General features: G+C 42.2%; 4 protein-coding genes across 10 annotated transcripts in view; 2 read left to right on the top strand and 2 right to left on the bottom strand.

Moving 5' to 3' along the window:
- The first annotated feature begins 3,766 nt into the window (after window positions 1-3,766).
- LOC110539001 (zinc-binding protein A33) lies at window positions 3,767-6,293 on the top strand. Its single transcript, XM_036938826.2, is given in 7 exon segments — window positions 3,767-4,191; window positions 4,194-4,313; window positions 4,777-4,872; window positions 4,960-5,166; window positions 5,291-5,311; window positions 5,415-5,526; window positions 5,681-6,293. Coding segments are annotated over 7 exon segments (1,413 nt in total). The 5' UTR covers window positions 3,767-3,906; the 3' UTR covers window positions 6,253-6,293.
- Window positions 6,274-12,356, bottom strand: LOC110538665 (RNA polymerase I-specific transcription initiation factor RRN3). 3 transcript variants are annotated; one of them, XM_021625625.3, is made up of 18 exons: window positions 12,223-12,356; window positions 11,308-11,419; window positions 11,126-11,182; window positions 10,939-11,028; window positions 10,711-10,840; window positions 10,568-10,627; window positions 9,970-10,033; window positions 9,772-9,841; window positions 9,589-9,687; window positions 9,382-9,477; window positions 9,142-9,271; window positions 8,888-9,018; window positions 8,647-8,777; window positions 8,326-8,510; window positions 7,637-7,745; window positions 7,344-7,496; window positions 7,112-7,202; window positions 6,274-7,001 (listed from the first exon to the last, which is right to left on the bottom strand). In XM_021625625.3, the coding sequence occupies exons 2-18, from the start codon at window positions 11,401-11,403 to the stop codon at window positions 6,843-6,845; spliced, it is 1,851 nt and encodes a 616-aa protein (XP_021481300.1). In that variant the 5' UTR covers window positions 11,404-11,419; window positions 12,223-12,356; the 3' UTR covers window positions 6,274-6,842. The 3 variants fall into 3 exon arrangements, with proteins under 3 accessions (XP_021481300.1, XP_021481299.1, XP_036794717.1); XM_021625624.3 differs by lacking the exon at window positions 12,223-12,356 and adding an exon at window positions 11,582-11,759; XM_036938822.2 differs by lacking the exon at window positions 12,223-12,356 and having other exon boundaries at window positions 11,308-12,042.
- Window positions 12,357-19,026: 6,670 nt separating this feature from the next.
- On the top strand, window positions 19,027-80,052 carry LOC110538664 (transient receptor potential cation channel subfamily M member 4). Of its 3 annotated transcripts, XM_036938820.2 has the most exons (27): window positions 19,027-19,522; window positions 37,773-37,834; window positions 37,996-38,173; window positions 38,895-39,075; window positions 43,377-43,546; window positions 44,125-44,302; window positions 46,363-46,427; window positions 46,550-46,789; window positions 47,066-47,168; window positions 47,260-47,378; window positions 47,759-48,058; window positions 48,217-48,318; window positions 50,756-50,884; window positions 52,089-52,218; window positions 52,650-52,795; window positions 53,002-53,114; window positions 57,533-57,634; window positions 57,714-57,993; window positions 65,123-65,238; window positions 66,941-67,073; window positions 74,084-74,258; window positions 75,442-75,610; window positions 76,537-76,718; window positions 76,889-77,021; window positions 77,283-77,355; window positions 77,610-77,703; window positions 77,898-78,552. In XM_036938820.2, exons 1-27 carry the CDS (start codon window positions 19,415-19,417, stop codon window positions 77,948-77,950), a joined length of 3,834 nt encoding a protein of 1,277 aa, XP_036794715.1. In that variant the 5' UTR covers window positions 19,027-19,414; the 3' UTR covers window positions 77,951-78,552. The 3 variants fall into 3 exon arrangements, 1 of the variants encoding a protein (XP_036794715.1); XR_016485376.1 differs by lacking the exons at window positions 19,027-19,522; window positions 37,773-37,834; window positions 37,996-38,173; window positions 38,895-39,075 and having other exon boundaries at window positions 42,713-43,546; window positions 76,273-76,718; XR_016485375.1 differs by lacking the exons at window positions 19,027-19,522; window positions 37,773-37,834; window positions 37,996-38,173; window positions 38,895-39,075; window positions 76,537-76,718 and having other exon boundaries at window positions 42,713-43,546; window positions 77,898-80,052.
- Window positions 80,053-89,731: 9,679 nt separating this feature from the next.
- LOC110538663 (acid-sensing ion channel 2) overlaps window positions 89,732-106,469 on the bottom strand; it is a 460,686-nt gene continuing 443,948 nt past the window's right edge. For all 3 annotated transcript variants that reach the window (XM_090193874.1, XM_021625621.3, XM_036938819.2), the window contains 6 exons: window positions 105,272-105,328; window positions 96,329-96,482; window positions 95,614-95,705; window positions 94,445-94,524; window positions 93,441-93,509; window positions 89,732-92,740 (listed from right to left, as the gene is read on the bottom strand). In XM_090193874.1, coding sequence (XP_090050000.1) covers window positions 92,639-92,740; window positions 93,441-93,509; window positions 94,445-94,524; window positions 95,614-95,705; window positions 96,329-96,482; window positions 105,272-105,328 — 554 coding nt within the window. In that variant the 3' untranslated portion in view covers window positions 89,732-92,638. The remainder of the gene's footprint in view (window positions 92,741-93,440; window positions 93,510-94,444; window positions 94,525-95,613; window positions 95,706-96,328; window positions 96,483-105,271; window positions 105,329-106,469) is intronic.

Genomic DNA, 106,469 nt, shown 5'->3' with positions numbered 1-106,469 from the left:
CAAGGCAAAACTCATGACAAAATAGCATGGTAGCAACACAACATAATAACAACATGGTACAAACATTATTGAGGGCACGAAAAAACCTTTTCCCCCTCAGGAGACTGAAAAGATTTGGCATGTGTCCCCATATCCTCAAAAGGTTCTACGGCTGCACCATCAAGAGCATCCTGACCGGTTGCATCACCGCCTAGTATGTCAACTGCTCGGCATCTGACCGACCGTAAGGCGCTACAGAGGGTAGTGCGAATGACCCAGTACATCAATGGGGCCAAACTTCCTGCCATCCAGGACCTATATAATAGGCAGTGTCAGAGGAAAGCCCATAAAATTGTCAGAGACTCCAGTCACCCAAGTTATAGACTTTTTTCTCTGATACCGCACAGCAAATGGTCCCGGAGTGCCAAGTCTAGGACCAAAAGGCTCCGCAACAGCTTCTACCCCCAAGCCATAAGACTGCTGAACAATTAATAAAATTGCCACCGGACAATTTACATTGACCCCCTCCCTTTTTTACACTGCTGCTACTCGCTGTTTATTATCAAATCAAATCAAATCAAATCACATTTTATTTGTCACATACACATGGTTAGCAGATGTTAATGCGAGTGTAGCGAAATGCTTGTGCTTCTAGTTCCGACAATGCAGTAATAACCAACAAGTAATCTAGCTAACAATTCCAAAACTACTACCTTATAGACACAAGTGTAAGGGGATAAAGAATATGTACATAAAGATATATGAATGAGTGATGGTACAGAGCGGCATAGGCAAGATACAGTAGATGGTATTGAGTGCAGTATATACATATGAGATGAGTATGTAAACAAAGTGGCATAGTTGAAGTGGCTAGTGATACATGTATTACATAAAGATGCAGTAGATGATATAGAGTACAGTATATACATATACATATGAGATTAATAATGTAGGGTATGTAAACATTATATTAGGTAGCATTGTTTAAAGTGGCTAGTGATATATTTTACATCATTTCCCATCAATTCCCATTATTAAAGTGGCTGGAGTTGAGTCAGTGTGTTGGCAGCAGCCACTCAATGTTAGTGGTGGCTGTTTAACAGTCTGATGGCCTTGAGCTAGAAGCTGTTTTTCAGTCTCTCGGTCCCAGCTTTGATGCACCTGTACTGACCTCATCTTCTGGATGATAGCGGGGTGAACAGGCAGTGGCTCGGGTGGTTGTTGTCCTTGATGATCTTTATGGCCTTCCTGTGACATCGGGTAGTGTAGGTGTCCTGGAGGGCAGGTAGTTTGCCCCCGGTGATGCGTTGTGCAGACCTCACTACCCTCTGGAGAGCCTTACGGTTATGGGCGGAGCAGTTGCCGTACCAGGCGGTGATACAGCCCGACAGGATGCTCTCGATTGTGCATCTGTAGAAGTTTGTGAGTGCTTTTGGTGACAAGACGAATTTCTTCAGCCTCCTGAGGTTGAAGAGGCGCTGCTGCGCCTTCTTCACGATGCTGTCTGTGTGGGTGGACCAATTCAGTTTGTCTGTGATGTGTACGCCGAGGAACTTAAAACTTACTACCCTCTCCACTACTGTTCCATCGATGTGGATAGGGGGGTGTTCCCTCTGCTGTTTCCTGAAGTCCACAACCATCTCCTTAGTTTTGTTGACGTTGAGTGTGAGGTTATTTTCCTGACACCACACTCCGAGGGCCCTCACCTCCTCCCTGTAGGCCGTCTCGTCGTTGTTGGTAATCAAGCCTACCACTGTTGTGTCGTCCGCAAACTTGATGATTGAGTTGGAGGCGTGTGTGGCCACGCAGTCGTGGGTGAACAGGGAGTACAGGAGAGGGCTCAGAACGCACCCTTGTGGGGCCCCAGTGTTGAGAATCAGCGGGGTGGAAATGTTGTTGCCTACCCTCACCACCTGCTGGCGGCCCCTCAGGAAGTCCAGTACCCAGTTGCACAGGGCGGGGTCGAGACCCAGGGTCTCGAGCTTGATGACGAGCTTGGAGGGCACTATGGTGTTAAATTCCGAGCTGTAGTCGATGAACAGCATTCTCACATAGGTATTCCTCTTGTCCAGATGGGTTAGGGCAGTGTGCAGTGTGGTTGAGATTGCATCATCTGGGGACCTATTTGGGTGGTAAGCAAATTGGAGTGGGTCTAGGGTGTCAGGTAGGGTGGAGGTGATATGGTCCTTGACTAGTCTCTCAAAGCACTTCATGATGACGGAAGTGAGTGCTACGGGGCGGTAGTCGTTTAGCTCAGTTACCTTAGCTTTCTTGGGAACAGGAACAATGGTGGCCTCCTTGAAGCATGTGGGAACAACAGACTGGGATAGGGATTGATTGAATATGTCCGTAAACACACCAGCCAGCTGGTCTGCGCATGCTCTGAGGGCGCGGCTGGGGATGGCGTCTGGGCCTGCAGCCTTGCGAGGGTTGACACGTTTAAATGTTTTCCTCACGTCGGCTGCAGTGAAAGAGATGATTGACGATGATCATGATCCGTGATTGACTGTAGACCCTGCCACATACCTCTTGTGTCTGAGCCGTTGAATTGAGATTCTACTTTGTCTCTATACTGACGCTTAGCTTGTTTGATTGCCTTGCGGAGGGAATAGTTACACTGTTTGTATTCGGTCATGTTTCCGGTCACCTTGCCCTGGTTAAAAGCAGTGGTTCGGGCTTTTAGTTTCACCCGCATGCTGCCATCAATCCACGGTTTCTGGTTTGGGAATGTTGTAATCGTTGCTATGGGAACGACACCTTCAACGCACGTTCTAATGAACTCGCTCACCGAATCAGCGTATTCGTCAATGTTGTTGTCTGACGCAGTACGTATTCGGTGCATCTGACAAATCAAGTTTGATTTGATCTGATATTGACACCAAGCAACAATAACAAATATTTAAAATACCACACTGGAGGCGGAGGCAGATGGTTGATTTGTTTTTAACCAATATCCTGAAACCTTGAGTTTTCAAGGGAAACACAGGCTAGCCCCTCCAAACCCCTTTCTCCCCCTGTGAACCCCTCTTCATCCCCTTTCCTAATGTAAATGCAATGAAACTGCACTGGCTTTTGGGGAAGAAGCTTGGTTTGCCATTGAGGTTGTGTAAGGGGAAGATTAGGCCTACAGAATACCCTTTGAAGCTTTGCTCTATATGAGCATTCATTAGTGTCAAAAGCACTGGCATATAATTATTGCTTTAGATTACACAGTTATCCCCATTGTACGTTTTATTTGCAAATAATTAATGTAGTGCAATGTACAAACAGGTATAGCAGTTGTATACAATAGGTAATGATGTGTATGGTATTTACGTATTTACGTTAGGCCTACATTGTACCTGCCTTTGTTATAAACATGTAAATACATATGTTTTAGGAACACAATGTAATGTGAGGCCAATTTTATTTATGATGATTTTCCCAATAATTTTGGTTGATCATATTTTCGTCCTGCTTCATGAGATATATCTTGACAGTCGTCTTTCACTTTTCAGTCTTTTAAAGGCTTTTAAAGTTATTGATTGTGTATCTCTATCCACAACCTTTAACAATGTTGCTATTCAAAACATGTAACAGGTTCTAGGCTAAACCAGTTTGCAGCTATTCCACATGTGACCAATAGGGCTCGACTTCCTGTGTCACGTTGCTGTCTGTCACGCAGTACTGTGTGTCTCTGGAGTCACACACAAACACAACTCAAAAGACAGGAAAACAGCCTGCACTTTTAAGGTCTGGCATTACAACAAGAACAATGGAAGAATAGGCACTTTGAGTATCTGTTTTGAAAATCAAAAGGGAGGTGATTTCTGAAAGACAAAGTAAATAATCTTCACGTTTATATGCTTGACATGGGAATGTAGTATTATTTAAGCCAGCGGATATCTTCTTCACAGACTCCCGGTACCTGATCAGGTGAAGACATACATGTCATCCAGTGTGTGTCTCCCAGAGGAGGATCTCTCCTGTCCTGTGTGCTGTGACATCTTCAGGGACCCTGTCCTCCTACCATGCAGCCACAGCTTTTGTAAGACCTGCCTACAATGCTACTGGAACACCTCAGCCCTCAGACAGTGCCCTGTCTGCAGGAGAAGAGCTTCCAAGCGCACCCCTCCCTCCAACCTGGCTCTGAAGAACCTCTGTGAAGCTTTGCAACAGGGCAGGATTCAGAGCTCAGTCGAGGGGAACCATGTACTTTGTTGTCTACATGGAGAGAGAGACTCAGATTCTTCTGTCTGGTGGACAAGCAGCCTGTCTGTGTAGTGTGCCAAGCCTCGAAAATACACAAGAACCATGACTGCGTACCCACAGAGAAGGCAGCACAGGATTGCAAGGTGAGAGACTGAATAATAATTGAAATGACTCTAGTATGTATATGCATGAAATCACTTGGCAACGTCTGTTTTCATAGTTAACGTTGCCATTTTCTCATGTAAGGAGCCTGTGGCCCCTGGCAGTAGAATGCTGTTAATCAGGTCTATCCTGACAGTATATGTGAGTGTACAGTATTAGCAGAGAAATATAGCAGAGAAATTCCAAAGTGTGTAAAGTATTATATCTGATCTGCTGGTTGTACGTCAGTGAGTGGTGTTGATGGACATACAGTGTATGCAGAGTAAAACATCTTTAAACATAGTCAATTATCCAGGTATTGAAAGGGTTATTTTAGTCAACCGACACACCTGGCATTGACCCTATTGTTAATTTATTTCACATAATTAAATCTAGACGTTTAATCGAGTTACAGCTTGCTGCTTTCATAAGAAGCCTCATGTTAGAATACCCTCTGACTTCTAGGATGAGCTCAACGTAACACTGAAAACCTTACAGCATACTCTGGACTCCCTCATTAGACTGAAGGGAACCTCTGAAGAGATGACCAAGTCCATTAAGGTAATCTCCACAGATGTCATCTCAGTTTCCTTTTCATTAAAATGAACTCAAATCCATCAAGTTGTGCTCTAACTGCCCCTCAGACAGATAAAGGATCTGTTTGTGGAACTCCACCAGTTCCTGTATGAGGAAGAGGCAGCGAGGCTAGCTGCTCTGAAGGAGGAGGAAGAGGAGAAGATAGGGCTGATGAAGAGTATGGTGACAAAGGCTGCAGCAGGGATGTTATACCTCAAAGAGACTATAACAGTCATAACACAGGAGATGACTGATGCTGAAGACATGACATTGCTCCAGGTTTGTACTGGCACAATTTACACATTACACACAAATTTGAAAAAGCCAGAATAATTGTTTTTGAGGAGAGGATGGGATTTATTTTTTTATTCAGCCACAATATTACACTTTCTTTGCTTTTCAGAATTGTAACGCCACTATAGAGGTATGTTGAAATCCCCCACCTCTCTGTCGATCATTCTATTTTTTCCTCCCTCTCTCTGCTTTGGAATATTGAACAGGACAATTGTATTATTTTGTCATTTCAGAGCCCAGGGCAGGGCCCAGACAGGATTTCAGGGGCGCTGATTGATGTGGCCAAGCACCTCTGTAACCTCAAGATCAGAGTCTGGAAGAAAGTGCTTCTGCATGTTGAATACAGTAAGTCAAATTCAATGGTTAACAGAGATGAGGAGATAAGGAGGTTAACTCCCACAGCATTTTAACCTGGCGGAGAGAAGCTAAAACAGTGGTGAGTGACCCAAACCCTTTTCCTGTCTCTAACCCAGTCTCTGGCCCATTTCCTCCTCTTCAGCTCCTGTGACCTTGGACCTAAACACAGCCCACCCCTGCCTCTTCCTGTCACATGACCCCACGTCCCTTCAGTACACCAGCCAACCCCACTGTCTCCCTGACAACCCTGAGCGCTTCCACATGAGTGCAGAGGTCCTGGGCATGACCGGGCTTAGCTCAGGAAGCCACTGCTGGGTAGTGGATACAGGATGTAACCATGACTGGATTCTGGGCGTGGCCTGTACGTCTGTCACCAGGAATGCGGAGGTCCAGGCCCAGCCCGAGAACGGGTTTTGGACCATGTGTCTGCGAGACAGGGAGTACAGAGCGATGACCTCACCCCCAACAGCCATGACAGTCACAGAGAAACTCAAGAGGGTCAGAGTGCAGCTGGACTGGGACAAGGGTCAAGTGTCTTTCTTTGACCCTGCTGATGACGATACACCCCTTTACTCTTTCTCACACACATTCACAGAGAAAGTGTTTCTGTATTTCTATACGCAAAGCAAACACCCCCTGAGAATCCTACCTGAGAGGATGTGTGTTACAGTGCAACAGAGTGGGACAGGACATCCCTGTACAGTTCCCGACTGATCATTTTTTACAATATATTCATTTCTGTCAACCCACAAATAGTGTGACTTTTATTTACAGGGTTGTGTATGTCAACTATATATTTGATACTCCATACATACAAGCACAAGTTTACAGATATGTTTCCCCTTTCATCTGCTGCAGATGACCTTTCTTACAAGTATCGGTTCTGGTTAAGAAGGATTTCAATAAGGGAACATGTTTACAATCTGTAAAATTATATAAATCATTATTAAAATGTGTTGTTCAGAACTTGACACAAATTGTAGATCAGAGACAACCAAAATCAATGAACCATTGAAAGTGTCAGATTTTGTTTTTGTAAATACAGTTACCTTTGCTGAGAACACAAAATCTTTCGAGTTTCCCATCCTAGATAAAACAAATACATTTTCTTTCCATAGTGGAGTGAAATGAACTTATTCACTATTAACCAGTTATAACATGTTAACTGCTATAACATAGAACCATTATTATAAAATGAATAGCTCTAGCCACGCATTGTACACTTTGTGTTCATAATCTTTTGCGTCCTGGAGTAGGTTCTTGAGGGGGTGGTGATTGTAGATGGTTCCGACTGATACTTCTCTTCAGTGATGATAGGGTCTCTGTAGGAAGGAGATGGGCGGCGAGCCCACACTGCTGGGGCTGTGGAGGTGTGACTCATACGAGCCAGGGGTCATACCCATCACTCCCTTTGTCTCCGGCGTCTCCCCTCGCAGGAAGTCATCCTCATCTGCATCCGAGCACTGAGACAGAGAGAAAACAGCCAATCAAACCACAAAAACAACCAATAGGGAGACACACAGCATCCAATCATGTGTGTGCCTGAGAGAATACAAGACTGTCTGTGTTTTACCGGTCTGACTCTCTTGGTGGTGACGGTGTCCACCCCAGTGTCTGCTGGCTCCTCCCACACCTGGTAGAGGGGCTCGATGAGTTTACTTGACCTGGAGAGGAGAGAAGAAAAACATGATCAGAAATGGAAAATGAACTCTCTTCTTAGAGTTCAGGTTGTACTTCTGCCATTTCCAATTTCTCCTGTTTTGTGCCTACTGATAAGTGGTCCCTGAGAAGGGGTCATGGGTTACCTCTTGAGCACGTAGGGGTCGAAGGGGAAGAAACTGTCCAGGGGGTTGGTGTTGGTGGACACACAGTCGCCCCCCACGGAGCTGCGGACCACTGGGAGAACATGACGGTTGTTCCTCTCGATGATGGTGTAGCAGAACACCAACTGGTACTTTCTGTGGATGGATGGATACACGTCTGGGTCAAACAACCACTTCACATTTTTAGAAGCAGACAGAAACTAACACAGTGCTGTAGCAGAGTGTAATTGATGTGCGACTGGCTTAAAGGGTGGTTGGTCGGTGTACCACTGTACCTGGTGATGGCAGCAAACATGTTAGTGACGGCAGGCAGGCAGACCTTCAGAGGGTTGAGCTGACACATCACTATCCTCTCTAGGTTCAGACTCTGCAGGTACGCCAGCCCTGGGATGGAAACAGACACACAGTTATATAATACTGGAAACTGGTAGAGAGCCCCCCTTAGACACACAGTTATATAATACTGGAAACTGGTAGAGAGCCCCCCCTTACAGACACACAGTTATATAATACTGGAAACTGGTAGAGAGCCCCCCTTACAGACACACAGTTATATAATACTGGAAACAGGTAGAGAGACCCCCCTTACAGACACACAGTTATATAATACTGGAAACTGGTAGAGAGCCCCCCTTACAGACACAGTTATATAATACTGGAAACTGGTAGAGAGCCCCCCTTACATACACAGTTATAATACTGGAAACTGGTAGAGAGCCCCCCTTACAGACACAGTTATATAATATTGGAAACTGGTACAGAGCCCCCCTTACAGACACAGTTATATAATACTGGAAACTGGTAGAGAGCCCCCCCCTTACAGACACACAGTTATATAATACTGGAAACTGGTAGAGAGCCCCCCCACAGAGATTGCCAGGCCAGTGAGATATCAACTGATACAATAAAAAACACAATTGTAAGTATCTGTGTATGTGTTTTACACACATGTGTAATCCCCTACCTTTCTTCATGTTGCCCTCCAGGATGCTCCTGTGTCTGAAGATGAGTGTGTAGAAGACAGCCTGGCAGGCGTTGTAGAAGGGCCCGTGTAGCGTGATGTCACAGTAGGCCCGGGAGCCGGAGTCCTGGCTGTCTATGTATAAGTGGAGCCAGGGGACCAGCAGGTCCAGACACGCACGTACCGTACTGCAGGACGAAGAACAGTCAGAGAATCTTAGTTAGGGAGTTAGGAGGGACCAGAGAGTATGCTGCGTAGAACCAACCACACCCCAACATGCTCTAAGGAGCCCTTGATGATCAGCAAAAGTAGGGTGTGACTCACACGACGGGCAGGAAGTTGGCACGGGCCAGGAAGCTACCCATGTAGCCAGCGGCAGATTGGCGCAGTACTGCCGGGTGAGACGGGCTCTGCAGTAACCTCCACAGGTGTTCCAGAAACGCCTCCGCCAGAGCCTGAGAGAGGGGTCAAACACACAGCCAATCAATCGAGTTACCCACTCAACCGTTCTATAAAATGCCACTACTATAAAGCCGCACGGATGCACACTGTTGCGAGTACTGACCAGTCTGAAGCTGCAGAGGTAGAAGAGGGCGTATTGGACGTGACAGGAGGCGTGTGTAGGTAGGATAAGTTTATCAAACACACACACCAGGTCCTTGTACAGATCCTTAGTCCGCTCCACATCCAGACAACCTGCCAGAGAGAGAGAGTAGAGGGGGAGAGAGATTGAGGGGTGGAAGGGGAGAGAGAAAGGAAGCAGAGTAAGCACTGTCTTGTCATATGTCTAGTGAGTGTGTGTGAAGACCCTGTGCTCACCGTTGACGTGGCACATGTCCTTGATGAAGGCCAGCAGCACAACCATGAGAGTGTCCAGTCTCTCAGCGACAGGGTGGACCATCACATTGGTCCCTGCTGGACTGGAATTCACTGAACACACATCCTCATCCTGTGTGAGAGAGAGAGATGAGCGAAACGTCACACCACATCAGTCGCAAAATGGAGAACTATCACACCAGTGACTGTTGTATGTAAAACATAGCAGATCTAGTCAGTCACCATGTCAAAGAGGCCCTCCTCCTCCTGCTCTCCTTTCAACTCCTGCTGCACAGCGTTCTCCTCCACATCCTCTATCTCTCCCCGGGGAGCACTCACCTGGAACACAACACACCGTGTTATAGCACACAAATGACACCTATTTCTCAGTGAAGAACTGGAAAGCCAAAACACACACACGCAACTGTGGCTTAACTAACACACACTTACATCCAGTTTGAGCATCCTACTGATGATGAGTTCCAGGACGTCTCGTCGTAGAGAGGGGATGTACACCGCCACCCGCAGAAGGTTATGGACATAACACTCCTGGGGAGAGCGAAAGACAACCATACTGTACAACAATCTGACAATAAAATTTAAAAAAACATGAGGCTACCTACCGCAGCTTACCAGGGTTCTGGAAGATTTCTGCACAAAAGGAAAGTTTTCAATCAGAATGGGCATCAGGAAACAGCTGGTGCTGAAATGAGAAGGACGAAAAAATATGTTTGTTACCAGTTTGCATTGGGGGTCAACAATTCCCAAGGTCAGACTTGGGTCTGAAAATTATCCAGCAACATGTTGTAGGATTGTCTTATGGCTACTTACGATGGGACATATCTGCCAATCAGCTGCAAGGCCTGGTGACACTGGTCAAAACTTCTTGGAAGGTCTTCAAATCAAGAAAGAAGAGAAAGGGTTAAAACTGTGCAGAAATGAAAAGAGTACTTGCCGTTTTGAACTAACATCCAACGTTGAACAAGTTGGATCTGTGAACTGGGTGTCATTATACCCTTTATATTGGAATGGAACCTTTATACTGCAATGGAACGTTGATTCTGTAACATTTGAAGTAAAAACAAAATTGTAACATTGAAGTAAAACTAAGATTTATGAGGAGGTCTGTCAGCCTGACAAATCAGTAACCATAAGGGGTGGGACTCCTGCAGTGAAAGTCCCCAGTGCTAGAGTCTCTGTGCATTATCTTATCTACACCTCACCTCCCCTCTTATCATCCTCACTCTTCAAGGACTTTAGAAGTGAGCCTAGTTTCCCTAAAAGGACGAGTGGAGCAGCCTTTTACCAACTGCAGTCTCAGGTCACTATGAATTTACTGCAGTGTGTATTTCAATGAAACGTTTCAGGGACTGTCCGTTGAACAACCTTGGTTTTCCATCGCAAACAGTAATGAAACAGTAACACCTACTTTCATCGTCATCATCCGAGTCAGAGATGTCCACTCCTCCCTCACAGATCTTCACTCTCTCTGGAAAGGAAGGAAAAACAATACGTCTTCAAAGTAGCCATATTGAGTTATCAGAATGTCCACGCAGACAGGCAGGAACTCACTGGGTTTGAAGTTGGAGACCACCATCTTGAGGCAGGCCCGGAGGTAGACCGTCTGGGCAGATACCAGGTTACTGAGGAAGGACAGATACTCCTCCACTACGGCAGGGCTTCGGCCCAGCCACGGCAGCCTCTGGTTCACAGAGACACAAGGGGTAGATACAGCATTAGAAAACTGTTCCTGGACTGGGCAGTACTGACCATCTCTTGATTCAAGTGTTCCATCCTCACCAGAGCCACATAGATCAGCTGCTCATGGTCTTTGCTGAGTTGTGTCACACAATTCCGGAACTCCTGCAGCCAGTTGATGATTTGGGCATCCTGTCAAAAAAGGAAGACATTCTATTATCATTAAGACCTCTGGAAACGTCCTTGTTACACTGTACATGTAGCAGAACTGCTAGTCGTGCTCATTTACCTTGATATCTGGATCTGCCAGCTGATGTTTCAACAACTCATAGTCACTGGTGTCTCCCTTGAAAAACAACCAACCAGCAGCAAATACTGTCATATGTATACCAGGTTATAACTACATTCCAGAGTGAATCACATAAGTGTCTACGGCATCCAAGTTTGGTGTCACTGGATTGGAAATCTCACCTGTTTGAATTTCGCTAACGTGGCAACAACATTTCCCCCAAACCGCACCGTCTTCAAGGGGGGAGTGTTCATGAAATCTCTCCCTTCAATCTCCATGCTTTACACACACACGCTGGGGAGGGAATGATGGCAACAATAGCGCGCGAGTAAATTGACTGAGCTACAGAGTGGTAAGCAAGTATTGTGAACCATAAAGCATGACAACACACAATACAGTTAGCACATCTTGCTATAAATGTGCTAGCTACTATTAGTTTGATGGTAATGCGCTTACAGAAACGTATTTGAAAGGCTTCAGTTTTACCAATCAAATTAAATCGTGTTCAGATAGCTACAATTCTATTAGCTACGCAAAATGCTGTTTCGATCCTGATACAATTAAACGTGCCTTCTCCATGCCGCTAACTTCACAACAGGAAGAGAGAATGGTGAACGATTTTATTTACGGAAATGAATGGTAGATTCTTCTTTCTGTACTAGCGCCGCGGTCTTCTATGGTGCATTACTGCTACCTACCGTGGCGGAGCAATAGGCATATTTGATTGAACAGTTCCGTCAGAAAATGTCACCTTTGCCATCGCTGCCTATCTGGATTGAGCGTTATTAATCCGACTCTAATATTGCACTCTAAATTTATGGGGAGGGATTAGAACATTGGACACGGCATTTGGGCTCCCGAGTGGCGCAGCTGTCTAAGGCGTCACTACAGTCCCTGGTTCGAATCCAGGCTGAATCACATCCGGTCGTGATTGGGAGTCCCATAGGGCGACGCACAATTGGCCCAGCATAGTCTGGGGTAGGCCGTTATTGTAAATAAGAATTTGTTCTTAACTGACTTGCCTAGTTAAATAAATGTTACATAAAATTGTAGGGAATGTTTTTTCAAGCAGTAGTGAATAAATTGACAGCGTTTACCTCAATTCAAGACGTGGTGAAATCATGAACATTCATGATGTACTTGTCCTGCTCTGAGTGTGTGTCTCTTCCAGCAGTTCATCCAGCAGGCTCCCCACATGGCGCATGGGTTCAACCCGGGCATGTAGCCTGGTCTCATAGACCAGACATAACATAGTAAACGTAAATTAGGAACGATCAAAGTATAGTTATATGTTTTATTTAGTATGGTTACATAAGACAGATGGTTATTATTATGGTTATGAAATGAGGGTGTTGGTTGGGGTGGATGGGTAGGCATATAAACGCAAACGTCTACCAACCCAAAGGTTGTGAGTTCAAATCTCATCAGGGATAACTTGAGCATTTTAGCTAATTAGCAAATGTTCAACTACTTACTACTTTTTAGCTATGCAATTGCTTAGCATGTTAGCTAACCCTTCCCCTAACCCTAACCTTAACTCTTTTAGCGAACCCTTCCCTAACCATAAGGTTAGCCACCTAGCTAGAATTTGTAACATATACTGCGTTTTGCAAATTCGTAACATATAGTGTGATTTGAAAATTCATAACAAATAAACATATAACATAACATGGACATCCACAAATGAATACATACCATATTAAACATATCATACTAAATGGAGTGTGGATTTACATACAGAATATTACGAAATGCACTGAGACCAAGTTGGGGCATTAGACCAAACCAGATGCTGGCTGAGCAGAAGCAGCAGTAACAATGATTGGTGCACAATTGGCCCAGCGTCGTCCAGGTTTGGCCGGTGTAGGTCATCATTGTAAATAAGAATTTGTTCTTAACTGACTTGCCTAGTTAAATAAAAAAAATAGATCTACAATTCAACGCATTGGCTTTAGGCACATTTATTCCCACTGATTTACCAGATATCTACTCGATACTCTCAGTCGCTATATCTCAACACTACTCATCCACTCAAAGCCCAACACATCCACTCAGACATACCTGTACACAGAGTATTACATTTCGGTCATTGAAAATGTTGTGCCCATTAGGCACAAACTGGTTGAATAATTTCAACAACAAAAAATGAAATGTGATGACTTTGAATCAACAGTGTTCAACCAGTTTGTGTCCAGTGCAGTGAAATTTGAGATTTTCCAGTTCCATGTTTCCAGTTGTTTTGAGCGCAGCAGAAGTCATGCTGGATTGACAGCATGCCCAATGTTGAGTGTTTGTCCTTTTAAGCTGGGAAAACTTGGACCACACAGCCACTCCACTGAATTGCAGGCTAGTGATTTATTTGCAATGCTTGCAGTTCGCCACTGATTCCTTCCAAACCACTCATTGTTGAATTTGTGATTTCCAATTTTTGGTGTAATGTTCATGTCCAATGGCCAATGAGCACAGATACGGTTTATCTACAATTTCATATGATAAGGATTGAAAAGAATTTGCCAGTAGATTGTCGACTTGATTCATGATGATGACTCCCAGCTTGCTAGCTAAGATTTTAATAGTCTGATGTTGACAATATCAGTCCAATAAAAGATACAGTAGATATGTGATTTGATATCATTTTATCTGTGGCCAATGACCTTGAGCCTTCTTGGATGGGCACTTCGAATGTAACTCTATGGCAGCACCCAAGGGGCTTGAATTTTCTATCTCTACCCGTAGATTTGGCGGTGACGTAGTGTCCCCATGAGTGACAAAACACTGAGCCAATCACAGAGCAACTAACCACCACCACAGAAAGCAAGGATGAAACACCTGCATTTTGGAGCTGTTTTACTCAAGAAAGCAAAAAAAGAGACCAAGTTTGTATGCGGCTTTATTAACTCAATGATTTAAATTTTTTATATTGTTTGCAAACTGATATGTGACACGTATTAATGCCAGAATAACATTCAAAACAGGCATACAAATCTAAAGTACCATCAATTGCAATTCTAGCAACGTGATTTACGTGATTCGCTGCCTGTGCGGCTTATTTTTTGTAGGAGAACCTCAAGGGAGTTACGCACTAGAACAGGGTTTCCCAACTGATTTTTGCCCACAGGTGGTTTTATTTGCCCCCCCCCCCCCCCCCAATCTTTCTGAGAGACATTTTTAATTTTGTATTATTTTGGGGGGCATGAAAGACTGTAAAAACACCAGGAAATCAGCTCCAAGTGATTTTAATGTGAGAAATCTGTTCCCAATTATTCTCAAATGTTAACAAGGTTTAAAATTAATATGTTTCAGTCAAACATTATATCTGTTTGGGCTTCTTGCAGCCACTTTGCAATCCACAAAATATTTGTAATTTTGTTTCCGGCCCACCGACCTTCCGCTCAAGAAAAAAAATTGTCAAGGGGCTGAATCTAGTTGATGATCCCTGCACTAGAATGTATGAGCACTGAAGTGCCTTTTGACGTGCTGACCCCAACAGCCACCCCAGTGGCCCTCCATTTCATAGAGTGAGGACACTTAGTGAGTTATTTTACTTTGGAATTGAATAAGTCAGCAAAAACAAAGACCAAAGTTCCAGAGAGATGTTCTGGATCCATTCCTTATATACTTTAGTCCCCAGAGGTCTTAACCTAGAGAAGGACCATAGTATTATTTTGTGAAGCCCCCCCCCCCCCCCCCCCCCCCACCTACTGCAGTTGAAAAAAAGCTTTCCCAATTTTTTACTGGTTCCACTTCTGTAGTTCATCACTAGGTGGCGACATTGACCACAGTACCCCACACCCTGAGTATCAACCTGTATGGTCTACCACAACATCTCTCATTAGAGCCACCAGTTTAAGAGTTTTCTCCCTAATTGTCTGCCCCATGCCCCATATGAACTTGTCTATTCCCTTTGTGATTATTCTGAAAAATGCCATTGAAGGCCGAAAGCGTAAATCTTTTAAACTTGCTTAATAAAAGTAGGATTTTTTAATGGTGAACGAGCCTTGCGCCTTTTCCTTTCCAATGATGTTTACACATTTTTAGGTTGCACCTCAACTCACATTGGTTGAGCACCCTCTACTTCTTTCCAAATGGGTCCAGAGGCTGTCATAACCTGCTTGGGTAATGAGGGGGTTGATTTTTTTCTCAAAGATTTTACCACTTTCCAGAATTGACCTGGATTTCCAACACACTCAGATACATAATTCAAAAAGTATATTGACTTTGCTTATCTAACCAGAGTAAGACATCTATTTCTCAAATGTCTGAAGGACTGCCAGTCACAGGAAGAATTAGTCAATCCAGCCTTTCATAAAATATTTGTGACAATTCATGCGTGAACTATGGGTCCTTTACCCTTCATCTCCTATGTGGGGGATTCTTATCTACAACAGAGTTAAACAGAGAGGTAAAACGTTTAAGGGCCTGATCCGAGTCAGACATCAATCATGCAACCCCAAGTCATACAGGAAATGTTGTTCATTGAAAGTTCTAAAATGTCTCTTTGTAATAATGCGTATACATGATTTAGGTAGCTTAGTATCACTAATGCAGGCAATGGGACAATGGTCACTGAGCTTGTTAGCAAAGATTCCATTAGCTCTGTACTTTCAGAATGATATCCAAAATAGTAGATTTCTCAGGGTGTTTTAAGTTGGGGCAAGCTGATTTAGTTACCAGTTGAGTTACATGTAGCTCAGTACAAATATATGTCAGTCTATCTGATACTGGCATCAACCAATCCAGGTTAAGATCACCCAAAATTCAGAATGAGTATAGTTAGCAAGTCAGATAATTTGCTAAGAGCAATTGGGAGGGCCAAGGGAGGGCAATAAACTCCCAATAACGTTAGTTGGGCATTATTACAAAGGCTCACATTTAGGACAATCCATTCAAATTGCTTAGGGACAGAGGTGGTAATACACACAGTAACATTCAAGTTGTTCTTTGTGAATTTGAGACACCTCCACTTCTGCCAGCACTGTCAGATCTTTAAACATTATATCCATTTAGAGACATATCAGAGTCTGGCACATACTTTTTTAACCAAGTCTCAGTAATTAACAAAATGTCAGAGTTAGTTTGAGAAGACAGACTTTCAATAAGATCCATTTTCGAAATGAAATTTCTAACATTTACATGAATCAGTCCAAGACCACAGCTGTGGGATTTCAGATAGCCTCTAACACAAACATGCTATGGTAACCCGCTATATGAAATGGCCATGGGGTTGGCTTGAAATTGTATAGATACAATATTGCTTAGAACTGTGCAATTTGGTCTATGCCTTGAGCAAGGACGTGGAATAATACAAGACTCGATTAGGGTTACCTGTTTTAGGTTACCTGCAATTGCATTATCGTTTTCAAGCGAGTACAAAATTCTACTCTAGGCTGCAGTGAAAATGTCATTTGAATAACGGTGACAAAGGCCTGTGATTTGAATGTTTCATTCCATTTGGATCTCGAAAGGCGCGGTAGCAGGCCAGTCTGGATGTATTTTTATATTTGATACTGAGACGTGCTGTCTGTTGTAGATCATCATTCTTCCTGTTAGGTCTAGTTATTCAGGAACGCTAAATGCGCGCTCTGCCTCCTCTCCAATCCAAGGGTCTATTCCTCGCGCACATAGAACCTAACACTTACATGTAGACTAAATATTTATCATTTAACTTTTAAAATGTATTACCTGTTGTGGTATGTGGCATAAAAACAACGAGTCACAATGTTTTAATCCGATTAGATACTTCAAGCGCATGCGCACATTGTCCAAAATATAATTCCAGCCTCCTCAAAATGGTTTAACATTAACCAGGTTTCCATCCAATTTTTTTACGCGAGTAAAGTACATGTTGGATAAATAAGTCACGACATCATGGGAAAGCATGCAGTTTATTAGGCAACAGATTAAATCATTTATGATGACCTTCACAGGGTTGTGGTGAAAGTGAATACTGATGAGTTTAATGCTCCTTTCAATAAATATCGAGGGTCTATTCTGGTGACATGATGATCGAAGTTTGGTGCCGTTTGATAAATAAAAATAATCTTGCACTTTTGTCCATAATAATCTCATCATGTAGGCTATACCCACTCTGTATGTGAGCTGTTGGCTAGAGCACATGTGCCAATACGAGAGTGGCCACATTCGCTATACCTTTGCAAAAAAATGTGTGTGGCAAAATCATCAGTAGGCCTAGAGATAAAAATGCGATGGAAACCCATTTAACTTGTTGTTTTTTATTCGGTGCACGGGAATTTAACCGCAGAAATGTACTTTATGTGCACTACGTATTTCCACACATACCTTTCTTTCATACATTTTTATTCAAGAGCATATAAAGAACATGTACTAAACATACACAATATATATTTGCTGTCTTTACAAAGGCCGTAATTACATTCACATGTTAAGGATACATTTAGGTTGTATAGAGCAAATATTTCAAGAGTCTGAATAAGAATACAATTTGGATAATGCCACAGGAAAAATACAAGAAAAAAAGGAAAAAATGACAGAAATGACAGAGTAAGACCAGTACGATATGTCAGGAACTCTGACCAGTACGATATGTCAGGAACTCTGACCAGTACGATATGTCAGGAACTCTGACCAGTACGATATGTCAGGAACTCTCATCAGACACCTTCGTACCTATTAAAGACTGGCTAATGTGTTGGTCCAGTGTCACTTAGATTATGCCTGAAGATCATGGTTCACCAGCAGCCCCAAATATGTAAAGAATAAGCTACAGGCCAGACAAAGCAAGCTTGTTCTTAAACTCCCCCCTCATAGTCAACTTGAGGTCAAACATTTTTTTTGTCTGTACTGCTGTAATTTGTCTGTATCTATGTAATTATATATGTATTTATGTACAAAAAAAAGCAGGGACCACAATGGAAATAAGTTCCCGACTTTATTGTGCAATCCCCGTCACAACAATATGTGTACTTTGTGTATACTGTATACATTTTTTTTTTACCTGACACAATTATCAATCAATCCAGACTGTGCAACAGCCATTTGATGAATGGAAAGTGACATCTGTTACAACAAAACAAAAAGTTTAATAACACTCAAAGATTGTCAAGGCAAGGATTCGATACTGCATAGGCCTACAAGGTAGGGAGGAAGTACTTTCTGTTTGTCGAAATTGACATAGTCTATTTATTGTGGTGTTGAAAAAGCAAACCATGATACTGAAGTGGCCGAAGTCGGTATGCTTTGTTTATTGGTTGTGTGGTGCATTGGCACAGAAAGTTGTTGGGGGAAAATGTGTTGCATATATTTTATATCATTAGAAATAGGCCGTCATTGCAAATAAGAATGTGTGCTTAACTGACTTGCCTAGTTAAAATAAAGGTTAAATAAAATAATATGGCATCAAAATGTTGAAAATCTGAATTCCCCCTAGCTGATCATTGTCTGCAGCCGTAGTGGCGTAGTGTAATATACATCGTAGTGTAATGAAACAGGCAGCGAGAGTGAGCACGCCCATGGAGGTCGGCGAAACCTCCACCTTCTGGCCCGTAGCCCTGCGTGACATTGACTGTGCCACAAAAGCATGCTGAAGTGGCAAAGTCGATATGCACGTTTATAAGCAGGGTCGCTAGTTATTGTTATTTGTGGTTATGTGGGGGGGGGGGGGGGGGGCTGTTTCACAGGAGGCTGTTGGCACTGGCTCGTGTTAATGATGGAGCAGTAATAGTGAATAGCTATCAAATACATCAAACGCATGATTTCCAGGTGTATGATGCCATTCCATTTGCTCCATTCTGGTAAATATTATGAGCCGTTCTCCCCTCTGCAGCCTCCTGTGGTTTGTTTGTAGAGTGATTCAGTTGGTTTTAGAATGGTGGCCTTCCTAAATATAAATTTACCATTTGGTCTCCTCCCACTCCCCTGCTCTATATCATCCCATCTCTACAACGTGTCTGCAACATACCTGTCGTGGGCTTGGCTATATAGGCCTACACACAGCTACATCGAGCTCTGTAAACTTATTTCGGAAGCGCCGTGGTTGTGGGGGAGCGCAGCTCTAGCTCTATATGCGGTCCAATTCCAGCAGTCAATTTCAAATTTAAAAATTAGATTTGAACTGTTATTGTCCTGGCGTCGGACCTATTCGAGATTTATTTTAGCCCCTTGCCGGAGAAGAGGGTTTTTGTCTAGGAGGGATACGGCTTTTGTAAAAGCTGACTTTTCATAGCATTTAGGAGAAGGGTTAGGTTTAGCTAAAATGCACAAAAAACTACTTTTGACGTCAATTTGACAAAAGCTGTAATCCATCTAGACATGACGGGAGAAGAGACGGGAGGGAGGGGGCAAGAGTGCGTAATGACGGATAAAGAGCATGAAGGAGGCGAAGGAAGAACGGGAAGAAGAAAATCCGACAAAGATCAGGTTTGATTTTACTATTCTAAACACGTGTCACGCAATTTCATTAAATAGCCCGTGTCTTTTTAGCATTATTTGATCCCCAATTAGCTGCTTTTGAGGCAGCGGTACTCTACCTGGGGTCCAAAAAGTGAACAAAACAACATATCAAATACAAAATATACACAACAGTATGTGGACACCTCTTCAAATGAGTGGATTCGGCTATTTCAGCCAGGTGTCGAAAATCGAGCACACAGCCATGCAATCTCCCTAGAGACATTGGAAGTAGAATGGCTTTACTGAAGAGCCCAGTGACTTTCAATGCTGCACCTTTCCAAGTCAGTTTGTAAGAATTCTGCCCTGCCAGAGCTGCCCAGCTTAAATGTAATTGCTGTTATTGTGAAGTGGACATGTCTAGGGGTAACAACTGCTCAGCTACGAAGTGGTAGGCCACACAAGCCCAATAATGTTTGTACCATGTTGTGTTGTCATGTGTTGCTGCCTTGCTATGTTGTCTGATGTTTCTCTTTACTTAGTGTTGTGTTGTCTCTCTTGTTGTGATGTGTGTTTTGTCCTATATTTATATTGCACTTATTTTAATTTTATTTTTATCCCAGGCCCCGTCCCCTCAGGAGGCCTTTTGGTAGGCCATCATTGTAAATTAGAATTTGTACTTAACTGACTTGCCTAGTTAAATGTAAGTAAAAAAATAAATAATAATAAATTAAAAAGCTCACAGAATGGGATCGCAGAGTGCTGAAGAGCATAAAAATAGTCTGTTCTTGGCTGCAACACTCACTACCGAGTTCCAAACGGCCTCTGGAAGACAAGTCAGCACAATAACTGTTTTGTGGGCAGCTTCATGAAATTGCTTTCCATGGCCTAGCAGCCACACACAAGTCTAACTATGCGCCATGCGCAATTTAAAGCTCGCCGCCATTGGACTCTGGAAACGCGTTTTGGCGGATGCCAAGAGAACGCTACCTGCCCGACTGCATACTGCCAACTGTAAACTTTGGTGGAGGAGGAATAATGATCTGGGGCTGTTTTCATGGTTCTTGCGAGGCCCCTTAGTTCCAGTGAAGGGAAATCTTACAGCATACATTGATATTCTATAGTACAGTTTGGGGAAAGCCCTTTCCTGTTTCAGCATGCCAATGCCCTGTGCACAAAGCAAGTTCCATACAGAAATGGTTTGTTGATATTGGTGTGAAAAAACTTGTATTTATTTATTTCTCCCCCAATTTTGTGGTATCCAATTGGTAGTTAGGCTTGTCTCATTGCTGCAACTCCCGTACAGAGGTCGAGAGCCGTGCGTCCTCCGAAACCCAACCAAGCCGCACTGCTTCTTGACACAATGCCTGCTTAACCCAGAAGCCAGCCACACCAATGTGTCAGAGGAAACACGTACACTTGGCGACCGTGTCAAAGTGCAAGCACCCAGCCCGCCACAGGAGTCTCTAGAGCGTGATGGGACAAGGACATCCCTGCAGGCCAAACCCTCCCCTTATGGACAACGCTGGGCCAAATGTGCACCACCCCATGGGTCTCCCGGTCGCGGCCTGCTGCGGCAGAGCCTGGACTCGAACCAGGTTGTCTAGTGGTACAGCCTTGGACGACTGCGCCACTCGGGAGGCTGTGGAAGAACTTGACTGGCCTGCACAGAGCCCTGATCTCAATCCCATTGAACACCATTGGGATGAATTGGAACGCCGACTGCGAGCCAGGCCGAATCGCCCAACATCAGAGCCCGACCTGGGTCTTGTGGCTGAATGAAATTAAGTCCCCGCAGCAATGTTCCAGCATCTAGTGGAAAGCCTTCCTAGAAGAGTGGAGGATGTTATAGCAGCAAAGGGGGGGGCAACTCCATATTGATGCACATGACTTTGGAATGAGACGTTTGAGGAGCAGGTGTCCACATACTTTTGGTCACATGTGGTGTACATTTATAATTTAGTCATTCAGCAGACGCTCCCATCCAGAGCGACCAACAGCTAGTGCATTCTTCTTAAGATAGCTAGGCGAGACAACCACATATCACAGTTGTATCCCAACCACATATCACATAGGCTATTTAATACAAATGCGAAATATAATGCAAAATGCATAAAAATGTCTCCAGTCCCCGTTGTGCCATAAGGTGTTCTTTTTTTTCTTTGGGTATTGGCAAACCAAAATCGGGTGTGAATGGTAGCCTACTGTTTTCTGTTTCTGTGTAAAATATTTCACTGAATGCAGAAAGTATAGTATTAACTGACTTTTATTATAGAATAAATAACATTTATCGCAAAAGAAAAATCAATTTAGATGTAAAATTGCAGTAGCCTGTCATTCCTCTCCATTTCGTGGTATTTCTTTATTTAACCAATTGCTCTCTTTTCTGTTGCTGAAATTCAGTAGGCTAAAGTGCTTACAGAACCGGTAAACTTGTAACTTAATCTTGGTCTTACAGTTCCACCTAACCTGTTGTACCCTAATCTTGATATAGCCTACATTCATCAATACCAGTAGCTTTACATTCATCAATACCAGTAGCTTTACATTCATCAATACCAGTAGCTTTACATTCATCAATACCAGTAGCTTTACATTCATCAATACCAGTAGCTTTACATTCATCAATACCAGTAGCTTTACATTCATCAATACCAGTAGCTTTACATTCATCAATGCCAGTAGCTTTACATTCATCAATGCCAGTAGCTTTACATTCATTGGCAAAAATCTACCACCTCAAGGCTCTATAGTATAAAGCTATTGTGTTTGGCAAATATGTTTTAAATAAATCAGCACAACTGCAAATTGATCGTAAATGGCACATTATTCCTGTGTGGTGACTGGGAGACAAGAATAGCTGAATTCTCAATCCTTGTGACAGTTACTTACTCATCAATGTAGGCTAGGAATACTACTGTAGGCTTGCTGTTTTGTTCATACCTTCTAACAAGGTTCTGTATGACTTTATTGCAATTTTTTTGTCGACGTTTAACTGTTTTTTGAGTGGCAATGACGGGATAATGTATGCGTTGTTGTAAAAACATAACGCTCTTGTGACACGCGTCTCGAATCACCAGGGTAGGCTAGTCCATCTTTTTCATGCATGAACTGATAGGACGAGAGGTTGGACATATGACTAATTTAAGTTGTACAGCAGCTGCCAACTGTCCCACAAACAAAGTAGTTGGATGACTTTTAGTGCCCTCTAGTCTCTTGACATACAAAAGCTGAAAGGTTTTTCTAACCCTATTTGGAAGGAGTGAAAAAGCAAAACTCAGAGTGACAATTGGCCTATAAGTTCTGTATATGTATGCAGCCTCATAAACTAAACTTGAGAATTTAAATTACACAATTTGTGTCAGTCACAAAAGATAAGGGATGATCGCACACATGCTGGTATGGTAGTACTATGCATTACATTCATTGTTCCCGAGAAATAGAAACAAAGGAGAGATAAGACTGGACAAACTCTATTCAAGAGACAGGAAATAGAGACAAAGACCATGTTTTCATCCACAGTTTCTATGGGACTATCTATGGGACACCAGTATCTATCGGCACATTACCATTTGATCATTTCACTCCAGTGTTAATCTGCTAAATTGTAATTATTCGCCTACCTCCTCATGCCTTTTGCACACAATGTATATAGACTCGTTTTTTTCTTTTTCTACTGTGTTATTGACTTGTTAATTGTTTACTCCATGTGTAACTCTGTGTTGTTGTCTGTTCACACTGCTATGCTTTATCTTGGCCAGGTCGCAGTTGTAAATGAGAACTTGTTCTCAACTAGCCTACCTGGTTAAATAAAGGTGAAATAAAATAAAGTAAAATAAAAAATTGTCATACCGAATAAAAAAATCACTACAGCTGTGATGGAAACAGGAAGTGGCGGTATAATTATCTAAATGTGACAGACGATTTGTTAGTTCCACATGGTGGGATCTTTTTGTGTCTAAAATTAATCCACATGAAATGGCTATGGAAAATGCATTTATGAGCAAATATTGATATAAAAGCATTATATTGAAGTAAACTTGGATTCACATGATTATATGTGTTGTCCTCCTATGACTTGGATGCAATTTATTACCTTACAAATTATGATGAACTTCACAGAGTGGTGAAAGTGCACAGTGATGAGCTTGGTGCTCTTTTCAAATAAATATCCTGGGTCTTAATTCTGGTGACATGATGATTGATGCTTTAATTTATTAGGGTGCCCATTAGCCAAATGCATCAGCTAGTCTTACTGGGGTCCAACATATCACGAAAAATACATTAAAGACAAAGACTTTACAATTTACAAACATTTAAAAACATGAACATGTAGCGTGTGTGTGCATCAATCAGTTACACATACATGTCAGTACATACACACAACAAGTAGGTCACTTGGGGGAGAGGTGTTGTGCCTTGCGGTGTTGCTTTATTTGTTTTTGGGAACCAGGTTTGCTGGTCACTTGTGCTATATAAGATGGAAGGGAGCTCCATGCACTAATGGCTCTGTATACTACTGTGTGTTTCCTTGAATTTGTTCTGGACCTGGGGACTATAAATAGACACCTGGTGGCATGTTGCTTGGCTGCCATTTGACAAATACAAACATTCTTCTTTTATTCATTATGATCTCATCGTATCGGCTAGCCTATAGGAACTTTATCTGTGAACTGTTGGCTGGACCACATGTGCCAAGACCAGAGGAGGCACATTTGTTATTTGAAAAAGCAATGAAAACAAATGTAATTTTATACTTAAAAATGTAAGCGAAAAATGACCATTTATGTACATCAAAGTTATTTTAGAAGGGTATAATGCTTTGTTTTTGTTTCAACTGCTGATTGGCCCTTTAAATTATAAAGTCAAACTCAATGTGACTTGGATTCAAAAAGATGAATGCTAAGACTGGTGGAAGGAAACTCTCTCGCCCATGTTTACACCAATCCAATGCTTTTTCACCTCAGTAGGACATGCAAGAAGAATCAAGTTGGCTACCAAGATGATTACCCCATGCGGATAAATTATATGAAGCATAAAAAAAACCAATAATAAGATGACGGAAACAGGAGATAATTTCATAAATGTCGACAGACAGTTTGTTCATTCCACGTGGTGGGATCTTTTTTGCCGGTAAAATGAATGACGTTAAAGGAAACTTGGAGTTACATGATGATATGATATGTGGTCCTCCCACTACAACTCCCACTACAACTCCCACTACAACTCGGAAAAGCATGCAGTTTATTATGCTACAGAGGAAATAAGTTATGATGAACTTCTCAGGAGACGTGATGATCGATGATTGGCAGCCATTTGACAAATATAAATCTTGTTCTTGTCCATAATAATCTCATAATTTTCTAATTAACACAGTTTTTATGACAACCATCAGTAGCCTACAATTTGAAAATGTGATGGAAATACATTGAACAGGCAGAATTTAAATGCTCACAGCAGTAGAAATCCTATTTTTCGAGCTGAAAGACAATGGCCAGAGCTTTCCCATGATGTTGCACAATGATTTAAGTCCATAAGTCCTCTACAAGGTTCACAGGATGATAGAAAAGACCGTATCAGTTGTTTATCAAAGCAAGCACTCTATATGTAGGAACTATCATGTGACCTCATTACCATGTTTATCTCAATACCACAAGGATGATGCAAGTGAAGTTTAGTGTAGTGCTGTAGGTTGGTTATTTTTTAATGCAACAGTCATTAGTTAATGTAATGAGTTTATATACCAATTCTGGGGTCAATTTGACTAATGGTTTACGTTAAGATTTGTGAAATATTTTCAGCATTAGTGTGCACTGCGGTCATCATTGACAAAATAAAGTCCAGGAATTCAATATTTGTGTGTAAATGATTTCAATCTCAGTTGATACACTCCACATCAGCGTTCCAAAATACGTCACTACAATCTCACAGCTGTAATACGCAGACTGTGCAAGCGGCAGGACTTCCGGGTTTCTCATCTTCCTGAATAATAGATCCACTTTTCACTATGTTCATACCGCATAATAGGGCAACTATGTGATTATACAGATATACTAATCACAATATTTATTTTGGCTTGCCCATACTTTTTAATATATTTTTTGCATTAGACAATAGTCATTGCTCTGGCACCAGTGGCATCATAGGATGCTAATGACATCCATAGTGGCTACCAGCTGGTCTGGTGCAGCCATCAAAGGTTGCAGTGACTTTATATTTACACAGCTTCTAAGGACATATACTGTACATAAGGTTTACATACCAAATTTCATGGCCCCATGTCCATCGGTTCAGTTCTTATATCCCTGGTGTCATATGGTGTATCTAGTGGTGTAGCGTGGCCCACTTTTAAATGCAGCAACTAATCAGTCTATATACCAAATTGAGAGTTAATCTGATTTTTCATTCATGTGAATAATATATATATATATTGTTGCATTAGCATTTGTGCTAACATAGGTACAATGTGGCCATATTTGAGTGCTGCAACATTTTTTTCTCTTCTCAACCATTCTCAACCATTAGAGAAGTCTAAATATAAAATCTGGAGTGAATCTGACATATGGTTCATGAGAAGATGATGATGGCAGATGATTTTGAGTATTAGCGTTACATATATAATGATTTAGTAGTTAACAGTTTATTTTTATGTCAATAGCAAATTCAGTGTGGTTCATCTTAGGTACTGGCCATAATAGTGATGACACAAGTTGATAGGCCACTGTGGAGTGGATTTACAGTGGTTTAAATGGACAATCCCTTAGTTTGAGAAAAGCTAAGTTAAGACGTACCAAGGGCCTATATTCCAAATTTGGTGCCATTTAGTCCTATAGTTCATGAGAAGTATTTCTTGCATATTAGCATATGTGCTAATAAGCATTTACTGGTATAGTGTGGTCATCTTTGAATGCATCAATGTTGTTTTTTCAAACTCTTTAGGAACCATTGTGATGAGTCTAAAGAGTGAATCTGACTCTGTCCAAGAGGAAGATTTTCTATGATTATTTTAAACATTAGTGTTATGTAGTCAAAAAAGGGAATTGTTAAGCTTCCTCCTTTTTTAATGATATCTATGCCAAACATATGCTATACATGGTCATGTTTTTAATGATATCAATGCCAAACATATGCTATACATGGTCATGTTTTTAATGATATCAATGCCAAACATATGCTATACATGGTCATGTTTTTAATGATATCAATGCCAAACATATGCTATACATGGTCATGTTTTTAATGATATCAATGCCAAACATATGCTATACATGGTCATGTTTTTAATGATATCAATGCCAAACATATGCTATACATGGTCATGTTTTTAATGATATCAATGCCAAACATATGCTATACATGGTCATATTTTTAATGATATCAATGCCAAACATATGCTATACATGGTCATGTTTTTAATGATATCAATGCCAAACATATGCTATACATGGTCATGTTTTTAATGATATCAATGCCAAACATATGCTATACATGGTCATGTTTTTAATGATATCAATGCCAAACATATGCTATACATGCTCATGTTTTTAATGATATCAATGCCAAACATATGCTATACATGGTCATGTTTTTGATGACCCTAAAATGTCTCAAGTTGACAGGCCATTGGAGAGGATTTACTAAGGATTTAAATGGACACGTAAAATCTGACTTCCTGATTTATCGATAACTCAGCCATCTCTTAAGACCGGTGTGATTTAGTGCTTCTAACCCCTTTTAAACATTGTGTGTTTAAGCTACATACTTCTGGGTTGTACCATTTTTGGATTTGTCTATTTATTATACATCAGTTGGTAACAACCACTATGTGTTCTTGAAAGGGGCTGAGCTAGAGCAGTTTGAGAGACAAAGGCGGACCCAGGAGGGGCCCTGAGCTGGTCTTTTTTTTTATTTTTACAAAAACGCCTGTAGAGTAAGAATCGTTTGCGCTTTTAATAGTTTGTAGCTATCTATGAAAAAGCTGAGACTCTCATGAACACGTGTAACATGTTTTGCTCTATGACGCTCACAAGCTACACAATAGTTGTTAGAAGGTAAGGGGTTCTTCGACATAGAATATCATAGGAAATCCTGGGACATAGTGTCTATAATACATTAATAAGCTCACGTAGTTGCTGTCACAAACTCCACATAGTTGTCACTAACTAGTTGGATATTAATTTCTAACTGAATAAACCATTTTTGTACGACAGCATTCAAATAAATTCAAATTTCAGGTTTTTGTGTTGGCAGACTTTTTTTTAATACATTTGTCAATAAAACTTATGATTGCAACTGTTTGTCAAATTGTTTTGTGTTCTATGTGTAGTCCTGGTTGTCCTGAAAATAACATTTTAAAACAGTTCAGTTCATTGTGAGGCAAAATATAAGGTCTGGATATGCATGTAAATGAAGGTCAGAATTATATTTTCTTTGCTTGGGTCTTGGGACTGATAGATTTTACCAATCCCTTTTAGCTTTTATCAAACTGTCAACTTTGATATTATTTTGTTCATGAGAATACGTTTTCCAAAATGTCCAAGATGGAGGAAAGTTTATCTTGACCGACCTTATGGGTCCTTGTGGCAAATGTATTCAACATGCGGAAACAAAGTTTATAGTCTCTAGGTCAAACGGGGCAACATATATGAGGGTTCGTGAGACTGCTTACAACAGCGACCCCTGTAGGCCAATCGGTGCCATTATTTTTTTACTAGTTACTATGTCCAAATTAGAAATAAAGTTAATAATCTATGCTTAAGTTATTTGACCATTTCAAGGAGAACTAACAAAACACCTAAAATATGAAAAATGGAAATGTAGCCTATGTCAGTATTACTTTAAACAGTCCCCTCGCCCATACCCGGGCGCGAACCAGGGAGTCTCTGCACACATCAACAACTGACACCTACGAAGCGTCGTTACCCATCGCTCCACAAAAGCCGCGGCCCTTGCAGAGCAAGGGGAACAACTACTTCAAGGTCTCAGAGCAAGTGACGTCACTGATTGAAATGCTATTTAGCTAACTAAGCTAGCCGTTTCACATCCGTTACATCAATTCCAATGATTTAGTTAACACACCCTGTCCACTACCTAGCATCTGAAACAAAATACGCTGTTGCGAATTGGGAATTCATAGAGCCATGCATTTTTGTCTTACCTGGTCCGTGAGAAGATTCTAGCTAGTGTATCCCTCTGACTGTTATTCGACTGTTGGATGTGGCTGTCCAGTTTATCAAGTCCCAGAATCCATCCAGCAGGCTCCAAATGACTTTTTATGATTTAAAATAAAAATTTAAGTACAATTTGCTCTTTAGCGCCAACAGTTGACTACCTGATAGGCCAGTTCCAGAAGAACTGAGCGCACATTTCAGCACCCCAGGATGTCCATTTACTTTGCAGTCCCCCCTCATAGCAAATGGCTGACAAAACAATCCAAGCACTGGGCGCCACTAGCAGTGCCCCTGTGACAACAATTTTGGACCCAGCTTGGCCCCCCCCAGTTGAAATGGTCTAGAACCACCACTGCTGGGCGCACAGCCTGGGCACCCGGAGCTCCTGCTGGCAGAGTAGTAACGGAGCAGCTTGTTTTGTCTACACACATTTACTGCACTTTTATGAGCATTTTAAACATAAGTGGGTTATATAATTCATTATTTATTAGAGAAACACTTTTCCATCAAAGAAAGTTCCTGTCAAACAGAAACATTTTGTGGATCTTTTAGAACCTTTCTCCTATTTAGTTGCCCTTTCCATTACACGTGCCACAAGTTATTTTTGTGACAGTGGTTTTGTTGAATATACCTGAGTCATTGGAAACCTGCCTATTGAGAGAGGAAGGTATTTCTCTTGTCTAGTGGTACCTTTTAATCTTCTCCACACATTTTCCTGTACTGTACATATCTACAGTTTATCTACAGTTTATACACATGGAAAAGCAAACACAAAACACGAAAACCTAAATACAATCATGAAACAAACACATTCTTCAGTAAAAACGCCCTCTAACATCCGCCTGAATTGCCCTAGAAGGACCAACTTTAAGGATGTTTGGAGATCATTCCACATGAGAGGCGCAAAAATACAAAAAGCAGATGAACCTAAATCAGTGGATTTAAAAAAAAAAAAAAGTATTTTTATTTCACCTTTATTTAACCAGGTAGGCCAGTTGAGAGCAAGTTCTCATTTACAACTGCGACTTGGCCAAGATAAAGCAGTGCGACACAAACAACAACACAGAGTTACACATGGAATAAACAAGCGTACAGTCAATAACACAATAGAAAAGTATATATACAGTGTGTGCAAATGAAGTAAGATTAGGGAGGTAAGGCAATAAATAGGTCATAGTGGTAAAATAATGACAATTTAGCAACTAAACACTAGAGTGATAGATGTGCAGAAGATGAATGTGCAAGTAGAGATACTGGGGTACAAAAAATAACAATATGGGGAAGAGGTAGTTGGGTGGGCTATTTACAGATGGTCTATGTACAGGTGCAATGATCTGTAAGCTGCCCTGACAGATGATTGCCCATCTGTAAATAGCCCACCCACCCAATCTACCCACCTCATCCCTGTATTGTTTTTATTTACTTTCTGCTATTTTGCACACCAGTATCTCTATTTGCAAATCAACTGCTCATTTATCACTCCAGTGTTAATCTGCTAAATTGTAATTACATCGTTACTATGGCCAATGTATTACCTACCACCTCACGCCATATGCACACACTGTATATAGACTTCCTTTTTTTCTATTATGTTATTGACTGTACGCTTGTTTATTCCATGTGTAACTCTGTTGTTCGTGTCACACTGCTTTGCTTTATCTTGGCCAGGTCACAGTTGTAAATGAGAACTTGTTCCCAACTAGCTTACCTGGTTAAATAAAGGTGAAATAAAAAAATAAAAAAATAAATGCTTGAAGTAAGTGAGGGAGATATTAGTTTCCAGCTTCAGTGATTTTTGCAATTTGTTCCAGTCATTGGCACCAGAGAACTGGAAGGAAAGGCGGCCAAAGGGGGAGTTGGCTTTGGGGGTAACCAGTGAAATATACCTGCTGGAGCGTGTGCTACAGGTGGGTGCTGCTATGGTGTGACCAGTGAGCTGAGATAAGGCATGCTTTACCTAGCAAAGACTTATAGATGACCTGGAGACAGTGGGTTTGGCGACGAATATGAAGCGAGGGCCAGCCAACGAGAGCAAACAGGTCGCAGTGGTGGGTAGTATATGGGGCTTTGGTGACAAAACGGATGGCACTGTGATAGACTGCATTAAATTTGTTGAGTAGAGTGTTGGAGGCTATTTTGTAAATTACATTGCTGAAGTCAAGGATCGGTAGGATAGTCAGTTTTACGAGGGTATGTTTGCTTTGTTGCAAAATAGGAAGCCAATTCTAGATTTAATTTTGGATTGGAGATGCTTAATGTGAGTCTGGAAGGAGAGTGAAGGGTATTGAAGGATTCTCAAGGTTTAGCCATTCCTGAGTCCGGGTTTGGTAACTTATAAGTCTGAAGGTTAACAATGAGGTAAGCATATGCAAGAGGGCTTTATAGACAAACAGAGCACAATGCTTCACTCTGAGACTTCAAGGAGGGCCAGCCTACTTTCTGATAAAAAATGCAGTGATAGGTTCAGTACACATCGCCCTTAATAAAATGTAATGCACTTTGATAAACTGCATCCAATTGCTTCAATACAGTGGCAGACATTCATAAGCGGGGACACAATGAGGTCTCCATCCAAAACATATACATAAATCATCAGATAAATGTTTACGTGATTTGGAAAATAACATATACATGGTTTTACCTGCATTAAGAATGAACTTCAGTTCAACCAGGGCTTTCTACAGGGCGATAAAGGCAGATTGAAGCTCTGACAGAGCCTTGTCAGCTGTGGTGGCAATAGAATATACCCACAGTGCCAATATTCATACAATTATTATTATTATTATTTTTTTTTTTACAGATTAACAAATAATGAAAAGATTCGGACCAAGGATACTGTGGACACCCTTTGTTCTGTCTAAACAACCTGATTGAACTCCATCAGTAAATATACTCTGTATTCTGTCCTTTTAAATGATTTTCAAACCAGCTACTGGTCAAGTCCAATTGATGAAAGCCTCTGTAATGAGTCAGCCACAGTGTTGAAGCCATCATTAGACAGGTCAATAAACATGGACACAGAGTTTCTTATTATCCAAACCATTAAGAACATAATTTAAAACCTAGAGGTAGTGAAGATAGGTTTCAGACCAGGTCATAGCACTGACTGGTGTACATTTTAGAATACACAGTGCTTTCTGAAAGTATTCAGACCCCTTGACTTTATCTACATTTTGTTATGTTTTAGCCTTATTCTAAAATTGATTAAAATGTTTTTTTTTCCCCTCAATCTACACACACAATAATGACAAAGCCAAAACTGGTTTTTAGAAATGTTTGCTAATTTTATTAGAAATAAAAAAACAGTAGTTAATATTTCTAAAAGCCTGTTTTCACTTTGTCATAATGGGGTATTGTGTAGACTGCTGAGGACTTTTTTATTTAATCAATTTTAGGATAAGGCTAACGTAACAATGTGGAAAAAGTCAAGGAGTCCGGAAAGTATCAAAGGTACTTTATTTCGTAGTTAAAAGGGATTTAAGTTGAATATTTACAAAGGATTCTATCATTTTTGCTGCTAGGCAAGATAATTTGAAATGGGATGATAATCCAGATCCTGGGGATGGTACCAGAAATAATTGTTAGGTTAAAATGGAGTGTTAAAGATTCTGCAATCAGATCAGCAGAAAGCTGCAGCAAGAAAGGATCAAGCAAATCAGCCGCTGTGGGTTTTATTTATTTTTTACATCAATCTTGCACAAGGTGTCTAGCACATCACAAGTCCAAAGCTGTTGTAATGAAAGCAAATATTAACTAGAAGTTGACGGAACTGATTAAAAACATAAATTCTTATTTATCTCAGTTATGATGCTAGAGTTTGACACAACTTGCTTAAGAAGGGAAGGAGAGGAATTTCCACGCTTCAGTGCATTTACTGTTTTCCCAAATTCTAACAGATCACCAGTAGAGTCTGAGATAGAACTTAGGAAGCAGCTAGATTTAGCTTTCTTGATTGAGGTAGTACATCTCTTTCTCAATTGCATGAAAAGCTGCCAATCAGCTAGAGGGTCTGTTTTTCTAACCCAGGCCTGATTTCTCATCTTAACAAGATCTGAAAGTTTGAGAGAGACTAGCCATCTTAATTCACTTCCAGTACAGTATAACTTCTATATGCACTGAGCATGCTATGACAGGTACTAGGGTGTGGGTCAATGGGATATGAGTTCTGAATTGAATACCAATCCGCTTTCAGCAGCTATTGCTAGTCAGGTTCTACCAGTTGGATTAGTTTACAGTTTGTTTACTTAACACTTACAGTATCCCACAGTCTCAGAAAAAAAGGTTGCACATTGTACTTAAAGGGGTACAAATGCTTGTCACTGTAGTGGTACCCTGTAAAGTATGCCCACTGTACCATTATAGGTAGGAGAGAGTGGGGTAAGTTGACCCAAATAGTTAGTTGAGCCACCCCTTGTTTCTGGGAAACCGTCCATACACCAGATATTAAATCATTCCATGGAGTATGTGAAGGATGAAACAACATGGAAAAAGTGGTGAGCTTGTTGGGTCCAAAAAACAGATTTTCATAGTTAAATTAATATATTGTGTTATAGGTTTAATGATGCTTGTATCTAAACCAAAGTACTTAAAAAAAATAATTGTACATCAGTTGGGGTTTATAAGCTACAATGTGAGATCCTAAACCTATCATGAAAGTGTATCATGTATGGGCTAATATAGTCAATATGTTTGCCTTGGCGTAGGTTGAGCCAATGTCTGTTGGTTAACATAAGTTCAGCCAATGGCCACCATAGACCATACAAATTCTAACATTTTGTTAGTTTTATGCAATGTATCATGCATTTAAACTATTGTTAAAGAGCAGACATCATCATGCCCAGTGTATACAAATGTAAAACCAGCACGTTTAGCCCCCCAAGGAATTGAGAGAAGGGAAGAAGTCCATTCAGCAGCAGCAAGAGATGGAGAAAATAGACTGAATGGTACATTGACAAAAAAGAAAAGGACCACGTACCTGTGTGAAAGAGAGCTATGATAGAGTAGTAGAGGCACACAAGGTCTTATCTGATGACGTGGAGTCTGAGCTTGATAAACATGTCAATCTCGCAGACCAGTTTTATGGAGAGAACTTGCCTACAAATTGGCACATCAAAACAACATCCCTGTCCCAGACAACTGCTCAAGAAATGGAAGGATAAGTGATATTGAACAGAGATCTATATATGAATGTAGGCATGCATTTAAGATATACAATATATCACACCCCCAATCCATTAATTAAACTTTGACCGACCAGCACCATCACCCACTGTCACAGAACACCATCACCCACTGTCACAGAACACCATCACCCACTGTCACAGAACACCATCACCCACTGTCACAGAACACCATCACCCACTGTCACAGAACACCATCACCCACTTACCCCAAGGTGGCTCAACGTACCCTTTCCTTAATGCTCATTTTTTTCAAGAGACTTTGTTTGACAAGCTATGTTTTCAAAACTGTTATGTTTACATGAATTGTGATTATTTCCAGGGAAAAACAACATCCGAAAATTAATGTAGATACAGTGTCTTTGTTAGAAAGAATACTATATTTCTCTTGAAATAGTGATGCTGAATGTAAAAAATGGCTCAACTTACCCAACTCTCCCCTACATAATTATGACCAAGCAGTGTGACCTCAAAACAGCCAATGGTGCACCTTAGGGGACAAGATAGTACCTTTTATTATTAGTCCTACCACGCTTTCACCTCCTCTTCCGTAATAAAGCCTGTGGACCGTCTTGTCAGTAAGAGGCTAAAAGAAGGTGGAGTGTATCCAAGCTGTTTGCCACTCCCAACAAATCAAATCAAAGTTTATTTGACACATGCTTCATAAACAACATTGAAATGCTTACTTACAGGTCATTTTCCAACAATGCAAATATAAATAATGACACAAGGAATAAATACACAGTGAATAAAGAATAACAATAACTTGGCTATATACAAGAAGTACCAGTACTGAGTTGATGTGCAGGGGTACAAGGTAACTGAGGTAGCTACAGAATGTACAGTTGAAGTCGGAAGTTTACATACACCTTATCCAAATACATTTAAACTCAGTTTTTCACAATTCCTGACATTTAATCCCAGTAAAACATTCCCTGTCTTAGGTCAGTTAGGATCACCACTTTATTTTAAGAATGTGAAATGTCAGAATAATAGTAGAGAGTGATTTATTTCAGCTTTTATTTCTTTCATCACATTCCCAGTGGGTCAGAAGTTTACATACACTCAATTATTATTTGGTAGCATTGCCTTTAAATTGTTTAACTTGGGTCAAATGTTTTGGGTAGCCTTCCACAAGCTTCACACAATAAGTTGGGTGAATTTTGGCCCATTCCTCCTGACAGAACTGGTGTAACTGAGTCAGGTTTGTAGGCCTCCTTGCTTTCACACACTTTTTCAGTTATGCCGACATATTTTCTATAGGTTTGAGGTCAGGGCTTTGTGATAGGCCACTCCAATACCTTGACTTTGTTGGCCTTAGGCCATTTTGCCATACATTTGGAAGTTTGCTTGGGTCCATTTGGAAGACTTATTTGCGACCAAGCTTTAACTGATTTCTTGAGATGTTACTTCAATATATACACAATTTTCCCTTCTCACGATGCCATCTATTTTGTGAAGTGCACCAGTCCCTCCTGCAGCAAAGCACCCCCACAACATGATGCTGCCACCCCCATGCTTCACGGTTGGGATGGTGTTCTTCGGCTTGCAAGCCTCCCCCATTTTCCTCCAAACATAATGATGGTCATTATGACCAAACAGTTCTGTTTTTGTCTCATCAGACCAGAGGACATTTCTCCAAAAATGATGATCCTTGTCCCCATGTGCACTTTTTTATGGTGGTTTTGGAGCAGTGGCTTCTTCCTTGCTGAGTGGCCTTTCAGGTTATGTCGATATAGGACTTGTTTTACTGTGGATATAGATACTTTTGTACCCGTTTCCTCCAGCATCTTCACAAGGTCCTTTGCTGTTGTTCTGGGATTGATTTGCACTTTTCGCAGCAAAGTACGTTCATCTCTAGGAGACAGAACGCGTCTCCTTCCTGAGCGGTATAACGGCTGTGTGGTCCCATGGTGTTTATACTTGCGTACTATTGTTTGTACAGATCAGCGTGGTACCTTCAGGGGTTTGGACATTTCTCCCAAGGATGAACCAGACTTGTGGAGGTCTACAATTAATTTTCTGAGGTTTTGGCTGATTTCTTTTGATTTTTCCCATGATGTCAAGCAAAGAGGCAATGAGTTTGAAGGTAGGCCTTGAAAAACATTCACAGGTACACCTCCAATTGACTCAAATTATGTAAATTAGCCTATCAGAAGCTTCTAAAGCCATGACATCATTATCTGGAATTTTCCAAGCTCTTTAAAGGCACAGGGGGGGGGGGGGGGGGGGGGGTAGACAAATATTTTTGTCATTGCTGGCGCTGCAGACGGATATGTTGGTCTGCTAATACAGGACTATTAAAGGCCCAATGCACTACTTTATTGTTGTAATTTTTTTCTTCAGAATTTCAGGGGGTGTTGCTGCACCCTCAGAACCCCTAATTCCCATGGCTATGAACGAAGGCGGAGAGTTGACTCCGAAAGCCAATCATTTTCACATGTGCCCACTTGGGGTAGTGTCATTTTCAACCAAATTATATACAACATTTATTCAAAGCAATATATAGAATGCCAACAATGCTAGCACCGTAAATGATCTTAATCTGGATAATTTGTGCTTATCACAGCCAATTAGCCAGCAGCCGCTGGTAGTCAGCATTCCACTCATACCTACCTTTCCAATATGAACTTCCCCAGACTCTTGAGAACAATGTGACTGAGGCCTGGAAGCAGAGGCTACTTTATTACAGGTGTTCATTTCCTATGATAAAATCCCATGATTTGTTACTGTGTTTGGACTAAACAGCTAGCGCGACAGCTACAATAACTTCAGAAAAATACGATTTCAGCTAACAAGAGAAGTATCAAACAAAATAACTGCATTATGGCATTTACACAAACTATTTACATAGAAAATTAGGTACATTTGTGGACAAAATTCAAATTTACTCAACCTTTAATTTAACACTGAAACGTGTGGACCCATATTATAGACAATGGAACGGTGTTATAAACCGGGTAGTTTGGGTCCTTGATGCTGATTTGCCTGAAAGCCATGCTATATCAGACAATATACCATGGGTTTGACACACAATTACTTGTTTACTGTGCTAATTGTGTTGGTAACTGGTTTATAATCACAATAAGGCACCTTGGGAGTTTGTGGTGAATTGCCAATATACCACAGCTAAAGGCTGTATCCAGGCACTCCTTGTTGCGTCGTGCATAAATGCAGTCCTTAGTCGTGGTATATTGGACATACAGTGGGGAGAACAAGTATTTGATACACTGCCGATTTTGCAGGTTTTCCTACTTACAAAGCACGTAGAGGCCTGTCATTTTTATCATAGGTACACTTCAACTGTGAGAGACGGAATCTAAAACAAAAATCCAGAAAATCTTACGGATCAACCTGCATTCAGAATGACAGTCAGGGTTAGGAACCTTGGTAAAAACATATCTATTTTTGTCCTGATATTAGCCCATGCATTGAATAACAGATTTACTACATGGAACAACAGATATTCCCCCCAAAAAATCTAAAGGAAGTTTATTCTGAAGTGTCTGTCTTATCTGATAGATATACATTTATAAGAAAGATCAGATATACATTTATAAGAAAGATCAGATATACATTTATAAGAAAGATCAGATATACATTTATAAGAAAGATCAGAAAACATTTTTTTAACATGTATTTAACCCCTTGTTTTTGGCACTAAACAGTCCCTAATATATATATATATATATATATATATAGTGTGTATGTATGTGTGGCCCAAACCGTTCAGACGCTACAGACAGAAGTTTGCAGATCGGCTGTACCGACTTCAGATGAGTCCCAAGACTCATGTGGGTCGTAGAACAGAGCACATCGTGTTTGTGAGAGTCTTGGCTTTTTGCTAATTGCTACTATACATCCAGTTTCACATAAAATTCTACATCTGTAGCCGAGATAGTTACTCTTAATCAACTCTTTCTCTCCCAGAGCTGGATCCCCAACATCATCAGGAAGCGAGTATGCACCACATTCGTAGAGGACTCTTTAAGGTACAGCCTTTCTCTGGGTCACTGAGTTGTCCCTTTATCTGACACAATATAGTTACAGTTACAATGCAAAATGTGTCTGGTCTATTTGCAAAGCAAATGTTGTGTGTGTGTGTGTGTGTTGTTTGTGTGTGTGTGTGTGTGTCTCTCTCTCTCCCTGTCAGCAATGGGGCATTGTGTCAGTGTGGGGGCATGCGGGAGACTCACGGCTCCAACGCTACTGGAGACTATTTCGGAGCCGCCATCGTCAGCCAGTGGGACAGTTCCCAGCACTCCTCAGAGTACCCCACCGACGCCTTCGGAGAGCTGGAATTCGCAGGGGCTGGCAGGAGACACAGCCATGTGAGTAACACACACATGTAAGAGCATGCACATACCAACATATGCACACATGTGCGTGCATACACTTGCACATATGCAAGCACCCACACACTCATGCAAAGCCAAACTAACACACACACAACACTAGTGTCTTGGGTTTGGCTTCTGGCCCTTGTTGATGATCTCATGGAGGACGGTGTGTTTATTCATCCGTGTCCCGTACTCAATCAATCAGCCCAGGGTATTACTAAGGTATAAATAACATTAGGACACACACATGGTGTGTGACTGGCTGATTCATGAATTAGGTAGTTGGCTTAGTGCCCGTCAACTCATAACTATCAATTGACTCAGCTATGTTACCACATGATCCTACTGAGAGATTGAGTTCATGCTAATCTCATGATGCCATATGTTATGAAATGAATAGGTCACATAGCCATTCATTGACACTAAATGACAAATATGTGAATGTAGTTCATTTCAGTCTTTTGCTCATCTACATCAGGTCTGGTTGGGCTGTATGTTGCAGAACGTCTGTCTGGCATTCTATGGAACCATGGTGGGCGGAATGTTCTCACCTGTACTGATATCTCTTCACTTTCGATTAGCTACACCATATAGGCAAAACAAGCAACTAGCAAGCAGCACTTTATGTAGCCTCTTGAGCATCATAACTTTGTGTGGCGATACTCATTGACTCTTCCCCACCCTCTTCTCCTTTTCTCTTCCAATTGGTCAGTTCTTGCGACTGTCATGCGACACCCCACCTCAGATCGTGTACAGTCTGATGACGGCCCACTGGGGGGTGCCCTCCCCCAACCTGGTGGTTTCTGTTGTGGGGAGTGGGGGGTGCGAGAAGGTCAAGCCCTGGGTCAGGGAGGTGCTGAGACAGGGGCTGGTCAAGGCGGCACAGAGCACCGGTGAGACAGACACACACACACACATACACACAAACAGACATACCATGGTGTGCTGTGATTGAGGCTGGTCAGAGCACAGCTGAGGACAACGCCCACTCTGTTTCATCTATTTCTTTACAATATAATTAATTCATACACTCTTAGAAGTAAAGGAGCCTGGAAGAACCTTTTGGGATTCAAAAAATTGCCACACAGAGGGAACCTTTCCAGTTCAAAAAGGTTTATTGAGGAACCCCTGTGTACAGGTTCAAACTGGAACCGTTTTGTAATGGGAGGGGTACAATTAGAATATTTTAAATAATATATTGTAGAGGTGGCAGCCTATTGAAAGATTGGAGGTGTGGCTTATTGGGGCCGTGGCTTTCAGATAGTTATTTTTGGCCACCTGTTTGAATAAATGTCATTATTTGTACACTGAAAATTGACATTTTCCTTAAATGCTTCTTGATGACCCCCATTGGGAGGAGGACCTCCCGTCCTATGATGACGGGATAAGACCCCTCTATGCAGGAGAGGAGATGGGTGATGAGGCGCAAGCCGACAGATCATCTTTCGTCCTTAGCGGGCATTGATAGTGGACGACAAATATTCGCTGCTCGATGTCTGCAAATGGGCAGCGGCCGGCCTCAACATTGAGTGGCCCGAACCCGTGGGGCACTGAGACGCAGAGGGGGACTTTTACGATGGGAGGCATCTCCCCTCTCGTGCTGTCCCAGGCAGCAGCTCTGGTAGCACTTTCTTTGGATAGTCCGTCTGTAGAGGCTCTACAGGCTATCAGTAACATTTCAACTAATCCTAGTTCTAATCCTAACTTTAGCCCTTATCCTAACCTTAAACTTAACCCTTACCCTAATCCGTATTCTATACCTAACCTTAGCAAGCAGTTGCTTATCAACAGTTTGTTGATAGTATGACCATCTGTAGAAAATCCGGAGTATGCAAATAAAGTGTGACCGCAGCTCCTCCCGGCTGTCCCAGCCTACTTGCCGGAACCCAAGCGCTACTGGGTCAATCCCCTTACCTCCAGGGTCCAAACCAGGCATTTTTCCTACATGGAGGTCAAGGACTTGGAGGACCTGGGTATTTGAGCTTTCACTGGCCAGCCACCTCAACCCCAATGCCATCACAGAGCTCAACCTCCGTGCCTCTAGAGGCGCCATCCAATGCTGTGGCCGCGTCATGAATCTTGCGGTGGTAGGAAAGAGAGCCTTGTGCCTCAACCTGTCCGTTCTATCCGACAAGGACAAAGAAGACTTCCTTGAAACTCTAGTAGTGCCTAAGGTACTGTTTGGGCCTTCTGTTGCCACCATGCAGCAGAAGTGCAAACTCTGTAAGAAGGAAAGTCAAGCCTTTAACTTCTGTCTGCCCTGTAGACCCGGAAACTGTGGCAATCCGGGCTAGCCCTCCACCAACCAAGGTGGGGAATGGGGAAGCCCCCAGAGACACAGCATGTGACACTGGGGCAAACGGCCATCCTCCCAGCCACATCCAAGTCCCACCCCTCTGGTCTGTGTCAGACTTATGGGTACGCCCCCTGCGGAAGAGAGGGGCAGTCAACGAGGCATTCGGTTCCTTGCACTGTTCCTTCTTGGGTGGAGCACAGACTCTGTGGTCCACCCAAGGGAGATCACTCTACCTCCGGGTGCCCTCCGTGCCACAGCTCTCCCCTCCACTCGTTTGTTTTCAGCCGAGGCAGGAAGACAAATTGCTTCAAAGCACTGTCACCAGTTCCCAGTGTCACTACACTCTCTTTCACTAAAACACCTGTCACAATCAGGCATCTTGCCAAGGAAACAGAGCAAAAATACAATGCGCCACTGGTGAGCGAGTCAGCCTCCCTGTTGGCTACTCGCCGAGAGAGTAGACAACTGGCGTGCATGTGCAGTCAAGCCTTGAATCCTATCCACAGTTACCAAGGGCTACAGACTGCAGTTTGCAATGAGACCTCCTGCCTTCAACGGCATTCTGGAAAGGTATACCGAAACTTCTGTACTGTTTTTATAATAGAACATGGTACTAGAATTTTTCAAATGTCTCATGTCGTCTACTGATTGAGAGAGTATCAAGTCTCTCTAGCAGCGCTGCCGATGTCCCCTTATAGGGTAAGCGCATCGTGCCTGCTCCACTTAGTCATTGCTAGCACAAGCCTGTCCCAAGGAACCATTGGGGCCCATTGTCGTGTCATTCATCCGCCGCCATCACCTCATGTTTCAGCATGATAATGCACAGTACCATGTCTCAAGGATCTGTACACAATTCCTGGAAGCTGAAAATGTCCCAGTTCTTCCATGGCCTGCATACTCACCAGACATGTCACCCATTGAGCACATTTGGGATGCTCTGGATCGACGTGTACGACCTTGTGTTCCCTCCAATATCCAGCAACTTCTCACAGCCATTGAAGAGGAGTAGGACCACATTCCACAGGCCACAATCAACAACCTGATCAACTGTATACGAAGGAGATGTCGTGCTGCATGAGGCAAATGTTGGTCACACCAGATAGTGACTGGTTTTCTGATCCACACCTCATCTGTGACCAAGACATGCATATCTGTATTCCCAGTCATGTGAAATCAATAGATTAAGGCCTGTTGTGTTTATATGTTTGTTCTGAGTAGTATTTGTCCAGTAGGTTTCCTGAAGGAGAAAGCCCCCTACTTCTATGTCAAAGATAATAAAACAAAAACATGTTTGTAAATACTACAGTTATGTCCCCAAAAACACCACAGTACGTACAGTATAGATGCAGTATAGTATGTTACAGTCTGCAAAAGCTCTACAGTAAAAACTATAGTATACTGTACTAGTCTGTAAAAACAGTACAGTAAATACTATAGTACAGACGGTCCCAAACTTTTTTGGCCCAATGACCCATTTTTATATCTGAAACTTGTCGTGACACCAACCGTGTGAGAAAAAAAAGAAGTTATTAACAGACAATGTTTACTTTTTTATTTTGGCCTATGGCAGTCAATTGAAAAACATTCTAACAGTATTTCTGATTTCTTTTAAAGATGCACTCCAGCTATTTTTTACTTTTAAAAACAACATCCCACTTATAAATACAGTAAGCTAAAAATAAATATATATTTTGAGCTAAATCGTTTTTTTTTTTGGACAAAAGTACAAACTGGAGTTGGCCTGATGGTGCCCTCTGTCATCGGCCTCCCGCTTGCTTGAGGAACAAAAGAGGAGCAATAGAGAACAAACGAGTACCCCCCCCCCCCCCCCCCCACTTGTGCCATGTCAGATTACACCTGGACCACTTTTGGAGATGTGGGTAATAAATTAGCAGGAGACTGGAGTAGGAACTGGAGAGACTAGTTTCTGGTAGACAATGCTATGCTGACTCACATGCGGACTAACATGCATGGTTGGGGCTAAGTGCGGTTTGAACAATGCAGGTGTTAACAATGCTACAGGGACGTAAACAAAGAAGAGACTTTCAAAGGCCTTTTCTCCGACATGTCTCCTAAGTGGATTTACAGGTTTATTGTCTTTCAAAGCAGCATAAGTTTCCCATGTTTCCTCCAACTACAGTGTATGATATACTGTACCATTTTGAAGCTCTGCGTTTCCTCTTCCTCCAGCTGTACTGGTTAGATATTCACAGGACACATGACCACCTCGGCCAGGTTCATTAAATCAAGGTGGGGAAATAAGCAAGTTCAGCCATGAAGCATAATAAAGTTTACAGACACAGCAATGGTAAGAGGCAAACCAGTAGGTCAGATGACAGCTGATCCAGAGAAGGAACAGGATATACTGAACAGTAGTTTCATATAAGTGAGCATTCAAATTCAGTATTTGAAACAACCCTTTCTAGGCCTGATTCCAATACATAATCATTGATTTGACGTCGTCTTTCACTGCCGTTAAATGGACAAATTGACTTTTAAAGGATGGATGCATCTCACATATTTTCAGTGCCCTTATTGTGTCCGTATTTTTTTTAAACTGCATTGTTGGTTAGGGGCTCGTAAGTAAGCATTTCACTGTAAGGACCTGTTGTATTCGGCGCATGTGATTAATAAAATTGGATTTGATTTTAACCAACAGGTTCCTGCTCCTTATCTATATATTGTTTATTGTCTATGATTCTTTGTTGCTTAGTTGGTAAGCATGTGGTGCTTGCTATTCCAAGATTGTGGTTTCAATTCCTGCAGGGATTACATACTCATTCTAAAAATGTATGCACCTATTGTGTCATTAACATTTCTCTCACTTCCCTATCTTCCCCTCCCCCTTCTCTCCCTGCATTTCCCCCTCTTCTCTTTCTCACTCCTTCTCTCTCCCAGGGGCGTGGATAGTGACGGGGGGGCTGAGGGAGGGGGTGGGTCGTTGTGTTGGGGAGGCAGTGCGAGATCATGCTGCTGCGGCTTCCTGTCTCTCCCAGAAGAAAGTCATTGCTGTGGGCGTGGCCCCCTGGGGGCTGGTGCACAACAGAGAGCAGCTAGTTAACACACAGGTACACGCTCAGAGACACAAATACACTTACACACACACACACACACGAATAGACACACATGTCATGACCACAAACACAATGTTCAATGTATACAGAATTAAACATGCACAGACACACACACATAAGGCGGCACAGGAACACACTACTGTACACTGACACTGTATACAAATAAATGAATGTCTTTCACTTTCCTTTATCTCTCCCCTCTTTTCTTCTCACCCTCTCTCACTCAGCCAAGCAAAACCACAGGAAATGTAATTAATAACAAGGACATTGTAATAAACAATGGATGGTAATCACAATGACCTCTCTTTTTATCTCTCCCCTCTTTTCTTCTCACCCTCTCTCACTCAGCCAAGCAAACCACAGGACATTTAATTAGTAACAAGGACATTGTAATACACAATGGATGGTAATCACAATGACCTCTCTTTTTCTCTCTCCCTTCCTTTATTTTCTCTTCCTTGATCTCTCTCCCCCTTCCCTCTCGCTTTACCCTCACTGATCCCCTTCTCTACCCTTGCTCCCACTCCCCTCTCTTTGTCTCTATCTTCTCCCCCCTCTTCCTCCTCTCTCAGGGTAGTTTCCCAGCGCGGTATTATGTCCAGAACGCATCTCGTGACTCGTGCTGCCTGGATAATAACTACCAGGCCTTCCTGCTGGTGGATGATGGGAGTGTAGGCCGGCGGGGAGGGGAAACGGCCTTCAGGTCCATGATGGAAGACTACATCTCCCACCAGCGCACCGGCATCTGGGGTGAGACACAGTACACACCACACACACCACACACATGGCATATAGCCTAGTGGCTAGAGCGATGGACTTGTAACCGAAAGGTTGCAAGATCAAATCCCCAAGTTCTGCCCCTAAACAAGGCTGTTAACCCACTGTTCCTATGACGTCATTGAAAATAAGTTTGTTCTTAAACTGACTTGCCTAGTTAAATAAAGATAAAATAAATACCTACATACTGGTAAGACTAGTCCCCATCTCCTAAAAGTTTATAAAATATATTACAGATGTGCAGGTGAAGTGCAGCATGTTCAAGCTGCCCAATGAAGGTGTACTAAGTTCAGATCACAGTGTGAACTTAAAAAAAACAAAAAAATCAACCATGTTTCTAGTGCACAGATTTCAGCATGCAAGTGTGAGCTTACGGTAAGCCAAAGTTATGCTGTCTATGGAGTGGTCATTATCTGCCATCTAAAGCCCCTATCCTATTCCCACATATTTACAAGTATAAAACTTGATGTAATTCTCGTAACGTTCTAGTAAGAGATTTCACACCCAACGTCCTTTGCGATATGATAAAGCCTATGAAACTCAGTGATGCTTTTGTGTTGGTTATATTCGTTGGGTTATTTATATATTTCAGTTAGAAAGACTAACAATGTTTGACAGTTCATCCAAAGTTGAACTCATCTGGTGAGCAACCAATGGGAGTTTCTATTGTTGACATCATGGCTACACTGTAAAAAAAAAATATATATATATATATATGTTGATTCAACATACAATTGTAAGGCAACCAGCTGCAATAGGATTGTGTTTGCTCAACATTTGGACAATAAGTTACACAATCATTGTCTGAAGATGGTGAATCATCACTGCAGAAACAATAAATATTGGGGAGAGCACATCATTCTGGTGCATGCGCAGGAAGACCATGCTAATCTTCTCTGTATCAACCCAATTTTAATATGTTCCCCGATGGATCGCTCACAGAAGAGAAGAGGAGATTTCCTTGCATTTATACACTGTAAAAAAGCTAACATAACCAACAGTGTTATTCTGTGAGTTGAGTGGACTTCAAATGGACAAGAATTTGAGCTAATAAAGTTTGTTGACTCAACAAACTCTGTTCAAAGTGAGCTGAATTTCAAAAAGTTTGAGTAAAATTACATTCATATTTGCCTTTGGTAGGCATACCACTGTATGTTGGTTCAGCTATGCTGTAGATATGTTGAGCAAACTCACAATCCTATTGCAGCTGTTTCACTACACTCACAATAACATCTGCTAAACACGTGTATGTGACCAATAACATTTCATTTGTTTGCCTTACAATTGTACATTCAATCAAAAAATTTGAAGTGAGTCGAATTTGAACAATCTTGTTGAGTAAAACTAAACTTTGCTCAAAACCATGCCTATTATTGTCATACAGTGTCTCCCAGCATGCTCTATTGCAGGTTGATTTTCAGATATTTTTTTCTTTCAATACCTGTGTTTTTGTATGTACATTGATTGGTTGATTACACAAACATAAAAACAATATCTAAACTAACCCATCTGTTAGTAATTTGACTTTTTGCACCTGTTTCTGAGATGGCTGTTCCAGTTATATGATTTAGGTAGTCTCGATACATTTTCCTTGCCCTGGCAGTCATTCTCAATGCGGGTGATTTCAAAGTGCCAATTGTTGTATAGTCTCACCCTGGCCGGAATTACACATCACATGGCCTGTCTGGTCCAACGGTAAAAGCCACGGGGCACACATGCACAGCCTAGGCTAACACAGTTGGCATGGGTTCAAGTCCACTGCCCTTCTGACTTGCAATCTCTCCTAGTCATGGGAGTTATGAGTATTTTATGTGGGCCACATTATTTTGCTCCATTTAGTATAAGAGCCGCGTCATTTAGCTCCAAATGGCCCCTCATTCAAAATGGATATTATGGATATTCATATGAGTAGTAAATCATGAAACATTCACACATTGACATTAATATGATGGACATTCACAATGACATCTGATCAATGACTCATGACTAAAAATGTCTCCCCACACCCCTTCCCTGTACCTGTTATCTTCCAGATAGTGGCAGTATAGAGATTCCTGTGCTGTGTATGCTCATCTCAGGGGAAGCTGCCATGCTGAAGGTAAGCTATTACAACATCACTATCATCACTTAACTTTACTGTCCATATCCAGAACATTCCCTTCTCCCCCCAAACACTCTCTCCCTCCTTTAAAAAAAAATATTTATCTCTCCCTCCCCCAGAGGGTGGATCTCTCTCTGAGGAAGGCTACTCCATGGCTGGTGTTGAATGGTTCTGGTCCAGCGGCAGACCTTATCTGTGAGATGCTGGATGCCCTGTCAGCTGTGCCGATGAGCTGCACCTCTCCCCCGCCAGAGGGTGAGGGGAGCGAGAGCCCCAGCACGGAGCTGCGCGAAAGGACCCGTGAGAGGGTCAAGAGGCACTTCCCTGCCGAGGCAGACCGGGAGAAGCTTGTGGACAGGGTGCGTGTGGGATGGGTGGGGTGTGTGTGAGTGAGCACTTCATCATACTGCTTATTTATCTTCCTCTCTCCTCCTTTGTTTTTCTATCTCTCTATGTCTCTCTCTCTCCCCTCTGTCTCTCTCTCTCCCCTCTGTCTCTCTCTCTCCCCCCCCTGTCTCTCTCTCCCCCCTCTGTCTCTCTCTCCCCCCTCTGTCTCTCTCTCTCCCCTCTGTCTCTCCCCCCCTGTCTGTCTCTCCCCCCTCTTTCTCTCTCCTTTGTTTTCTTTCTTTCCCCAGGCTCTGAGTATCTATCAGAACAGAGATCTGATCACAGTGTTCCACGGGGAGCAGGACAGTCCTGATGATTTTGACACTGTGCTACTGAAGGCTCTGGTCAGAGGTAGGTGTGCGTGAGTTGTGCTGTCTGTTGACAAATATGTTGAACATGATCCTGGTCAAACTATTCACTCGTTCAATGTAATGTCTGTTAGCCAGTAAACGTGTGTCCAGCGATGCCAGTGGGTACACAGAGGAGCTGAAGCTTGCAGTAGCCTGGAACAGGGTGGACATCGCTAACAGTGAACTCTTCAATGGAGACATCCAATGGAGGGTGAGCTGCTCCTCAGTTTAACTCCATTTATTTTATTTTATGTTATTTAGTTGACAGGGCATTTATTCTATTCAAAACGACAGACAGACTTTACCTTTCCAACTTCTCTGTATCTGATAACATGAGGAACATAAGGGGAACGGCTTCAGAGAGGTTTCATAAGGAACAATACAGAGAAGGTAGGCTGGTGTTGAAGGGAAGGGAAGTTGGAACAATACAGAGAAGGTAGGCTGGTGTTGAAGGGAAGTTGGAAATCAGAACAATTTCCAATTTGTGAAGCGTTCCTTTATTTTCTCACTCGGCAGGATGTTATTGTTTCACTTTTGACAGACAGACAGAGAGAGATATGTTTATAAAAACGCCCTCCCATCCTCCCGTAGTACGAGGACCTGGAGGACTCCATGACGGACGCACTGATCAACAACAAGCCCCAGTTTGTACGTCTCTTCAATGAGAACGGCCTCAACATCCTGGACTACCTGACCTACCAGCGTCTGGAGGGCCTGTACCGCTCGCTGTCCAACAGCTCTCTGGCCTACACGCTTCTCCAGCGACACCTCACAGAGAGGCAGAGCCTGGCCAGATCCCTTCCCACTGTCCCCTGCTCTCCGGACGAGCCTACACCCCTCAAGAGCCCCATATCAGGACCCTCCTCTGCCAAAGAGCTCAGCTTGTATGAGGTGAGGAGGGGTTGCACTTTATTTTATGGTACAGAAATGATTAGGTACAGTATTTATTGAGAATTTATTGAGAAAAACACTCTGTGTAGAGTTGAGGCGCATTTCCTCTAATTTAGGTGTTTTGTTTTCAGTTATATGTGACTCGCCTCTCCCTCCAGGTGTCGCGGCTACTATGGGACATCCTGGGAGATGTGTGTCAGCCCTTCTACTACAGTCCTCTGGGTTTGGACCAGAGCACCAGCACCTGGAGAACACTGAAGGTAATGGCTGCCATAGCTGCGTTCCAAATAGCACTCTATCCCCTATACACTCTCAGAAAAAAAGTTGCTAAGTAGAACCATATAGGGTTCTTTAGCTTGTCTCCATATGGAAACCCTTTTTGGGTATATCTAGAACCATTAAATAAATGGTTCTACCAGGAACCCCTTTTTTCGTCTAAACCCATTGGGCACAGACGTCAGTTCAATATCTATTTTTGATTTACATTTGGTTGCGTTGTCAACTAACTTGAATTCAATGTAAAATCAAGAACAAATGTCACCATGACATTGTATTTAGGTTAGAAGTAAGGTGAAAAAAATACTAAATTCCCTTACCTTGATGACTTTTTGCAAATCCAATCAGTTTTTCCCATTTGATTCAACTTCATCACATAGAATTGTTTTCTTGAAATGATGTGGAAACAGCATTGATTCAACCCCTTTTTGCCCAGTGGGAAGGTCCTTCCTAAAACTATCTATGAAAAGTTCTAACAAGAACCCTTTTATCTTTGAACGGTTCTACCAGCCTTATTATCCTTTAAAATAAACCACCTCTTTTTGAAAATACATTACATGCTGTATATAATGCCTTACTTTTGAGGGCCTATATACCCTAACACAGTGGTCTGAAGCTCCTGGATTACAGGCCACATTAGGCCTGCAAATCACATTATGCTGGCTTGTAAAGTGATGTGTAGTTCCTTTTGGAATTCATAGTGATCTCGTTCTCTGTTTGCCGATAAGAGTAAAACTTTTAAACCGCCGCCGGGCCAAATGGAATACCAGGATGGGTTCTCAGGGCATGCGCAGACTAGCTGACAAGTGTCTTCACTGACATTTTCAATCTCTCTTTGTCCCAGTCTGTAATCCTAACATGTTTCAAGCTGACCACCATTGTCCCTGTTACCAAGAACTCCAAGGTAACCTGCCTAAATGCCTATCGTGCCGTAGCACTCACATCTGTAATTATGAAGTGCTTTGAAAGGCTGGTCATGACACTCGTCAACACCACCATCCCAGAAACCCTGGACCCACTCTAATTTGCATACCTCCTCAAAAGATCCACAGATGACGATATCTCAATTGCACTTCACACTGCTTTCTCCACCTGAACACCGAACACTAGTTCGGTGTTCAACACCATAGTTCCCTTCAAGCTCATCACCAAACTTGGGACCCTGAGACTGAACGCCTCCCTCTGCAACTGGACTTCCTGACAGGCTAGCCCCAGGTGGTAAGGGTAGGCAACAACACCTCCGCCACACTGACCCTCAACATGGGGGCCCCTCAGGGGTGTGTGCTCAGCCCCTTCCTGTACTTCCTGTTACCCCATGACTGTGTGGCCACGCACAATTCCAACACCATCATCAGAGAGTTAGCAGTGTGGTGCCAGGAAAACAGTATCTCCCTCAATGTCCCAAGACCAAAGAGCTGATTGTAGACTACAGGAAATGTAAATTTAAGTGCCTTTGAATAGGGTATGGTAGTAGGTGCCAAGCGCAACAGTCAACAGTTTCCCGCGTGTATCAAGACTGGTCCAACACCCAATGGACATCCAGCCAACTTGACACAACTGTGGGAAGCATTGGAGTCAACATGGGCCAGCATCCCTGTGGAATGATTTTGACACTTTGTAGTCCATGCACAAACAAATTGAGACTGTTCTAAGGGCAAAGGGGGTGCAACTGAATATTAGGAAGGTGTTCATAATGTGTTGTACACTGTTGATATACGCCATACTGTATATACACTCACACACTTTCACACAAACACACACACATCCCCCTCCCCCCACACCTGTGCGCATAGTGATGCCACACACACTTTCACACACACACTTTCACACTCATTATATGCTACTGCTACTCTGTTCTTTATTGACTCTTATTATCTATCCTGATTCCTAGTCCCTTTACCCTGCCTTCATGTACATTTATACCACACATACCTCGTACCCCTGCACAGTGATATGGTACTTGTACTCCCAGTATATAGCTTCATATTTGTGTATTTTATTCCTTGTCTTATTTTTTAAATATTCGTATACATTTTTTTTAAAGCTCGGGAAGATGTCGGGAAGGGCTCATGAGCAAGCATTTCACGGTCAAGTTTATACCCCTTGTATTCTGTGCATGTGGCAAAACATTTGAATAGATTTAAAAAAAAATGTAAAAAAAATCCAAGAGTGTTTAGGGCACTACCAGAGCACATGAATTACAAATGCATCTGTTGTCAATGACAAGGTCCAGTGATGTGTACTAACTAGGCCTACTTACTAGGCCTGTAGACTCCACCAATATAGTTGAATTATCAACGCTGCTACGGTGAACCTACTTTATCACTGGTCATAGAATGTAACTGTGACTGCTGTGCTAACCAGGCTGTATTTACTCTCACCCGATCTGTCTTTATGTACTGTCTCTCTCCCCTCTCTCAGCAAGTGAATAAGTTGTTACAGGGGGATTGTCTGTATAGGGAGCAGCGCTGTGTCCATCCCTGGGCCTCTCTGTTCATCTGGGCTGTGCTGCAGAACCGCAGCGAGATGGCTGTCTACTTCTGGGAGATGGTAATTTATTAATGAATGATTTGATTCAACTTTTATCTGACGAGTTAAGTCAGTTAAGAATGTATGGATCTCTATCCCCTTTTGCTTTGTGACAGATTTTCCATTTAGTTTTGTCATCTTTTTAGAGGGGGCGGGGGGGGGGGGGGTGTTTACAGGAACAAAAACAACCATAGAAATTCATACAAAGATTTCCCAACCTCAGTTCCCACCCCGCCTAGCCCCCCGCCCCCACCAGAAGAAAGCATGCCTCCCTCACCCTTGTGGTTCTTTTAGGAGATTCTGACATTTGAAGTTGGCAGGAGTAAGCGTGGCGGTCAGACTAGCTCATATATCGAATATCTATTTGATTGATTAAAGAAAACAGAGGTGTAGATAATAGTATGAAATTGATTCATGACAATGATTTATGCCTGTTTGACTAGAAAGTGTATGCTTTTGCTTTAGGATTAGGTGCTTGTGTAACAGTACAAGTTTAGACCGTCCCTCGCCCATACCCGGGCGCGAACCAGGGACCTTCTGCACACATCAACAGTCACCCTCGAAGCATCGTTACCCATCGCTCCACAAAAGCCGCGGCCCTTGCAGAGCAAGGGGAACTACTACTTCAAGGTCTCAGAGCAAGTGACGTCACTGATTGAAACGCTATTTAGCGCCCACGCTAACTAAGCTAGCCGTTTCACATCTGTTACACTTGCCAGGCATAAATTAGATTGTAATCAGAGAGTATATGCTGGAGAGCCTTGGTTGCATGTGGATAATAACCCCACTGTGAACAATTCTCCCCTCCCTATCCCCCCCCCCCTCCCCTTCGCTCGAGGGCTGATGGTTATTTCCTCATAATCAATCTCTCAGATAGTAGTGGCCACCTCTTTTTGTTGTCTGGTTTTGAAAGCCACCATGTTACCACAGGTGAATTGTGAACAGACAGAATATGCCAGCTGCAGGAGCAAAATAGACCTGCTATTGTTCCTTGTAATACAGTGAACATCCCACACCTTAATGTGATGATACTGTATGTGTTGACAATTATTTGAAAATAAGTCTGTTAATTCATAGTTTGTTTGCAAAAGAAAGCCACAAGAAAGCCAAGCGTTTCAATGCATGCCCCCGGAACCGGAACTCTGACATGTTAAAACAATCCCCTTTTTCTTTCTCTCTCGCTCTTTCACTTGCTCTTGCTTTCTCTCTTTCTCTCTCTCTCTAGGCAGGGGAGTCTGTCCTCAGTGCTCTGGCAGGCTGTAAGATTCTGAGGGAGCTGTCTAAGCTTGAGAGTGAGACGGCGGCCAAGCTCTCTCTGAAGGAGCTAGCACAGAAGTTTGAGAACTTGGCCAATGGTGAGCGAGCCTTATTCCAAATGTCTAGCTAGTTTGATACTTAATGTGATGGGCTGCTCCCTGACATTCTGATTCCCCAATTAAAGCCTAGACAGTCAAGGTATCCAAGTAATGCCTAGGGGCATTTATCTGTTTTGCACATAAGTGAGCATCTTGTATTTTGTGAGTGAATTTACACCCCATAAAGCCTAGTAGCGACTCCGACTCAGAATGCAAGGGACCACCTGTTTGAAAAGTCTGCTGGAGGGCATCCCAGTCTGGGGCCATTTGCAATGTTTTCACACTCAAGGCCTGTAGGATGAGGATGGAAGCAAACCCATTTGCACCCCTTATTCCTAATGGGAAACCTAATGTGAAAACCTGTGACCCGTTTCCTCTCATTAGACTTGTTCAGTGAGTGTTGAGTATTAACCCTTTAATTGTCTCTCTAGAAGTGTTCAGTGAATGCTATCAGAGCAGTGAGAGTCGCTCTTTCAACCTCCTTATAAGGCAGTCTCTGGTGTGGGGCGAAGCTACCTGTCTGGAGATGGCCACCGCAGCCGATGCCCGCCTCTTCTTCAGTCACGATGGCTTGCAGGTCTGTATTAAACCAGGGGATCAGAGGTCAAGGTGTGTGTGTACGTGTGTGAATCTCTGTGTGAATCTGTGTGTACGTGTGATCTGTATGTTCACATTCATCTTTATAAAACTAACCAGATTTCCAGAGTGTGTGTATTAGAATGTGAAGGGTGGTTAATTGAAGTTTTTCAGGACTAACTCTGCTCCTACCTCTTCCCCTGGCAGTCTCTGCTGTCTCAGATCTGGTGGGGAGACATGGAGACGAGCACAGAAGTCTGGAAACTGATCCTCACCTTCTTCTTACCCCCCCTCATCTACACCAACCTCATAAGCTTCAGGTTAGTGGCTACCTGTCTAAGAATTTCCAATCCATTAAGCATTAAGATATAGAGTGGATTGGCTGCCCACTTTGAACAAATACTACAGTTTACTATAGAATACTACAGTATTTACAATAGAATACTGTAGTAAACTTTACTATACTAACAGAGGATTTGAGCGGTCAGAAATCCCATTTATTGCTTACCGTCCACATTCCCCCGCTTCGCTAAAAACCCTCACCGCTCACAGGAAAAAATAACTACCACTCCAAATTCGCTCCATTCATTCATTTTTATTTAAAAACTTAATTTAACTAACCCCATCTACTGTACTTTTGTGACTATGTACCATTTAGTTTGGAAGTAGCTCTCAACCAAGGGTGTAGGAGCCAGGGAACAGGGGGGACATTTGCTTTGAGTAGTGCCTGACGCTAGTGTGGAAACACATACATTCTAAGGGATTTCAATGGGTCTCCATTCTGATTTGTTTTATACTGTTCAATTAAACTTCAACCAAAAATAATCTAGGCCTTATTTTTGACCAAATGTTACAATTGTGATTTGATTTAGATCAAACCACTTGGATGAACTGCTGGAATCATGGATAAACAAGGTTCTAACGATGAACTTAGTCTTAAGATGCTTTTGATCCAGCCTACAATAACCATGGTAGAGAAAAAGCCCAAATTAAATAAAAATATTTTTTGTAGTAATTGTTATTTTGGTGGTTTCTAATACTTTAAACCCTTTTATTTAATTATAATGTACATATATTTAATGATTACTGAAGGGAAACAGTTAATTTCCATTATGCCCAATGCAATGTGAAGACGCTAGCTCAAACCTCCCATTGTTGCAGCTGACTTGGGCCACTCAAATCAAATACAATTGTATTTGCCACATGCTTCATAAAGAACAGGTGTAGACTAACAGTGAAATGCTTACCTGCGGGCCTTTCCAAACAATGCAGGGAGAAAAAAAAGCACATTTGAGAAATTCTGAAATAATATAATAATAATTTTAACATTAGGAAAAAATTGAAAACTAATAACACGAGGAATAAATACACAATGAGTAACAATAACTTGGCTATACAGACAGTGTACCAGTTCCAAGTGGTTGAGCAGGGGTATGAGCTAATTGAAGTGGATTTTAAGATAACCAGCCTGATTTCATTGATCTGTAGCATGTTTGGACACAAAATAATTAGCAAGCTGGCTATCTAGTAATGCAGCACTATTAAGCTGTCATTTATCATCCATGATGTAGTTATGAACACAAGTTGTCCAAGTTTCATATAGTCAAAAAGTTATGGCACTAACATCTTGTCCATTTCATAATGAGGTTCACACTTCTATTGCCGGTGTAATTTGCTTGCTTTGATCTTTGGTTATTTGCTGTATAGAATAACATGAAAAGTGATCAAAAATATGTAAAAGCATTGGGCAGGTGAAATGTATACCAATACAGTTACACCAATCCACTGCTTTTAGTGAACGAGCGCAAAGGCGAAGAAGGGTTACGGGATTGGGCTCCTGTCATGCTATAGTAGCCTAGCGCACCCAGTTACCGCTTTCTTAGTCATCAATCACCGTTGAAGCTGATGGAGGACTTCTCAGAATAAATGCAATGTTGCTTATTTCATTTAGCTAATTAGTCGCCAGTACAGCATTTTAATGTGCATATAACCTGCCCATTCCCTTCCCCCATATTCCAATTTGTGTAACCCATAAGTAAGAAACCTACACGCCAAGTATAGACAATATTGTGTTCCCTTAAGGTTATAGAAAAGAGCAGAAGCTCTGAACTATCCGTTCAGACCCCAGTCCTACTTAAAGGTTTTGGAAAATGTGCTCTTAGTATTTTGTCCAGTAGGTTTCCTCAACGAGAAAGCCCCCACTTCAATGTCAAAGATAATGAAACAAAAACACTATAGTAAATTCTACAGTTCATTGGAAGAGGAAGTGTAAACTCTAACCTAGTCTATTAGCTAGAAAGGTATCTTGGCGGCGTAGAGAACATTTTTATGTTGTAAATAAAATGTTCTGCAAATCGACTAAATTCATTGAGCTGAGAGAAAATGTTGCAGTTTTTAAACACATTTCCTGCAATAATACACAGTTTGGCATGGAGCTAATGCTGTATTCCTCTGCTCAAACAGAACAAAATCCATGGATATGTATCCTGAATGTTCTGTTCTCCCCGACTGTCTAGCTTTTATTTGATTGTTAAATGCAGTACAGTTCAATAGACACAAACTGTTTTTCCATCCGTAAATTACCACTTAGATGGCCCGCCTAAGAATTTTCTATTCAGAAAAAACCTTGTAATTAATTCCAATGATAGTCATTTTCTCCATATTACAAATACAGTGGGGAGAACAAGTATTTGATACACTGCCAATTTTGCAGGTTTTCCTACTTACAAAGCATGTAGTGGTCTGTAATTTTTATTACAGGTACACTTCAACTGTGAGAGACGGAATCTAAAACAAAAATCCAGATAATCACATTGTATGATTTTTAAGTAATTAATTAGCATTTTATTGCATGACATAAGTATTTGATCACCTACCAACCAGTAAGAATTCCGGCTCTCACAGACCTGTTAGTTTTTCTTTAAGAATCCCTCCTGTTCTCCACTGTATTAACTGCACCTGTTTGAACTTGTTACCTGTATAAAAGACACCTGTCCACACACTCAATCAAACAGACTCCAACCTCACCACAATGACCAAGACCAGAGAGGGTGTAAGGATATCAGGGATAAAGGCAACAACTGTTGGTGCAATTATTAGAAAATGGAAGAAGTTCACGATGACGGTCAATCACCTTCGGTCTGGGGCTCCATGCAAGATCTCACCTCGTGGGGCATCAATGATCATGAGGAAGGTGAGGGATCAGCCCAGAACTACACGGCAGGACCTGGTCAATGACCTGAAGAGAGCTGGGACCACAGTCTCAAAGAAAACTGTTAGTAACACACTACCCCGTCATGGATTAAAATCCTGCAGCGCACGCAAGGTCCCCCTGCTCAAGCCAGCGCATGTCCAGGCCCATCTGAAGTTTGCCAATGACCATCTGGATGATCAAGAGGAGGAATGGGAGAAGGTCATGTGGTCTGATGAGACAAAAATAGAGCTTTTTGGTCTAAACTCCACTCGCTGTGTTTGGAGGAAGAAGGAGGATGAGTACCACCCCAAGAACACCATCCTAACCGTGAAGCATGGAGGTGGAAACATCATTCTTTGGGGATGCTTTTCTGCAAAGGGGACAGGACGACTGCACCGTATTGAGGGGAGGATGGATGGGGCCATGTATCGCAAGATCTTGGCCAACAACCCCCTTCCCTCAGTAAGAGCATTGAAGATGGGTCGTGGCTGGGTCTTCCAGCATGACAACAACCCGAAACACACAGCCAGGGCAACTAAGGAGTGGCTCCGTAAGAAGCATCTCAAGGTCCTGGAGTGGCCTAGCCAGTCTCCAGACCTGAACCCAATAGAAAATCTTTGGAGGGAGCTGAAAGTCTGTATTGCCCAGCGACAGCCCCGAAACCTGAAGGATCTGGAGAAGGTCTGTATGGAGGAGTGGGTCAAAATCCCTCCTGCAGTGTGTGCAAACCTGGTCAAGAACTACAGGAAACGAATGATCTCTGTAATTGCAAACAAAGGTTTCTATAACAGATATTAAGTTTTGCTTTTCTGATGTATCAATTACTTACGTCATGCAATAAAATGCAAATTAATTACTTCAAAATCATACAATGTGATTTTCTGGATTTTTGTTTTAGATTCCGTCTCTCACAGTTGAAGTGTACCTATGATAAAAAAATACAGACCTCTACATGCTTTGTAAGTAGGAACATTTGCAAAATCGGCACTGTATCAAACACTTGTTCTCCCCACTGTATATGTATCTACTTCCCCAGAGTTGGATGTTACAGGACTAGCTAGCATGCTAACTGTTCCTGTAGACATCCAGTCACACACTAGTTAGCATTGGCTGGTGAAACTACATCTAACTTTCTTCATACTGGACAGAGACATTCCATTTTTATCCACGGTGGTATTCTGTTACAGCTAGCGATGTTCATAAAAAAACATTTTCAAATGGAATTTGGAATTTGAAATTTCTTTATTTCCCCGGACCCCTGCAGTACGTCCACGGACCCCAGTTTGAAAACCCCTGCAGTATACAGTCTGCAATGACAATAACTATAGTAATACTAAAGTATTTACACTATAGTAAACTATAGTAATTTTTCATGTGGTTGGTGGTGAAGGGAAATAAAGTTTCCAATATGTAAAGCATTCCTTATTTTCCTCATAGGGTGTGAATTTGAGAAATGAGGCTGGTGGTGAAGGAAAGTTTCCTCTGCGCAAAGTCTGTCTGTCGGTTTATCAGCTCTCTCTATCTCTACCTTTCTCTCTTTCTCAGGGAACCTGAGGAAGAGGGGAAGACTGAGCAGGTGCCGCATGGTCAAGACACAGACAGTCTGGACGGAGTCGATGCCACCATGTTCTCCCTCACCGACATGATGTAAACGCACACACGCATGCACGCTCGCACGCATGAATGCACACACAAAAAGTAATTATTCTAATTATTGTCCTCTCAGGGATGAGGATGCTGAGGAATATGCGGCTGTAAGGGTCAATCTGAAAGGTGCCCCCCCCTCCAATCCTAAGAGGCCGTTCATACTGCTACGCTGGAGAGAGTTCTGGTTCGCGCCCGTCACAGCGTTTCTAGGCAACGTGCTGATGTACTTCCTGTTCCTCAGCCTGTTTGCTTACGTCCTATTGTTGGACTTCAAGCCCCCGCCCCCTCACGGCCCGTCCACCTTAGAGTTTGTTCTCTACTTCTGGGTCTTCACCCTGGTCTGTGAGGAGTTTCGACAGGTAGGACGCATCGCATGTACACACACACACACACACACACACACACACACACACACACACAAAACATATACATATACATATACATATATATAGTCAGTTCAAAAATGATTGGCACCATTGATAAATATCGAACTCTATTGTATGCTCAAAAGTTTTTTTACAATTATATTATTTTACACTCGCCACATACGCTGCTGCTACTGTTTCTCATACATACGCTGCTGCTACTGTTTCTCATACATACACTGCTGCTACTGTTTCTCATACATACACTGCTGCTACTGTTTCTCATACATACACTGCTGCTACTGTTTCTCATACATACGCTGCTGCTACTGTTTCTCATACATACACTGCTGCTACTGTTTCTCATACATACACTGCTGCTACTGTTTCTCATACATACGCTGCTGCTACTGTTTCTCATACATACACTGCTGCTACTGTTTCTCATACATACGCTGCTGCTACTGTTTCTCATACATACGCTGCTGCTACTGTTTCTCATACATACGCTGCTGCTACTGTTTCTCATACATACGCTGCTGCTACTGTTTCTCATACATACACTGCTGCTACTGTTTCTCATACATACGCTGCTGCTACTGTTTCTCATACATACACTGCTGCTACTGTTTCACATACATACGCTGCTGCTACTGTTTCACATACATACGCTGCTGCTACTGTTTCTCATACATACACTGCTGCTACTGTTTCACATACATACACTGCTGCTACTGTTTCTCATACATACACTGCTGCTACTGTTTCTCATACATACACTGCTGCTACTGTTTCTCATACATACGCTGCTGCTACTGTTTCTCATACATACACTGCTGCTACTGTTTCTCATACATACGCTGCTGCTACTGTTTCTCATACATACACTGCTGCTACTGTTTCTCATACATACGCTGCTGCTACTGTTTCTCATACATACACTGCTGCTACTGTTTCTCATACATACACTGCTGCTACTGTTTCTCATACATACGCTGCTGCTACTGTTTCTCATACATACACTGCTGCTACTGTTTCTCATACATACGCTGCTGCTACTGTTTCTCATACATACACTGCTGCTACTGTTTCTCATACATACACTGCTGCTACTGTTTCTCATACATACACTGCTGCTACTGTTTCTCATACATACACTGCTGCTACTGTTTCTCATACATACACTGCTGCTACTGTTTCTCATACATACACTGCTGCTACTGTTTCTCATACATACACTGCTGCTACTGTTTCTCATACATACACTGCTGCTACTGTTTCTCATACATACACTGCTGCTACTGTTTCTCATACATACACTGCTGCTACTGTTTCTCATACATACACTGCTGCTACTGTTTCTCATACATACACTGCTGCTACTGTTTCTCATACATACACTGCTGCTACTGTTTCTCATACATACACTGCTGCTACTGTTTCTCATACATACACTGCTGCTACTGTTTCTCATACATACACTGCTGCTACTGTTTCACATACATACACTGCTGCTACTGTTTCACATACATACACTGCTGCTACTGTTTCTCATACATACACTGCTGCTGCTACTGTTTCACATACATACACTGCTGCTACTGTTTCTCATACATACGCTGCTGCTACTGTTTCTCATACATACACTGCTGCTGCTACTGTTTCACATACATACACTGCTGCTACTGTTTCACATACATACACTGCTGCTACTGTTTCACATACATACACTGCTGCTACTGTTTCACATACATACACTGCTGCTGCTACTGTTTCACATACATACACTGCTGCTACTGTTTCTCATACATACGCTGCTGCTACTGTTTCTCATACATACGCTGCTGCTACTGTTTCTCATACATACGCTGCTGCTACTGTTTCACATACATACACTGCTGCTACTGTTTCTCATACATACGCTGCTGCTACTGTTTCTCATACATACGCTGCTGCTACTGTTTCACATACATACACTGCTGCTGCTACTGTTTCACATACATACACTGCTGCTACTGTTTCTCATACATACGCTGCTGCTACTGTTTCTCATACATACGCTGCTGCTACTGTTTCTCATACATACGCTGCTGCTGCTACTGTTTCACATACATACACTGCTGCTGCTACTGTTTCACATACATACACTGCTGCTGCTACTGTTTCTCATACATACACTGCTGCTGCTACTGTTTCACATACATACACTGCTGCTGCTACTGTTTCTCATACATACGCTGCTGCTACTGTTTCTCATACATACGCTGCTGCTACTGTTTCACATACATACACTGCTGCTGCTACTGTTTCACATACATACACTGCTGCTGCTACTGTTTCACATACATACACTGCTGCTACTGTTTCTCATACATACACTGCTGCTACTGTTTCTCATACATACACTGCTGCTACTGTTTCACATACATACGCTGCTGCTACTGTTTCTCATACATACGCTGCTGCTACTGTTTCTCATACATACGCTGCTGCTACTGTTTCTCATACATACGCTGCTGCTACTGTTTCTCATACATACACTGCTGCTACTGATTCTCATACATACACTGCTGCTACTGTTTCTCATACATACGCTGCTGCTACTGTTTCTCATACATACACTGCTGCTACTGTTTCTCATACATACACTGCTGCTACTGTTTCACATACATACGCTGCTGCTACTGTTTCTCATACATACGCTGCTGCTACTGTTTCTCATACATACACTGCTGCTGCTACTGTTTCACATACATACGCTGCTGCTGCTACTGTTTCTCATACATACACTGCTGCTGCTACTGTTTCTCATACATACACTGCTGCTGCTACTGTTTCACATACATACGCTGCTGCTGCTACTGTTTCACATACATACACTGCTGCTGCTACTGTTTCACATACATACGCTGCTGCTACTGTTTCTCATACATACACTGCTGCTGCTACTGTTTCTCATACATACGCTGCTGCTACTGTTTCTCATACATACACTGCTGCTACTGTTTCTCATACATACACTGCTGCTACTGTTTCTCATACATACGCTGCTGCTACTGTTTCTCATACATACACTGCTGCTACTGTTTCTCATACATACACTGCTGCTACTGTTTCACATACATACGCTGCTGCTACTGTTTCTCATACATACGCTGCTGCTACTGTTTCTCATACATACACTGCTGCTGCTACTGTTTCTCATACATACGCTGCTGCTACTGTTTCTCATACATACACTGCTGCTGCTACTGTTTCTCATACATACACTGCTGCTACTGTTTCACATACATACGCTGCTGCTACTGTTTCTCATACATACACTGCTGCTGCTACTGTTTCTCATACATACGCTGCTGCTACTGTTTCACATACATACGCTGCTGCTACTGTTTCTCATACATACACTGCTGCTGCTACTGTTTCTCATACATACGCTGCTGCTACTGTTTCTCATACATACACTGCTGCTACTGTTTCTCATACATACACTGCTGCTACTGTTTCTCATACATACGCTGCTGCTACTGTTTCTCATACATACGCTGCTGCTACTGTTTCTCATACATACGCTGCTGCTACTGTTTCTCATACATACACTGCTGCTGCTACTGTTTCACATACATACACTGCTGCTGCTACTGTTTCTCATACATACGCTGCTGCTACTGTTTCTCATACATACACTGCTGCTGCTACTGTTTCTCATACATACACTGCTGCTACTGTTTCTCATACATACGCTGCTGCTACTGTTTCTCATACATACACTGCTGCTGCTACTGTTTCTCATACATACACTGCTGCTGCTACTGTTTCACATACATACGCTGCTGCTACTGTTTCACATACATACGCTGCTGCTACTGTTTCTCATACATACACTGCTGCTACTGTTTCACATACATACACTGCTGCTACTGTTTCTCATACATACACTGCTGCTACTGTTTCTCATACATACACTGCTGCTACTGTTTCTCATACATACACTGCTGCTACTGTTTCTCATACATACACTGCTGCTACTGTTTCTCATACATACGCTGCTGCTACTGTTTCTCATACATACACTGCTGCTACTGATTCTCATACATACGCTGCTGCTACTGTTTCTCATACATACGCTGCTGCTACTGTTTCTCATACATACGCTGCTGCTACTGTTTCTCATACATACACTGCTGCTACTGTCTATTATCTGTCCTTTGCCTAGTCACTTCACCCCTACCGATATGTACATATCTACCTCAGTTACCTCGTACCCCTGCACATCAACTCGGTACTCCCTGTACTGTATCATGATATTTTTGTTATTGTTATTTTTACTCATTATTGTTATTTGTTATTCACTCTGGATTGATTCCTCGTGTCAGTATTTAATTCTTCTTCTTTTTTTCTTGATCTTTAACTCCGCATTGTTGGAAAAGGACCCATAAGTAAGCGTTTCACTGTTAGTCTACACCTGTTGTTTATGAAGCATGTGACAAATAACATTTGATTTGAAAGAAGGATGCATATGCAGAACCTACTGTAAAATATGGTGGTGGATCTTTTATGTTATGGGGCTGTTTTGCTTCTACTGGTCCTGGTTCCCTTAAGTTCCACGGCATCATAAAAAGTCTGCCAAGTACCAGGATATTGTAGCTAAAAACATGGTTGCCTCTGCCAGGAGGCTGAAACTTGACCGTAAGGGGATCTTCCATCAAGACAATGCATTTATCAAAATTCCACAAAGAAATGGTTAATTTGCCACAAAATCAACGTTTTGCAGCTGACATCGGTCTCTGGACAAACCTGTGGTTTGAATTGAAGAGGGCAGTCGTTATACAAAGACCAAAGGATATCAAAGTTCTGGAAAGATTCTGTATGGAAGATGGATCCCTCTCAATGTGTTCTCCAATCTCATAAAACATTATGGAAAAAGGCTAAGTGCCATTATCCTTGCAGCGGGGGGTGCACAAAGTATTGAAAACAGGGACCCTAGCCAATCATTTTTACAGGTTCTTTGTGAGATTTTGTTGTATTACTTGTTAAAGGTGCAATACGGGATTTTTTTGTTGTCAAATTTTTGCATTGTAATTTCAGAAAATGTCTATTAAATACTGTATCTGCTGCTAATAGCGGAATGATAGTGTTTCACAGTATTACTTATCTGCAAGTGTTGTGATCGGCTGTGATATTTGCCTATTCATATCTCCCACCAGAGTGGCATCTGTTGTCAAACTGGGAAAGCTGTTCCGACTTTGTGGCTGTGTTATCTAGTGGAAATCATTGTACCATCTATATCGCTGTGAAATATATTTTCAATAAGACAAAATATAGTTTTTACAGCTGTTTGAAGCTGGTGGACCAAAAGGGGTACAATAAGTCGAGGCTGAGTGTGTGCGTGGTGGTGAGTGTGCGTGGTGGTGAGTGTGCGTGGTGGTGAGTGTGTGCGTGGTGGTGGTGTGTGTGTGGTGGTGAGTGTGTGTGTGTGCGTGGTGGTGAGTGTGTGTATGTGTCTTCAGCAATTTTTTGGGGCCTTTCTCAGAAACCGCCTGTCATGTACGTTCCCCAGTGATGCACTGGGCCGTCCGCACCACCCTCTGTAGGGCCTTCTGATCGAGGTTGGTGCAGTTGCCATGCAAGTGATACAACCAGTCAGGATGCTCTCGATGGTGCAGCTATAAAAGGATCTGAGGGGCCATGCCAAATTGTTTCAGCCTCCTGCTGTGTTGAGAAGACCATGTTAAGTCCTCAGTGATGTGGACACCGAGGAACTTGAATCGCTCTTCCTCTTGCTCTCACACTCTCTACAGTGCCGTGAAAAAGTATTTGCCCCCTTTCATATTTTCTGTATTTTTCATAATGAATGTTATCAGATCTTCAACCAAAACCTAAAATGAGATAAAGTGAACCTGAGTTTACAAATAACAACAAAACTTGAATCATATTTCATTTATTTAATTAACAAAGTTATGCAACACCCAATTCCCCTACGTGAAAAAGTAATTGCCCCCTTACTCTCAATAACTGGTTGTGCCACCTTTAATGGCTGCAACCAAATGCTTCCTGTGGTTGTTGATCATCGCTGTGGAGGAATTTTGGCCCATTCTTGCATGTAGAATGTCTTTAGCGCAGCAACATTTGTGTTTTTTCAAGCAAGAACTGCTTGTTTCTAGTCCTGACAAAACATCTCAATTGGGATTAGGTCTGGACTTTGACTAAGCCATTCCAAAACTTCAAATGTGTTTCTTTTTAACCATTTTCATGTAGACTTGATTGCGTGTTTTGGATCATTGTCTTGCTGCATGACCCAGCTGCACTTCAGCTCACAGACGGATGACCTGACATTCTCCTATAGAATTCTCTGATACTGAGTGTAATTCATGGTTCCTTCTATTAAGGCAAGTTGTCCAGGTCCTGGGGCAGCAAAGCATTCCCTAACCATCACACTACCACCACCATGCTTGACCGTTGGTATGAGGTTATTACTGTGGAATGGCCAGACCTAATCCCAATTGTGTCAGGACTTGAAGAGAGCAGTTCATGCTTGAAAACCCACAAATGTCGCTGAGTTCAAATCAAATGTATTTGTCACATACACATGGTTAGCAGATGTTAATGCGAGTGTAGCGAAATGCTTGTGCTTCTAGTTCCGACAATGCAGTAATAACCAACCAAGTTGAAGCAGTTCTGCATGGAAGAGTGGGCCAAAATTCCTTCCTCTTTTTTTTCTCGACGTGAGCGATCGATCAACAACTACAGAAAGCGTTTGGTTGGAGTTATTGCAGCTAAATGTGGCACAACCAGTTATTGAGTGTAAGGGGGCAATTACTTTTACACACAGTTTGCTAACTTTGTTTATGAAACACATTTTATAAGTATGTAATTGTTGTGTTATTTGTTCACTCAGGTTCCCTTGATCTAATATTAGCTTTTGGTTGAATGTTCAACATCCAAAATATGCAAAAGTGAAGAAAATTTGAAAGGAGGCAAATACCTTTTCTTAGCACTCTATGTGTGTATATATAGCTCAATATGTATTTTTTGGTCATCTTTATTAAGGCTGCCATTAATTTTGGAGATAAAAATAATTGTTATTGCTCTCTCCCTCCCTTTCTGTCCTTCTCTCTATCAGACATTCTTCAGGGGCAGCACTACTTTATATCAGAGGATGAAGCTCTACATCCAGGACATGTGGAATAAGTGTGACATCACAGCTATCTCACTCTTTGCACTGGGCATGTGCTGCAGGTGTGTGTTTTTACGTATGTGCACGTGTTTGTGTCTGTGTCGATGTAAACAGCTTTTTAACATTTCTAATATTCGTTTTTTTTCTATCACTTTGGCACCTTTTCCAGATGTAAGTGGTATATTTTTCAAAACTCTGGTACGTACAAAACTCTAAGCTGATAACACTTGTAATTCTCCCTGTCTTATGTTCAGAACCTTTGATTGAGCATTCATTAGGGTTTCACACATCTTTCACACCTGAGTCATTCATGCAAAATCAAAGTTTTGTCTGTGAAATACCATGAAAACAAAGTTTATCAGTTTATAGGCTCACCATTTAGTAATTTTAACTACCATTTAATCCAATAGCAAAAAATACAAGATAAACATTTCAAAACGGTTATTTTTGAAGTACTGAAGAAGAAAAACAAATTGTACATGGTAAATATCATTTTCCATACAATATATTACTGTTTTTTTATACAATCATTTGTATCCAATGGCAGGTTTTGAGCATGTTGAGAAATATGTCAGTCTTAGTTTCATTATTCTTATACAGTACATAGGCAGTTAACCCACTGTTCCTAGGCCGTCATTGAAAATAAGAATTTTTTCTTAACTGACTTGCCTAGTTAAATAAAGGTAAAATGGAATAAAAACATACGTAGGACAAATGATCAGAAATAGGGGTATTGTAACGCAGTTGGCTGCTGTAAAAACGTAGAATGATGTTGTATGCCTTTTCTACCTCATGAAACATTGTACAAGATCACCTTTTCTACGTGACTTGTCAACTGATTCAGTATTGCCTGTCTCTCTGCTTGAAATTCACCAGCTCATCAGATAGTGGAATATATTGTTATATACAACCCAGTTATTTCAGCAGTGCATTCTACACTACACTATAATTCCACTGTGTCCTATTGAAAAACAATGCCTGGTGGAGAATGATGAGTATTTACAGCCACATCCATATACGATTCGGTTTTACCTTCCGCCTTAAAGGGTAGGTAGCTTAAACGTAACCACATGTAACATATGGATTTGCATTAGTATTCGCATCAAAAGTCCCAATGTGAAGTTACATGTCGCTTTTCTGTTTTTCAAGTTATTATATAAAACCGATCAGAGTGCCAAAGTCAATATTGGAAAATGTTTTTGTGGAGTGTGACATTTATATGAAGGACCCGGCAAGCCATGCTATTCCCAGTAATGTACATTCCAACACACGACTACTAGTTTCAATTACATTTTCAGACAACTTACAAGCAAATACTTTATGACTGTATTGTTACAAATCAGCTTGCAAGGTTGCTAGCCAACTAGCCTGCTAACGTTAGCCCTACCAGCCTGCTGTCTACATACCACCACAGACCGATGCTGGCACTAAAACCCCGCTCATTGAGCTGTATACCACCATAAGCAAACAGGAAAATGCTCATCCAGAGGCGGCGTTCCTAGTGGTCGGGGACTTTAATCAGCTTGACCTCATTTCTATCAGTATGTTAAATGTGCAACCAGAGGGGAAAAGATTCTAGACCACCTTTACTCCACACACAGAGACACATATACAGCTCTCCCTCGCCCTCCATTTGGCAAATCGGACCATAATTCTATCCTCCTGATTCCTGCTGGAAAATACGTATTTTCAACATCCGAAAAATAAGTATTTTCAACTTTCATTCAGAACCGACTATAACCATGTGTTTTTTGTGTGTTCTAGAATGTTCCCATGGTCCTATGAATTTGGCCGGGCTGTGATGGCTGTGGACTACATGGTGTTTACCCTCCGTCTCATCCACATATTCGCCATCCACAAACAGCTGGGACCCAAGATCATCATCGTTGAAAAAATGGTGAGGGCTTTCTAAAAAGAGGGATAAAACACTTTTTACTGCAGTGCATCTAGATCAGGGATTGACAACTTTCATGGTTGTGAGGGCCACAAAAAAATGGTAATGAGGGGCTCTGCGTACCCACAAACATGTAGTCAAAGTCCTAGCCTTAAAGCTTTTTGGGAGCCCTAGCGAAATTTAGTTTTAGAGTTCATTTCCTGCAATTCTACACATTTTGCAATGGGCATAGAGAAAATGTTGCAAGTTTGCTACAATTTGAGAGAAAGAAAATGAGATGGGGTGGAGATGAAGAATCTCACATAAAATATACATATTTTGATTTGTGTAACACTTTTTTGGTTACGACATGATTCCATATGTGTTATTTCATAGTTTTGATGTCTTTACTATTATTCTACAATGTTAAAATTATGAAAACCTTGGAATGAGTAGGTGTGTCCAAACTTTTGACTGGTATTGTATATATGTATGTGTATACAGTGCCTTCGAAAAGTATTCAGACCACTTGACTTTTTCCACATTTCGTTAAGTTAAGCCTTATTCTAAAATGGTTTGAATACATTTTCCCCTCATCAATCTACACACAATACCCCATAATGACAAAGCAAAAACAGGTTATTAGACATTTAAAAAAAAGTTAAACTGAAATATTACATTTACATAACTATTCTGACCCTTTACTCAGTACTTTGTTGAATCAGTTTTGGCAGCAATTACAGCATCGAGTCTTCTTGGGTATGATGCTACAAGCTTGGCACAACTGTATTTGGGGAGTTTCTCCCATTCTTCTCTGCAGAACCTCTCGAGCTCTGTCACGTTGGATTGGGAGCATTTCTTCACAGCTATTTTCAGGTCTCTCTAGAGATGTTTGATCAGGTTTAAGTCCAGGCTGTGGCTGTGCCACTCAAGCACATTCAGAAAATTGTCCTGAAGCCACTCCTGCATTGTCTTGGCTGTGTGCTTAGGGTCGTTGTCCTGTTGGAAGGTGAACCTTTGCTCCAGTCTGAGGTCCTGAGAGCTCTGGAGCAGGTTTTCATCAAGGATCTGTGTACTTTGCTCCGTTCATCTTTGCCTCGATCCTGACTAGTCTCCCAGTCCTTGCTGCTGAAAACATCTCCACAGCATGATTCTGCCACCACCATATTTTACCGTAGGGATGGTGCCAGGTTTCCTCCAGACGTGACACTTGTCATTCAGGCCAAATAGTTCAATCTGGGTTTCATCAGACCAGAGAATCTTGTTTCTCATGGTCTGAGAGTCTTTAGGTGGCTTTTGGCAAACTCCAAGCGGGCTGTCATGTGCTCTTTTACTTAGGAGTGGCTTCCGTCTGGCCACTCTACTATAAAATCAAATCAAATTTCATTGGTCACATACACATGGTTTGCAGATGTTAATGCGAGTGTAGCGAAATGCTTGGACTTCTAGTTCCAACAGTGCAGTAATATCTAACAAATCAAACAATTCCCAAAAACGACCTAATACACACATCTAAAAGGGCGAATGAGAATATGTACATATAAATATATGGATGAGCGATGGCCGAGCGGCATAGGCAAGGTGCATTAGTTGGTGTAAAATACATTACTCATATCACATGTACAGTGCCTTGCGAAAGTATTCGGCCCCCTTGAACTTTGCGACCTTTTGCCACATTTCAGGCTTCAAACATAAAGATATAAAACTGTATTTTTTTGTGAAGAATCAACAACAAGTGGGACACAATCATGAAGTGGAACGACATTTATTGGATATTTCAAACTTTTTTAACAAATCAAAAACTGAAAAATTGGGCGTGCAAAATTATTCAGCCCCCTTAAGTTAATACTTTGTAGCGCCACCTTTTGCTGCGATTACAGCTGTAAGTCGCTTGGGGTATGTCTCTATCAGTTTTGCACATCGAGAGACTGAATTTTTTTCCCATTCCTCCTTGCAAAACAGCTCGAGCTCAGTGAGGTTGGATAGAGAGCATTTGTGAACAGCAGTTTTCAGTTCTTTCCACAGATTCTCGATTGGATTCAGGTCTGGACTTTGACTTGGCCATTCTAACACCTGGATATGTTTATTTTTGAACCATTCCATTGTAGATTTTGCTTTATCTTTTGGATCATTGTCTTGTTGGAAGACAAATCTCCGTCCCAGTCTCAGGTCTTTTGCAGACTCCATCAGGTTTTCTTCCAGAATGGTCCTGTATTTGGCTCCATCCATCTTCCCATCAATTTTAACCATCTTCCCTGTCCCTGCTGAAGAAAAGCAGGCCCAAACCATGATTCTGCCACTACCATGTTTGACAGTGGGGATGGTGTGTTCAGCTGTGTTGCTTTTACGCCAAACATAACGTTTTGCATTGTTGCTAAAAAGTTCCATTTTGGTTTCATCTGACCAGAGCACCTTCTTCCACATGTTTGGTGTGTCTCCCAGGTGGCTTGTGGCAAACTTTAAACAACACTTTTTATGGATATCTTTAAGAAATGGCTTTCTTCTTGCCACTCTTCCATAAAGGCCAGATTTGTGCAATATACGATTGTTGTCCTATGGACAGAGTCTCCCACCTCAGCTGTAGATCTCTGCAGTTCATCCAGAGTGATCATGGGCCTCTTGGCTGCATCTCTGATCAGTCTTCTCCTTGTATGAGCTGAAAGTTTAGAGGGACGGCCAGGTCTTGGTAGATTTGCAGTGGTCTGATACTCCTTCCATTTCAATATTATCGCTTGCACAGTGCTCCTTGGGATGTTTAACGCTTGGGAAATATTTTTGTATCCAAATCCGGCTTTAAACTTCTTCACAACAGTATCTCGGACCTGCCTGGTGTGTTCCTTGTTCTTCATGATGCTCTCTGCGCTTTTAACGGACCTCTGAGACTATCACAGTGCAGGTGCATTTATACGGAGACTTGATTACACACAGGTGGATTGTATTTATCATCATTAGTCATTTAGGTCAACATTGGATCATTCAGAGATCCTCACTGAACTTCTGGAGAGAGTTTGCTGCACTGAAAGTAAAGGGGCTGAATAATTTTGCACGCCCAATTTTTCAGTTTTTGATTTGTTAAAAAAGTTTGAAATATCCAATAAATGTCGTTCCACTTCATGATTGTGTCCCACTTGTTGTTGATTCTTCACAAAAAAATACAGTTTTATATCTTTAGTGATTGGGGCTCAATGTGGGCAGCAGCCTCTCTGAGTTAGTGATCGGGCTCAATGTGGGCAACAGCCTCTCTGAGTTAGTGATTGCTGTTTAGTAGTCTGATGGCCTTGAGATAGAAGCTGTTTCTCAATCTCTCGGTCCCAGCTTTGATGCACCTGTACTGACCTCGCCTTCTGGATGGTAGCGGGTTGAACAGGCAGTGGCCCGGGTGGTTGTTGTCCTTGACAATCTTTTTGGCCTTCCTGTGCTGTAGGTGTCATGGAGGGCATGTAGTTTCAGATCAGTTTATTTGTCACGTGCGCCGAATACAACAGGTAGACCTTACAGTGAAATGCTTACTTACAGGCTCTAAAAAAAAGTATGTGTGTGTGTGTGTGTGTGTGTGTGTGTAGGTAAGTAAAGAAATAAAACAACAGTAAAAATACATTTGAAAAAAGAGTAGCAAGGCTATATACAGACACCTGTTAGTCAGGCTTATTGAGGTAGTATGTACATGAAGGTATCGTTAAAGTGACTATGCATATATGATGAACAGAGAGTAGCAGAAGCGTAAAAAGAGGGGTTGGCGGGTGGTGGGACACATTGCAGATAGCCCGGGTTAGCCAATGTGCGGGAGCACTGGTTGGACGGGCCAATTAGGTAGTATGTACATGAATGTATAGTTAAAGTGACTATGCATATAAGATAAACAGAGAGTAGCAGCAGCGTAAAAGAGGGGTTGGGGGGGCACACACAATGCAAATAGTCTGGGTAACCATTTCGTTACCTGTTCACGAGTCTTATGGCTTGGTGGTAAAAACTGTTGAGAAGCCTTTTTGTCCTAGACTTGGCACTCCGGTACCGCTTGCCATGCGGTAGTAGAGATAACAGTCTATGACTGGGGTGGCTGGGGTCTTTGACAATTTTTAGGGCCTTCCTCTGACACCGCCTGGTGTAGAGGTCCTGGATGGCAGGCAGCTTTGTCCCAGTGATGTACTGGGCCTTACACACTACCCTCTGAAGTGCCTTGCGGTCAGAGGCCGAGCAATTGCCATACCAGGCAGTGATGCAACCGGCAACAGGATGCTCTCGATGTTGCAGCTGTAGAACCTTTTGAGGATCTCAGGACCCATGCCAAATCTTTTTAGTTTCCTGAGGGGGGAATAGGCTTTGTCATGCCCTCTTCACAACTATCTTGGTGTGTTTGGACCAATCTAGTTTGTTGTTGATCTGGACACCAAGGAACTTGAAGCTCTCAACCTGCTCCACTACAGCCCCGTCGATGAGAATGGGGACGTACTCGGTCCTCCTTTTCCTGTACTCCACAATCATCTCCTTAGTCTTGGTTACGTTGAGGGATAGGTTGTTATTCTGGCACCACCCAGCCAGGTCTCTAACCTCCTCCATATAGGCTGTCTCGTCGTTGTCAGTGATCAGGCCTACCACTGTTGTGTCGTCAGCAAACTTAATGATGTTGTTGGAGTCGTGCCTGGCCATGCAGTCATGGGTGAACAGGGAGTACAGGAGGGGACTGAGCACGCACCCCTGGGGAGCTCCAGTGTTGAGGATCAGTGTGGCAGATGTTTGCTACCTACCCTCACCACCTGCGGGCGGCCTGTCAGGAAGTCCAGGATCCAGTTGCAGAGGGAGGTGTTTAGTCCCAGGATCCTTAGCTTGGTGATGAGCTTTGAGGGTACTATGGTGTTGAACGCTGAGCTGTAGTCAATGAACAGCATTCTCACATCGGTGTTCCTTTTGTCCAGATGGGAAAGGGCAGTGTGGAGTGCAATAGAGATTGCATCATCTGTGGATCTGTTTGGGTGGTATGCAAATTGGAGTGCGTCTAGGGTTTCTGGGATAATGGTGTTGATGTGAGCCATCACCAGCCTTTCATAGCTACGGACGTGAGCGCTATGGGTCTGTAGTTATTTCGGCAGGTTGCCTTTGTGTTCTTGGGCACAGGGACTATGGTGGTCTGCTTGAAGCATGTTGATATTACGGACTCAATCAGGGACATTTTGAAAATGTCAGTGAAGACACCTTCCAGTTGGTCAGCACATGCCCGGAGCACACGTCCTGGTAATCCATCTGGCCCTGCAGCCTTGTGTATTTTGACCTGTTTAAAGGTCTTACTCACATCGGCTACGGAGAGCGTGATCACACAGTTGTCCGGACCAGCTGATGCTCTCATGCATGCCTCAGTGTTGCTTACCTCAAAGTTTGCACCCGGTGATGTGTTGTGCAGACCGCACCACCCTTGTGGTTGAGAGCGGTGCAGTTGCAGTACCAGGCTGTGATACAGCCCGACAGGATGCTCTCGATTGCATCTGTAAAAGTTTGTCAGGGTTTTGGGAGACGAGCCAAATTTCTTCAGCCCGCTAAGGTTTGAGAGGCGCTGTTGCGTCTTCTTCACCACACTGTCTGTGTGGGTGGACCATTTCAGTTTGTCTATGATGTGTATGCCCAGGAACTTCAAAGTTTTCCACCTTCTCCACTGCTGACCCTTCGATGTGGATAGGGGAGTGCTCCCTCTGCTGTTTCCTGAAGTCCACGATCATCACCTTTGTTTTGTTGACGTTGAGTGAGAGGTTGTTTTCCTGACACCACACTCCGAGTGTTTTTGCTCTGACATGCACTGTCAACTGTGAGACCTTTTATATAGACAGGTGTGTGTGCCTTTCCAAATCCTGTCCAATCAATTGAATTTACCCCAGGTGGGCTCCGATCAAGTTGTAGAAACATCTCAAGGATTATCAATGGAAACCGGATGCACCTGAGCTCAATTTCGAGTGTCATAGCAAAGGGTCTGAATACCTATGTAAATAGAAAATTGTTAATACATTTGCAAACATTTCTAAGAACCTGTTTTCACTTTGCCATTATGCGGTATTGAGTGTAGATTATTTTTTTTTCATTTAATAAATTTTAGAATAATGCTGTAATGTAACAAAATGTGGAAAAAGTCAATGGGTTTGAATACTTTCCGAAGGCATTGTGTATGTGTGTGTGTGTGTGTGTGTGTGTGTGTGTGTGTGTGTGTGTGTGTCATTGAGTCTGATAGCATAGGCAGCGCCATCGAGGCCATCTCCATTTTGAAGTAGTCAATTTCCTTTTACAACTTCTATGAGTTCACAAACAAACTGAAAAGGTGCTCACAAACCACCCTGAGTTTGTTGTTTGAACAGGTAAATAGCCACGGTTTGCGATTTAATTCAACTTGCAATTTTGGAATCTTTGCTCACAAGTATAATTCATTGTCTGATCCCTCCTAATACCCGGATGGAATCATGTAATCCTTTCTTAACCAATTGGAAGTCCCACCCATTTGACTACTTAAAAATGGTGAAAGTCCATATTGGCGCTGCCATGCTAAAACTGTATTTTGGGAAGTAGAGTCCCCAACCTGTCTAGCAAAAAATATTCAGACCTCTTGGATTTCTTCACATTTTATTAACATTGATTTAATTGTAATTTTGTTTGGACAACAATTTACTCAAAATAATCTGTCAAAGTGGAATATATATATATATATATATATATATATATATATATATATATATATATATATATATATATATATATATATATATATATATATATATAATTTCTATTATTCTTTTATAAAAGAGAAAATCTCCCACTTTAACATTTTGAGTATTTTGTGTAGACTGTTGACAAGAAATTACAAATAAATCTATTTTAATCCCACTTTGTAAATCCAAGGGGCCTGAATACTTTTGCAAAGCACTGTCTATGGTCTAGATCCAGGTGCTGGTTTTGGCAGCGACAACTAATATCCAAAAACAAGTTTTAAAAACTGCACTAGAGAAAACAGACAATGTCATTTTGTCCCCTTAATATTCTGTTCCCCTCCTGATTGGCAGATGAAGGACGTCTTCTTCTTCCTCTTCTTCCTGGCGGTGTGGCTCATGGCCTACGGCGTAGCCAATCAGGCGCTGCTCTACTCCTACGATCCTCGTCCCGGTTGGATCTTCCGCCGAGTGTTCTACAGGCCATACCTGCACATATTTGGACATATCCCCATTCATGAAATGGATGGTGTGTTAATGTTTGTGTACGAATGTGGTTTGCATGTAACATAGTACAGGTAACTGCCAAAATAAAGGAAACACTTGTGTAAATGAGGGATACAAAGTACTGTATAAGTTAAGTTAATTAAACAATTACCATACAATCATACATAGGGTCATGTACAAACATGCCCAGTTGGCCATTATTTTGGCTACCATGGCTAGAAGAGATCTGTGACTTTGAAAGAGGGGTCTGAAAGGAGGATAGGAGATTTAATGTGTGTGTGTGTGTGTCCACAAAACACCAAATGATGGAATTTCTCATGGATTAAAAGGTGTTGCATCCCTCCAATAGAGTTCTAGACACTTGTAGAATCTGTGCCAAGGCACATTGAAGCTGCTCTGGCTCGTTGTGGCCCAACACCCTATTAAGACACTTTATGTTGGTGTTTCCTTTATTTTGGAAGTTACCTGTGTATATACCTGTATGCACACTGAGCGTAATAAACATTTAAGGACACCTTCCTAATATTGAGTTGCACCCCACATTTTTTTACCCTCAGAACAGCCTGAATTTGTCAGGGCATGGACTTTACAAGGTGTCAAGTGTTCCAAAGGGATGCTGGCCCATGTTGGCTCCAATGCTTCCCACAGTTGTGTCAAGATGGCTGGATGTCCTTTAGGTGGTGGACCATTATTGACACACCGGAAACTGTTAAGCGTGAAAAACACAGCAGCATTGCAGTTCTTGACACAAACCGTTGCACCTGGCACCTACTACCGTAACTTGTTCAAGGGCACTTAAATATTTTGTCTTGCCCATTCACCCTCTGAATGGCACACACACAATCCATGTCTCAAGGCTTGACAATCATTCTTCAACCTGTCTCCTCCCCTTCATCTTCACTGATTGAAGTGGATTTAGCAGGTGAGGGATATCTTTCACCTGGATTCACGAGTCAGTCTATGTCATGAAAAGAGCAGGTGTTCCTAATGTTTTGTATACTCAGTGTGTATGTGTATACCTGCCTCTCTCTTTCTCGGTTCCTCTATCTCTGTATCCCATCTAAATTCCCTCCAACCTCTGCCCAATCTACCCTCTTTGTCGTACCATTTTAAATATTTATTCTGCACACCCCTCCCCCTGCTCCTTCTCATCTCTTTTGAACTCTCACCGTCTCCCTCCCTCCTCTCCCTCTGTCTGTCTGTAGCTGATAAACTGGAGGAGGGGATAGAGTGCACCAATAACGTCACCCTGATCGAGGCAGGGGCCGAGCCCTGCACGAGTACCTATGCTAACTGGCTGGTGGTCATCTTATTGGTCATCTTTCTGCTGGTCACCAACATCCTGTTGGTCAACCTGCTCATTGCCATGTTCAGGTAACGGACCCTCTCGGTCTGTCCCTCTTTCACTCTCTGTCCCACTTTCACACTCTGTCCCTCTTTCACTCTCTGTCCCTCTTTCACTCTCTGTCCCACTTTCACTCTCTGTCCCTCTTTCACTCTCTGTCCCACTTTCACACTCTGTCCCTCTTTCACTCTGTCCCACTTTCACTCTCTGTCCCTCTTTCACTCTCTGTCCCTCTTTCACTCTCTCCCTCTTTCACTCTCTGTCCCACTTTCATACTCTGTCCCTCTTTCACTCTCGGTCCCACTTTCATACTCTGTCCCTCTTTCACTCTCTGTCCCTCTTTCACTCTCTGTCCCTCTTTCACTCTCTGTCCCCTCTTTCACTCTCTGTCCCCTCTTTCACTCTCTGTCCCCTCTTTCACTCTCTGTCCCCTCTTTCACTCTCTGTCCCCTCTTTCACTCTCTGTCCCTCTTTCACACTCTGTCCCTCTTTCACTCTCTGTTCCTCTTTCCCATCTAGCACCCCCCCCCCCCCCCCCCCATATGCCTGTTTTCACTCTATTTGTGTGTACCCTTGAGAGATCATCACTCATTCAATAGGCCTCTTTAATCCGTGGGCTGAATTCATTTTATCTTATCTTATCTATCTTTTATCTTATATTAATTTTATCTTATCTTATCTTTATCTCTAGTTCCTTACTGTTGCTGTATTTAAATTAATCAACTTGATAGACTTATCAAGTGTCTTATTTGATACTAGCCCTGCATGTTTGTGGTGTCAAAATGCCATATCTTTTTCTGGCTCTTTTTTCATGTGTGTCATTGGGGCCCAAAACATCATTAACCAAAAAGTATAATAAAATCAATCATTTGTTATATGAGCGGGAGTCACTTCCCTGATATTCTGCCTGTTAACCATTTCTTGCCTTCCTTCCTTCCTTCCTTCCTTCCTGTAGTTACACATTCTCCAAAGTGCAGGAGCACAGTGACACCCACTGGAAGTTCCAGCGCTACAACTTGATCGCAGAGTACCACTCTAGACCCTGTCTGGCTCCACCCTTCATCATCCTCTCCCACCTCCACCTCTTCATCAAGAGACACATCCGCATGATCCCCTCTGTCAAGATCAAACACTTTGGTTAGAGACTGGGGGAGGGAGACCAATGATCAGATAATTCACTTCAAGTATTGGACTTCCAGTGTTTTAGAAGTCTACTTCCCTTGTCCTTCAAGAGTATTTTTCTCATTTTCTCTTCTTCCCATTTTCTTTGTTCTTCCCTCTTTCCGCCTCCTCTATCCCTTCTTCAGTTCTGGATATCCGTGGCAGGCAGGCCAGTAGACTGAACACATGGGAGGCCATCCAGAAGGAGAATATACTGTCTGCCCAGAACAAACGAGAGCGAGAGAAAGACTCGGAGAGACTCAAACGCACCTCTGTCAAGTCAGACATCGCTCCATCTCTCACCTTCGTCCACTTATTTATGTCATCGACTAAATGCCAGATTCATTTAACAGCTTCAGTTAACAGCTCGGCTTGATCTGGCCTATGAATAGAATGGTGTAGATTGATTGTCTTCCTGTGTTAGGGATTGGGCCAATGACATTTTAAATTCATGAATCAAACTAATTAATACACTTCCTAAATTGATTGAGAAGTGATATGTGAATTGACTGCTATTCTGTGTTGCGGTTGTGTCTGAAGGGTGGACAGTGTCCTAAAGCAGATGGCAGAGATCCGGGACCACGGCCACAGGCTAAGAATGCTGGAGGCAGAGGTCAGTGTCAGCCTGGGCTGCTGCCCGCAGCTCTCTCTCAAACAAACTGTATCTGCGCAGTGGCAACGAGACACGTGCCTGAAGTTTCAGTGGTTCTTCATTTGGGGGGGGGGGGGGCTTAGTGTGTATCTGTGCACGCACGTCTCCCTCAACATTTGGACTGCAGCTGTTGAATCTGCCTGCTCAGCACTGTATAGAGTCCATCCATCAGGGTCACCCCTCTCACCCTCTCTCTCTCTCTGTCTCTCTCCCAGTTGGAGTACTGTTCTAGTGCCCTCTCCTGGATGGTGCAGGCTCTCTCTCAGAGTAACTTGATAAAGCCCACACGTCCTCCGCCCGCTCTCCGAGGTAAGGTTGCATACATATATGTAATACATATGATATAGGTTACACATATGTTCTATTTCTACGAAATGGTGCCTCCTACCTCCGTGAGAACTTTCCAGTCATGGGATATAACATTTAAATTAACTTTATTGATCCCCAGTCAATTGTATTACTTGGTTTCATGTATTAATTCCAGTTTGTGTTTTCTCTTTCAGATCTAACTCTCCAACTAGCTGACCCAAGTCTGATGGAGAATAATGAAATCTAGACACGTGTACACACACACACAATCACTGTCACTCAGGGCAAAAGAATGTCTGACTTGATGCTCATTCGTCCACCGTCCTTTTATAAACGTTGATCATTTGAACTGCTGCCATCTTGTAAGTGGACCATTGTTGCTGTTCTATGTTACACTTGTTGTTCTAGAAATCTTTTTCCTGTGGGTTCTAGAATGTATTGGCGTCTTGTTATTAATGTAATATGTACAGACATTTGTAAAAGTGCAATTAAAATGTCTCTACCCCCATAATGACATGACCAGGTATAAACACATTCAACCTGACACAATCACAAGAACATACATTGTTTGTATGTTGATTTTTGGTTTTGCACTCACTCTCAGCAAGGGCTGTATTCAATCAGTTCTGCCTTAATGCACGGTAACCGACAACTGTATAGCAGTTTCATTGTTTTTATTTACGTGATGTCAGAGTTGTGCTGGAGTGGCTAATGCCTAGGAATGCTATTTCCTGATGTTGCACCTAGTGTTCAGCCAGGGGTAAACAAAAGACTACTGCAACCTGATTGGCTGAACGCAATGTGCAATTTCACTTCCTTATGCTATAAAATACATTTTACCAAAACAAATATGATTCTTCATGTTCAGAATTGTTCAGTGGGGTCTTTCTCTAACATATCATTAACATTATCCAAAAAGTCAGATTTCATAATCTAATACTTCCGATAATAAGCACTGAGCTATGTTGACAGGGCGGTGCCGCTTTCTCACAGCAACTTTTAAGGATTTTAGCTCTGGTGGTCATCTAAAAATGTGTTTCCGCGAGTCGCAAAAGGCTAAATTAGCGTGCCACAAGCTGAATTAAATCTAAAAAGCTTTGAAAAAGCTTTGAAAATAGAAAGCTTGCGGTACGCTTAGTGATATGCTTGTTTTTTTAGAGGTATTTCCCATTAATATGAAAAGCATATACTAAAGTATGAAAATATAACATGTGGTCTCAAAATCGATGTCTTTCTTACCTCTATATAGAGCCCACCAGCTTGTAGTTTAAAATCCAGAAATGGATTACCTCTGGTTCGTTCAGCCATTGGGGAAATGGAGAAAGAAAAGGGTTTTGGGATAAACGCAAAAAACAAGGTCTGAGGTTAACACAGGCTTAGGAGAGTTTATATGTTTTGTTCTGTGAGATAATATCAGTCTGCTAACATGAACTTTGGATTTTGAAGTATTTATGTGATATTTTTGATGACATAATTACTGAAAAAGAGGTCTGCTGATGAAGATTATCTCATAGAACAAAAGGTATAAGATTTCCTAAGCCTATGTTTACCACAGACCTTGTTTTCAGCGTTGCTCTAAAACCCTACAACAGCTCTTTCTCCATAGGCTTTGCCCAACAAACCATGGCTGAGTCATGTCAATCCTAACATGCGGTGCCTTTTCTGTCCCCAAGAAATATCACTTTGTATTTATTGTAAAATAGTTTAAAATGTTGATTCTAAAATGCTTTAAATATAAGGTCAGGTGTCCTTTACCTTGAAAACACAAATATGGATTTTGAAGGGAAATGTTCGCATATCGAATACTTTTTTTTCAGTGGATGTAGGCATTTTTGCCACCTCCACAGGTCTTATTCGTCAAATTTTAAAATAGATATAAGCCATAAAATTATTCTGTATTTAAAACCTTTCTTCATTATTTTACAGTCCTAGTTAAAATTATTGTATTTATTTTATTACAAATGTTCTGTGTGTCCCTGATATCATTTTCCACCCTGTTAGTTTATAGTAATTCTCCTTTAAGAAAACAGCCCCTTACCACTGACACGACTTCCACCGAAGTCGGCTCCTCTCCTTGTTCGGGCGGCGATCGGCGTCACCAGCTTTCTAGCCATCGCCGCTCCATTTCTCATATATCCATTTGTTTTGTCTTGTTCCATTACTCACCTGGTTTTCATTCCATAATGTATTCAGTCCTCTGTTCCCCACCATGTCTTTGTGTGTAATTGTTTATTGTTATGTGGATTTTGTCAGGCGCTATACTTTTCCTATGTTCCGTGTTTTTGGCACGTTATTGTTCTTATGGGCTGTCATTTTTGGACCGGAATTAAAGTGTGCCTGTTTATTACACTCTACTCTCCTGCACCTGACTTCGCCTCCCGGACACACCCTGACAGAATTACACACCCAACCATGGAGTCAGCAGGAGCAGGGACCCCGGTCAGAGGAGTCGAGGAGTGCTCATCTTGGTGCCATGATGGATTGCGTTGTCCAGACCATGGACCGCTGGGAGAGACAGGAAGTCTCTCCAGTGCCTCGACCAGCGCAACCGGGGTTACCTCTACCCGTCCTGTCCGGAACCAGTCCCAGTGGGATGCGTCTCTCCCTTCCCAGGGAGTATGATGGGACGGCAGCACAGTGCCAGGGATTCCTGTTACAACTGGACCTCTACCTGGCCACTGTGCACCCAGCTCCTTCGGAGAGGGAGAGAGTGTCTGCCCTCGTCTCATGCCTCTCAGGGAGAGCTCTGGAGTGGGCAAACACCGTGTGGGGAGAAGGAGACGCGGCGTTAAGGAGGCTGCAAACACAGGTTTGGTTTGCTCCTAGCAGAACTTGCAAATGTGAATGTCTGTGCCTCGCATACTCCCTTAAGACCTTCGCTTGAAAATGTTGAAAGCAGCAATATTATAGTTTGTCCCTCTTGAGACGCAATAGCAACAAATAGCCAGTATACACGTCCTCATAATAGTCCAAATTAATCGAAGATAAATCAATTAATTTTGACATTTTTTGCCATTTTACATTGAACTAAGATGTTTGGTGCAGTATTTCTCAAGTGAAAAAAAAATGCATGAAAACTAGTCCTCTCTCGTTGAATGACAACAAACACCTAATTGAAGATTCCCATCCATAGTTCCCACCATTTACAGATAAAAGGGCGTAGACTTTGGCTATCGAATTTCGACTTGCCTCTCGGGGGGGGGGGGGGACGTCCGAACACTAAAACGAACAAAAACGTCACACAATTTTGTCAGAATATATGTGCAAACGTTTTCAACTGGGAAACATGCAACATGCTTGATGACAGGCTTTTACGCAGCTACACTTCTGTGTGATGACTGTCCACGAGAATCCAAAATAGGTCAGATCAGGTTTGCAATGAATGACTTCAATCATACCCCCTCTCACCCATAGAAGGGGAAGGAAAGACTTGGTTGGGATTAACAACTCATGCCCTGTTATAAATCAAGGGAGAAGATTCAGGCCTGCGCTCTCAAAATTCACCAAAGGAATGTGCTTTGTCTCAGCAGACTTTTTCACGCTGAAACTCTAACATGTTCAAAAGTGAATACTGGAACAATATTTCTAACGTAGAATGTGGGGAATGGTCAGAGGCGATCTATAGAACACTAATGTCATTTTTTTTGTTATTTTGCAATGTCACTAAACATGTTTTAAAGGAAATACTGTCATTTGGAAAGTATACCCACTTCATATATGAAGTTTACTATGCGTTGTAATATAGTACATTATGAAAGTGTTTTTGTTAAGAGAGGGATGTGATTTAAGAAACTATAAGATCATTATTTTCCATGAACTTTGCACAGTGAGTAGTCACCGCCCCAGAGTGAGGGTCAGGGAGTGTGCCAGCCTGCTGGAACTGCCCTTTCTAGCAAAATCCATAAATGATGGGTTAAGAAAAAAAAACATGGGACCAGAAAAGCGTGAAGCTGCTGCTGTGGGTTTAAAGTGGTTAAGTAAAGTATCTTAAAAAGTGAATTTAAGTAGGACCATCCTCTTACTCTGCTCAAACCATCGATATGGCTGGCTAGCCTATCTTCAAAGAAGCCTCTTCATGAGTGAATGGAAGAAAGGTCAACTCTGTAGTTGTGTTCAGGACTACATGACAAGTCACTTCATACCGGTCAACTACGAAGAAGGACAACCGTAGAAGAGTTGTTGGAACCATTTCGGACAATCAGAACCTTACAAGCATGCCTCAAAGGCCCAATCCCCTTTCTAAGGCTGCCCTGTTCACCGAGAGACCTCGGCGAACCCCAAGTAAACTCAGCAAAAAAATAAACGTCCTCTTACTGTCAACTGCGTTTATTTTCAGCCAACTTAGCATGTGTAACTATTTGTACGAACATAACAAGATTCAACAACTGAGACGTAAACTGAACAAGTTCCACAGACATGTGACTAACCAAAATGGAATAATGTGTCCCTGAACAAGGGGGGGGGGGGGGTCAAAATTAAAAGTAACAGTCAGTATCTGGTGTGGCCACCAGCTGCATTAAGTACTGCAGTGCATCTCCTCCTCATAGACTGCATCAGATTTGCCAGTTCTTGCTGTGAGATGTTACCCCACTCTTCCACCAAGGCACCTGCAAGTTCCCGGACATTTCTGGGGGGAATGGCCCTAGCCCTCACCCTCCGATCCAACAGGTCCCAGATGTGCTCAATGGGATTGAGATCCGTGCTCTTCGCTGGCCATGGCAGAACACTGTCTTCCTGTCTTGCAAGAAATCACGCACAGAATTAGCAGTATGGCTGGTGGCATTTTCATGCTGGATGTTCATGTCAGGATGAGCCTGCAGGTAGGGTACCACATGAAGGAGGAGGATGTCTTCCCTGTAATGCACAGCATTGAGATCGCCTGCAATGACACCAAGCTCAGTCCGATGATGCTGTGACACACTGCCCCAGACCATGACGGACCCTCCCCCTCCAAATCGATACAACAGGCCTTGGTGTAACGCTCATTCCTTCAACGATAAACACATATCTGACCATCACCCCTGATGAGACAAAACCGCGACTTGTCAGTGAAGAGCACTTTTTCCCAGTCCTGTCTGGTCCAGCAACTGTGGGTTTGTGCCCATAGGCGACGTTGTTGCCGGTGATGTCTGGTGAGGACCTGCCTACAACAGGCCTACAAGCCCTCAGTCCAGCCTCTCTCAGCCTATTGCAGACAGTCTGAGCACTGATGGAGGGATTTTGTGTTCCTAGTGTAACCTGGGCTGTTATTGTTGCCATCCTGTACCTGTCCCGCAGGTGTGATGTTCGGATGTACTGATCCCGTGCAGGTGTTGTTACACGTGGTCTGCCACTGCGAGGACGATCAGCTGTCCTTCCTGTCTCCCTGTAGCTCTGTCTTAGGCGTCTCACAGTATGGCAATATATTGCCCTGGCCACATCTGCAGTCTTCATGCCTCCTTGCAGCATGCCTAAGGCACGTTCACGCAAATGAGCACGGACCCTGGGCATCTTTCCTTTGGTATTTTTCATAGTCAGTAGAAAGGCCTCTTTAGTGTCCTAAGTTTTCATAACTGTGACCTTAATTGCCTATCGTCTGTAAGTTGTTAGAGCCTTAACGACTGTTCCACAGGTGCATGTTCATTAATTGTTTATGGTTCATTGAACAAGCATGGGAAACAGTGTTTAAACCCTTTACAATCAAGATCTGTGAAGTTATTTGGATTTTTACTAAGGGTCCTGAAAAAGGGGTGTTTCTTTTTTTTGCTGAGTTTATATGGTTACTGTTGGTGAGAGTAGTTTCGGAATGTACCAATGTGAAGTGTCCCTCTCTCTCCCTCTCCATCTCTACTTTAACAAGCATCAATGTTGTTGTCATTCCGCTAGGGAGCTGTTTTCAGCGTATTACGTCTCCAGTCATTAACCGGTGCAGAGTGTGTATGTTTATCCTGTGTTCCCATTTAATTAGCTAGTAAATAATTAATTATACCAATTTGTATAGTACTGAATCATAACTACGGCTGGGGTTTTTACAGATGCAAGGAGGTTATGACTGTTCAGAATGATGATATGATACAAGGTTATGATTAATAAGTTGACTGTTTATAGATGTGATAGGTAAAGACCTTTTGAGAGTTTAATTCGGGAGATGGTAACTCTTTAACAAATCGCTCTCGTTGTGCCCCAGATCCTAATGAGTTAATTGTTACATGATTAAGTTAATTGGGTTTTTTCAAGGTTTCCTTGTTGCCCAACCTCACATTTATGCTTAAGGTCAGAGGCAATTACATTTGTTTCACCTTGGAGCTTGTGGCTTCCACCTGCCGCCCTTCCCTTCTATGGTAGAAGAGCATCTCCACTGTTTGTGTCCAGTACATGCATTGTGCATATACCTAGTTTGAGCGAGAGCTTTGAACAAGAGCAACAACTCTTTGTGTCCTGGGCACCTCCCTGCTAGGGTGAGACCTCTCTCTCATCAATTGGATTGTGGAATTATTATGTTGGTCTATAATAGCAAGGGGTTACAGACTCTGGAGGGCCTGAGGGCTCACTCCACCAGGGGTATGGCTACAGTACCTCTTGGTCACTGTTCAAGGGTATCTCCTTACAGGATATTTGCGATACAGCTTGTTGGGCATCCCCCACAGGAGGCTGCTGAGGGGAGGATGGAACATAAGTGGCTGGAATGGAGTGGTATCAAACTCATTCCAGCCATTACTATGAGCCCATCCTCCCCAATTAAGGTGCCACCAACCTCCTGTGGCATCCCCTCATATATTTGATTTTCTACTGGCTTGACATCACTGCACCTTCTTTGGCGCATACTGTCTTCAGTGTTGGGGCCTCTGAGGGTTGATATGTTGAGACTACCTGGCTTCGGAAAGCATGTTTGCGATACGATTTGCGAGTCGGCTATCTCCCACATGAGATATCGAAACAAATAATTGAAAGATAACTCAAGGTTAATTGCGTAACCTAGGTTCTCTGATATGAGTGAGATATCTCACTGCATACCCTTACTCGCAAGAGTGTGAGGAAGTTCAGCATGGTTGAGAATGATCGGAGGCAGGCAATTGGCTCCTTATAATGAGGGGAGGGGCTCACCTCATTCGGCACTTGACCTGTTTGTTTCCAACAGTTGTGTGTAATTGGTTCTTCAAGCTTCTGAGATTCGGGTGAATCCCATGTGTGATATCTCATTCATAATATCAGAGAACCTGGGTTACGCAAGTAACATTACGCTTTTATTGTTGTTATTAATATAATTGCATATAAATCATTATTGCTAAGGCTTTCTTTGTTGCTTTTTATTTGGGTAGTTTGTGAGTGTTACGAACTTAAGGGAGCGACGTCCCTGCCCTACGCCAGTCCCAGGCTCAGCTGGCCCTACTGTCAGTACCTGGTAAGGGCCCCTCCCAAGGTTATGACGTCCACTAATTACCTTGCAGCATTTTGGAGCTTATGGTTACCACACCATTGGATAGATTGAGCATGTCCCTCACACTATTGGTGGTGATGAGAGTGAATTTGATGTTGTGGAGATCCACCAAGATCTGTTGTGGATTCCACCAAGAGCTGGGTTGAGACCCATGATGTCATGAGGGAATATTACAGCAAACTGGTTGAAATGAGGGATGCACACTAAATGTGAATATTGGTGAAAAGGACAGCAATATGTAAGTAAAACCATTAGATTTCTCATGCTCTCCCATTGTTGGGGCTGCAAATTTAATGAGGCTTTCAGTTAGCAGGCTCATAAATGTATTTCTTACATTATGACTGATGGCCACTAGATGGCAGAAGTACCAAACAACTAAAAGGTTTGACTGGATAGTTTGTATTTGTCTCATTATCTTAATATTGAATATCAAAGAGCTCTGCTAACCAGGTCATCAGGCCCAGAACCTTTCACTGCTGCTTGTGGGGCTCTCAACGTGCATCAGGTAAAAACTGAGCTAGTCTACCTAAAAATCCAGTATTGGTGAATTTTTGTCGAAGTTGGTTTGTATATTACCATCCTAATGTTGGCATTAGCAGAAATGGTCCCTGAGGCAAAGTGACTGTGACAATCCTTCTATGCTAGGGGGTTGGTCAAGTGGGTGCCCCTTTCCTTCATTAGGAGAGTGCTTCATTGCCTGTACCAAATGCCATTGATTTCCCTGGGCCTCATTAAGATTAAAGATGCCCATTAAGTCTATGGTTGTGATTACATTTGCGATCAGCTCTTCAAAGCCATAAACAGGAGCGACAAGTGATTAAATATGACTCAACCTCTGGTCAGAGGAGACAAGCTGCTGGGTGGAATAAGGGATAGGCTGATTACCACTGGGCGGCTGTAAGCACAGGCTGGTTAGTGACGTGGTCATGGCTGAGAGAAAGTCACCCTATTCAACAGCAGTCTCCCAGGCACCTGCTATCTAACTACTCCTCACTGTCTCAGAGGTGTTTGTAAAGGCACGGACAATACATTGAGCAGCATGAGGCTGCCCACTGGGAAAAACTGGTTGAATCAACATTGTTTCCTCGCTCATTTTAACAAAAAAAGTAATCTGATGATGTTGAATCCCAGTGGGAAACTGATTGGATTTGCGAGAAGTCATCAACGTCAGGGAATTAATTTTTTCCACCTAAATCCAATGACATGGTGAAATGTTTTGTTGATTTCAAGATAAATTCATGTTAGTTGACAACTCAACCAAATTTAAACCAAAACTAGACGTTGAAATGACATCTGTGCCCAGTGGCAGGTAAGTTCCTATCTATAGTGGAGGTTATTTGTCATGGCCTGATGAACAAATCCTTCATTCATTCTGACAAACCACAAGTGAGTCACGTTGAATAAAGGAATTAATTCGGTTTCAGGCATGAAGGATGAACTTCTGCCAAGGTGAGTCACAAACAATTGAAATAGTGTAATGTAAATAACGGATGATTTCGAGTTGTATGACTCAAGTTTGAACTTTTCCTTCGATCCCACGCTGGCAGCAAATGGCAGATATTCTGATAAACAGGAAATGTAAAGAGCTTTCATACCTTAAGCTGTCTTTGGATAAGAAATGCTATTATGATACCAATATCAGTTGTGCGAGTAAGTACACTATATATACAGAAGTATGTGACACCACTTCAAATTAGTGGATTCGGCTATAAAAGCCACACCCGTTGCTGACAACTGATACAATTTAGCACACAGCTATGTAATCTCCATAGATAAACATTGGCAGTAGAATGGCCTTACTGACTTTCAACGTGGCACCGTCATAGGATGCCACCTTTCCAACAAGTCAGTTCCTAAAATGTCTGCCCTGCTAGAGCTGCCCCTGTCAATGGTAAGTGCTGTTATTGTTAAGTGGAAATGTCTAGGAGCAACAAAGGCTCAGCCGCAAAGTGGTAGGCCACACAAGCTCACAGAACGGGACCACCAGGTGCTGAAATGTGTAAAAATGGTCTGTCCTCGGTTGCAACACTCAGTTCAAAACTGCCCCTGGAAGCAACGTCAGCACAAGAACTGTTCGTCGGAAGCTTCATGAAATGGGTTTCCATGGCCAAGCAGCCACACACAAGCCTAAGATCACCATGTGCAATGCCAAGCGTCAGCTGGAGTGGTGTAAACCGCACCATCATTGGACTGCAGCACGATGAATCATGCTTCACCATCTGGCAATCCGATGGACTCATCTAGGTTTGGCAGATGCTTGGTGAATGCTACCTGCCACAATCCATACTGCAAATGTCAACTTTGGCAGAAGAGGAATAATGGTCTTTTGGCTGTTTTTCGTGGTTCGGTCTAGGTCCGTTTAGTTCCAGTGAAGGGAAATCTTAACACTACATCATACAATGCCATTCTAGACGATTCTGTGCTTCCAACTTTGTGGCAACAGTTTGGGGAAGGCCATTTCCTGTTTCACCTTGGCAATGTCCCCATGCACAAAGCAAGGTCCAGACAGAAATGGTTTGTCGAGATCAATGTGGAAGAACTTGACTGGCCTGCACAGAGCCCTAACCTCAACTCAATCGAACACCTTTGGGATGAATTGGAACGCCGACTGCGAGCCAGGCCTAATCGTCCAACATCAGTGCACAACCTCACTAATGCTCGTGGCTGAATGGAAGCAAGAACCTGCAGCAATGTTCCAACGTCTAGTGGAAAGCCTTCCCAGAAGAGTGGAGGCTGTTATAGCAGCAAAGGGGGGACCAACTCCATATTAATGCCCATGATTTTGGAATGAGATGTTCGACAAGCATGTGCCCACATACTTTTGATCAGGTAGTGTATTTGAAAACCCTAATACGGTGGTGTATCTCAGGTTCATTACTTCTCACTCTGTCAGTTTGTGGACTGACTGGCACAACACAAGAGTTTGAATTTGTAATGTTGAAATATTCCTCCTGCCTATTTTTATTTAGCAAACTATGATAACGGCATGGCCAGACCTGTACTAGTGGCTTTGTTCAGTTTGACTTTTCTTTTTCTCCCCATGTCTTTCTATCTTCCCCACTCACCTTATCTCCCTCCTCTGTAACTCCCCAGCCCACTGCCTCCTGCTTCTCGGCTGACTGATGGTATCTCTATCCATGTGGAAATGAATTAACTCTGAGCAGAGCTTGAATAGATAATCAAAAGGGGACTATCGCGCTCTGTGAAAATAATAATAAATCAAAAAATGAAGTAAGGTTTTTTTATGCGACATCATTTTGAGTGTGGACCCATCACACCTTCTGTTTGTCAGAGCCTGAATAGAGCCTGAATAGAGCCTGAATAGATGTGTTGCATGTGATAGATTCAAAAAAAAATTATCATGTGCTGCTGGCAAAATATTGATATTCAACATTACCAACAGATTATTTAAAATCTATTTCTATGCAACAAAAGAAATATCAAGCACCATGGTAAACAAAAATGATAACAACAGCAGTCTCATGATCTAAGCCCTAATTAGGTCTTTCAAGATGATCTAGAATTGCTGCCTCACACTATGCGTTCACTTTGTACGAATCTATAGGTCTCTGTGTCAAGGTTTCTAAGCAGTGGCAAATTGCCTCTACATTTCCACCCTGCCTTGCATGAAAACAGTCTCCACCGAAGGACCTCCGGCAATGTCTGTCTAAAGCCGAAAAGATGCCCAGTGAACTCCGGATGAACCCAGGCCTGTCTCTGTCTCTGAGAGGACACTGCAGCTTAGACACTGGCTCATGTGTTGATACTGTACCTCCTGGGCAAAAATGGTTGTCATATTGTTTCATCACAAAGTCATGAACACACACAGGTTCTCTCTGATTAACCCTGGTTTGAACAACACATCCACACAAAAAAATCTATACAGGTAACAAAGTTCCTTAATTACACATCAATCAACCTAATCAATGTGTAAATATTCTCAGGTCACCGTCTGCTGGCAGATTGCTTTTTCTGGCAATACTCTACAAGTAAGTGCACACACAATTCACTGTATCAGCAGCATGAGCTAAATTAACTGCATAACATTTGTGTTGTGTAAGACGTTGTCATCCATAAATAATATGATTTGTAGATCCTGGGGTTGAACTCTAATATTATAAGACACTTGTATTAATGGAACAACAGGGCACCCAGAGGGAAGACAGACACAGCTCCTGATACAGACAGAGCAAATAGCTTGCAGGAGTTCCTGGAGAGTGCTGATGCAAAATAGAACCTGACCAGCAGCACAAAATGGCTTTCAAGTGAATTTTCTCCCTCAGTCTGTCTACTAGTACTGCTCTGCTTGGAGGAGTCCTCTGGTGTCCTGACTGCTGTTATCACTGGGAGCTGAGAGGAGGACATTTCAGTGCACATTAAGTCTGTGTAGTAGAGATGTCAGAGTGAAATAGGATCTCCCCTTTACATTTCTATCACCACAACACACTGTAGGCGCTGATGCCTTTTCCCAAGCTCCCACCCCACCCCTCCCCACAAACCACAAGCACTGTATGACAGAGTATTATGCTTGTGTTCTGCACGATGGATCCTCTTACAAAGCTATGACGAAATGAGTGATACGTCTACACAAGAAGGCAAACACGACAGGACCCCGCAGCAAAAACTTTTTTTTTAATCGTTTCACATTAAAAACACATACTGTACGCTGCATCACAAAATGAAAAAGCAGTCCTGCAATAACAATAGAAACCAAAAGAGAAGAAACAACCAGTGGCATTTTCACTGAGACTCAGTATGTGTCCCATAGTAGTTCACCTCTCTCCATGGACAGATCTATACAGTAGGTGAGAAGCAGGGGAGGACTGGGACCAGAAATTGGCATTTGCATTTGCAATACACTGGCCCATTTTTTTCCTTGAGGTCCTCACACCGGTCCATATTTTTCCTCAAGGTCAGATAATGATAATTTAGCAAAGTAAAAATGTTCTGTTAGACAGGCCCACTAGGCTAAAAATGAAGCAGCCCATCTGGCATTTCGAGCAAATGCCAGATGGCAAGTCCGCCCCTGGAGATGGCTGAGGTCACTGCTAAAGGAGACATGATAAGCCATACATGAGAGATTAGATTACACACAGCAGGTCAACAACAGACAGGAAATCATAGTTCACAAAGCACTTGGAGTTCATTCCCACCTGTACTGTACATTATAACGATGACATAGTAGAAGTTTTGTCACATACACCGGATAGATGCAGTCAAATGTGTTGTTTTACAGGGTCAGTCATAGTAGTACGGCGCCCCTGGAGCTAATTAGGTTTAGCTGCCTGACTCAAGGGCACATCGGCAGATTCTTCACCTTGTCGGCTTGGGTATTCAAACCATCGACCTTTCGGTTAATGGCCCAACACGCTAACTGCTAGGCTACCTGCCGGCTGTCTGGATAATCATGGCTAATTGATAAGCATTTCGCTACACTCGCATTAACATCTGCTAACCATGTGTATGTGACAAATAAAAATTTGATTTGATTTGCTACTCTGGATGGATGTACTCGTCATATCATAGTGATGCAATATGGCCCTTTTTAGTGTGATGGCACTAGATGGGAGGGGTGTTAACGAAACAAACCAAATCCTTTTTGAGTTGGACTCAGACCAGTCAGCGTTTCATGTCAGGGCTTTGGATAGTCCTTTGTCACTTTTTTTGAGAGCAGAAAAACACCTCCTGTGGTTTTCACACCACCCATGGTTTGGTGAGTTTGATTTTAACTGGTTATTAAATGTGTTTGGTTGGGGCTATCGTCTATTAAAAAAATATTGGGCTTAAAATCACCTCCAATTTGACAAAGATTGTGTCTTTCAGTCAGAGATGGACAATAGTCCCGGCAAAGTCTGCCGGCTACCGTTTCTGAAAAAGACAGGCTTTACATGTTGGGCTTGATTATTTGAATCCCTTGTGTTAGTATTATCCTGCTCTGTTAGCAAATTTGTACTTGCGTCAAATCAAAATGTCAACCAGTCATAAGTCGGTTCATGTAAGTCCTTCTTCAATAACATATCCACTGTAGACAGGACAGAACACTGTCTCGTACCCGTTTTGGTTTTTCGTACTACAACACCAATATTAACACCACAATACAACGCACCCTGTATCCTCAAATGAATCAGAACATCCTTTCCCCTCATCTGAATCTACATCAGTGCAATTATTATCGTCCTAACATTATTTCCATTAATAGAACCGTGATTATCATGGAAATTCAATTTTCAATTCAATTCAATTTCTAGCTGGGCTATCTCTATGTAAGGGCCAAGTCCATTATGTAAAATATGATGAGTTGTGAGTCCGTCGGTTCTCACCAGACAACACACCCACATCATGCAGCTGAAATGAAAATAAACCCCCTCAGCATGTTCATTTATGAGCGACATTTGTACTCTGCTTGTATTCTGCCAGGTAAACAATGTCATACTCCACCTCTCTGGTTTTGGCTCAGCCTCAGTCATCAATGAGTGCTTTTACCCCACTGAGGCGCTGCCGCCAAGAGGCAAGCGTTTAATCATTTACATGAGTTTACACATAGGAATATGGCACTTGTTTAATATGTTGTTGAGAAGCAGCTCAGTACCTTGCCTTCCCTCGGGGTACTCACCTTGTGGTAAATTGATAGGAGTGGAATCAATAGAACGGACAACAAAATAAATAACCGAATGCAAAACAGTCATTTTGGAATTGATTCTTTAGAATGCTCATGTTTTCCCAATATGAATGCAAATACAGTCCCAACAGCCCTTCCCGTAGATATACAACTTGCCGCCTAAGAAAACAGTGCATCAACAAAATGAAACTGCCTTAGATGGATGTGTCATATGAAATATGTTATAGTGAACCATGTTCAATCTATACATTCTATTTCTATAGCTGGCCTCATCCCATAGGCCACGGAGAGAGACGGAGAGAGAATGACAGAGTGAGATAGAGAGACAGGGCAAATGTACAGTAAAGCAACACTGCAGTCCAGCGTCAGCCAATCAGCATCACCAAAGAGAGAAACCGTCTCCGAGAGGAAGCAGCGCATGCAACTTGGACAGTTCACAGCAACTGTTATGGTACAATGTCTGGCAGTACTGACCGATGGGTGACTAGTGAATACACATGTCTAGGACAGAGATGAGTCCCTTCCCGTTAGGTTTACAGTGCAGTCTGTCTGTCTGTGAACTGGAGAAGACCTATGAGTCAGGTAGATGAGCATGTGAGGGGGAGGGGAGGTGGCTGTCCTCCTCCAACAGTACAGTAACAGTTCCAGTAACAGAGAGCACCAGTAAGTCCAGGTGACAGCTCCTTAATCCCCATTAGTGCTGCAGTGACAGTGTGGAGGGGAGGCCCAGTCCAGCCCAGTCTAGCCCAACCCAGCCACCCTTTCCTCTGACCAGCCACCCATCCACCCCATCATTCTGTCCTAGTAGCCTGTGGAAGAGGCTGCTGCTCACTGGCTCCCCGTGTGGTAGTGGCTCACAGTGGCCTTGCCTGGTGTGTGTGTGGAGCTGGGCTGGGGGCTCAGCAGGCGATCTCCTCCAGCGTGCCCAGGGTGGTCTGTAAGGGGACGCTCACCGTGTGGCTGATGGCCTCCGAGTGGTTCCCCATCGGGTCACAGGAACTCTGAAGTAGGGTGACACACACACATATGCGTGTAGTACACTTATACACATGCCACATCTACACTGCACCCCACTGCTGTCTTGCCACTGAAGCTAAGCAGGGTTTGTCATGGATGGGAGACCAGATGCTGCTGGAAGTGGCGTTGGAGGGCCAATAGGAGGCACTCTTTCCTCTGGTCTGAAAAAATATCCCAATGTCCCAGGGCAGTGATTGGGGATATACCCTGTGCAGAGTGACATCTTTAAGATGTGATGTTAAAAGGGTGTCCTGACTCTCTGTGGTCACTAACAATCTTATGGCACTTATCGTAAGAGTAGATGTGTTAATCCTGGTGTCCTGGCTACATACGCAAACCGGCCCTCATGCCATCATGGACACCTAATCATCCAATTGGCTCATCCATCCTCTCCCCTTTAACTATTCCCCAGGTCGTTGCTGTATGTGAGAATGTGTTCTCATTCAACTTACCTGGTTAATTAAAATAAAAATTCACTGAGTGACATTTTGACAAGATTCAGTTGGAGAGATCTCATCTCCTTTCTTGTCAATAACTGAGAATTACATTGGGATAGCTGTCTGGCACAGAATAACATAAATCTTATTGAGGTTTGGCTGGATGCTAAGCCATAAATACAATATAAAATATTTTCCAAACAGTGTGACAGTCCAGTTTGTCATCTGATTAACCTCATGACCTTACCACGTCCTCTCCGTGGCTCTCCTCCTCGTCGTCTCGGCTCAGTAGGTCCAGCAACTTGTCCTTCACCACCTGACAACATATATATGTAACACACATTATCAGGGTCATCAGGACATATACAGTATCACAAAATGATTCATGAAGTGTGCTTTTTACATGCTGTGGTAACCTATGACCAATTTAGTTTAAGGTGAATTTGAACTGTTATAATTGGCACCATAAATAATACAGTAGGTGTGGACTTTACCATGAAATGCTTGCTTACGAGCTCTTCCCAACGATGCAGAGTTAAAAAATATTAATAAAAAGAAAACTAGTAATATAAGAGGAATAAAATACACAAGAATGGAGCTATGTACATGGTGTATCAGAACAGGATCACTGTGCAGGGGTACCAGGTATTTGAGGTAGATATGTACATGAAGGCATGGTAAAGTGACTAGGCATCAGCATCTGTAATAATATCTTGACTCAAGGCCAAACATCACCGTGGCTGTTATTTTAGTGGCGGTCTTTAAAACCACAGCCAGAGCAGCAGCACTCTCTGTCTGTGACAAAACACCCCGCACAGGCTCCCCATTAAAACATGAGAAAGGTTTGAAAAAAAATACTTTTCATGTGTATTTCTAAAGCCCAGAGGGCACAGAATGACTGGTTTGTCCTTGGCAGAGCTCCAAGCAGACCAAAGCAGTAGGAGAGAGAGACCAACGAAAAAGACTGATCACGCACCTCAATCACTCAGCCCAGACAGATATATGGCAAGGCTCTTTCGTCTCAACAATTGAAATGTGAATGTGAATATGTGTGTGTGTGATTGGCCTTGAGTCTGTGGAGAAATGTGTGTGTAACCTATTAGACGGGTGTCTCTGATATGAATTGTTATTCATTTTTTAGTTATTATTTCTTCCGCCAAACATAACTGTCTGTGAGAGTGTTTGATAATGTGTTTGTGAGAATGTGTGTGTCTTTGGAAGTTTCTACATGGTGTGTGTTCTATGTCTGACCTCATAGGCGTAGTCAAATAGCTCCAGGATGGTAAGGATACTGGCTCCGATGAACAGACCCATCTGACCACCTATATCACCTGGAAGATCAACAATACACAGTTAGAGAGAGAAGAGAGAGAGAGAGCGTGCGTGCGAGAGAGAGCTAGCAAGCACTGGAAACCCAAGAGCTGAACCCTGAAAAGAATCCCCTACGCCAGCTATTGAAAACACTAAACAACTCTATTATCCAAACACACAGGGAAATCAATCACATTGTTACAGAAATGAAAACCTCCTATTTGACAAATTGGGAAAATGAAACAAAATACTGAATAAACTAAATTGCTATTTGGCCCTCAAAACAGAATACAAAAATGCAGAATATCTCTACTCTGTCAGAGATACAAAACAGAGACAGATCCTGACCAAATACAGGCTCAGGGAACACCAACTGGCTATAGAAAAAGGGAGACACAAAAAGACATGGCTACCCGAAGAAGAGCATCTATGTGGTCACTGCATTACAGGGGAGGTAGAGACAGAGATGCACTTTTTCCTGAGAAATACTCCCGAATAAGATCATTTTTTCCAAGAAAATATCTCAATCAATTCCCAACTTCTGTGCATTTACTAATGACATTATTCTGGGGGAGGGAGAAACCGCAAACATTACTGACAGATACAGTATGTTTATGACTGCCATAGCCTGAGGATGATTGCCATAGCCTGACTTCCCATAACCATTAATTCCCTGAAGTATTTACATTGAATATAACTGACCGTAATATATACACTATATAGTAATATATAGTGTATAACCATCATCCATGTACATGTTGTTCTTTATTTATTAGCCATTCTTTCTTTTTCTTTTTATGATCTTCTTTTTTATTTAATTAAATGTATCTTAATTTGAATTTTAGAGCGAAAGAGAGAGAGAGTGGAGATGGAGAGAGAGAGAGGAGATGAGGAGATGGAGAGGAGATGGAGAGAGAGAGAGGAGATGAGGAGATGGAGAGAGAGAGAGGAGATGGAGAGAGAGAGGAGATGGAGAGAGAGAGAGGAGATGGAGAGCGAGAGAGGAGATGGAGAGAGAGAGCCAGAGCGAGAGCCAGAGCGAGAGCCAGAGCGTGCGCGTGAGAGAGGGGAAGAAGATAGGTCAATAATAGCTAGAGAGTTGATTATACCCAGTAAGCCTGCCACTTCGTAGGCTTTCTTCTGCTCAATGGTCTCATAGTTCAAGGCCTCAAAGAACACATCCAGGACTAGGATGTTATCCCTGAAAGAGAGACATCGATAAGATCAGATAACACTTAAATCGTGTTAAAGAGAAGACAACACATTTATCTTGATATTGTCATCCTATTTAACTATCAATCAATGAACTGGTCAGTCATCAGTCATTGTTCAGGTCATCAGTCTAAACACATCCGTTTTTTTATTGTATTATTTGAACATTTTATTTACCATCAGTCTTTTCAAAGTGTGTTAATCGTTCTGTCAATGGGGAAATAGACATACAGGGCTACTATACCTGCTATAGCAATAGCCATAAGTAAGGGTACTTATTCTTTCACACTGAACCACATGTCCCATACAATGTCATTAGTAGAGTAGCATCTCAACTGATGACTGCATCCACTAGAGAATGCCTATTGTTATTATCCTCAAAATCCCATTATATGATAACATGACAGATCTCTTCAATAGCAGGCTTCCAGTTCTCTTTCCCATGAGTCTGAGCGTCAAAGACATCTCAGTGTAATATCTTCACTTTCCACCCACACCCTCCTTACTATGACTACATATAATACATGTGATACTGTAGGCTGATGTATATTACATTTTTCCTTCTAATGCATTCATCTGTTCCTCTGGAGCCTCCTATAGGCAGGTACTTACGTGATGTATTTCTCAGAGCGGTTGAACTTCTTTTCCAAGTAGCGTGCTGAGGTCTTACTGGGGATCTTGACCATGGACAGCTCCTTGTTGTAGCGTGTCATGTTGCATGGTGTCCTACAGATGCAGTTGCTACTCTCCAGCATTGACAACTTGGCTACAGTAGAGAAGACAGGGAGACATGAAGGAGAGGATGAAGGGATGGAAGGAAGAGAATAGGTGAGGATGGGGAGAGGGAGGAGAGGGAGGAGAGGGAGAGTTGACCTTAGTTTGAGGGCAACTGAGGGTACACACACAAACACACACCCATCTCAACAGCATTCCCTACAGTATATACTTCAGAATGGCCGTACGTCTTGATGCACTTAGCAGAAATGTCAGAGTCTATTTAACAGTATACATGTTTTACCTGGGACAGTGTACTAAAAACATAATGATGGGAGAAAATAAATGTTGATCCTTCTGCCTCCAGGATGATCTATTTGTACATACTGAAGGGTGGTTAGTGTAATTGCTACTGATATTTTTTTTATGGGGTAGATTTAATATTGCAGATAGATTGTAGCTTCCATCAATATAATTGTATTTATCATTTCCAATCATATAGATTTTTTGTAAATGTGTACAGTACCAGTCAAAAGTTTGGCCAAGCCTACTCATTCAAAGGTGTTTCTTTATTTTTTACATTGTAGAATAATAGTGAAGACAGCAAAACAATGAAATAACACATATGGAATCACATATAAACCAAAAAAGTGTTAAACAAGTGAAAATATTATTTTATATATTAGATTCTTCAAAGTAGCCACCCTTTGCCTTGATGACAGCTTTGCTGGACACTCTCCTTATAAGGGTCACATTGCCCTTACACAGCCTGGAGGTGTGTTTGGGGTCATTGTCCTGTTGAAAACAAATGATAGCGCTACATCAGATGACCTGGCTTCCACAATCACCCGACCTCAACCCAATTGAGATGTTTTGGGATGAGTTGGACCGCAGAGTGAAGGAAAATCTTCAACAAGTGCTCAGCATATGTGGGAACTCCTTCAAGATTGTTGGAAAAGCATTCCTCATGAAGCTGGATGAGAGAATGCCAAGAGTGTGCAAAGCTGTCATTAAGGCAAAGGGTGGCTACTTTGAAGAATCTTAAATATAAAATATATTTTGATTTGTTAAACACCTTTTTGGTTATCCACAGATGATGCAATCTCTATTGCACTCCAAACTTCCCGTTCCCACCTGGACAAAAGGAACACCTATGTGAGAATTCTATTCATTGACTACAGCTCAGGGTTCAACACCATAGTGCCCTCAAAGATCATCACTAAGCTAAGGACCCTGGGACTAAACACCTCCCTCTGCAACTGGATCCTGGACTTCCTGGTGGGCCGCCCCCAGGTGGTAAGGGTAGGTAACAACACATCCGCCACGCTGATCCTCAACACAGGGGCCCCTCATGGTTGTGTGCTCAGCTCCCTTCTGTACTCCCTGTTCACTCATGACTGCACGGCGAGGCAAGACTCCAACACCATCATTAAGTTTGCAGATGACACAACAGTGGTAGGCCTGATCACCGACAACGACGAGACAGCCTATAGGGAGGAGGTCAGAGACCTGTCCGTGTGGGGCCAGGACAACAACATCTCCCTCAACGTGATCAAGACAAAGGAGATAATTGTGGACTACAGGAAAAAGAGGACCAGGCATGCCACCATTCTCATTGACGGGGCTGTAGTGGAACAGGTTGAAAGCTTCAAGTTCCTTGGTGTCCACATCACCAACAAACTAACATGGTCCAAGCACACCAAGACAGTCGTGAAGAGGGCACGACAAAACCTCTGGAGATTGAAAAGATTTGGCATGGGTCCTCAGATCCTTAAAAGGTTCTACAGCTGCACCATCGAGAGCATCTTGACTGGTTGCATGCATCACTGCTTGGTATGGCAACTGCCCGGCCTCCGACTGCAAGGCACTACAGAGGGTAGTGCGTAGGGTCCAGCCATCCAGGACCTCTATACCAGGCGGTGCCAGAAGAAGACTCCAGCCACCCTTGTCATATACTGTTCTCTCTGCTACCTCATGGCAAGTGGTACAGGAGCACCAAGTCTAGGTCCAAGAGGCTTCTAAAACAGCTTCTACTCACAAGCCATAAGACTCCTGAACATCTAATCAAATGGCTCCCCAGACTATTTACACCTTTGCTACTCTCTGTTGTTATCATCTATGCAAGGTCACTTTAATAACTCTACCTACATGTACATATTACCTCAACTAACTGGTGCCCCGACACATTGACTCTGTACCGGTACGCCTCTGTATATATTCTCACTATTGTTATTTTACTGCTGCTATTTAATGACTTGTTACACTTATTTCTTACTCTTATTCGTATTCTTTATTTAAAAAATATAAAAAATGTATATATATAAAAAAATTAAAAAAAATGCCTTGTTAGTTGTGGATCGTAAGTAAGCATTTCACTGTTGTTGTATTCAGCACCATGTGACTAATACAAATTTGATTTGATTTGATCTATTTCTAATGTTCATCCAGTTTGATTTCTATTTGCCATATATTTTTAACTGTGCTGTTTCACAAAAGTTCTGAACCTATATACATTTTACAGACACAGCATATTTTACATTTGTTATCTATCTTGTTGCTATTAGTCCCACCCTTCAGCTCCATTAAATCCCTCCCATTTATCTCTTCACACCATCTATATTGGATTTCCATTTGCCATATATTTTTAACTGTGCTGTTTCACAAAAGTTCTGAACCTATATACATTTTACAGACACAGCATATTTTACATTTGTTATCTTGTTGCTATTAGTCCCACCCTTCCATTAAATCCCTCCCAACTATCTCTTCACACCATCTATATTGGATTTCTATTTGCCATATATTTTTTCAACGGTGCTGTGATGCTTCACAAAAGCTCTGAACCTTTCTATTCTCATAGTTTCTACCGATTGTAAATGAACTACTAGCCTCAACAACTGTGGACACTGTAAATGCCCTCATGAAATACACAGGAATGTTTTATGAATTTTCCAGACATTTCTATCCATTCCTGGAAGTATAAAAATACTAGTCTAATCTATCTGGTCCTATCAATTTCCTCTGACAATAACCAGTCTCACTCACATTCTCAACACATTCTAGCCTGCTGCTAGGTTCCGTTAATGCATACAAATATCAAATCTGATCTCCCAACCCTAATCTCTCACTATGACAATAGTATGGCAGTCTCCCCAGCTCGCCCTGGGCAGGGCGGAGTCTCCCTTGGATTACTAATAGCCTTCAGGGCCAAGTGGTCACGTAATTGCAACAGGAAATTCAATATGGCACCTCAGTCGCTTTTCATTCTCATTCAAATAAGGGGTTATTGGATCCGGGTAGCAGTGTGCATTCATAACCCTGATTTATACACTCCCTCCCTCTTTCTATTTCTCTCTCTCCCCACATCACAATCTTACTCTCTTTCCTCTTCTTCCCTACCTCTCTCTCTATTTCCTTCGTTCTCTCTCCCTCTATCGTCTTTCTCTCTCTATTTCTCTCTCTCTATCCACCGTCTCATCTCTGTCAAAAACAATTATTCTAACCAAATCATCTGCTTTATTTCATATTTCCAAGCTTATTAAGAAACAGTGTTTTTAATGACTTAACACTCTCCATTAAGCTGTCTTTGGCTGTGAACAGAATGTTACATTTAAACTAGCAGTTGTTCAACCTGGAGACGAGCTAATCCTTTTTGTTGTATGTTTGGTTTAAAACCATTATGTGAGATGAGAGGATCTTCTGTCATTCATCTAGCAATGAGACCGCATTTCGAAAACGATTACGCTAGTAATGTGATTGTATGATCACGTTACTGTGGGCAATGCTATCCAAGTCGACATTTCACAGGACAACAAATGTCTGTGTTTTCCTCAGTGTGTATAATTAGGCACAGAGAAGATTTCTGTGTTCCTCTGTGATCTAGTCACAGGACCCTCCAGTGAGAACAGATGCAGCTGTCTTCCATTAAAACAGCAGCCACACTGTTTCTGTCTCCCAAACTTCCTGACTGACACATTGGTTTAAAAAAAGAACAACTTCAAACTTTACTAAGTGAAAACGGTGCAGTGGGTATATCAAATTGGTTCACAGTCTAACTAGGAACTGATTTGCATAGAATTATTGGGTCTGTGTGTTTGGATGGAATAAGCACAGGCCTTTCAAATAAAACCAATTCAGGAGGAGCGAGAGGGAGGGAGCGAGAGGGAGCTGGCCAGGCTGGACCAAGCACAAGAGGGTACTCTAGCTCTAACTCTCCACAGTCCCAGTATAGCATACCTTGGCTTCATTTCCTCTTTATTTGAGACACATTGCCTAATTACAATGGACGAGCCAGGGCCAAAGCGTAATAATTGCCAGTGTTTGTGTGTGTATGTTGCTCGGTAGTTAACAGAATGAAAGAACGCCTCCCCTTAATAATGATATCAGCAGGGGAGTTAGACACCCCTACTACACAAAACACACACACTTTTCAATACAGTTCATTTAGAGAAATAAACAAGGTCATGTCTCATCTGATTTTCATTTATCCTTTCAGTAAAGTATGAGTCTGTGGTAAAGGTAAAGGTATAAATTATTATATAAAAACAGCCTAATAAAAAATTAGACAAAGGAGAAGTGAGAATAAAAAGTCAATATCCCAGTTTTACAGAAAATAACAGTTCAATATAGATGGGCTTAGGCACAAAATAAGATCCTACTGTATGTGAATTATCCTACTGTATATGAGTGATCCTACTGTATGTGAATGATCCTACTGTATGTGAATGATGATTCTATATGTGAATGCATACAGCTCCCCCTCCTCTCAATACACACAGATAAACACAGATTCCTTATTTGTAATCTATACAGTACAGTATGAAAGTAAAATGAACCGAGGGAGGCTTCTAGACCTGGCTTTTCTAGAGGAAAAAAAAAAACAGCTGAGCAAATCCTAAATACCAGGGTCAACCAGCAAAACGAGAGAACCTCTGTATTCTCTATGAATGATCAATAATACAAAATGTGTCAAATATTTTGGGAAATGATAAGACACTTGTGTTGACACAATGTGCCTATGGCTTTCCTTCATGCTATCTTTATGTCCCCTAGCCCATGGAGAAACAGGAATGCTATGATGTCAAATCATTTCTGCCAAATCAAACCAAACAGCAACAGCAAGAGGATGAGTGAGAGAGAGGAGGAGGGAGGTGTTGCACTCCCAGTAAGTATTCTATTAATACGAAGCACTGCAGCAACGCATAATATTTTACCACGAACACTACTCTTTAGTCCACTTGAGACTACGAGTTTCCTGGGGAAGCTGTGAAGCACCGGGGAAGCTGTGAAGCACCGGGGAAGCTGTGAAGTGTGCTGCACAGCCTGCACTCTAGCCTGTTGTGTGATTGTGTTTAGGAGTCTGTTATTAAAGAATGTGAAACAATGTTGTGTATGTTAACTAACAATATTTTCCTAAGTATTCCCATGCGTAATAAAGAGACACATCGCATTCAAATGTAAGCAAGGTTTGAAATGTTTTAGTCAAACATATTTGTTTGGGCTTCTTGCGGTCAATTTGCAATCTACAAATGATTTGTAATTATGTTCCGGCCCCCAAACCATCCGCTCAAGAAAAAAAATCAGCCTGCAGCTGAATCTAGTTGATGATCCCTGTTGTTTTGGCAATATTGCCTACAGAAATTGGTTCAGTTATAGCCTAAAATAAATGTGTTCATATGGGTAGAATATTGTTTGTTAGGTGCACCATCCTACAGACAGTGAGTCACGTGGTGTCAAGGGTACTGGCTGGTGGCGTTGGTGTAAAGGTATGGGGAATGTTTTCCTGGCACACGTTAGGTCCCTTGATACCAATTGAGCAACGGTTCAATCCCCCAAAGAATTCAGTCTGTTCCGGAGGCAAAGGTGGGTCCGACCCGGTACTAGATGGATGTACCTAAAAAAACTGACCACTGAGTGGATATCAATTCATTCATTTGGATATATTAAAGGCTGAAGTCTAAAAACAGCCTATACTATATCTAGACCTATATCTAGTTCCTACAATCTATTTTCATTGTAAATCATGGCCTTTTCTAGTTTTTACACCATCCACTAACACCAACTATTTACTATAAAACATTTATTTATCAAGAAAAAAGCTTAGCAAAATACTAAAAATGATGGGGCAAAAATAAGTAGGCCTGAAATATTAGTAGGCTACATGACAATGAAGCGCCATAAAAACAAGCAAATCATCCAAGAATGTGCTTAGTGTTCTGGTCTCATAAGGATTTTGGAGTCATTGAAAGGGTTGAACTTGAAGAAGTGTCCAAGTAGACTAGGTGCTCATTTCTCTCAGATGGATTTTGGAGTATTCACAACTGCTACTTGAAAGTGTAGGCAACGCTCTTCGGGTAAGACTCCATCAGTTGAGTCGTGGTGTTGGCTACTTCTCAACCAGCGACTTCAGATCCTTCTGTTGCTTGTGGTAGCAGGGTCTTTGCCATGGCGGTGGAATGCCAGCAAGTTGCTGCTCCCTTCTCATTTCACCTCCTTGCTGCTGTCGTTCCAATGCCTCGATGAACTTCCAAATGGTGCGGTGGGTAGCGCCAAGATTCAACCAAAAAGTTCAATGCCAGCTCTCCTCTCCATGGTTGGTCTTTGCCAAGTCTTGCAGGACAGCATCGTAGCAGCGCCAACATTCAGAAAATAAATAAATAGGAAGAAGCATATTAGCAACAATTTTATTGGCCTTGAGCATGATGCTCAAAAGCCATTATTATGTTAAACAAGCCATACATATGGGAAACATTGGCTTTCTTCCAATGAGTCCGACTTTCTCCCCAACCCATGTTGTCTGAAAGTATGTCAGGGGGTCCTCCGGTTGATGTTCCGGGAGCTGAAAGAACCAGGTATCCAGACACTGTAACCTCATCATTCAGGGTTATGCGATGTCGGCATTTCAAAAGTGTGATATTCGGTGCACTTCCAAAAGGACTTATTTGCTGTCTGCCGTTCCTGTCTGTAGGGGTAGCCTTCATACAGCTGGATATTTTTTCCATGCACCCAGAGGATAAATTCGGGTTCCACTGTATCTTTCTCTGACCTCCTCTAAGAATGAGGAATGAGGAGGGTAGTGGTGCAAGATCTTTTTAAGCAGAATATTAGTGTAACGGCTTTCCTCTTCCTCTTCTGAGGAGTAGCAAGGATCGGACCAATACACCGCGTGGTAAGTGTTCATCTTGGTTTTTTAATAAGAACACTGAACAAAACAATAAACGACAACATGAAACCGAAACAGTTCCGTGTGGAAACAAACACTGACACGGAAAATAAACACCCACGAAACCCAGGTGGGAAAAGGCTACCTAAGTATGATTCTCAATCAGAGACAACTAACGACACCTGCCTCTGAATGAGAACCATACCAGGCCAAATGCATAAACACAACATAGAAAAAAGAACATAGACAACCCACCCAACTCACGCCCTGACCATACTAAAACAAAGACATAACAAAGGAACTAAGGTCAGGACGTGACAGACTTAAAACACTTAAGCCCATGCAACATTAACCAGTTAAAACTGTGCTGTAGCAATGTCGTTTGTGCTGTAGGCTATAGGCCCAATACATTATCACAGCATATTGGCTATGCTTGAATTGCCCTGCCAATTTTGAAATTATATGTATTTTTAAATGGTATATGATCACACTGGTACAGGATCATTTGTTGGATTACTTTTGAGGCACAGCTGAGTGAGTATAATAAGTCTATATGTTTTAACTGGACTGATGGCCAGCATCTGATAGTCAGTCTGAGGGGAGGGAGGGAACAGCGGTGAGGCTGCCTCTCATTCAACTCAACAATACCGTCCCTCCTCTCTCCCTCCCTCAGCTGAGTGAGTATAATATATATATATATATGTTTTAACTGGACTGATGGCCAGCATCTGATAGTCAGTCTGAGGGGAGGGAGGGAACAGCGGTGAGGCTGCCTCTCATTCAACTCAACAATACCGTCCCTCCTCTCTCCCTCCCTCAGCTGATGGAAAAACTCAATTCACACGGCATTATTTCTGCCTCATGCACCAACTCATGTTGTTACTCCTATGACCAGAGAAAGTGAAGTATTCCCAGATATTAAAAAAGACACAAGCCGCTAATAATAACAAGGCAAGTTTATCGGAACACTTTGCTACGCTCATCTATTGCAGATGCAGTGCTGGTTATAGCGTGAGTGGAAGTAGGGAGAATATACATTTTATGGCTCATAAAAATGTTGAACAAAGTGTTGACAGTGCTGGATAGCATCTTAAACATGTAATGTACTTACTCATAAAAACAGGCTTATAGGTGCACTTGATTTGCTCTCTGGGGCCTGCTGGGTAGCTGGAGTTCTACCTTCAGAATCATGAAATGATTAAAAATGGGGACACTTTGCCTTCCCGGAGCTAGGGCTGCTGAATCAACTGTATCTACCGCCAACAGCGAGAAACAAAAAAAAATAGTAACGAAGGCTTTATTGTTGGGTTTTTTACAGAAATGTTTGGTGATCGACTAGGAATGCCTTGGAGGTCGACCAGTTGATCGCGATCAACCGGTTGGTGAGCACTGCTATAGCCTAAATAAATGTATTTTAGGCCACATAAAGAACAGTTATGCATGATTTAATGAAAAAGCAGCAAACAGACACAAACATTTTTTCACATTCTTTAATTAAAGACTCAGAAACAGAAACAGAAACAGGCGAAACAGCTGGCGTCACAGTTTTCCTGCCAAAAAGGCCTACAAAGAAACTTGACGATGTTGAATGCGCGAGGGGGGTCTGTGCGCTGCGTAGTACCTTCAACAAAAAGACATGTAACCGTGTGCGTTTGTGTGCATTCATATCGTGGACTTACCAAGGGCAGGCTCTGCACAGTCTTTGTACTGTTCAGGTGTACAGAATGGAGAATCACCTAGAAGGACAGCAGGAGTACAGAAGGAAGGGGAGGAAAGTTCAGATTCAGCTTTTCTGATCGATATATTTATGAAATGTAGTACCTCTGAATGACTTACGAGTTTGAGAAAAACAAACTGTAAACAGCTCAGATTTCTGTGGAATATGGTTACAAAGCTATCAGTGATTTACTAAAGTTACCGGAGTCTTCAGTAATTTGGGCTAATTAACAGAAAATCTATGGCAATCTATCGTAACTTTGGTCATTTATAGTTGAATAACATAAATCTGTGTCCATATTGTCCATGAGTTTCTAGTAGCTAGACCATATGGGTCAAGAGAAAATAGCCTAATTCATTAAAAAAGCATCTAAACATCTAAGCATTATTTTCAATTAACTCTGTAACTCTTCCAACTATTGACTTTTCTTCACAACTGCCACCAATTTGACACCAAAACATTGACAACAAATACATATTGTATTTTACATAGTAAAATAAATTAAAGTGTGTAAAAAAATGATAAAGGGTATTATGATGAAACTCTCATATTAAACACCATTGGTATTCCCTAAATTGATGGTTTATATTTACGATATTGTTTTACAGCTTTGTCATATTTATTTAGTTTTTGTTGATATTTTAAAATCATATTATTTAATGATGTCATATATTCTGCATGTGACATGACCACACAGAGGGCCATAGATAACACCTGGGATAATCTGGAGTCCCCAAAAGGGCCAATAGATTATTTATGATAGATTACACAAAATCCTTGAAAGACACCAAAATTCTGATAGTTTAGTGGTCAACTGTGAACGTTTCCAGTAACACACCCTCCCTTTGCAACCCTACTGTGGAAGCAGTCAAGGAGACTCGCAACATGCAAAAATCTAGCACACCTAAAGAGAGTGTGAGAGAGAGAAATAGAGCAAGGTGATAGACAAGCCTTGGAGCAGAAAGCTTTAATACACCAACACAAATCTTGACCTTACACCTTACAGCTCTTTGACCTTTTCAAACCCACCACAGACTTTAGATGACTTTATCAACCACAACAACTACTGTAAGTGCTTTATCAAACCTTCCTCACTTTGTTCTATGTCTTCAAATAGTCCTTGATGAAAAAACATGGCCCATAGCCCAAACAATTGTTTT

The sequence above is a fragment of the Oncorhynchus mykiss genome, chromosome 12 (assembly GCF_057628025.1).
Source record: "Oncorhynchus mykiss isolate SJ-2025 chromosome 12, ASM5762802v1, whole genome shotgun sequence".
Classification (NCBI taxonomy): domain Eukaryota; kingdom Metazoa; phylum Chordata; class Actinopteri; order Salmoniformes; family Salmonidae; genus Oncorhynchus; species Oncorhynchus mykiss.
The sequence above is the reverse complement of the archived record's forward strand: the minus strand, read 5'-3'. Positions and strand labels throughout refer to the sequence as shown.

Coding starts and splice junctions, on each gene's coding strand:
- LOC110538665 (XM_021625625.3), bottom strand. CDS start 11,403: ATGGAGATTGAAGGGAGAGATTTCATGAACACTCCCCCCTTGAAGACG. Junction 10,034..10,567: donor CTCGGATGATGACGATGAAA/GTAGGTGTTACT, acceptor CTTGATTTGAAG/ACCTTCCAAGAAGTTTTGAC. Junction 9,272..9,381: donor AGGAGGGCCTCTTTGACATG/GTGACTGACTAG, acceptor TCTCTCACACAG/GATGAGGATGTGTGTTCAGT.
- LOC110538664 (XM_036938820.2), top strand. CDS start 19,415: ATGACGGGAGAAGAGACGGGAGGGAGGGGGCAAGAGTGCGTAATGACG. Junction 50,885..52,088: donor CTGTCTACTTCTGGGAGATG/GTAATTTATTAA, acceptor CTCTCTCTCTAG/GCAGGGGAGTCTGTCCTCAG. Junction 75,611..76,536: donor CTGCTCATTGCCATGTTCAG/GTAACGGACCCT, acceptor TCCTTCCTGTAG/TTACACATTCTCCAAAGTGC.